This window comes from Betta splendens, chromosome 19, assembly GCF_900634795.4.
Source record: "Betta splendens chromosome 19, fBetSpl5.4, whole genome shotgun sequence".
Classification (NCBI taxonomy): Eukaryota; Metazoa; Chordata; class Actinopteri; order Anabantiformes; family Osphronemidae; genus Betta; species Betta splendens.
The window spans coordinates 11,472,366-11,598,888 of NC_040898.2; the positions used below are offsets into that span (position 1 = coordinate 11,472,366).

Consider the following 126,523-nt stretch of genomic DNA (forward strand, 5'->3'; position numbering starts at 1 on the left):
GTTTATTGCTTCCTACTTGTGAGACTCGTTCATCGTTGGTTCTTCGTCATTTTAACAAACGAGCGCGCCGCCGTTTAGCGCTAGCGCTAACGGTATCGCGCAGACTTTGGTCAGTGATCATTGTGGGGGTTTGGGAATCTTCTGGAAGGAGCCGGGGCCGTCTCTGGGTTTTGGCCCAGTCTTTGTTCTGCAGCCTGTTCGGCCTGAACATCCAACCATCAAATACTCCAATTTTCGCCACTCTGTTGTTTTGTCTAGATTCTCTTCGAGCCGAGTGTCATTGGAGAGTAAACTATGTGCATGCGTCGAGTCCTTTGTATTTTTTTAATCCCTCCACCTCCCTCTCTCTCTCTCTCTCTCTCTCTCTCTCTCTCGTGTGTGCGTTCGCAAACGAACGTGTGCAGCCTTTGTTTTCCTTTTGAACATCCCTTTGATGTTGCTGTTTATTTATTTATTTCCCAGCCTGCGCGAGGCCCCTCTTCCTCGCCGGCGAGGGCTGCGGCGGGAATCGGATCGGGGCGCGCGTTGCTCCGAGTGCCACCCGTCGGCGAGGAGCCTCTCTGAAGCGGCGGATCCGGGGGAGTCGGGCGCTTGAAGGAGGCGCGGTGGAACCGGGGCGGCCTCCGCTCCATCACCGTCCGGCGCTGGAGCCGTGTGCAGCACATGTAAAACAAGCGCTTCATGTCTGGCCAGGAGCTGCTTCACTTTGGTCTCGCGCTGGTAATAGAGCTCCTGTAGTAACGGAGGGACCTTAAAGTCTTGGACGCGTCCACTTATAAGAACAGTAGTGAGTCACGAGGTGAGATGTCCACGTAGAAGTCAAACACGAAGCTATTCTGCTCCTTCTGCTCCAGCTGCAGATTCCCAGTCGTTCGCCGCCGTGAAGCAAACTGCTGATTAGAGCTTCAAGGAACCAGAGCGAATCATCACCCGAACCCCTCACACTTGGCTGACGGACGACAGATCGATGGTGTTGTTTTCTTGGCACCGGTGCTTTCAGGTGCTGTTAGGCTTTTCAAGGAGCCCGTTGGATTCACAGAACACAGCGATGCCTCGGCGCCTTTGATGCCCGGGTCCGATACTTTGATAAATCCTGAAGGAAATGTGTTGTTTAACAGAAAACGGGCAAAAAGGCGCTAACGCTAATCTTTAAGCGCCGTCAGACCCCTTTACAAGCGCCCAAGGCCGCAGCACGTCCGCCGCGAACCTCCGCTCCGTCTGATTGAAGCGCGTGGGCACAATCACCCTGACGCCGCTTCGCTGTGAACGAGCGCGACGCTAAGATCATTCTCCCGCTAAAAGGCTCGTCCTTCAACCGCCGCCGCCGGCTCGGCGCGCGAGACCATTCCATTGGATTTCAATAGGCAACAAACCGCCGGTGAGCTGAATGCGCAGCCCATTCACGCCATGAAAGAGATTTCTGTCCACCGGCGGCGTCTCGTCAGGAATTAAGCCTTTAAAATGTACTTTTTAGAAGCAGGTGCAACAAACTGACATCAGCAAATTCCAGCTTGTAAAATCCTAATTTGCACTGTTTCATTTACTCCCATGACTCATGTCGGGATCAGAGCTTCAGAAAATTCTATTTGCAATTGAAGGCATCGTTTTCATATCGCAATCCTCGTTTCTGCTCCGCTTTCAGGCTGTGAACGCGTCTAAATGCTCTTCAGAGCCAGTCCCCTTTTAGCTCCAGTTAAGACCAGCATGCTTTGCTGTTGTTTTGCACCATTACCCGGCTCAGACACGAGACAAAGCGCCTGCCGGAGCGCGGGGTTGTGTCTCAGGACACTTTCTGTCTCTCTCTCTCTCTCTGGAGGAGAGTGTGTGAATTCAGCATTTTGATCCCGGCGAGTAATCGAGCGTCTCCTCGTCTGGAGCGCCGCTGAGGGATGGAGGCGCGATCAATCAGCCCTCACTGGACGCTCTACGTTAGGCTGCGGCCGGTGGGGAGAGCGGAGGGAAGAAGGTGCTGAGAGTTTGCAGAGCCTTCGCGGGCGGGCGAGCGAGCGACGAGCTCGAGTGCGGCAGGTTGATGATTTTTCTGAACGCGGCGACCTTCATGGAGAGGAATGTCTGTTTGAGAGCACAAACTATTCTTTCATTTATTCTCGAAGCAGTTTGAGGCAGAAAATGTGATTTTCCTTTAGTGGAGTGTGAAATAAATAATAATAAAAGCCAGTAATGTGCAGCATTGTCCCATGAATCGTCCTCTGCTGGGTCAAGCTTTACGGTTGACTTTCGCAAACACACCAACAGAATAATTAATACGCGTTGACCCCCTCCCACGCTGGTCAAACCAAGGCCCAAAGGCCAAAAGAGTTGCTGGCCTGCTTAGCATAAAACGAGGGCATTATTACCCGGAGACGCAATTATTTTGGAAATAGTTAGGTTGACACTGCAGGTTACGAGACGCTGCCGACATCCAAGATCTTTAGCTTGAGGAAGCGTTGTTTTAGGTGCTAATTGTGGACAAGAACACAAGAAAATTTGCTTCCGATCGCGCGTTTCATTCAAAGGGTTTAAAATAGAATCATTCATTCGTTCATTCATTCATCAAGTGGCTGGTTATGAATTTAGCGTGTGAATATTTTTTTTAAAATTGGGAATCAAAAAGAAGCCTGAGCGTAAAATTTGTTGCCGTTTTCTTTACAGTCGTCAGATCTTCCAGCTCCACGAGACGTCAGGATCCGGGTTCATCTCCATCTTTTATTCCAGCTCTTTGCTCTTGCCCAGCAGATGCACGCGGTTCTCTTTACCCATAATCCCCACGCTGACTCCTTCCCCTTTCTCTCACCTGATTAGAATTTCCGCCGTGGCCTCTGGGATTGGACGATTTCAACATATTTTATTTAACTGCTTTTGTAAGCCCTAATATTCAGCAGCTGTGATCTATGGCTGAATTACAATTTTCAGGGTCAAGGAGGGACTTAGCTGAGGAAAAGAGGTGGGTACAGCCGCCGAGCTGCTGGGGGAGCGTGTGTATATGTGTGTGCGCCCGAGAGGGGGGGGGGTGATGGGAAAAGGAAAAAACTGAGAAAAGAGGAAGGAAGAATCTCACAAGTTGTCTTGAAAAATGAATGAGAAAATGGGCAATCCCAGAGTCACAGCATGAAAAGAGGGAAAATCAATATGGCCTCTCAGTTCACTGGGGCCCCCACAAGTCCTTGAGTTGAACAAAAAGTTGTGCATTTTGTTGCCACGTCCATACGTCTCAATAGAGATGTGTGTTCTGTGTGTGTGTGTGTGTGTGTGTGTGTGTGTGCGCGTACAGTGAACCTGCCGGCGTCTGCAGGCCTGTGTGCAGCTGAGGCCGCGTTGCAGGCGTTTTAGGGAAGGCTCGGGTCATCGTGAGTAAACGGGTCTGTGTCCGGGGTCTGGACCCGCTTCCTGGTGATGGGCTGAGCACTGCTTCATTGAATATCTCATTCATGAATATCAATGCACACAAACAAACCTCTTCTGTTTTCATGGCAAACCGGGGCCACACCTTCTTCCATCCCTCCATCCCTCCATCCATCCCCCACTTCCTGTCCTCTGTGCTGTCATGCTAAGCGATTCCCCCCCTTCCCCACTTCATTAGCGAGCTCTTCAGTAGCCTGTCATGGCGGATGTGCTCCATCAAAGCTGATCGACTCTCCGTTTTTCCAGAAAGATGTCGCGGGTTATCACCGCGCGCTCAGATCTCCAGCTTCGGGAGGAGCGTGACTGGCAGGCCGCCGTTTGAAGGCAGCGCTTCCTTCACTGATGCCTCCCAGTTGGAAATTTAGAATCGTGTCGGCTAAGACGCCGTATGCAAAGTAAATGACTGTACAGGGGCGCGCGCCACTGGAGCCGGCTCCCTCTGAACGTCCGAGTCCGAGAGCCGAGCATCAACCTCTTCTCCTTTGGGCTCGTCCCTGCTTCATCAGCCACTTTAAAAAGTGCAGCAAAAGCCAACAAGGGTCATCAGATATAAAATAGGCAGGAATGGCTTCTCTAACATGGAAACATTCATTTCATTATTACAATGGCTTTAATTGAAAGGGAATAAAAAATACTGGTAAATAATGTTTAGTACTTATTAAAACAGCGCCTTTTCTTCAACTTATTATCATGCAAACGTGGCTGCTTACAACAGAACATCTTTGTGGTGGTAAAGTGTTAATTCCAGAAGGCTGTGGCAGCATTCTAGTGGGAGACCGGCCGAAGGTAAGATGGAGATGGAGGAGCCGGGTCAGAACCGGGCCTTTGTGCTCCTAGCCCGGTTCCTCCCCCAGGTGTTCCGCTGCGAGTCATGACACAGCATCTGGGCTTCCACAGATCCAGAGCTTCTTCATGACAAAGGTCACAGGAGCCGTGAGCGCCGACTCCGACTGGTGAAACCGAGGAGAACGGCGGCATCGTACGAGCACACGCTCCCATCCTGCATGCGTCCGTGCAGCGTGGAGCCACTGCAGCCTCCCACAATAATGGAGGCCATTGTTGTGTCTTTGTGAGCACAAACGCCATTAAAACGGTCGCCGGCGCTGATGGGGGCGAAAGAAAAGGCAGATAAAGGAGCGGCGGGAGGAAGCGAGGCATTCTGGGAAGCCGGGCGGGGAGTACCAGTGGAGAAGGCTGGTACTGGAGCATGTGTGCGCCATACGTGTGTGTGTGTGTGTGTGTGTGTGTGTGTGTGCGCCATACGTGTGTGTGTGTGTGTGTGTGTGTGTGTGTGTGTGTGCGCGCTGAATCAAACGGCGCTGTTGTTCGGGCCGCTGGACGAGCTTCTGGACCGGGAGGAGACCCGGGTCCAAAACAACGGCGCCGCCGCCGCCGCAGCGTTACAGCGCGGCCAGGACGCGGCTGCTGCAAAATGAAGAGGCGCCCGTCCCCATCGTTTCCCCGGCAAACAGGAAAGGGAGGGATGGCTTCAAAACCCCCTTTCAGCCATCAAATAATTAATTGCTCTCCTCTCAGTGTTTCCCTCCCAGCGTCAGTATGGAAGACACAGCTCCAGTCACTTAAGGAGGGTTAACACCCGTCTAAATTAAATATTAAAAGGTGTCTGTACCTGCTGCTATTGTTGCCCCTTGGAATAAGATATAACCTATTTTTGACAAGTTTTCATCCTCAGCCTTCTGCGGTGAGACGCTTGTCGAAACCCAAATCAGCGAGTGGGGGGAGGGGGGGAGGGGGTGTGTGTGGGCACTGATGAATAATCTAGTTCATATTCCAATGACACATGCCGCTCAGAGAGAGAGAGAGAAAGGGGGGAGAAAAAAATTAAAAAGGAGAGAAGAGCAGGTGGAGAAAGGGAGGCTGGACGGAGAGGGGGGAGATAAAAGAGCGGAGGGGGGAGGAAGTGAGGGATGGAGGGAGAGAGGGAGGAGAGGACGACGATGGGGCTGACGTCTGCCAAGGTATCACATGACAGCGCTCGTCTTTAAATTATAAAACAGAACGAGAGCTCTAAACAAATCGTTATCTCCCTGCCGCCATACATTCTGCCTCCCCCGCCCCTCCCTCCCTGCCTCCCTCCGCCTGCTTTTAAAAAACTTGTTTTAATGCCATTTCTTAATGAACATAATAGCTCAGCGCTAATAATGAAAAGAAAATAAAAACATCTAAAAACGCGGAGGGGCCCCCGAGTTGTCGCCGCCGCTCAATTATTTCCTTGTCAAGTGGGTCTGTTTTTAATGAGGCCCTGTGGGACTGACGTCTGTCAGTCAGCCCTGACTTTTTGACACCATTACAACTTCAAATAGAAGCCGCCGCCACGCTGCCTTCCACCGCTCGCTCGCTCGCTGCCGCTCCCGCTCTTCTGACAGGCTGGGAGGGAGGGGAGGACAGGGAGGAAGAGAAAGGTGGCAGGGGAGGTAGAGGGGGGGGTGGGATGGGAAGAAAAGAGCACACACACACACACACACACACACACACACACACACACACACACACACACACAGAAATCACTGGGGGTCATTACCAGATGAGGTTTCCCACCCCCCCCTCCCCATTTACATCCATCCTACGTTCGCTTCCTTCCTTCTCCCTCCTTTTCATCCCTCCTTCCATCCTTCTTTCAATATTCCTCGCCTTTAATGATAAGTCTTGGTGGGTCGGCCCCGCATGGGACGGTCGGAGCCACGCTATTTTGTTGGCCATTAATTTGCGCCTTTGAAGGCTGGTGAGGGCCTGTGAAATGGCGTTCACGGAGGTGGGTGCGGGAGTCCCTCCTCGCCGCCGCCGCGACACCCCCACGGCTCCCGAAACCAGGGCCGCGGCCCTGAAACAGAATAGCAAATGGCCTCTCCGGGAAAGCGCCGTCGCCCCCCCCCCCACGCAGAGGATTAAATAAAAAGTCACACGAACGCATCCCCAGTCAGCGACGAGGAACACGTCACAATCCTCAGAACCTGACGAGGACAATACACAGAAGAAGAGGTTCCAAAACAAGACAGGCCCATTTATAGGAACAGAAGAAGAGTCAGACATTTCACTTGGTCCTGGAGTCTAATCATTTTACACACAAAACATGACGGACATGTGTATCTTCAGAACACAAACAGCGCTAGCATTATTTGAAGGTATAAATAAATAGTAACACAATCACTTGCACTGAGAGCAAAACACTATACATGATGTAGATTCCAATGTCAACACAAACAGGATGATACAGTCAGAAGAAGGAGTCTGTGGGAATGAACTGCACGCGTCAGGGTGTGTGTGTGTGTGTGGGGGGGGGGGGGGGGGGGGGTTCCATGTGTGAAGGAACCTTACTCTGCGTTCGTCAGTTTCCTCTTGTGTTAAAAGCAATATTAAAATAAATCAGCTTTATTGTTTTTATTGATTCGTCGATACAGTTTGTCACCAAAGCAGATTTCGTCTGGATAAAATTAAAAGTTTCACCTTGATCGGCTGCACGGACCCCACCTGTGTGTTCAATGTGCATTCACTGTGCATCCTATTGTCTATTTCAGGCTCCGCTGAGCTTTTTAGAATCATTCAGATACACGAGCTCATACGTACCTATGGGTGAACATCCATACGTACAGTACAGCATGCTCCACCCTCCACTGTGATCACGCTGTCAATAACAGCTGACCCACCTTCGCAAACGTAATATATACATCTGTGGGAACGGGACTACGCCGTGAAAAACCGTAACTATCCTTAAAAAAAGTCCCCTCTAGTCTTGCTGTGGAGATGTAAGAGAGGCTGACAGGGAAAAAGAGGGGAAGAAGAAGAAGGAGAGAAGAAGAGAGTGGAGGAGGAGGAAACAAGGAGAGAGAGAGATGAAGGAACGCTCCCTGTCAGGCTTTGGAAACAGTGATTCATGGGGACCATTTGTCCTAATTACAGCAGAACAACGTGTTTGTCGCTATTAATCTCCTGTGTGCGTGTGTGTGTTTGTATTTGTGTCGGGGGGGGGATCAGTGGCCCCGCAGATTGAAATAAATGGCCAGGACGATGGTGAGGAGGATGATGGCTCCGAGGATGAAGACCAGCACGCGGTTCTGGATGATCCTGCAGACACAGACGGAGAGAGAGGGAGGAATCAGGACGGTCCACACAAGTCACACAGTGTCCAGAGCCGTAAAGCAGTCACATGTTTATGTGCTACACTAAATGACCAGCTTGCAGTGTTTAATAGCTACCATGAGGTCCACATACGTGCTATTTACCGGTACGCAACCACTGGCATGGGAGCGTAAAACACACTGACACCATGTTTCCAGCACTTTTGTGCAAAGCTCCAGTTTAAAATGTCTTACAAATTATTTATTATTACTTGTATACAGGCTCTAAAAATGTCACACACAGAACAGACCGAGCCCCTTATAAACAAGTCCACACACACACACACACACACACACACACACACACACACACACACACACACACACACACACACACACACACACACACACACACACACACACACACACACACACACACACACACACACACACACAAACCCCAGCTCTAAAACTTTATTTGCACAATAAAGTGGAAAAAGTGGCTCAGTAGTTTCCTGGAGGTAATAAAATCACTGAATTACTGATGGAATTTGCCATAAAAAGACTCATACCTTTGCACATTTACATTTTTCCCAGTGTGAGCTAAGTAAAGTCGACAAGAGGGGGGCTTTGAAGCAAATAAAAAAAAAGAGGGAGCACGAGGACAGGAGGGAGAACAGGAGGGCTGGCAGCGTCACGGACCCTCGCCCGGGTTGTGTCCTCGTGCGCAAACGCAAGCAGACGGAGCCGCGGACCCTCGGCCGCCCCTGACAAATGGGAGAATTATCACATTTGCTGACATGTGTGGGGATGGAGGTGGGGGGGTGGTACTGTCCACTTCTCTAAGCAGGAGATGAATAGCCCGTGCTGTGGCCATTCATCACCGGGGAGGGCGGCTGGCTGGATGCTCAGTCACCCGGCCACCAGCGAGACCCGCGCCTCCGGACCGGGCCGCGAGGAAGACGCTGATGTGTCACAGCAACTGTGTCCTTGCACTGAAGCGCCTTCACGTCTACAACACAAAGCATCTACTGGTCCTAAAAAACAACACACAACACCACAAACTGCTTTTCAAGAACAAGACACGGTGTCATTCCAGTGACTTCCAGTTGTCTCTCATTGGATAACACTCCGGAGCTCATTATAGCTCCGCTTCATAAACAGACACTTTATCCTTGAATAAATACATACATTAACATAACTGTGCCACGCTGTATATACTGTACGTTATGCTACGTGTTTATGTCCTGTCTCCCGACAAACAGGACGTTGCTTTTGTGGATGAGGCCGAAACAACTGATCACGTAAAATCACGTAAAAACAGGGCCCTCTGCTCATATTCGGCGTGGCCACGTCTACGTACGCAGACGGCGAAGCTGCCGTTGCAAACGGGTCCGAGCGCGGCGTCGGGATGAGGCTGGAGCGATTGGATGGAGCCATCTGGGAGGAGATCCCGCTGAAGCGCTAATCAGAGCAAGCTCAGCAAGGCTACGTCTCCCCCCATTAATTGACATTCATTATTTAGAATGATTATTTATCCCAGCCAAATACCCGGCGGAGCTGTGTGTGTGCGTGTGTGTGTGTGTGTTTAAGTGCGAGTGTACTGGGAAAATCCAGACCACTTTGTGTTGTTTGTTAATTTTTCAGCTGGAGAAACGGTGGGGTGGGAGAAGGGGGGGGGGAGTGTAAAGGGGCCGACTAGAGGCCTGGGGGTGGAAAAACGAACAGGAAGTTAGTTTAAGCCTCACGGATGAGGAGCCGGGGGGCTGATCCAGGGAGAGAGGGCCGAATCTTTACAAATCTGCATTCGTTAACAAAAGTCTGATTTGGGTGCGAGCAACACAGAGTGACTTCAAAGCAGTAAAGAATATGACAGTGGTGCAATTTAAGAACGTCTCAGGGGACACGTGTTAAAAAACAAAAAAACCTTTTGACCTCAACGCATTCTCCGCACATCAGTCCCCACAACACAAGTGTGACGTAAACTGTGTTTGTGGGGACTTGAAGGTTGCGAAAGCGCTTTGATTCAAATTTAGCAGCGCCCGGTCGAGAGCTCTGAGGCTCCGAACAGCGATCTCTGTGAAAGAAACCGTGCTTAAATTCAACCGCGCCACCGCTCGAACTCGGAGTAGAGCCGCGTGGTTCCACTCCTTGCGAGCAACAAGGTGCCGGAGCACAAGGGCGCACGCGATAACGCAAGTGAGGCCACGAGCTCCTGTAAAGGTCACGAACCTGAGGCCACCTTTGACCTGCAGACAGACAGGCTGCACGGCCAAAGCTCAGCTGAGCAGAGCTGAAAATCCATTTCAACCAGTGTCTGTTACCTGTGGCTCTGCACAAAGCAGAATATACTGCAAAGCTCAGTTTAAGATCCACATTGAGAGTCACACGAAATAAATCGTGTTAATTAAAAGGTCGTAAGGGACAAAGATCATGTTCATGAAGGAGCGTGATTTAAATTTAAACTACGTACAAAAATTCTACAGTAAAAGTCATTTTAGTTTCTGCCCAAGTTCCACAGGCAGGAGAAGCAGAGTCGCACCACTGTAGCACACCTGCCCCCCAGCCAAAAGCTGGAAAAAAAGGAAAAGGAATCCAAAAATTGGGAGGCAGGAGAGCGAATAACATCGTTTTCCTCTGCCGTGTGGTTGATCCTGTCCTGACACGTGGCCAGACAGAACAGAACTTATCAAACCGGATCCATCCTCCAGCTTTGACACTTGACATAGAGGTGGGGTGTGAGAGGTCTGTGTGTGCGTGGGGAGGGGGGGGGGGGGGGTACAAGGGTGCAGACGCACAGAACACGCTGACCCACAGATACACAATCCACACACCGAGGCTGGGGCTACGACACTGTGATCCTCACGCACTGTCTGTCTGCGAGACCCCCCCCCCCCAGACATTCAGACAGAGCGAGAGCAACTGGAACTGAGAGGCCAACCAGTACCAGAATAGAAGAGCGGCGTAGGATGCCGGCCGTGCCATTGGCTGCCGGTGTTCCTTTATGCGGCGGGCGACCAGTCAGATGGCGCCTTACTAGACGGAAACGCACCGACGCACGTTGGGGGGGGGGGAGTCGCAATGATGAGAGCAAAAAAATAAATAAAGCAGGCAGGAAGTCAAGAAATGGACAATGAAGAGCTGAGAGAGAGAGAGAGAGAGAGAGAGAGAGAGAGAGAGAGACAGAGAGAGAGAGGACAAGAAGTCCGTTTACCCGAGGAGGCAGAGCTGGAGAGGCTCCTCGGAGACAGATGAAAATAATGAGGACTTTTCTGTCAGGAAAGATTTACAAAATCGTACCAGTGTTATTAAAATTTAAAATCTCCCCTTTTTTTCCTTCTTCTATCCTCCCCTCCCTCTTCCTCCCTCCCTCTCTTCCTCTCCCTGTGTTTTTTTTCCCTTCTGCCTTCTCTTCCAGCAGCACGGCCTTATTACCAGCTCTAATGAGCACCGGGGTGCACCTCAGCGGCGCGTGCGCCCGTGTGTGTGTGTGTGTGTGTGTGTGTGTGTGTGTGTGTGTGTGCGCGCGCATGGAGGCCCGTCTGCCGGGGTCCGGGCCCCCGGTGCCGGTGCCGGCTACCTCAGACTCCCAGAGTGTGTCAGCGCGGTCGCACAAGGCAGCGCACGCATGCACGGACACACACGCGCGCGCACACACAGCAGGCAGACAGCAAACACCCCCCCCACCAAAACAAAAACAGTCTCAGTCAGACAGATAAGCTGATAGGCCCGAGCTAAACACACAGCGTCTCCACTAAGAACAAACTTAGCTGCAGAGTTGCATCTCTCAGGCCCTCCCCAATCCCTCCTCTTTCCACTAGTAGACCAATAAAATAAAAATCAATGGCTGTCTGAGCCGTTCTGCCTCTCCTCCCTCCAAACCCTGGGAATATATGGGAGGGGAGGGGGGAGGGGAAGGAGGGAGGGAGGGAGGGAAGGATCAATGTGCTCACAAATGGTTTGAGTGATGGACACGGAGGTGGAACGCTGGTGGGGCCGAAGTCCGAACTCATGCACAAACTAATCAAAAGAAATGTTTAACGCGCGCGCGTGCGACCGCCCCCGAAAACAAATGCGGCGAATCGCGAGGCGGCGAGCGGCCCGAGCTCCGCCCAGACGCTGAGATCACGCACGGAGCCGCGGCGTGGAGGAAGCCAAGGCGCTTCCAGCCGTTCTTGGTCCTGCGTTACATGACTTTTGATATTGAGCTGGAGCTGCAGTTACTTAATAGACGTCCCGACATCGTGTCATTTAGAAAAATAAAACACTGTTTAAGCAGACGCTCAGTCTTGACACTGGCATGTTTACTGTACACAAAGGATGCAGACGACAGCTTATTATGTTACAGACAAACACACCTTCAATCACTCCAACGCGTTTCACTGGATTTCTGCATTCGCTCGTTATTCTGGGTCCAGTTACACATTCGAGGGACCTAAAACTTTAGTAGTAAACAAAATGAATATTTCATCTATTTCATCTACATTCATTCCCATTTATTACATTCACCACCACTTTCATTCACCTCGTAATTAAAAGCATCCTAATGCCTTTTGTTGGAATCATCGATTACCAGAAACTGACAGATTCCTGTTCGGAGGACGCGGACGAGCAACGCATTTCATGTCAGCCTGATTCCCTCCGCTTCCGCCGACTCGATGCAGCAGAACAGCACCGGGGCTCTACAGGTTCATCCATTTTTTATTCGCCGGCTAACAACCCCGGCCGGCAGCAGCAGAGCCCGAGACCCGGCTCCCTCCCGGAAAAGTGGGAACGGGAGGAAGGAAGGGGGGGGCGCAGGTGAAGCGGGAGGGAGGGAGGGATGGGGGGAGAGAGAGAGAGGGAGAACCGAGGAGGAGGAAAAGGAGCCAGGAAGCAGAGGAGCGGATGAAGGAGAGACTCACACCGAATGCATTGCAACTGAATGTGGAATATTCACGTTTTTTCGCCGGCAGCAGTTTGAGGGAGCTGCTGCAGCCTCTCCTGATGGCGGTGTGATGTACAGGTGGCGGATCACTCCCCTGCCTGAACTCCCGCCCTCCGTCCCCCCCCCCGCCTCCGTCCTCCTCCGTGTCCTCCTCTCGTCCCCCTCTCCCTCTCGCTGGAGGGCTGCAGCGATATCAAGCCGTTACTCCCCTCATGTTTTCGCTCGTCACCTCGCTAGTTTCGCGGAAGCGCGTCAACAGTGGGCAGACGCTAATGAGCGCGGCCGCATCCGCGGCTTCTGGAATCGCACCGGTCCCCGTATAATACTCTGGGTTCAGTGTGTAGAGATCATAACAAAGTGAGAATAGAAGGATTTTAAAAGGAATAATAATTACTGTAGGTGGTGTCACAGAAGCAAAACGGGTGAAAAGTGGGATGAAAATCGCATTATGAAGCAATGCAGCAACTCTTCCTAATATAAATATAATGTTATATACTTGTAGTAAAGTTAGAAAGTGTTACGCTTATTATCATTAGTATATAAGTGCCACACTGGGGCGTGCGATATCTCAGCCAGATAACGGACATTCCTCCTCATTTCTCCTTTCTGCTACCGTTTCCAAAAACCCAAACCCCCCCTGTACACGTCGAGCGCGGGCCGGCGGCCGCTGCAGATCCGGTTACCGGGGCCCGGCCAGAGAGGGGCGGAACGCTGGCAGAACCGCCGGCCGGCGAGACCGTGGTGCCCGTAAATTTTTAGTGTTTGTTCAGCACTGAAATCTCATTAAAGCACATAAATCACTGGTGCACGCTGCTACTCGGTTTCACAAGAAGAAGAAAAAGGGAAGAAAAACACAAAGGAGGAGAGGAGCTGTGATTCTTCTGGAGCTCAGGACACCTGAGGCAAGGGTTAATGGCATCTGCGAGCTTTGTTAGTGCACACACACAGGCAGGAAGGAAGCGCACAACTCTTTGGCAAAGTGATTCTTCCTCCAGAACTTTTTTTAAAGTTTTGCCTTTAGTATTTTTTACTTCTACCGAAGGATGCCAGTATAGTTTTGTTGGAGTTCATGTCAAAAAAAGCAGAGTGATGCGTCCTCAGTCCGACGCCGAACACCAGCTCCAGTGTTGTGAAATCTGACCTAATGTCTTCATGCTCACTGATAAATGTTTAAACTTGCAACATAAAAATAGTCTCAACAGAAAAGTATTTCGGAGTCTGGTACTAATTTAAAGTCATGTTAACCCATAAGACGCCAAAGTGACGCCGGTTACACAAAATCCAACAAATGTGTCACACGAGGCTGATTCTGTGCGGTTGTGCAGAAACGCGTCCGGCCTCTCATGGGTTAACGTGGAGAAGACATCGTGTTCCATGTGCGTTTTCATCCTTGAACCCAAGACGACGACTTTTGCCCAGGCAACGAGGACACGGGTGTTTACGTCTGCGGCTTTTATTAACTGCATGGATGCTGTTTGTTTGCCATTTTAAACCAACTCTCCAAATATTTGCTTCCTGTCCCGCGTGATTTAGCTTTTGCTTCCTGTGACGAGCTCCAGTTGATGTTGCGATACTGCCCGTCAGCGCACACCAACGTTGACGCTTCCTGATGTTTCTGTCTGTCTATAACGGTATATTTGCATTACAGTGTATACAAAAGTGAGGCTTTAACCAGAGGGTATGTGGAGTTGTTTAATACTGTGTTTGGGTGAAGTGAACAACCTGTTGCATCAGAATAAACTCACTTAATGCATTTAAGAAAACATGTAAATGCTACTGATTCGTCCATATAATATACACAGTTTAGGTTTGTGTGTGACAGTGACCCGGCGTTGACCTGGACAGAGTTTGTTTATAATGAAAGCTTCAAAAACGCTCCTACGTTGGCATCATGTATTGAACTAGTGAATTCAGTTGGTAAACAGGGCTAAATGGGGGAGAAAGAGAGCAGGAGACTGGGAGAAGGAGAGGATGTAAGGTTATAATGTCATCCCACAACCCCCCGTTTGACACTACAAGGGAGGCTTTAGTCGGCCTAAATAATCCATGGTGCGCCATTAAATTTGCAGACGAGCTTCTCTGGTCGGTCTGAGGGAGACACGGAGGAGGTGGCTCAAGCCGGAGGAAGGAAGGAATCCCCAGCAAAAATGTAAGGGTGAGGAGGCGAGGGTCCACACGGGCCTTCCTGGGGGGGTGGGGGGGGGGGGGGGGGGGGTCAGTGCGACAGGCTTTGTCTCAGTAACGGCACCATTGACTTGTTGCTCTCGCCGTATTTGCTCAGCGCTCCCGAGGCCTAATCGATAGACTCTGGCCTCTGAAGCCCTGATTAGCAGGGCCTGTGGCTACGCGGGGTCAGGAAACAAATAAATAAAGGAGGCGAGAGAGAGAGCGAGGAGAGATGAAGAGCGGCAGAAAGGGAAGAAGGAGGACTTTGAGGGCTAATGGTGGTTTATTTTCCCTTCCTGGCGCGCCATCGCTCTCTCCTGCTCAAAAGCAGCGTGGGCGTGAGGCACCATGAGAGATGCAGATCGCTGCTTTACCTCTGCTTTCCTGCGAACCGCGGTTCAAAAGTCAAGGGGCATCTGCGCTGCTTTGGGACATTTGGAAATGCAAGAGCCAATCCATATTTGCAGAACCCACTTGTGAGCTCTCGAGAGGAACCATAGTTCATGACACAGATATGGGAGGAGGGGGGCTTATCTGATGCATGTTAATATGATTAGTCCCAGGGGGGTTTAAAGGTACGTTGTTGGAGAAAACAGTGTCAAACGCGCTTAATGACGCGGTAACATGTTGAGCGGTGTGGGCGCCACAGACACACAAATACGCAACACACACGGACACCGGTGTCCTCTTCTGTTTGCGTCTGAGCTCATGTACCTGGTCAGCAGACCTGGCAACCCTGAGGTGTGCGAGTGCCTCTAATGATCTCCCCCTGCAGCCCGGCGTTCTGCACATCACAAGGCCGATACGGGAAGTCCACGGGGGGACCGTCCATCCAATATTAATGATCCGGTCCGGGGAAGCGGGCTTTCTCAGCGCTTTCCCCCCGGTATCAGTGGCCACTGCCACTCTGAGAGACCTCCCATAAGAAAAGAGCCAGCGAGGCTAGAAAGGCACAACAAGGGCAAAGGGGGCGAGGCAGACATTTTAAGGGTGTATGGATGTTGAACATTTTCCTTTGAGTGGCCTGGTGGGTTCGAGTGCAAGCCCGGTCTTGATACACGGGTCCCACGGAGTCGACAAAAACCTGTACACTGTGCGCGTGCGTCACGGTTGTTCTTTCCTTTCTCAGCTATTCTTTCTGTTGTGTTGTCAGCCGGTGAGGTGGGAGCCTTCCACCGCAGCAGCTCCACACTCACGTCTGTTTTCACTGACACCTATGAATGAGGTAAAGCGCCAACTTCACCAGAGCAAAACTTTTTCGCCGCGAACGAAGCAGCCCTTGCGGGTGACGGAGTGGGAGGCCCGTTTTCAGCGGACGAACAAGGGAAACGAGAGAGCGAAATCACAGAACGAGGCCCGAGATGCAACGATCCAAATCGTGAGCACACAGTGATGGAAATGCTGAAACTCCTCATCAATGGAGCCCTGTTGTCTGTTTTCGCCACAACCCTCGCAAACCACCCCCCCCTCCTAAAATACCAACACCCACAATCACAGCTGGAGTGGAAGTGCAGGGTCAGCAGCGTCCCCTCCGGCCTTGCTGACCAACACATATTCTAATAATCACCTTCCCTCTGTACTGACAGGCCGGCAGCCGGCGGATCCCTCGTCCTCGCTCGCGTCTCCACTTATACGAGGGGCTTTACGGAGCGGGCGCTGCCGCGATACATTAAAACCGCTGCCCCGTGATCAAACGAGCAAATACCTCCCGGGTCAGCGAAGGGCTACCCCACGTCAGTTAACAATGCAGCATTTAAACATCAGTCGTATGCAAAGCGGCCGGTACACAGGGGAGGAGATGGGCGGCAGGAGAAAGCCGAGGAAGCAAGGCCTGGACCGGAGAGATAATGAGCGCGGGAGCACACGGGAGAACATCGCCGGCTATTTAATGCTACCATGTAAGCTCCAACGCAGCTCTATGATGAAAATATTAGACGCGAGGCTCCATCAGCATCGCGATGAGCTGTTTATCTCGGGCCAAAGGCAGAAATGCAGTTTTTAATGAAGCAGATCGTGGTTTTCGGCCGGAGCGCTTCCATTTGTTGTGCAAATGTCGCGCTGTAAATGACCCCCGTCACACATAGAGGAGAAGTTTCACTAAAGTAGCCTGATTGCGCCAGGTGGAGAAGGCTAATTAAGACATAAGAAGATGATTAAGTGTTTGTCTCCGCACGATGATCTGCAAAAGCGAGCGAGAATGAGAGCATCGGGAGCGAAGCGCCCGGCGATAATGACGCCTAGAGGTGAGGAGGTGAAGCCCGGTCCCCTCTCCCTCTGCCCACCGCTTGGTTAACCGACTGACCCGCCGTCAAAGGCGGCCTTTGTGAGCGCGCCTTGGCCGCGGGCCAATCAGATCCTCCGGCTCGTCTGTCTCCGGGAGGAAAATGGCGCCCCTGGTATGCCGTCAGCGGGCAGCGAGCAGACAGTCTGACTGCAGACGCAAACTATGCCGGAGGAATTACCTGTCTGGCCCGCGGCCAGAGGGATCCGCTCTGCAAGGGTCGGCGGTTACTCGTCTATTTATTCACTTGCACCTCCTGCACCCAAGCACTTTTAAAAACTCTTTAACATCCATTTCCAAGTGTTCTGACAAGATCCTCCTTTGAACTAAACCACAGGTACACGAAGAGGAGCCGTTTTGCTATTGATCAAGTTACAAGCACAAATAAATGGCGATTTTAAAAGTCTCTCGAATTAAATAATTGAGCGTTTGAGTGACGAGGGTGAGACTGTGGGAACTGAATCAAAGACAACAGGAAAACCTTGGTTTGCAACTAAACAGAGATCACACCTCGCCCGCTGTACAAACCCCGTTCGCTTCCTCTAACGAACGGCTGCCGGAGACAAATACTCCTCAACAAAGTGCCACTTGTGTCACATCATCCAAGGCAGCAAGTGTTCAGGCTTCTGTTTCGGGAAAAAAGACTCGTGACAGAACCTGCTGAACCTGCTTCAGCCTGGAGCGTGCCCCCCCCCACCCCCCTCCTGAGAGAAAGGGTGACACAAAGCGAAAAAGGGTCCATAGAAACGAAAGGAGAGAATGGGGCTGATGTGGGGATGCTGGGATGTGTGTTATCACTATAAAAAAAGCTAGCGTCCTGTTCGACCTGTTGATGAGCAATAGGCTGTACAGTCAGTCCAACCAAAGTCTAGACACGTCCATCTTCCTTTACAGCAGCCCTTTAAATGACACACTCAGCATATCGTAAACCTCCACATGTTCGGAGCCGAACAGAAACGGCATTCTTGGCAGTGCTCACGTGTGTCTGCGAGCTCGTCAGGTGGGGGGTGGGGGTGAGGGTGGGGGGGGGGGGTGGGGGGGGGGGGGGGGGGTCGGCGGTAGTTGAGACTTGCTCATTTCACACTGCGAGGTGAGCCAGGGAGCAGTAACAGAATCCAGCCATAAAACATGGAGGGAGTGGAACCGGGGGGTTGGATGGTATAGTCTAGTCTGGCTGCCACCTCCCCTAGAACCCCCCCTGTCCCCCCAGCTGTTCTCACAGTTATCAATGATAATAACCTCTGTCTGTTTGGCTGCTTTTACCTCCACTGGCGTCGTAGACAAACAGGGGGAAAGTAGTTGACTGCCAGTCAAGTCTTTTTGTGCAGCACTGGATAAAAATATTGTGATTTCAAGCATATTTATTATTATTATCCCAACATATTTTGAAACTTAAAGATAATTTGGATCTTTTTTTTTATTGTTACTGTCACTTTAAAGTCAACTCTCCTTGGGTCAATCAGTCAAAGGCCTCTGGGCAAGTTCACTGAAACGCGGCTTGTTGATTTAAACGCCTGCGTCTCTTCACGTCTCGCCTTCGGTCGTCGGGGCCTTTTGTGAATTTAACCCTTTCGGCTCTGGAGCGCTATCAAAGTCTCGCGCTCTCAGGAGGGGTTCCGCAGCTCAAACGACGCCACTGTCGGCAGACATAACCCTCACGCCCATCCTCGCCTTCATTTGGGTTAAGTGCGCCGGTTGGAGCGGCCCACCCACGGAGAGGCAGTTCAACCGAGGGCGAGGGAGGAGGAGAGCGAGTCAGGGGTGGCTACATTTTACACGAGTGTGCGTTTCATCCATCAGTGATTGCGGTTCAGGTGGGCGGTTTTAAAACTTCGGGCACCTTCAGCAGGTAATTAGGCTCCTCAGACGTCCAGGGTGCAGCCAGTGGTCCCGTGACCCCGCCGTTCCCAATCTGAAGCGGACTTCTATTCTCAGCTGCAGCCACAGTGGTGTGTAAAATGAGAGGGAATGCTATGTTTTGGGAAATCTAATTTGAGGCCCGTGTTTGTTTTCCTGGCCTTATTTTGCGACCAAGAGGCTGAGGCTGGCTCCGGCGCAGCGCGACTCGCTCTCTCTTCTCCCCCGGTTTCACAGCAACCACGTCCAAGCGCCAGAATCCGACAGAAACCCTGATGCTCATTTGAGGCAAGGACGCCGGGCTCTTTTGCTCCTCTCGTCGCAAGCTCCACGGCAGAATTAAACGCATCATTTAACGGAAGGTCACCCGCCGTGTCACGAAAACATATGCAAACCTACACAGATACAAACGTATTTAAAAACACAAATATTAGTAGCCATCTTTTAGCAGCTAATTGCAACGTGCTCCCTGTGGGAGGAGAGCGGGGTCCTCGGTCGATAATTAATCCTCGTTTGGAAAAGTAAATGACATTCATTAGTGGCGAATCGAGCCAAGTGCCATTATTTACATGGCAATAATCTGGATCGTGCTGGTGGTGCTCTTTTAATGTTACAGAAATAACTCGGAGACAGGGGACGAGTACAGTTGCTTTCTCTCTCTTTTTTTTCCCTGTGTCTTCGCACCCAGGAACAATTAGGCTTAGGCGAACAGATGGGGACGCCTCTGAGTGAGAACGCTCCTCTGAACGACTCTTCATCTCCTTCTTATCTCACTCCCTCGTCCGCGAGCGCTCGGCCACACGCACGCGCACGCAGCCACAAAGCAACAAGGAGAAACGCACAAATCCAGACATGCACACAACACAAAGACGCTTCAGAAACAGGCACGCACGCACACACACACACACACACACACACACACACTTGGGCGCACAGGAGGAGCACACCAAGTACTGAGCACGCTGGGCTAACTTTTAACATTAACTGTCAAAAGATGAGCCTCTTACAAAAGGCAACAGTGGAACTTTGAAAATGTGGCCATGTGGAACACACTAAATCACATCATGTGGCCTCAGTGCAGACAGACAAGAGCAAACCCGCTTTTAATATTGATAAAATGGAGGTTTGTGGGTAAATCTATATAGATATGCACAGTACAATGAGCAAGATGATGCTCCTGCTGCAGGTTTGTCTCACTGTGGAACCGGTTACTCATCTATGTCCTGCTAAGTGCACTGATCAATGTATCAGTCCCTGGGGAAGCAGGTGTCAAATCCAGAATTCAGTGGATACATCACTGTCTCAGCAACAACAAGGCTTCACCTCCTGGCGCCCTGTAGTCACACTGTTAGACACCCATAACAATAGGTAACTTCATCCTGTGTTTGCTGACGCCAGTGGAGCTGCTCTGACCACTGAAGGGCCTTCTCCTCCTCATATTCTGTTACACTTCCCAAACAATGGAGTCAGTCAAACAAGCAAACACTAAATATCTGTTATTCCTCCCTCCTCCTACTACTACTGTAACAGTAAAGGCAAGGTGATGGGACCAAGCGTGGATCCTATTTACATCCTCTTCTCCCCTGACGCCGGTTTTCACTTTAGCTTTTGGAAAGATTGAAACCCAGCACAACCTTTTCTGGGCTGAAGGAAAAGTTCCCCGCGAAATTCGATAAAACGCAGGGTGCAGCGCTCGTCTAATTCGTCCATCCAGCTCCCCACACTTCCGCGACCTCTATTCCTTCAGCCGCTCCCCAACCCAACCACCCCCCCCCCCCCCACCCCACCCCCCACCCCCCAATCGATCTGCTTATCTCGCAAGATCAAAGGCTCGCACCGCCGTTGTACATTTAGTTTCGACTTGGTCCTCCCACATTATGTCTAAATATTAATGATAATAAAGTCTCACACCCATCCCTGTGTCAGGCAATTACAGCCAACATTGATCGTCGGCTCTCTGCTCCAATTAGAAGTCACTGCTCGTAATGCGTCCTGGCACATCAAAGGGTAACAGTCATTGATCCACTTCTGGATCTTAACGTTTACCGTTAGGGGAGGGAGGGAGGGAGATGTGGCCCGGTGTTTGAAGGGAAGCAATATTCTGACTAAAGAAGGGGAGAATCATTTTATTCAGTCATGTAACTTGGTACAGAGGGTCTTGATAATAACAGGGCAAGGCAACTGGTACCAAAACCCAGTAAAGCCAGTACCTTAAACACTGGAAAGTCTTGCTTATAACCCTTGAACTGTCTCTCACTACCAGAAGTATATACTGTAGTATACATACTAAACGCCTGATGAAATATGAGACTGAGTGAAAACCCCCTACATCTTTAAGCTCAGTATCCCTGAAAACCAACCTTCCTGACATCCTTTAAATCAGCACACACCATAATGTGCCATTCTACCGCCAAACAGAAAGAGCAGCAGAATCAACAACAGGCTAACATTGGAGCCAATGAGTCAATAGACTGCGACACGTCACCATTAAACCAGGGACATTCCTTGTACAAATGAAGCCTAACAATCCCACTGTTGACACCATCATTTGACAGGGCTTGTTGTTAAGCCCTGGCCTAGGGCACGACCTCACAGCCGCCTTTGTCACAGAGCTGGAGGAAGGCTTGTCCATCGCTCTTGGCTACAATGATACTTTTCATGGTATCATAATACAGTGAATCATTGTGCAACTGGAATGCAAGCGGTCGGTTCGTATAACTACAATTAAGCGCCTAACCTTGACTGGCTAAAAGCTCAAATAGGATGAGAAAAAGTCCATGCAAATACAAAAGCGGTGGCTAATGATATCCATTAATACCTAGATATGATGAGTTTATTCAAAATGTCATAACAGCGAATTGGTTATTTCTATCTTGAGCAAAGTGAACGTGATAATTCGAGTATCACCACTAAGCAGACGTCACATCACAAAAGCAACTGGCAAGTCAGCGCTCATCTACCAACCCTGAACTTAGGCTTTTTCCATTATTTGTTTGTGTACAACATTGTCCCTCTTGTCGGCTCACTGCGCTCTGAATGTGGTATCCCTCACTATTATACGCTTTGCTAGGATGTGCTTTGCTTCAACTATGTAGCTCGGTCTTCACCAAACGATGTAATTAAAGATTGGTGAAATGAAAGCAGTGTTTAGAAATGGTTTATGTCAAGAATTTTCTGAAATACTAGGCCACGTGGAAACTTTTAGACGGGATGGGCGCGCGTCGCCGACTTGTTAAATAAAATACAGTCTCGGCCTGGAGAGTCGGGAGAAACGTTAAACAGCAGAGGCTCAGCGTGAGGACGGAGGCCGCGTACAACAGCAACGCAACGGTAACTGCAGGAAAACATTTGTTGTTTGGCTCCTCACATGGGTGCGAGACTCCGTGATGCGTTCGGGTCAGCTGAAGAAAACGAGGGAAATCGGAGGACTCCGCAAACGGGCTGGGAAAATGACACCAGGATGTTAGGCCAAAAACACCAGTGTCCTCGCGACTTCCCCTCAGCGCCGCAGCAACGCAGCCCTGGCGCCGTCGGGGTTCAGGTTTACATGATGGCCGACAGGATGCGCCCATGTGGCCGAGCAAACACAAAATAAACAAGGTGGCCTACATTTTAAAATGCTATGGTTTTCTCCACTTTTTTGCTAGTGTAGCTACTTTAAGAATAAAGACTTGGCTATTAAATTATATATTAAATCATACATAGTTTTAGTGATGCTGTAACAGACGACGGTGGGATGATGTTGACCCAACTAACATCCCTGCCGCCACAGAGGCGTGAAGACGGTGGTGTGAGCGGGGAAGTCTTCCTGGAGCTGGCGGCGCGCCCAAGCTAGCACCGGGGTGCTCAGCCAACGGCTCCTCTCCACCTCCTTCCTCCGCAGACTCCTGGATGCCAGTGTGCACGGCTGCTGTGGGCCAAACGAGTCCCAGCCACCGGGCCAAAGGGGCAACGCGAGCGCTGCCAGCTGGGCCAGCACTTCACGGCCGAGCACCACTCTCCAAACAAACAGTGCAGCGGGACGCGAGCCACGGGCAACATGGAACCTGTCATTACTGGCCACGCATGGCTGGTTCCCTCCCCAGAATCGGAGCCAGGCCGAGGGCTCGAACGTGCACTGCACTTGACTCGAGCTAAAATCTCAGCCAGTTGAAGGAGACTTCCTATTCAGAATTGTTCTACGTCACCAGCATATCATGGGTATCTGGTTAAATATTCCCCTTATGAATACTTTTCAGCTTCATCAATCAATACCTATCAGTACGAAAATAATGGAGTGAAAGAAAATGTGCACACACACACTAGGATTAACTACATACCATCTAATTACACTAGAAAAAGAAAACTTCTTATATCCCCTAAACTGAAGGCGGGTGCAGGAATCGGACCTTGTGGGGGTTTTTAAACAGCTGATCAAGGTTCTACAGGGTTTTGTGGCACAACTCTGTCCTGTCTTTACAATTCTGGCTGCAGCACACGACGGTTTAAGGCAGCCATCGTAAAAAAAAAAAACTTCAAGTACGAATCGAAAAATGAGGGCCGCTTCCACTGAACGGCCAGTCGCTCTCACTGGAATGCACCACTGGGACAAAGGCATCTAGGGAGCGACGTGGAGTAATGAACAACAAAACCTGTGTCACAGCCCTTTACACAGAGAGAAATGGTGTTTTGGTGCCAGTGTCATTGCCAGAGCCGGCTAATTCAAATAACTACAGACCGGCCACATGTGCTATCGTACACATCCCTGACATTCTGTAGCAGCGGTTCATTTTTCAAATGCCGGTGGTATTGAAGACACGTCTTAACAAAGACGGTGACGCTTCGCAGCGGCGCGTGGTCACATGACTTTCGGCCGAGCTCGAAGTTTAGCTCCTACTGTACGCTGCGAGTTTCTGAACACCTTGACCCCTCTCTCTCTCTTTTTTTTTTGTCAAAAAAGCATTCAACAACAAATCTGGCAATGTTTCGGGTCACTAAAATTTGTCAGGGAGTGTTTTCTCCCGTGCCTGTGACTCTGTTCGGCGTGTGTGGGCGAGTGTAGCAGCCACAATTAAGTGTAAATGAGCTTAAACAAAAAGACAGAAGTTTTTCACAGATACACAAGCCTGTGGGTCGTTTCACTCATCTGGCTGGTTATTTATTTTATAACACAATCCACTTCAGTGCAATGCTTTAAAACACGAGGACCTCCACAGTTAACTGCTATTGACTAATGAATCTAAGAGGCTTAAAATAAACACATGCATTTTTATTACACTTTGTCGTCTCCTTTTGTATTTTTTAGTATCTGAGAAGCTTTTATTCTGTCAGGAAGGAAAAAAAAATCACACCAATAATTCATATGACAATAGAAGGAATTCAAACAAGATTAAAATTGAATTTTTGTTTAACAGTTGGCTGAATTGTTAAATTGGATTTGGCAAATAAGACTTTTTAAAAGATGTTTTCTTCAGTACTTGTCAGAACCGTTGTAGTTTCCACATCGTGGAATGTCTTTCATGGCGAGCACTAGCAAACCAAAGTAAGACATGGGTGGGGTGATAGGGTCTGTCCTTTTGCCTTCTAGCCTTTGGGATAGAAATATGAAATACAACAAAAATTCTATTTCTGTATTTAGTATAAAACCACTCAAGGTTAGAAGCTTTTGCTTGGAAAAGGGACCAATAAGCTGCTCAAGTATTTTGACGAGAGCTTCTCTTCAGTACCAATGCCTCCAAATGCCTCGCCTTTAAACCATTTGACTTCCTTGAAAAAAGGGGTCCTCTACTCATTGTTTTGCCCATTGCGATAAAGGGGATCTTTTATGCCATCAACAACACTGCAACAATGCGGTGCCTTTGTTTCACTGCACTATCCTGGGGGTCTGTTAGGATGAGATATAGACATACAGAGGTGCAGTAAATGATTGATGGGTTAGAAGAAAATATTAAAAAGAAAATTCAGCATTTGTAAATATTTCAGGCTCTTGCACCCGACCAAAGAGAGATCTGAGGGGCAACAAAGATAACAGCAAAAACTATAACCATCTATCCAACACAGAACAGAGCTGAGACAGCCGACGTCTTTGCACAGACGATCGCTGCTCTAAACACTATTTATATATGGTTGATAGGAACAACACACTGCAGCAGAAACAAACTGTTATGCTGCTTTAATTAATACAGGTCAAAAGCACATATGGCTCCGATCTGTTAATCATGCCACTATACCATAACTCAATGAACTGTCAAAAACTAACTTAGCAAATACTGTATATTGCTCATTTTATTCTTCACTGAATATACCATCAACCAGTAAGGTGACGGCATTCCATAATATGCCAGGCAGCTGTTGCACAGTATCCCCAGAAGTAAGCACGATGACTTGCTGGGAGGGAAAACAGTAAGAGAAGACTCAATGTGATAGGTTCTAATTGCTTCAAAATGTCCTGAAGAAGACCCCCTATTATCTATTTAAATTGGCTGATAATGGGAGGCTAGAAGGAGGAGGGGATGGAGAACAGGGAGGAGGAGTACGGGGAGAAGGGGGGGGGGCGACCCAGGCGGAGGGAGAAAGCTATACTCTGCTGCTGTCGCCTCATTATTTTCCGTCTTGACGGACGCCTGTGCTCTACCCCTGGATGAATGGCCCTGTGCTGAATAAGTTATCGCCAGACACACAAAGGGAAGATTGCGCTGCACAAACAACACAGCAGTGCTGCTAAGCATGATTCCCTTTTTTCCTCTCCATCTAAACCCCCCCCAAAAAAAAGAATACCGTCAAACCCCTCACCCTTCCCCCTGCTCCCTCTAGACGAAAGGCAGGCCCTGCCACAGACTGAGATCTTACCTGTAATTTCTACAGAAGCTCACAGTGGGTGGGGGAAAGAACGTAATGGAAATAATAAAATGAAAGGCAGGAAGGATGCAGGCATCTGTGTTTGCTAAAAAGATATATACCGCCATTCTCCATTTTGTTTCATCTGTCTCTTTTGTTTGTGCAGCTCCTCACTGAAGACAGGGACCTCCTTTGGACAGCATCTGAGGATGTTTGAGAGGAAGTTTTTTTGTACTTCATAAGACGAGGCCCACAGCGTGATCAGTGAAAACGGTTTGGTTCTATCTGATGTTTATTTTGTTTACTTTTCTGTTGTTTGGGCTGCTGGGGCCTGGCGCGTCAATCCGAGATCAACTGTATACAATGCTCCCGTGAGGAATGAGAGTCCGCGTCGCTTCAAAATGGGAATTAGAGGGGGGACGGGAACAGCGTCGCTTCTAAAATAATTACTGCTCCGTGGTCACCGATCCCTCTGCTTCGCTGTCACTCAAAAGTAGCAGTGGAACTTTTGGACAGGAGAGCCTCTTTCCCCCGTGACGGGGAAATCAGAGGGTGCCGCGGCCCGACAGGCGCTCGACGGCAGATCAAACGGGGCGGGTACCCTTGGAGTGACACCTGGAGCCACTTCAAGAGGCGAGCGCGCCACTGATCTCCAGGCGTCCCGTCAGAACGACAGTCTGTCAGGGTTAAAGGAGGGAGGAAAAGGGAGCTCCGTCGGCCGGGAAGGCGCGAGGCAGGTCGCGCGCGCCGGCGCCTCAATGTCGTGGCTGGCTGACCCCGGAGCAGCCGGGGAAGTCATGATGGAGAGTGGAATTTGTTGGAATGAAAGTTGAGAAACTAATTCTGCTGATACTGCAGTTTTACTAGTATCTTAAATGACATGTATCTTAAAATGAGTGAAGCCTTTATTTATTAGCTTACTAGCTTTGAAAGAATTAGCATTCACTTAAGGCTAGCTATGGGAGAGGGAGTCTCTGAGGGAGAAAAGAGTCAGTCCTCAACAGATAAATCCCTTCTTTCTATGAAACAACACGTCTCCGCCCTTGTCAGCAACCTCTTCCTCTTCAGCCAGGCTTCAGCGAGTCTACCTGCTCCCTTTCTGCAAAAACTGTCCCATCAGCACTCTCTAATGGGCGAGGTGGAGAAAGAAGAGGAAAAACACAGAGACGACGCAGGGGGAAGAGCTAGTGAGGGACGGAGGTGGCACTGGAGCCTGTTTGGCTCCGGAGCAGCGAGTAATGAGGCAAAGGCAACACTGTCACGGTCCCAGCAGCTGCAGCAGCCTGTAGCACAGACACGTACAGACATTCAAAAGCACCTCCTATGGCCCAGCGGTGAGAAAGTGATGATCTTAAGGACACTTAAATGACATTCAAACCTAGAAGAATGGAGCAACTCCCACCATAAACACCAAATATCATGCGACTGTGGGAATGTTCGCGATGCTTCATCCAATGGATGCACCTCATAACGTGCGTGCACACGTCAGCTGCGCTCAACTTGATGTGTAAACTTTAGCTAGCGGTGGCGTCGGGGGCACGTACGATTCACGCCCGGCCACTTTGCCGCTTTTGCCAGAATCAAAACAGACTGGACATGAAAGGAGCGGAACGCCTCCCCGGAGGGCGCAGAGGAGGCCAGCGATGGGACCGACCCGGAGGGAGGCGGCGGTGGGGGGGTGCGGACCGGGGGGTGGGGGGGGGACGTTAATGATGCCAGGCCGAACAAATTGCGACGCAAAGGGGAACGAGTTTACACGCGGTACGCGGAGTTAGCGTGGCAGCAACACGGAGGGGAGATCAGAGCGAGCGCGACCCACTGGGAGCGATTCCGCCACTGGGACCGACGACACGAAGCGCTGCGGCGGTGAGTTCAACTGCAATACGGCAGAATAGGATGTAAAATAGGGCAGCGAACATGGAGTGTGTGCCAGTATTCTGTAGTATTGAGCCACAGTAAACGCCGTAGAAGTACATATTGGCTTCAAACACAGTAGTCAGATGCTCATTGTGCCCGTTTAAAGCCCCACATCAGGGCAGCGTGTCCAAACACATGGCGAAAAGGAAGCGCACGCCTCGCTCCCAGCGCGGCTGCGTCGGCGCTGTGAGCGGACGCGGCGCCCTCGCCCCGGCTCGTGAGCTGATCTCTTAATCAGCGTCCCGGGCGAGGGTTCTGTTCTGGAGGCTGAAGCTCCGTCCGTCCGGCTGCCCGTCACCGCTGCCAGTTCCAGCCATGAATATGGAGCTGTTCTGTGGCTGGGAGCTTGCTTATGTTTTCTGTCTGATATCTAGGCCCCATTCCCATTTCAAAGGGAGGTCCACCCGGGGCCTTGACTTTTTGATCTGCCTGGCGACTGAGTCGACCACCTGCATGTGGGATCAGCTGCCAGCGAGAGCCGACAACCCCTCTGCTTCAAAATATACATCCTCCCCCTTTCGTCCTCCCTGCTTCATTGCCCTTCACTGTACCCCCTCCTTCCAATGAAGCTGCCAGGAGCCCCAGTGGTCCTAACTGGGTCTGGAGCTGCATCCCATTCCCAACTGTTCTGACCAAGCGAGATGCTTGAGGTACTTAAACCCGGAGCAGGAAGGCTTTCGCTACAGCCAGAGCTCTTGTTTGTGTTAAGGAGGAGCTACAGTGTCACTACACAGGCCTTTTAAAATGCAGTGCTCCTGTAATCGGTGACCCATACAAAATTCAAAATGAGAAGAAACAGGAAAAACCATAAACAGTATCTTCATATTAGCATCAGCTGCTGCTACAGTAAAAACATGATGTCAAGAATTATTTCTCATGGTATAATACTTAAAACCCATAGGATTTTGTGAGGGAATTAAAAATGAACCGAGTGGACGTCCTAAATTTCCACCAACATCCATTCAGAGTCGAGCGGACGCAGAGGCTGCATTTGTGCGACTAAATAAACGCAAGGCCCGGCTCGTCAAAAGGACCTTAAACAACGCTTCATACCAATTATGCTCATTGACAGTGATGAGTCAGAAAGGTGTAAAGATGTAGTGTCAAACAAAGCAACAGCTATTTAAAAATGTGTCAGAATGGTTTCATCCAATAAGCGATATATACTGTAAGTTAATTGGCTCTGTTGAACCCTAACAGTTGACTTAATGAGTGTCTAATTGTTTCCCAGCTGGGGTGAAATTCACCAGGCCACAAAGAATAGATGCAAAACTGGAAAAGAAAGTGTACAATCAAACAGAAGCAACAGAAGTCTGTCCACGTTCTCCTCTGCTTCTCCGGCAGGAATCACGTCTGCTGTGGATGTTCACAGTCACCTTCACTCTGCTGATACTGGACACTTTATTGATATAAAACTATTATGTAACGCTTTCGGCTTTCAAACTAAGTACTGGTCATCAAATTACCCAATTAGTGCATTAAAACAAGAGCAAACACAAAAATAATTTAAAATGTTTTAACAATACTTTTACAGTGATCCCCCTCAACATGACACCCATCTACACCTATTAAAAGGCAAAAGTGTGAAAAAATTAGCAAGTGTTGATGTCATTGACCCGTCCCATACACACTTTCGGTTTTCATTCCTCCGTCTGGTTATAAATGACTTTACATTTGATGTTTCCAGGCCACGAGCTCACAACAAAACCCACTTTCCTCTACTCGAGCGGCGAACAAACAGACGGCGCCGACTTCCCGTCAAGCAGAAAGCCGGGCAGTCGCCGCAGAGCCGGGCCCCACTTTGGAAAGCCCTCATAAATCCTGATTTGAGCGGAGCGCTAACCAGAGGAGGTAAGGCACGTCGAGGGAGGGAGCGGGAGGAGGAGGAGGAGGAGGGGGGGCTGCCTCTTAAATGCTACATCTGATTAAGTCTTCCCATTATGTGACAGCTGAACTTTAACATTAATATGATAATATTGAAATAAGTGCATGTTATTTACTTCAGCTCCAGAGGGGGGTGCTGGGAAGAAGAAGGAGGGAAGGAGGAATGATGAATGATTTCTGGACAGCTGTGGGTGACATGCCAGGCGAGGTGAGGACCCCCCCCCTCCCTGCAATTCCTCCTCCTCTTCCCATAATCAGACTTGACAAAATGGAGACATATGCAGAAATATTGGTTACAGTCGGCGTCACAGCCCCTCTCAGGCCTTCCCTCTCTAGTAAGTGCGGGCCGCCCTGTGAGCTGCCCTCCAAATTGTCTGCGGGCACTGAAGCATCTATTTCAATTGGCACTTCCTTCCTGGGCCCGGGATTTTACATTTAGTCTGTGTCATTTACATATTACTCTTAATCAAAATCCACAGTGGGCGACAGGGAGAGAGAGAGAAACAAAACCATTGCGTCACGGTTCAGGGGCACTTTATGAAATGGAGATGTGACAAGACATTACAGTGTGCGTGCGTGCGTGCGTGCGTGCGTGCGTGCGTGCGTGCGTGCGTGCGTGCGTGCGTGTGTGTGTGTGTGTGTGTGTTCTAGGAGGCGCGTGTCTCGGATAATGCCGGTGCTATTGAAATATCTGCGCGAACGCGTGTTTTTATGATTGTCAGGAGCCGCCTTTTGCATGATCTATCAAGCAGGGGAGACAAAGGCTGCAACGCGGGATAAGGCTCGTGAGTGCAGTTTGTAAAACAAAGGCAAAGAGAGGAACGGGACAGAGCCAACACTTGTCTCTCCCATTTATGTTCCACAACGCTTCGTCTGACTCTGGCCAGACACTTCACATGAGTGCGTCCGGCTCCGCTGACAGTGTTTGGGGTCATTTTAAAAAGGGGAAAGCGGAGCTAGCAATAGCGTTTATTAGCACATACATGCACAGAGAGGTGCAGAACAGTGCCCCTACCTGCTTCTTACCTTCTCAGCATGCCGGTGAGGATGCGGGAGCTCTTACCCAGGTTGGCATCGGTTTCTCTCAGCTGCGGGGACAGAAACGGGCGCAGGTCAGAGCTGGAGTTTTCAGTCAAAGATCACGTCTGTGGAGACGCTCCATCGGATAAACTATCATGCGCCTTAAACAAGTGTAACCGCATTGAAGTGTCATGACTATCGCAGCGCTTGTGTAATCCTGCATGAGAATTCAGGGTTACACAACCTTGTAACACTGGCCTTGAGGCCTTGCTCAAGGGCATGCTGAAACATGCACCACTAAAGTTTGACTGTTTGACTGAAAGTTGCCGAGCAGATAGAGAGATAAACTTGGTGTCTTTTTGATTCTGGCCGTCAGACTGATGCTTCATACAAAACCTCGTCTAAGCCGCTTAGAGACATTTCAAAAAGGCTTCTAGATTCACCAAAAACATAATTAGGTACATTATGCATAAAATTGAGACTTTTCTGACAATGAGATTCTTTTTTCATTAACTAGAGGCATCACAGGCTTTACGGCAGACAGGAACGTCTTCAAAGGAGTAATCAATAGCAGGATCCCCAAGTGGAGGACGCGTTACACCAGTGGCCTTCTGCTGATCTTGCAGCAAAGCAAACATTACAGCGGTATAGAAAAAAAGAGTGAGAAGGGCCCTTTATATCTGGCGTCCGTGGCAGCACGGGGAGTCCTTGAAAACACACTTGAAATAATGATCACGGCTATCCAGGGCTAATTGCCTTGGATATTTTCCTTTTCCTCGCTCCATCTTCTCTCTTTTCTTTCTCTCTGCCTTTTTTTTTTTTTTTTTTTTTTTTACCTCGGGGGTCACAGGAATGTTTTTTTTTTATTATTTCGTTCTCTTATCAGGTCTAAAGCCTTTCGCGGGGAGGAAAAATTGGCAGAGATGTTGCCAACAAGGTGTGAATGTGACTGGGAGAAAGTGCTGACACTGCAGCGAGTGAGCTGCCACTACTGTCTACCTGCGGCTGCCGTTCTGGAGGGTGACAGCGGAGTCTGGGGAAGAGTCATCCGAGAGGTTTTTCTCTCTCCAAGCAGCATGGTGTCATTCATCCTCATCTCTCTGAGATAATAACTGCTTCTCTAATAAAGAAGCACTCAATATGTTTTCATCAGTGCATTACGCTGGATTTTATTCTGCTATTAATTCCTCTTTTTCATGTCTTTTTCGCAGCCTGGCTCTTTTCTGGAACTGTTCTTTCCACGGATCCTCTGGTGCCACTTTCTTGCTCTTCTTCAATCTTTCCATCCCACCCTCTGCATTGCAACAGCCCAGATGTGTGTTGCCAGCGCCAATGATATATGTGGTACAGGGTAGGAGGTGGGACCCTGGGGTTTGAACCCTCTGGCAAAGACAACAAGTCCTGCAGTTGCCTGATGTCTGCCTCGGCCCACAGATCTGCCCTCTGGATACTTTACACGTTCTCCCAAAATACATCTCGCTCTGAATCAGTCCTTCTTTCCCCTCCTCTCCTGCTCTGCACAGCCCGCTTTTCCTTCTTAGCCTGAAATGTAAACCAACTCAAATTTCTTGAGATATCTTAAAATGTCTAAATGCTCATTTTAGGGCTCTACTTTGACCCAGTGCTGAAACCTTCCACTGACTTCTGTTTGTACCTTGAAGACCATAACAAAAGGATGCACCTCCTGCAGAGCGCAGGGATTTTGGGCATAGCTGTGTGTGTGTGTGTGGGTACATGTGTTGCCCTTTATGCTGACACAACATTTCCTTCACCTGCTCTCACTTGAAAGCAAACGTGCCGTTACATGTAAGTATCTCAATCTAATCTCATTAAACTGTGCTTTCTTTTTTCTTTTTTTTGACTGTTTCTGGTCAAATAGCCTTTAAAGGCCTCTAAGCTTGTTAGCGCGTGCACGTACTGTATGTGCACGTGGTGCACCTCATGTGTTGAGGGGGGGTGAGGGAAGAAGACTCACGGGAAGAAGGGACGAGTTGGAGAAAGCGAAATAAAGGAATAGCAGATAGTCTCAGGAGACGGCGTGGACCGTTTTGAAAGGAGACGTTTGATTTCCTTTGAAATCGCCTGCGCGAGGCCGACTGCCATGTTGTGATCTTTAAGCATTGTGCATTAAGGGGGCCGACAGGGCTGGGCCCCCTTCCTGGGTCTGGGCTTTTGTGTCTCTGCCCACCTGTCTGTTTAGAAGATGAATGTACAGTAAAGAGAGGCAAAGTTAGCTGATATAAAAAGGAAGGAAGGAAGGAAGGAAGGAGAGCAGGGTCACAGGTTCAGATTCATTTCACATCATGTGATGAGTTGTCATCATGTGACCACGCAGATGAACATGTGTTTACCGTCCAAGCGGGAGATGCTGTGACACTATCGCTTAGCAACGCAGGCTCACATCCACCTGCGAGAGGAGGCAGACGGGTTCACGCAGGTGGCCGGTGTTTACTCACCCTTTCTCTGGCTCTCTGGATCTTCTCACGGTCACTGTGCAGGTTGGAAAGTATCTCCTGACCCACTTGTTCTGGAAGAGAAGCACACACGGGTTGAGCTCGATCCCATTTCTGCTGTTTAGAAAATAAAGCCGGGCGAAACTATTACTAAAACTAATAAGTCCAAAAACAGCGAGCTGACTGCACAGTGCACGGAGACGACCCTGTCTAGAAGGAGCATCTGCTGAGCTGATTGGAGAGGAATGTAGCAATGGGAAGTTTTCCTTTTAAACACCCTTAAAATGAAATAAACAGACGTGAAAGTCTAAACAAGCGAGCAGCCCGTGGGGTCCACAGCCGATGCAATATTCATTAAGCCGTTGTGCTTTAAATGCCTCTCGTCAGCTGTGGATGTAAACACATTAACGCACAGTTATAAAACATCCCCGACAAAGCACCTGACAGGCTCGTCAGTGGTCACTGTCATTCTGCCGTCCCCTGGGTGGGGGACAGGGGAGAGAAAGAGACAAACAAATAAAAAAGACACGGCAAATAAGGCCCACCCCCGCCGGCGCCATCCATTCAACCGCACTGCTACTGCATTAGCGTTTAAAAATGAGGGAGGCTGAGGATGAATCAGGAAAAAAGGGAAAGAAGTGAAGAATCTTTGCATGGATCAAAGACAGCCTTTCAAGCGCACCAAACAAATCCGGAATAAACAACGCAGTTGCTGACTGTATTACACTACACAGGTGCCGCACACCAAAGGGCCCACGTGCTGAGCGCCTGTTTGTGGGGGGGGGGGGCAGAAAATGGGCTACATCTGGCAGCTAAACAAGAGAAGAGAGAGAGAAATTGAGAAAGAGATAGAGAGACAGAGGAAAGGGATCAGGGAGATGCAGAGGGGAAGAGAAAACACTGTCAAATGAACAGCGCTCGTCTCCCATTCATCCCATCACTCTCACCCCCCGACACCTAAACCGACTCAAATGCGTCTCTTCCTGCCTTCATTAATTTCTAATCTGGGACAAGACAGATTGAAGGATACCCAGATTAAACAGTGCAGTCACACAGTCACATGTGACAAATAGGGCAGATTAAAGGACTGAGTGCAGGTATTAATAACCATAAAAATAAAAGCCCTCCCGTGTCCCGATTGGAGAGGAACAAGCGATAAACAGGAAGCGAGTTGTAGCGGAAATCTTCTGTTAAAGCAATAAATAAGCGCGTCCATCCGTCTCTGTCAGGGCTGTGGGTTTTTCTAATAAATGACTGAGAGAAAAAGTGCAGCAGCAGAGTTGTTGGGTTCTGACGGCAAGTGCACTATTACAGTAGGAGGGTCTGCATGTGCAAAGAGATGGATGAGGTGAGATGAGGTGATAGAAGGAATCAGGAGAAATCTGAGCCCGGTGCGTCATTACACACATTCTACTGTAATACATGCATTACAATAATAAAGCAGAAAAAGATAAGAAATGATGAACAGCAATAAATTACATTTTAAAGGTTTCCATAACCTACTCCCTCTTATGTGACGGGAGTAATGCTAAATTCTTTGCTGTCAATCATTTATTCTCCTGAAGTGGCTGACGAAGCAGATGATGGTGCCGTGTACAGACAAACATGGCTGCGTAGCCGCGGTGTCTCCCCACTCGTCAAAACCTTATCATCCCGTCTCAGCCCCCCCCACCGGCTATTAGAGGTGTACACAACAGCCCCCCGGGGAACGTATAGTGTTTATCTCCATCACGCATCTCCTCTAGCATTACTCATCCCCTGGCATGTATCTACATTTACATTCATCTTATTTAAAGCCTGCTGTCCAGCTGTCTGTGCGGACTTCATTAGTTACAGCGGAACATAACCTGTTGGACGACAGAATGGCAGGAAAATATCGGGGTAAAACAAAAATTCTTAGTAGAGGACTAAGGAAAGGACACGCGTAAGTAAAGTAATAAGTAAAAGCGCTCAGTTAAATCGAGAGCGGGGAAATAATTTACAGTTTAAGTCCCAGACTAGTTGCTCGTTAGTGTGTAAAATATTCCCCTCCTGTTTAAACAGCTATTAACAATTTAAATAACCGTGGCCCCGAGGCCTTGCTCCGACTCACTTGTTAAAGATTCCCATCCCCAAAGGTCCATTTAACAAGCCCATTATTACATTACACTCACAGCAGCACCGGAGAGCCTTAATTGAACTTACTCCTCTAATGTGGAAATGCATTAGTACAGAAAAGTTGAAGGTGCATATTGAAATGGAAATAATCTCTGGATTAGGATTTTGTTTCCCCTCACATCCCTAATGATGCTACCGGCTCAGACAACGCCTGCTTAATCTCCTCTTAACCCTTCGTTTAGCAATAACGAAGGGTAGTTAGAACCCAAAGTTTAGCAGTTTAGGTAGCGATGCAATCTGCACCAGCACAACTTGTTACTATTAAATTAGCCGGCTAGCTATCAAACGGCTTCAGGACAACACTGGCTGGAACACCAGCACTGTCCAAAGCTCCACAGCCCTCAACTTTCACCAGTCCATGGACACATTTAATTGGAGGCATCATCTATTTTACAGGAGCTGTTTCGGAGCGGTTACACACCGTCTGGGGCCCCTGTCTCTTTCTGTGTACCGCTGATGCTTGCTCCCTCCGTCCCCAGAGTCGAGAGGGTACAAGACCTGACAGTGGTGAGCTCCAAGGCTCGGCACAGCTCCTTTTCATTAAGCAGTTGAGACTATTTTTTGAAGGTTACCACACACACTTAAATCCGGACACGAGCCACACACTCCAACAAACGGGGTGCGGGAGCCCATGGGAAGGTTGAGAGGAAGCCAGGAGGAGGCTGGTAAATGTTAGACCATACATTTTCTGCCTCTCAAGCTCACACACACACACAGTATATGAGTCAACTTATATACCTGTGACTCCCAGCTGAATAAAGTTACCTGCCTTTGTACATTTCCAAAGAAGCATTTTTTAAGGATTGCTGAAGTCTACAACTGCCTAGTGACACACTTTCATCACCTCCATCAAAGTCGTACCCACACTGGGATGTATTTTTAAAGCTGAGCCCACAGGCCATTGGGCTAGTGCCTTTGCACTGAGCTATAGCTCCACATAAAGAAGCGCCAACTGCTAGGTCACGGGGGGTGGGTGGCATCTGGGGGGCTCCTTGGCTCTACAACACATTACTGATCATTTAACTCCATCTCATCATAAAGGGGATCATTTCTCCCAAATTGGGATATTTCCAACGCTGGTTCAGTGTGTTCTCGTAGAGGAGGTGGTTTCCCCTTTAAACGTAGCAAAGATCCATTCTGTTCTGGAAAGTCTAAAGACTTGGGCTTAAATCAAGAAGTCTGGTGGACAGGGTGAGGCCGGGCCAGCGCAGTTCATCCTGCCTCAGCCCTTCCCCTTGCATGTGTAGCGGCGGTGGGCAGTCAGGGCGGATTTCTGGGGCCTTTCTTCACTCCACCAGGCTCTGTTTTATTCATCGCCTGCGCCCTGACCCTGCACAGCTCCTGTTCTGACAAATCACTTCTGATTAAGACAGATCTCTGTTAGTCAGCCACTCTACTTGGCCTATTCATCATTCCGCAGAAAATATTCTGCCCCCCCCCCCTCCGGTCCTCCCCCTGCCAGCTCGTTTGCCTGTCTGTCAGACCGGAGCAAGGCGCAGGAGAAATTTCCGCTGCTGTTTTAAATGGCTGATTACAGACAATTGGTGGATGGAGAGACGTAAGGGAGTCTTATGGGTGATAAGACGCAAGTTTAATGGGTATAAATGACTGGGCTTGTAGGAGACCAGCTGGTAATAGAACCATTTGTTTAAGGCTGAACCGGGGTGGAGAGAGCTGAAAGCTGCATTTTCCCTCTATTTGAGCTCCCCCTCCTCTTTCGCCTTCACCTCTGCCTCAAAGTCAAATTCTCAGATCACCGGATTTACATGTTTTTAAACAGCAAAGACGCCTTCATCCTGATTCAATGAGAATTGATGAGGCTGGAAAAGGAGTAGCTTGTTTTACATTTATGAAATTACGCATACCTATGCGTCCCTGTGGACAAAGCTGCAGACACTCGGACCCCATCGCTAATACATTACTTTATTACCCACCGTTACAATGTAAACAGAATATACAGTAAGTCTGAGGCCTGGCAGCTTCATATGCCAACTTTTCCATCATAACCTCAAGTCTTTATTCTGCGCTGACAAGCAGCAAGATTTCGTGTGACAATCGCTAACAAACCAGATTAAATTAACCTGAACACCAGGCCCGCTGGTGGCAGAGGGCTGAGAGGCAGGAGGGGCAGGAGCCGAGTGAGGGCTCTACAAGCAAATTGCCTGAACTTAATCAACCGGTCTTACTGAACCGTCCAAATGAAAACTAATGGACTCGGGTGCCGCTGTGATTGCCCCACACGCTGCATTGTGCGGGCAAGACCATTCCATTCTGAGGTCTTCAATTAAAAATAAAAAAACATGGAATTTCTACAGACGGCTGGTCAGCCTATACACCTATTCTGCATTTATCCCCACTGGTCAACTGTCACGCTCAAACAGGGCGGACTTATTAATTCCATTTCCAGCGCTGGGAAAATGTTTTTTTTAAGTGTTGATTAAAATTGTTCAAATTTGTAAAAAATGTATGAAGTGTGGAATTAAAACTCTGTCTGAATGAACTCATTTGCGTATGCATTATTCATAACGCTGACATTTGTGCCACACAATTGGGCTGGTCACAACTAAAATACAAAAAAACTCAACAGCGGATGAATAAACAAACACTAGCACATCAAAGTTCATTCAACCACAGTTAGCCTACACAATAAAAACAGGGGTTAAGTGCTTTAGTCTGCAACTTAAATAATTTCATTTCATTACGAAGTGAGTAGCAATATAAATGATGGTGCCACAGCATATGAGCATTGTGGAAACATAATGACCGTCCAAGCTGAAGGTCAAGGTAACGTACAAAACGCAAAACATTAAAAAATTTAATGGAAACACAGAATTCTCAAGACAAATGCATTACATAAACTGAAGCTCTAACAATGATGCCACGACCAGGGAGAGATGTTTGTAGGCGGAAATAACATGTCAGTTGGTCTCAATCAAACACAACATCTGATTTAACAACCACTGGTGGTACTGGCTGGGGAGAAAAGTTTGCCAGTTCGTCAGAAATGGATTGGGGGAGAGAAATACGGAGGCGGAGGCATGAAGAAGGCGAAAACTTGACGTCGCTTTGGTTCATTTTCAACAGTTTAGGAGCGTTAATCATCACATTACTGTTGATTAAAGGCTTCCACGTCTCTAATCAGAAAGTTGACAGACAGATCAAAGAGTGAAACACAAATTCCTTGCCTTTTAATTATCTCTACAACACCACACCTCGGGCATCTCTTCTCTGCCTATCTGCTCAAACTCAGTGAAAGACTGTGAAAAGAGATCTAACACTGTACAACAGTTCATTATCCAATAAAATGGGAGATGGGGGAGAGGAAAGGCACACACACCCACACAAAAAGTGTTAAGACTTTATGATTAGCCGAGACCCGGGGAGGCCTGCAGTCTTCTTTATTAACGTCGCAAAATTGGAACACCTTAATTATGTTTGTCAAAATTGGACCTGGCGTCAGGCTCATTTGCATGTTTTGACAAGGCCTGTTGGGAGCCTCCCCCTATTTTCCTTTAGAGTGCTAGGGAGCGCTAGGAGTATTTAGCACATTTCAACACCTACTGATAATTGGGTCTTGTAGCTAAATGGATGAAATAGCTTGTTAAATGTTCTTTGTTAAATTGGCCCACCCGAGTCAGAAACGGCGCAATCCAGAGAAGCAGACGTGAAGGTGTCTCTCGGAACGTCTTGATCAGCGCTTGCCTTCCACTCCTGTTTATTGATGAGGTTCTGATGCGTTCTGCAGCTCGACTGTTCCCGGCCAACTGTTCCCTGTCAAGTGCTTTGGACATCAGAAGTCCAGCCGACTTTAAAAGGAGAAGGCAGCGCTTTGGAGGCTCTGAAAAGTCTCATGTAGCAGAGTTTATTCAGCGCTAGAACAGATTGCTGCTTGACTTAAGATCACATCCTATTTGAATATGAGAAAGCAACGGACCACTGCGCTCCTTCCCCTATTAACAACTCGCTAAATGAATCCTCGTTACGTCAATAATATGTAAAACAAGCGTGATCGAAAACAAACAAACGATCTGTGGGGACACGGGACTGTCAGCGGCAATTTAGCGATTGAGGAAAAGGAGGGCATGAAAGCCAGACATCAAACATTAGTCTGAATGGAAGGCGCAGGCCATTAGAAGTGGTTGCACTGACAGGATCTGACAGTTGGAAACACTTAAAGATTATTTGCTTCAAACTTTGAATTCATTAATACTCATGAGCTGAGGATGAGGCCCCAAAACAGCAGAAAACAAGGAGGGCTGGGCTAAGACTTGAAGCTAACGGTGGTGTGACAGGTTGAGCCAAGGAAGCTGCGAATGAAGCCGTTTTCTTGCTACCAATTAGTGCTGTAACCAGTTTCTTGGTTACATCTGTTCGGCTTCAACTCTTTTTTGGATTCTGGGAGAATTCAGAACATCAATTAATGCAAACTAATGACTTATGATTTGCCAAAATCATAAGTCATTAGTTAAAAACTAAAACAAACCTAAAATGGCAAAGAGAGACCTTACAAACTAAGACATTTTATCGCAAATTACTCCCTAAGGGGTTTCACCACATCTCAACTTTGGTCAAGTGATGCTAATGGGTCTTTGTGGGTGTTGGAAATGGAAGTTTCACCTGCAGGAGGAAACACTCAAAGCCTCTGACAGGATGAAAATTTATGGCATTTCACGTCACAGTCAAACACATTATCGTTGGCAGTTGAATCACAGGCTTAAAATAAGCCTCAGTATTCCTCGGTTGGGAACAGGGCTGGCGCCGGCTAACAAGGTCTTCTTCTTCTTCACTAGCTGACTGTTCTAGTATCTCCAGGTGTCAGGAATAAAGCTGCTGAGTAACCATAAATAATCATAACCATTACCCACAAGGAGTCAAACTTTTATTCGACTGAAAGGGAGAAAGACAAGGAACGAAAGTAAAAATATACATTTTCCTCTCACGTGTTGCTCAACAGGATATAAAATGATCCAACATTTAAATCACTGCATATGAGGCACGCCACGGACCCTTAAACCATTCACTGCAGATGGCACAGTTACGGGCAGACGATAAATCACTCCTCAGCAAATCTAAGGTGCTCTGACAATTTTATTTGAGCCGACAACAGTGGAGCCTGTTATCAGAACACTGCGTCATTGTGGCTGCGCTGACAAACGGCACAAACACAAGTTTGTGTTTTACTTGGGGTAAAACCACTGCACTTCCCTGCTCTGCTAGAGGGAAAATAATACCGCTATTATGGGGGAGGACGAGGCACGGAGGGGTTTCACAAAGGAGAGACACATCATGCGCCTCATTTAACAATGACTGCGGCCACAGAGTTGAAGACAGATTATTGTCAGCTGCTACTGTGAATACACACGACGAGGCACGACATTTGAGGCCGCGTCAGAGCTCTCGTGTGCTGCGCACATTGTCGATTTCTGCTCACTTCACATTGTTCCCCGTTGGTCACGAGCAACAATTTGAAACTATTTCTTGGGCGAAGACTCCGTTGATGGAGAGTCTGTCAAGAACGGGGAGCGGTTCATGCAATAAAGCCGATTACTACTGAGCAATTTACAAACAAAATATTAAAGAAAAACGAAATCAAACAAGCAAAAATGTTGTGCTCAGCACTGATTTTACAACTGTCATACTAACATACTACTACATATCCAGAAGCAGAATATCGTATCTACAATGGCTTCTGAATTAATTCCAGAGCATTTTTCTAAGTGGCATCCACATATAATAAAAATATGCATCACTGCCGGGGTGACAAGGTGTCTCCTGCTCCCCATCATTAACTAAAACAGGCTTAAGTGAATACCCAACATGCCCGCTGCCATCTTCCTCACTAATGAAGCATATCTGAGTTTTAAGACATGGCAGAACTAATTTAATCTACTTTCTAAGGGGCCCAAGCACCATCAAATTAATTATTCATAAAGGACATGATATTATAACTCAATTGTCAACGCTATAGCTGGCCCGTTTTTTAACCTCCCCCTGCCTGTCATCTCTTTTGTCTTGGACTCTCTTTTAAAGAAAGTCCTTTGCTTTTAATCCATAACTGAGCAATACACAGTCATTAGCTGTTGGACAAAATAATTTCCTTTTCTTAAGTTTGTCGATGAAGGTGACAGTAGGGTAGGGGAGGGTTTGTGTGATTGGCTCGGATCCCTGTGGATTTCATGGTATGCTGATGGGGCCAGCTTCACCGCAGAGAAAAAAGAGAGACCGAAAGAGGGAGTCATCAAATCTGTAATAACACAACCTTAGATACCTTTTATTTTTCCGTCATGAATTATTTATGCTATCTAGCGAAGCTAATCTCGCAATAGTGTATCTCAGACAGGCTGGTCACCAGGAGGTGGCACAAATTTTCTGTTACACATGCGGATTCTTTTAGCCAGGTGTCATTTTCTCTTCAGGGGTAAGATGAGGATATATAACCCTGACGTGACTGGCAGCAACAGCGGAGGCCCGGCGTGGCTACAGTACAACACCCTATCGTGAGGAACTAATAGTAATATGTTGATTTCCTAAAAGTATGTGGAGCCACTGTGCAAAGCAGCATGTGTTCCAACACGGCCAGGGAATAAAAATAAAAACAAGCAGCATCAACCGGTGCTTTGAGTAGATTTATTCCATGCATGGGCACGTGCAAACTGCTCACAGAGCATTTGGTAACACACAGTACTGTACAGGTGACGTAAGCTAATTACCCTCACAATGACTGATGTAACTTGTTAGTAACTTGAAATGTATGTTGTAGAGAACGTGCAAAGGGAAAAACTCCATTAACACTGTAACTTATAGCATAACACGGGCACACACATTGATTATAATGGAAGATATAACACAAGTGCAGTATGGGCTGTGACAGCGGGCAGCTCCTGTATGATCCGCCCCCTGATTGTAATTGAGGCCGACGCGTGACAGCCCCCCGCGTGCCCTCCCTGCAGCGGCCTGGGGCATAGGCCGTGCTGACAGAGGAGGCAGCGGGGACAGCGGCACGGGGTCCTGGCCTGGCATGGCCGTGGCATGGGACCCTTAGGGGCACCGACCCCCCCCCTTTCAACCTGCCACAACTCTTGCTGCCTCACCTCTGTCACCAGGCATCTCGGAGGCTAACGAGAGGGCAGTCGAGGCTGCTTAGCAATTCTACCACATCCGCTGGACCCCCCCCCCCCACACACACACACACACACACACACACACACTCTTCCTCTCCCCTTGCTCCAAGACCTTTGGTGAAATGAGTGTCAGCCTGAGGAGACAGTCACTCATCAACACTTTTATACTTGGGAGGTACAGTATATTAATGCTGTGATGGTTTCCTGGAAGAGGGAAGAAAAAAAGCTGTGCCCTCATAAGGAGATAAAGGACGAAGCACTGGCCAAGTTTAGAGGGTGTTAACTTCATGTGGGCACATTATAAAAGTACAGATGGTGATTGTGCATTTCTATAAGAAGCTGTAATCATATAAAGGTCAATACATGAGCATACTATGAGAATACCGTGATCTTAGAGAGAGAAGATTCTGAGAGAGACCATGCATTCATTTCCTCCAGTAGCCACTGAAACTTCGCTTCCACAACAAGTAGAGCTGGGAGCCTATCGGGGCCTTGTGGTATCTAGCTGGAGATACATAATTAAAGAAACACGGGCAGGGAGCATGTTATTACTAGTGTTTTCATTAGGCTAAGTTAACGCACGGGTCTCCCCTAGGCCCACATACAACAGGCAAGAAAGGGGATAGAATTGGAAATTACCTATCGGGCTCTAAAACTCTCTTGAAGAACTGTTCGCATTAGTGCTGCTTCTGCATCTTCCCATTTTGGGAACAACATTTAATTTTGACATCAGAAATATGAAAAAGCGCGCACGGGCCCGCGCTTTTCATGATATTTTCACTCTTTCCCCAACATCCAGGCTTAAATTAGCCAGGATTTTTAAGATCAGGGACTGTTTTTTAGGCTATGAAAAATGGATTAAATAAAGAGGAAGTCTGGCCTAATGAGCTCCCTGGGCTATGGAGCAGCAGGGACCATGAGGGGAAAGAAGGGAGATGAGGCGAGCCTTTGAGGAAGAAGGGGCCGCAGCCATGCCCAAAGTGTGCCAGCTTCCCCTCGCTTTTGCGCCAATGGCACAGACGGCACCTGGGCAAAGCCTGGCCACCCTTGTCCCGTGCCAAAGGAGACGAGAGGCAGAGCGGCAAGTTTGTGTCAACCTGAAACTTCTATTGGCCATCTTGTTTTTCTTTGAGGTACTTTTATATTAGAGCTCCCGTTAATTCACTGACGCGGCGGTTCATGAGTGCAGAAATAGAAAAAAAATAAAAAAATGTGTTCAGTCTAAACAACCACTGAGTGAAAATGAAAAAACTGAAAAAAAAATCTAACTAAAACAAAGCGTTTCACTGAAAGAAGCAAAGCTGACACAGAATGAACCTGTTGATAAGATATATATATATATATATATATATATATATATATATATATATATATATATATATATATATATATATATGCATATGGCAATAATCTCCCGTTGCTGGACAGCCGACCCTGCTACTCTGTGCCTAAATGATAATACTTTCAATACTTTCCTGTTATTCTAACATGATTTTACATGCATGGGAATTAAAAGCTGATGATTGAGGTGACCTAATTCCTGCTAAGTTATGGTATTGTCCTATGATCTACTGTAGATTGAATTGGGCAAAGTAAGATTTGTAATCTGAGACATGTGAATTGTTTTAATCTGCCATAATAGTATGATCCTCTAGGTTACTGTAAACCAATGTGATGGGTCAGAGTAGCACAGTGTGTCTCAGGCCTTCCTAGAAAAGGAATATGAATATGATGAGGGTGTTTGTATAGAAAAGGTAGTTACAATATATACTGATACTTTATATCATGCAGCCATTTTCTCCTTTCCTTCATCACATATTGGCCAAATGCTAGAGACACAACACAAAAGCAGGCGGGCTGCCAGTCTCTATAGGACATACTGGGACAGGCTGAGTCCTTGTGGCCTCGGAATGTCAACATCAGTCCAGAGCCTCGCAAAGCGACGCTCGAGTTGGTGGAGAACAAGCAAGAGAGGCGAGGAAGCGAGAAGGCATTACTCTGGCAGCTGGTGGAGCCTGGATGCCAGCCAAGATAAAGAGAACGAGAAGACAAAACAGGGGGAGACTAAGATCCTTCACTCACCTTTGAGAAATACAGGTCAAACTAAGCCCAAACGAAATACTGAGAGGCAGGGAGACGACACAGCGCTGCAGCTATTGCGGAGGCCGCGGAGGGGAGAGGGTGTAGCTGGCACATTCTTCAGCTACTTTTTCTGACAGCGATTAGAACCTGTCAGAGCCTCTCAACCTGCCACTCCTCCGTGCTCATAGGAGACCTGTCATTACAAATAGCCCAGATTAAAATACCACGCTTTTGGAGCACAGGCGCTGACCCCCCCCCGCCGCCCGGCGTTGCCAAATGCCGCCCTGCGGAGTGGGAAGGAGCGGCGAGAGGGGCTGGCGAGTGACAGAAAGCAGATGGACCGTTAGGGTTAGAGACGTTTAAAGGGGAGAATTAGCAGCGAAGCCCGTTTTAGGAGGAGGTGACCTGAAACAACCAGGGAGAGAAGACGAGAGAAGAGAAACTGATTGGTAACAGGTTCTAAATGGTTCGTTCAGATTTGCCCAGCGGCTGAAATGCACATGAATGAAGTTTAATTAGGCTAATGGTAACAAGGCTCGGAGAAATGCTATAGGTTTGCAGCTCATGTATTTGTGCATGAAGCTGACATATGCAAACAGAGAATAATGAGTGGAACGTGTCCCGGATCTATCTGGTGCCAACGCGAATCGTCTGTCCTGACACTGAAAAATGACCTATCTCAGCAAGATATGTACGGGGGGGGTCTGACAGTCACCAGAAGTGTGGTGACAGCCCAATAGAGTCGAGGAGGAAGGCGTCATTAGGATCACACAGACAAATATACAAATACACACATTGACGCACAGATATTCATGTACGGAGCGCTCGCACACACTCCATCAGACGGGGAGAACATTTGTGCATGCCTGCTTGCACAGGAAGAAGACAAAACAGCTCTTGACTGATGGTTCCGACCTCAAACAGAGCATGAAGTTGTGGCCAGTGTCATGTCACAGTGTCAGGCAAACTGTGGAGGGGCAGGACAAGCCTGAACACAACCGATGCAGGCAGGAAAAACAGATTATATGACAGAGCTCATCTCGGTCGCACCTCGCCTTAATCTGAGCATAAACACAGTAACTCCACAGGGCATGGCATAATATAATACATGCTTTACTGCCAAATACAATTTTATTAAGAGGGATTAGTGTGAAATTGCCTGACAGCCTTGGAAGCTAGAAATCAACATCCAAACGGTGTCATGAAAAGAAGCACCTGCCGTGAGATAGGAACCATTTCAAATGAGTGTGAATGCTGCTGGTGGCTCCACCGGAAAGGAGGAATGAAAAATTAACCAACAGGGACTGGTGTCAAATACATCAGAACTGATCATGACCCAAAACTGCTGCTTTATTTTTAACTCTAAACGGCAGAAGAGTTATCTTTGATACGTGGACAGCGTGCGAGGAGACTGGCCCAACAATAGCATTAGCGCACCATGATGAATTTAAATGAGCAAACTTGGGAGAGCTGACAGGCTACTTCTCCTCATGAGACCGTCTCCTGAGAGGAGATGACAACTGAATGATATGCAATTAGACCCATCAGTGGTTTAATTGCACAAACAAGGGCTGGTTGAAGAAAATAACAGTGACAGAAGAAGGCCTACACGGAAACTAAGCATTTTATACCCTGTAAATATGCAAAGTAAAAGAAACTTACAGCCAAACATCAACTGGATATAAACTATTTAAGGTATTTATTTCAAACTTTTACACTCAATTTAGTTAATTTAAGTTTTTTTCTGCCAAAAGACTAAGTAAATTGGACTGATGTCAAAGGTTTATTAAGGAATAACTTGGTTAATGCCTTTGGCTCGTCCTCCATTTCTTTCATTACAGAAGAAAAAGCAAGGGGTGAAGAGGAGTAAAGGGGGACTTAGGCCTGAAAAAGAAAGGTGACAAACAACTTATCATTAGCTTATGTGCACAGGTTATGTTGGTGTGAGATGGGCTGATAGGAAAAACTACATCTGTAGACATAGGACGACAGGCAAAAGCCTGACCTTTATATTAGGAACATTTCACATATAGTAAATATTCAGTCATGTTTATGGCTGAGCTTAAATATATAAAGCATTTGGTTAGAACTGTGTTACCTCTGTAAAACTGACAGTGCCCCAGAAAGACTACAATACTGGAGCTACAAAATCCAGAAGTGGCATGACCTGAACACAGACATATCTAAATTTGCAAATCAGATTATTGCAAGACAGTGCGTTGAATTCCCACCAAGATGTGGGAACGCCAGAACACATCCTGCACCCTCTTTTCTCCATCAGGTCGTGCTCTCCAAAAAAAAAAAGAAGCATAAAAAAGTCTCTCACCTTATTACAATAACAAAACAAAAGCCCTGGCTGCAGCTCCACAGTATTCATACAGTATATCATACCTAGATGGTACAAGCACATAATGTATAATAAGTACAGCCCACTCACCCACCACATGTGAAAAATATGTACATATTCCAAAACAATGAGGTGAGACACAAGTGCAAGAGGCAGAGGGAAGGATTGAGTGTGTGTCTGTGTGTGCAGACAAACTCCTGAGAGTGACCCCATACCTCATCTCCAGGGCATAAATAAACATGTGTGTGAGCGCGCCTGTGGATTATAATCAGAGAGAAAAAGGAATTAAATTTATTCTGGAGCTGTCATTAATATTTCAAGGCTGTAACTGTAGCCCATGTGAGAGAGCATGAATGATTAATTTAGACATCACCTCTGTCACAATCCCTTACCAGGCCTGGTCCGTGATCCACCTTTGAGAATAGTAAACAAAAGGTGGGCTCTCCCCTGTTTTTGTTGTGGTCTGGTTTGGGCTGTTCCTGTCTGGCAAGCAGGAAGGGGGTGAGGTGCTGTGCTGTCTTGTGTCGTGCTGTTGGACAAGCTGCCTGCTTTCGCGGGTGACATTCAAGCGTTGAGTGAAGAGCCATTCCTTGGTCTACAGGCGGGTTTTGATCTAATACTGACCCTAAAAGGTAAAGCAGGATCTTCCTCCAGTCATGATTGTGTGTGTGGTTGTCATGTTCTCACACATGCATTTTATATATGAATCAAGCCTTTCCCGACTAGCACAAACTACAGTAGCAAAACCAACAATAAACACTACTAATGTCCTGTCTGTATTTGCCGCCACCAACAAAGCATGAACCAAACACAATTCGTCAACGCATTAGTCTGCAAACAAGCTACATCAACAGCCCAACCAGCCTGACAGGTTCACCAACACCCTCATTCCAAGTCGATGGATGAGCATCTTACCTGCTGATGGATGGGAAGACATTCGTGAGACCCTATCAAGCTGACATGTGCCCCATACCTGGGTTTTTGATTTGTGTTTGGGCTTTGTGTGACGCTTGTCTGACAAGTGGAGATCACAAGGAGACAGGATCCATCTATCAGGCTGCTGATGCCACTGCTGCCGTCTCCAGGGCCCGAGGGTGTGGTGCATACATCTGTGCACGAGTGAGTGTGAATGTGTGTTTGTTGTATGTGGGAGTGTGTTTGTGTGTGTGCGTGTGTGTGTGTTATCAAAAGTTAGTAGGTGCAGAGTCTATATTTGTTTATCAGAAAACTATCGACTGGGTGCGTTTCTGTGTACAAATGTGAAAAAAGCAAATTCATGTGAGTGTGTTTTAAAATATTTTATAGTAAATATTAATGTGTGTGTTAATTCATGTGTGTGTGTGTGTGTGTGTGAGTGTGTGTGGCTACCTGCTGAGCACTAAGCCCACAGGGGCAAAGCAAGGAAGGATGACACTGATGCGTTGTGTTGGCATGTGCCCTCGGGTGGTTTTGGTGTGGTTGTCATTTTGTTGTTTTCGTACAGCTCCCCCTTCGTCATACCCCGCATTATTCAAATAACGCGCCCCAACGTTCCATAAATAAATAATGAATTCACCACTAGATGGATTGATGAACAGTGATGGAGAAATATTAGCTTTTTTCCTGTTTCTTTCCCACAGATTTCTTGTTTGGACAAAGTCTTTGACAGACACTTTTCTCTTGGGAGATTGAGCTTATCAGGAAAAAAAATAAAAAGAGAGAGAAGTGCTGGGTTAGAAGGCTGCTTCACTGTGTGTGTGTAGATCTATTCTTATTCAAACCATGGCTTAGCTTTTTAAAAATAAAGTTCCACTCTCTAAAATAGTTATCTGGATAAACTGCCTGTGTCTGTCAATAACTTAAAAGAAACAGCCAAGTGTGTCAAGAGGTCAGCATCAACAAGAAGAGGAGCGAGATTCACTATACGTGATACACAGCACAATGGAGCAAACACACACACATACAAAGAAAAGAAACACACACACACAAACAGGAAATTAACATGATACAAGATTACATATGAGATCACAGACTCTTGAACTTATTTCTTAGACATACACGTTACACCGGTATCTCTAAACAAATCTCCATAGCTTACGGGACCTAGGAAGGTCAATGTGCATCCGAAACTTCCTTGTCTCTCCCCAGAAAAAAAAACATGTGTGGGACTTGAAAGCTGCGGCAACTAACTGACTCTGTTCTCTATACTTCCTAAAGCCAATGCAGATCAATACGCAGCCATACATACCACAACTGGAACAACTCTTGTCAAAGGTTACTCTCTTTTCTGCGCGTTTCTCTCTTCATTTTAGCAGGGCGGAGGAGGAGGATGAGACGGAGAGGAGAAGAATGAGAGGGGGAGAGAGAGAGCGAGCGAGAGAGAGGACGAGGCTGTGGAGAAGTAAGACGAGAGCAAGAAAGATAAACCTAAAATGATCCCTCTCTACAGATGCAGAACTCCGTGCTAATAGGTTTTGACACATCGCCAGCAGGCCAAAGAGAGAGGGGGCTGGGGGTGAGTCGATACTGGTGCACGGCGGTGGCCACAGGCTAGCAGCAGTGGCTAGGCCAAACCCCTGGTAGTAGCATGGGCTGGGGGCCTGACCACTAATCATTAGAAAGTCAATGAGTCCTCCAGCGCTTGCAGCTATGCTAGCCTTCCCAGGGAGCCACACCACCTAGTGAGGGCCCAGTTGTGAGCATTTGTGTACACATGAAGCGCACAAAAAACATATACATTTATATGAAACTATACAGGCACACAAAGACTGTTTCATGGTGTATGGCGTGTCAGCCAGACGACGTCCGCGGCCTTTGATGCTGCCGCTCCATTATTTAAGCAGGGCCCCCTTTTTGACATACACTGGACACAGCCTCTCCGGAGACGCCAACCAAACTTTTCCTGAGGTCCCGCCGCGGCCCAGCCACCTCACCTGGACCCCATGCATTTTTAAATGCCTCAAAGTGATCCTGACACACCGCTTCAGACTAGACTGCTAAATGAGGCACAGCTCCTCTAATTGGCAAAGACTCCTAAAGGCAAGTTAATATCAACATGAAATTGACATTCATGTTCCGATATCACAGATTGTGTGGACAGGATTAAATGGTATTTTGGTCTTGAGGTACTGTAACACTCATGAGGTTGATTAAGCAACAATGGCTGAGTTTTAGATATGAGGCTATAAACCCATTCTGTCCCTAATGTATTCATTGTCATAAACTATATTTCTGTGAGCATTTTAAAGGCTTGACTTCAAGGTAAATTTCGACTCCTGGGAAGTTTGGCCTGCTTCAGTAGAGGTTTGTAGCTTAATATTTGCTAAATAACTAATAGCACAATAAAAAAGTTGAAATGTTGCTTCATTAATGTTGCATTTGCCCGAAACTATCAAAAACACAGCAATTAGGTCTTTAAGAAAGACAGCCTTTATTGGTAAAAAAGAAGATCATGAGGTTTTTTCCAAACACACAAAGGAGTAGGAACTAACTTTTGCACATGATGCTGTGTACTCATACCCAACTCAAATATAGGCAAATTGCAGTAAATCAAACAAGCTAAAATGTGCAAATTCAAAATAAAATCAATAGCCTTACAGCGTCTTAGCCTCACTCTGATCAATATGCATGGAATCAAACTTTTTTCAGTATTACCTCCACCACTATGCCCATCGATTGTGTCCATTGATCCTCAAACTCCTTTTAGGGGCGGAAGGTATGGATATTTAGCAATGGAGACCCCATCTGGACATTTTCATGAACTCTGACCTTTGTGCTAATCCACAAACAAAAGATAGGACTTATTAGAACCTAGAAAGTCTGACTTCATATTGTCTGAGGGGGTAGGAGGGGAGCAACAGGGTGCCCAACGAGCCCCGTCATCCAAAACGCCCCCTTCTGGGCTTGGGTCTCTACTGCAAAAGCTCCAAAATGATAGGTTTGTGGCGATGGGCTTGAATATTTGTTTGATTTTAAAAAGCAGGAGATCCAGTCTTATATGCAACTTTTGAGCAAGTTTGTCAAGAGAGTCAACAGAAGCGTTGGACGTGAACATGACAGATAAGATCAAGAGCAAAAAAACATGAAAAAGGAGACAGAGACAGAGGGTCAATGAGGGTGGGGCAGTCAGGACCAGGGTGTAGCGGGGGACTGGCGTTCACTGAGGCTTCTCACTGATGTGCCGCCAGGCCCTTTGAAGGGATTATTAACACATTTAGATTACTCTGGTCCAGTTGTCACAGAAAATATAACCTCCATCAGGACTATAAAATGGGCGGCTCTTTTATCCCCAGCCTCCCTCATGTTGCTGCTCCTGGGACTCCCTGCAGTACCTCCCATCACCCTAAGTTGGCCCGGCTCAAAGCAATCCACTAATTGCAGTCCCAGACATCTTTGAGAATTAACTAACACACTATAAAACTGACAAAGACTCAACAGCCGTGTATGTCCTTCAAATAACTTAGGTTACACATAAAATCAGCTTATATTATTATACAATAATATGGGTCCAGGGTTCCTCCTCTTCAGCTAGCAGAACCCAATGATCCATTCACTTCAGCTTCAGGGTTAGGGGGCAACTTTCTTTTGAAACCACTAAATCGGACACATCCACAACTTGCCATTAATTGCCGCGTTTCCCATGCCACTAGTTACAATGATGGGCCACATCCTGCTTTGCCTGTTTGCATCATTAGGTGCTGACCACTTTGTCCAGGGGAGCTAACAACAGGGACACTGATTAGCACTTTGATAGCCTCTACATTGCAGCCTTTCCCCTACAGGTTCAGCGTTCGTGAGTGTGGGCTTTTCCCAGAAAAGAGAGAATCAGACGTCAATGCCAATGGGTCTTGTGATTTAGAGTCAAAGGGTCTAGTACAACTACAACCCAACAGATCAGGAATATTGTTGTCAGCGCAGAGTATACAACACTTAAAGGGACAAATCCCTCTATTTGCTAAAGGCCAATAATAAATCCTTGGGCAAGTGACAGATGCTGTTCGCTGTCTAAAACAACCTAGAGTAGCTCATTAATGTCCACTGCGCATGTCAGAGACAAAACAGCCCCAGATTTATCGCAGGGAGACGTTAAAGAAAGCTGAACCTATGCTAATATTATGTTATGGAGTTTAGCAACACCTGGGTAAGAGCCAGTCGCACGGGGGTAACCAAAGCAGAGTCACTTTACAAGCTGTCAAAAGTTAATTTGAAGCAAAACAGAAAAGCTGGTGACTGTCAAGCTTGGGTCGCCAGATTATTTATTACAGTTAAGCAAATGACATGCAGTGAGAAACGTTACCAGAACAGAAGAACAGCTTGTAAAAACAAACCTGATAAAACTGAAACTGATATTATTGGGTCTGGTCGTGTCAAAATGAAGTTAAATGCCTTTCACAGGATCCAAGGTGGACATTCAGAGAAATCTGCCCCACTTTATTGAGATCATGTGACAAAATCCACTGACCAAATATGAATCCTGCTGTTCAGAGTTGATTTACCTTCAACACTAAGGCAGCCAACTTTGTGTCTTGTTAGTGTTTGTGCTTTTGACTTCTGAGATGCACACGCCTACCCAGCTTCACACCCTGTCACTTCAAGACTAAATAAAAAAGATGCTAACAGACAAGCAAACACACATTTCCTCCTTGAATAAATCTGCTTTTCCAAGAACAGTGCTCAGAGACGTGTAGGGGAAAAAAGAAGCGTTAACAGAAAAAGGAAACAAGCAGGAGCGTCTAAAAGAGAAGGGGGCGAATGGAAGAGTGGTTCATACTGCAAACCTTAGCATCATTTACTGTGATAAGCACAGCTAATACATGAGAGGGAATGCTTCTCTTTGTAGACCATTAACTACGCATCCTGTGAAATGTATATTCGTAAACAGACTGAGGATTGAGCAAAGGGGCCATTTTCAAATGTACACATGATCTGTGGAACGGGCCGATGTAGTCGACATCAAAGGGGCCAGAGTGTGAGAGGTAAAAGTAGGCCAGGCCAGAGCCTGGGAGAGCAGTGGGAAGGATGCAGAGGGCAGCGGAGGCTCCGCGGATGGGACGAGCGTTGGAGGGGGATTGGTCCCAGGCTGCGAGGAGCTCAGGTGCGAGTTGTGAGGAGGCACCTTCTGTTCGTGGCTACGAGGCCCCCGCTGCAGACAGCAAAGGGGCCCAGACAGACACGAGCCCCTCTTGTTTGGCCCAAATAAATCCAGGTGGCTCAAGACGCGCGCCCTCGCCGCCCATCGCAACTTCAGCACAGGCAGGCGCACGCGACAGACGCTTGACTCGCGTGCAAAGGGTGAACAGTTCTGTATCTACTCTTATTCGTGGACAGTCTACAATGGGCTGATGGAGTGTGTACAAGCCCATCCTGATACTGTACCTGTGGTTGAGATTTCTGCAGGGAAATACTGCAGCTGAGGCAAACCAATAACTTTATAATGGACATCCAGGCACAAACAACACAGTGCAGATTATGTGAAATATGATAAAAGACCAGAAATGTGACAGAAATGACCCGTATCCCTCTGAAGATCATCTTGACAGCTCTACCAAAAATTTCAACTTCCCAGCAAGAAAGATGTTCAAACCACTCAAATCAATTACATCAAAGCGGGAGCTCACATATCGAGACTTGTTAAGTTAACTGTAGTCATATCGCAAAGGTAGGGTGCCGGAGCCATAGCTGTCACTTGACGATGTTTGCGTCTAAATTGGGAGTGAAGGCCTCCCCAGGAGAGATGGGTGAACCTGCCACAAAAGACGGAGGGAGCAGGAATGTTCAAAAATGCCACAGTCGCACAGACACTCGCACACATGCACACAAACACTCAACACAGCATCTCCATATGCTTAAGATCCTAATCATCATCACCATCATCTGTTCTGTTCTTTTACAGTGTGTGTGTATGTGTGTGTGTGACTTACATAAAAGAGGGACATCTGGAATACTATTAGTCCAAGACACCCTCACACCCTCGCACACACACGCACACAGTTTCCCTTTTAGTCTAAATCTGCATGAATTCCATACATCTGGCCTTTAAGAGGCAATAACAATTATTCATTGAGCTGGTTTCAGCCCAAAAGTAACTGGCCACTAGTCTAAACAGCTCATTAAAATGGCACAATACATCACTTCAAGCGCTCAGGGAAATTGGCAGACAACTCCATCACTACAATATTGTATGGTAGTGGATGACCATTTTGGATAACATAATGAATTCATGGTAGCGTTGTGGACAGAGCGTATAGTTCTTTTTGATTCTGTGGCGCTGCTTGCTTCCGTTGCCTTCTTTGTCTACGCTCGCTGCCCTTATTGTCTGAAACTGATGTTCTGCATTGTCATGAATTAAGTCAATTGCAAGGCAGTGGGTTTTGATCAATGCACGGTGAATATTTACACATATTTTACTCCACAGATTATTATTATTCTTAAATAGGTAGGATTTAACAAATGTTTAAAAACAATGCTTGCAAAATAATTTTTTATTATTAAATCATTATATATCACAACAACAAAGTCTATTGATAGAGAATAAATTTTGTAATTTCTGCATTATGAAATTAAAGGTTAATATTGACCAGAATTATCCAAAAACCATAAAACTTCCATGCTGCTTACTGAGCAGGAAAATGTCAAACAAATGTCTAAAAGCGGTACCAAAAATGTTTTAAAATAACACTAAGTACATCCCCACTATCACACAACCGCTAGCAAACATTAAAAAAGTCATCAACGTGTCAACTCTGTTCTGTGTGTAGTCCCAAGCACGCACATATCCACATCAAACCTGAGACGGGCCAGACCAAGGAAAGTGTCCCTTAGGCCATCTTAGCCAGTCCTTCACAACTAAGCTTTAAAAGACGGGCAACAGTACAGTACGCTGCAGCTGGCCCTGATTGATGATTGAGTAACCCGAGATCATAGATATGTTCAGCGAGGACCTGCCGGTGCAGCTCTGCATACATCAGCCCTTCAGGAGTATCACATACATCATGGGGTGAGAGTGACTGATGTGAGAATGGGGACTATGTAGACCACTTAAGAGAAGCTTTCTAGATGGCAGTCAATAGTCAAAGTTGACTAAAAATGATTACAGCGCAGGAAAACGATGACTTTGCGATTATAAACTGCAACACGCACATATTACCAGTAGACACACAAACACACACACACTCAGACACACAAAAAGCACACATTAACTTGTGCTGATATCTTTGACAGGCACAACTACAAAAGCATAACTCAGTGGTAAATAAATAAATTCATGCTGTCTGCGTGCATTCTCTTTTTAGGAACGCTCGGGCTCACATAGACCCGTCCAAAGGATTATGTGTGTGCATTGGTGCATGCACAGAGGCCTCCTTTCAGCACCTTCTTAAAGAGTGAGAACAAGCAGCGCATCCCTCCTAAAGCAGCTCAAGGGCGCAGCCTATCTACCAAAGCTCAGAATGCACGAGTGGAGTTGTGATTGGATTCAACGAGCCGGCCAGCCTCCATCCCGTCGCTACCTCGCTTCATTTATATGGGAGTCAAACTGTTTGTACCGTCAAGGTTATGTTATTTAACAGGGGAACAGAGAAAGGATAGAGAAAAGTTCCAGGCAATTTAAAATCCCGACTACAGCGCCACCAACTGTGGTTTACACAAGAAGTCAGCAGATCTGAAATGAGACCAATTAACTTCAATCATGTCGAGGACAGTACTTTCACTCCCTTGAAATTTTTGTCAAATATGCTATGTTGTGATAAACACTAATTATTTCTGCCTGATCTGACAACAGTCAATCTAAATTTAAGTTTCAGTCATTTTGGTCAAAATGCAACGATCTTGTGCGTACGCGTGAATGAAAAAGGACAATGTCAGCATGTTGACGGCGGCTAGCTAGAAAGCACATCCACATCCACACTTGAGCAGCACGCGCAGGACTCCTAAGGTTATCCCCCAGGACAAAAGCTTTACCGTCCCACTGACTGGCAGATGGGGCAACCAGCTGACATCTCGGCTCGGCCCTGTTTCATGTTCCCCGGGTGTCTTAAACGGGCGGGCACCCTGTCTGATGGGCACAGGACAGGAGGAAGGGGGTGCGCTCCTTGGGGCCACCACTGAAGAAGAGAGACGCAAGGACAGACGGAGACGCCCGTCGCTGTGTTCGCACAGCGTCGCTGCGTGTCTTGTGGAGTGCAAAGCTCGGGAAATATCTCAGAAGACGCGGATTAATAAAGGGCTAATGACGGCGTTGAGTCCTGCATGGTTTATGTGCCAGGATCAAAACACATCTAATGTTAAATTCAGACCAAGAAATCTCAACCTAAGCGTATGAAGCAAGCGCATAGTAAAGATGCCACGCGGCACACGGGGCTACAGAGACAAGTGACACAGTGCATCCACTAAATGACTCTGACAACAAAGCAGCAGGTTCACCACATTCAGCTAAAGGCAGCTGCTCTTGTTATTTCCTCACTATTTTAATGCAGTTCCTGCCTCATTGTCAAAATTATTTAATATTACCCTTTTTGCAACATTAACATACTACAGATCGGTAAAAAGCATTAATCGTATAGTCTTTACATTAAGTATAGCTGTGCTGCTTAGAATTAAAGTAAAAATGAAAAACAAATGTTTGTGTCATTTCAAAGTAAAAGTATGAAGTTTTCCAGAAGCCTCTGATGAACACCCTTTAAATTGTCAATGTCCATGTTACAGTCTACATGGCAATAGGAAAAAAAAGATCATCAATTAAAAAAATAGATAGAACTTGTTTTTTAAACAAATCAGTTTATAAATGTATTTAATGTCAAAGGTGATAAATATAAGGAGGATGAATGGATTTCTGTATTATAGGAAAACAGGACTTATTTGAGATTTAAATTTATTTGACTGTTTATTAGTTATATGCAAGTATTGTGTGTTTTAATTTATTATTACAATGTATATTTGTAGAATACAAAGTTTGCCTTTGACTGACTGGAAGCTACATTATTGTTACTGGTAGAAGGCTTCTATTAAGCTCATAACCTGTCAAATGTTTATTTTTAAAATTTGATAAATAATTATAGTTGATTCTTGTGTCAGTAAACACCAATGTAAAAAATCTGTTTTAATTGGACTAAATCTGGATGTACTTAAAATGATAAAAAACAAACAAAAAATAAAAAACAGTTCTATTTATTTGATCTACTTTAAATGAGTGCATAGAAAAGTGGAGACATCAAATATAAAAAATCTGCTGAATTTATTTTAAACAACTCACAAATGGAGATATGCAGGAGAAAACTAAAATGTTAAACGATCACTTTCCCTTCAGCAATTGTCTTGTGTAAAATGCTCTTGAATGTGCATCAAATAAATGCCCATTTCTGTGTGCTAGCTCGACAGAAGACTCGCTGTGAGGACGCGCCGCTAATAGGAGTTTGACTCAGTTGTCGTTACTCGAGTGCTTTGTAGCTGCTCGTCTCTTGTAAACAACAAAGGTCGATGCCGTCGGTGAAAACATATGTAAGGCAGGTTAGTGGTCAAATATAAGATGATAAACAAAAACATTTATTTAATTTGTGTGAGTTTTGGACGTGGTCATCTCTTTCTCAAAGCCTCTCGGTTGAAACCTATTCGCAGTTGCCCTTTTTTTCTTCCCTGTTGAATTTGACCTCACGTGCATCCTCTCGTCATCATTCTCAACAAAAACGTATATTTTGAAATGTACATCCTCAGGTGACAAGGTTGCACAATTATCGCGCACCGCCTCTCCTTTACTTCATTTCACCTTTTTAATTAGTATTTTTATTTATTTATTTTCTTTGGTTCTCCCTTATAGTTTTTAATATTTCAACACTTCAGATGTAGCGTCTCTTTAAGGCACCCATGGGGGCTCCGAGTCCTCGCTTTTGTCTCCCATTTCCGTCTGAAACTGTTTTTCTTTAACCCTATGCGGCTCTCCACAGTTGTTGTCCTAGCTCTCTCCTTTCTGTCGCTCTTTCTGCTGCTTTCTTTCTCTCTGTCTCCCCCTCCCTTCCTTAGCTTTCTCTGTGTCAGCCAGAGGTCAATGCTACACTTTTTTCTGTCTGCATGCAAGAAGGCAGGGGGTATCTTTTTAGTTATTGTAACCTAAAAATAGAAAGAAAATCTGATTTAAGGTTGGGACGAAAGTGTCTTTTAAGATATAGTGGCATACCACTATCTAGCAATTGGAGGGTGTTTCGTACCTTCAGATAAGGCTTAGATTATATCAATAAATGATGTGGATGAGGTTTGATCAAGAATATAGACCAATTTACAGACTGGGCCGACTTGATTTAACTCAAGGTTGTGACAAAGTGACATTGGGCACTTATTTAAGTTGCAATTAGCTCATTTTGTGTTCATTTCTATATCTGTCTTAGGGAGGTACGAAGCGATGTAAAAGTCCCAAAAAGTCTATGTTACGCTTAAAGGGACCATGATTGGGGAGAAAAGTTGATCAAGTCATTGGGTTGTGTACGAAAAGTGCATAAATGTAAACAAAGTGAAACCACTTGAACATTTGATAAAAATCGCTCAAATGTAGATCAGATTTCATTAAAATCGCATCGATTCGCCTCGGCAGTGTTGTCTCATGTCTTACTGAGCAGCAAAGCTCCAATGAGCTCTCTAGTCAGATCATTACTTCCAAGAGTCTCATTATGTTGAGAGGCTTGTTGAAGCTAATAACTGACTAAAGGTCTAATTATTAGATTTTCTCATAATTTTATTAATGCTAACTAACACTGTGTGAAGATATAATAGAGGAACACAGGGAGGCTAGCAGTTAATGGTAGCTGGCGGAATGAACTGAGGTGTTACTCCTGATCCAGGAGGCGTATTCGTAGAAAGTTTGTACACGTTTACGCAAGCAGGTCAGCGCCATCTTAGCCCCACTTAACTTAAGCTAATATCGGGATGTTTTTGACAACACAGTCAAAACACAGGGAAATTCCGACTTGTCCACACACCAACACCCAGGAAAACAGGCGCACACATACTTGAGTGTGTTGGTTGAGCTCTTCCATTGAGAGTCCGTATGCTAGCTGGCCATTGTGTGCGTAAGGCCCTTTGTCTGAGGAGCCAGAAACTGGCGATTGCACCTTAGCAACTGCAGTTCAAGCGTAAACAGTGTTTTCATGCCCTACGATATACACTGTTGCCAGTGGACCCCTAAATCCCTGGAACAGCTGAGTCCTAGGGTGTCAAAGATAATGGCGATTTATTGCAGTGCGAGGCTTTCTCATTGCCCCCCCCGCCTCCCGTCCAATCGTCCCGCCACCCCCCCCCCTCCCTCAAACAGATTAAAATTAAGCCGTAAACATGTGAGGATGGAATTAACACATTTAGCGAGTCTCCTCTTCCCACATCCCATTTTCGCTCCGAAGCGGCTGATCCCCGCTGTCGAACGCGGGTGCAATTTTAATGACTCGCAACGTTTTTGAAGTCCACATGAAAAAAGCATCGCTCGCTGTTTGTGGCGGCGCTAGATATGGCTAGGCCACGGCCGGCCATGATTGGGGGGGACACACGCCGCCGACTCGGACTCCAGGCTCTTCGATAGGATCGGTGTCATTTTCCTCTCCACGATAAGACGCCTTGCTGACAAGGTCCGATTAGGAGAGAAAAAATCATTATTGCTACGCCTTTCATCCACCAGGGGTTTGCCGATAAACAGCTCACCCACGGCTAGCTTTTCTGAGAGCAAGATGTTATGCGTTGAAGCATATATATTTAGGAAATACGGTTTCAAGCGAAATTTCGGGAGCGTTTTGAATAATAATTTTCTTTTTGAATACTTTTCCTTTAAAACCTTTCTCCTCAGTTGAAAACTCAAGCTGTGAAATATTTCAGTCTTTGCTCCCAACTCCATTAATCAAACAATTATCAAAAAATTCATATTCTTTTTGAACACAATACAACATGCCAATTGTATCAGCCTACAAAAAAGTGATTTATTATGCTATACCTCAAGGAAATCCACTTTAGCAAACTGTCCTTCTAAAAAGGAAAATTAAAAAGAAGTCCTTAAAATATTCAGGCTACACTGTAGAACAGAGAGAATGAACTAAAAGTGAGATTTAGCAACATAGAAATAATATAAAGATTTGCATTGCATTTATACTGTATATTTATAGAGTATATATATATATATATATATATATATATAATATACACAGTATATTATGCTTTGTCTCAAAGAAAACATTAAATAACTTAAACTGGTTTGTTAATATACAATGTAATATATAAACAAATACTAAGCGTTATTGACATAATGAAACTACTTTATTTAAATATATATAGATATATATAGATATTCATAAATAATATGATAATACACCGACTGCTGCTGGTATCATTTAGAAATTTAATAGAATAAAAACATATTGCTTCTACTATTGTATGGAATTTATTAGAAAGATATCTGATTACAATGACGACAAACAAATAAATAACATTTATTTTATAAGACTAAAACATTATTTGTATGTAATAAAAATAGACTGCCAAGAGCTGTGCTAAAAATAGCATTTGAGCTTCATAAAGGCGATTGATAATGTCATTGGCTCCGTGTTTGCTTATGGAGTTAAGAAGCGGCACCACTTTGGTGGCCCAGCACCAAAAGACTCACGGAGTCTGATCTTTAGATGGAAGAGGGAGAAATAAAGCAAGTGGGAGAGAAAACACAGAAAGAGACGAAGATGGAGGGGGAGCAACACAGAGTCGGGACAAACGTGAGCTGTGTTACTAGGCCACTCCAGCGCCCATGGACTCCCAGCAAGACTCAAAGCCGCACTCTGCATCAAAAGGGAGCCATGAAGATTTTTTTTATGTTTACAAAAACATATTTATTTATTTCACGTCACTCTGTCATTTATCTATTTATTTCTTGCAGTCCCAGCACCCCTTGCTCTGCCACTGGAATCATGTTGGATGACGCCGACACGTCCGCCCTCCCCTCTCTTTTAATACCACTGCAGCTGAAAATCAAACTGCTCTAAAACAAATTGATGTACTCTTTAATATAGTTGTCACATCATCACAGGGTCCTCGCGCGTCTGCCTCAGTGACAACTGCAGGGCTGCTTAGCTTAGCCCAGCAATGGCTGCCACTTTGTTGGCCGCTTCAATGATTTATCACAAAAAGAGAGCGACATTGTGTGAGTGGGAAGAGAGAGAAAAGGGGAGAGACAGAAAGAAAACTCCCCTGGATCCATGATTGAGTCACTGGCACCTTTGATTGACAAGATCTAATCAGCTTATCTTCTTCCTAATAAAGTTGATGGCCTGCGGTGCTGCTCTCTACCTGGCATGGTGTGAACTTTGGGCTCGGCTGGGGCCCCCAGGGGCCAGGCCTCAGCCCTGTCTGCTTATCTAAACGGCACTGAAATCGATCCCTAATGAGCTGTTTTCATTTTGCGGGATTGATTACAGCCCCCTAAACACCGAGACCACTCGCGTAAGAAGTGTTCTCAGCCTCTTGCTGGCCATCTTTCAAATGCAGAGCAGCGAAGCTTTTGTCTATGTCCGTCTTTGTTTCAGTTCATTTTGCTGCCACTGCAAAGTTATTTGTTTCAACTGAACAAGTTAAAAAGGAGATAAATTTTCAAAGTAGATTAACTCCCCATTTGCCAGTTAATTAATGAATCGTACTGTTTTTAAATACTGTCACCGAGATGCTACTGGTGAATTTATCATAATATTAGCAGCCTTCTCATTTTAACACATTTATGAAAATGCAATTATATAAAATATTTAACCAAAACAAACAACATAGTTTATAATATATATAAACACATATAATACACAAATTATCATTCCTACAATGGGCCCATAATATTACTGATCAGGAGCCTTATCATCCCAGTTTACATTTAATACTAAGTCATGTGAATGTTCAATCATCATAAGGGTAAACAGTACATTTTAATTACATAAGGGGCTAATTAAGCTGGGTTGGACAAAACTATCTTAATGTGGCATATGAGCTGTCGCTATAAGACCTCTCTCTCTGTGTCCTTCAATGCATGATAATCAAAAAGGTGGAATAGCTAATCACTGCAACTTAGATGTCTTATCTGACATACCCGCCATTCCTAAACAAGCAATCATAAATCATTCAAAATCTCTACAACTGTAGAGGGAAGGACTAAAATCTGCCATGTCTTTGATTTAACATCAGTCAAGCCTCCACATTTGGGTATTTCAAATGCCCCTGACTCAAAAGTCTTTAAACTGGCTAACTGCGTGCCCTCCCTCTTTATTTAGGCCCTCTTTAACTGGGCTAGCCCCCGTGTCTGCTTGTTGCTATGCCTGGGCTTTTAAGTCAGTGCTCCTCACTAATGAAGTTCTATACTTTATTTATAACACAAACAGAGGACCCTGGTTGTTGAGGGTGCGTGTGGTAAATAGCGCTGCATGTCCAAAGAGTCTTCTCTGTATCTCTCTGAGGGCTCTCACTGCTTTTGGCAAGCCTTTGTTTTCGCTAAATACACTAGAGATACTGAGTAGTAGAAAAAAAATGCAAAAAAATCAGATAAAATGGTGCTGTATGAAGATTTATCTCTTCTTAGAACTAACAGCTCTCTTTTTTTCCCTTAAATGTGACCTAGAAGCATCCTGGCTTTTTTTGTTCCTGGTCATTAAGAGATATTTTGTCGACACTGAAGAGAAAAAGGGGCAAAGCTGAGTTTCTACTCCATTTCTTTGTTCACGATCTACCTCTTTGAAACAAAATGTCTTTTAGTTCCACTTCCCCACTGGTCAATTACAGTTCTTCGGGGCTACTGTGTCATTGTGGATGGAGAATGCATCTTTGAATTACAGCAATATAATGACGCTAAACTGCTCTTCGTAAAAACATCTTAGATGTTGGAGAACGAGGTTGAGGTTGGTGGCATGAAAAGGCACCGAGAGTGAGACTAGAGAGTGTCTGATTGGAGAAACACTAAACGCTCTAATTATTCTCGCTCAGCGTCTGCGGATGCCACACCTCTGTATCATATTCCACAACAACTTCCTTTTTCATAATGCCCATTAATAAAGCACAATGCGTTAAGTGGATATTTATTTAATTGTTTTGTGTTTGTTGTTGTACAAGAGGAAAGGACGGCAGCAAACGGAGGAAACAATCTACTGTTGCAAAGAGAAGAGTCTGAATCCTTAGTACACCGTGTCTCAATAAACAGGGCAGGTAGTATTTCATGAAAATGTCTGAGGAGGGTTGTGAGGGAACATGAGTAAATAAGACCAAATAAAGTTTTATTTACATACTTTGTAATAAGTCTATTGGAGGAGCGCATATTCCCTGTGCAGATGTATTCCCTGTTTGACCCAGAAACCCTGCCATTTCAGGTTGTGCATCTGAGCGGAGGCTTGGTATCGACAGCGGAGCAAAGCAAGGGGTCATGGATTAAAGACACGGGGCGACGCTTCCCCACAAAATCACAAACAAACCCCACAGCTGGTGTGGACCGAGCCAAGTGTGCGAGACCAGGGCAGGATAAATGGGCATTGTTCTTAGCAAGTCCCACACACGGTGGATGAGACGGCCGTCGGTGACACAGGGTCAAGGGGCTCTGGCTGAGTACAGAGCAAAAAATAATAAATCGCTGGGCCCAGGAACACTGCTGATCCATGGCCCAGTTCCTGAACACCAACCAAGCTGGGAATCCAAAATCAAAACTAGTCACTCGAGTGAAAGAGACAGTGCCGCTGCGTAGAATTAACAATCCGACGGCTGTCGCAGAATTCGACACAGTTTCAGAAACTCGGGTAACGGCAGACGTTTGAATCAACATTTTTAAGCAGAGGATGCAGATTGTATTTCTGAATTTGTGAATGCAAGTTACTGCCAACATCAAAAGCCAGTGGTCTGCGTGCAAACCTTCCTTGACTTGAATTATTAAATCTGTCGATGTCTCACATGCCAGCCACCCTGCGATTATAGTGTAAATTGACAAACTTTTTCAAAACTACAACGGAAGCCAGAGAAAGAATGAGCTTTGATACATCTCTGAGGAATACACTGTGCCTCAATAATGTGGCGACTGTCAGGAAGGAAGACAGGAAGAAAAACAATATGCTAACTGGTTAAATCTATTTAAGATCCCAATGAGCTTTTTTCCTATTTTAAGATAAAAAACCATCCTTGATAATGAGAAAAAAGGAGTTTGTGTGTTTTTGGATGGTTTATTTAGAAAATGATATTATTTTTTTCTTCCTTCTTCACTCCTAAATTAAGAACTTCAGGAGGAACGCTGACGGTGTTTATTTTCATAGACCCCCTGTCTGTTTGTGAAAAAATACACACCGCTACAGACCCAACACACACGTACACAAAACAGACACACAAGCCACAGCGATGCATGAATTTTCTTCAGGAGCAGAGCTCAATCTGTCGCCTGTACATCTCTCTCTTTCCCTCCCTGGCTCGTCTTTGATGTGCACCCGAAAATGTCATCAGACGTCAAGGAAAGAGGTTTCTTCAACCCAACCCACCCTTCGTACACCCACCAAATACACATATAGACCCACCCCGCATATGAGCGAGACAATTTGCTGTCGCTCACTCATCTTCACCACTATCTTGAACCCTCTCCCAACAGCCCCCCCACTCCTTCCCGAACCAATCCAAAAGAGAACACATACCAGTTTCTACAGCTATCTGGTAACCGGCCTCCAGCCTCCGTGATGACCTTTCCAGCTTCTCTGTGTTGTCCAACAGATGTGCTCTCTGCAAAAAAAATAAATAAATAAAAATAAATAAAAGTGGAGAAACAAACACCAAAATTGATTGAGAGGGCTGGGACCCGTTTCAAAGAAGCACATCAACACTGTCAGCTAAAAAAAACAGACCACATCCACAGTGACAACATAATACAGCCAGGTTGGCAATAATCTTCATGGATGACAATGTGTTACATGCTGATGCAATATCAAGCATATGCATGTTGACGCTGACAATGTAAGGGGTGCTACCGCCTCATCTTGGACATAAAAACAAGAATAACTTTGAGGTGCACTGTGCAGCTTTCTGCTACACATGGACAGGTTAAAAAAAGAGCTATGGCAAATGGAGATAAAATAAATTTAAAAGGTTGAAAGAAAATCCTGTAGGAGTGATGGCTTCATACCCAGACACAAATGTAACAAATACAGGTAAAGTAATGCAACATGTTAGGATTTCTTCAACAGTAGTAATTATGTTCATATCTAAGCCTTCTGGAGCGTATCAATGTCAAATGCAGATAAAATTAACATCATTATAGTGGTGCAACAATAAAATGTATCCCAAACAAAAATGCAAATTCCTTATCTGCTTTTTTGTTTATCCTCACTAGGACCAAAGCAGTAAATCACAATGTGTGAGCTGCTGCATCCTCCCTTGATTTACTCACAGTAAACAATTGTGTCAAAACGCGACCGCCCACTGGAATCGCGGAGTTCAGACAGCACACGTCAAGAAAAGATGCGTGTCAGGGAGTTTTCACTAAGTGAATTGATCATTTTCTTTCCCAATATGGATGTTTATGAGGTTTAAGCTCATAAGCTCAAGGGGCTTTTTCAACTGAAAATTGTTCCCTGAAGACCAGTGATTTTTTCCATTTGTTTAAATTTGTCTATTCAGCTAAACAGTGATGACAATGATACAGTAATATATGAGTGATGGCCATGAGTTGCTTCTCAGGGCTCTCAAATGTGGAAATCTTCCATTATTTTTCTATTCCACTGTACTCCTGTATAGTATTTCTGTTCTGCAGGAACCTGTTTGGTTTATCCATTTTTTGTGACATTTATTACTGTAATAGTTGGGGGAGATGAGGCAGAAAAAAAAACATGAGAAGAAGAGGGGAGGGCACATACTGTAGCAGAAGTCGCTAGTCAGCATTTTTAGGAAGCTAATCATAAGTGAGTTAAATTAATTGTTTAATCCTGTGGAAGACGTAACGCTTATACAAAAGTGAAAGAGTCATATTTGTCTGATGTACAGTATGTGTCTAAATATTTCAGACTGAAAATGTCTTGAATATTTTGCTTTTCATATTAAACTCTTTCACTGCTGACGTCACAGGAGACATTGTTTTGGACATTAACTCTAAATAGATACAGATGATCAATGGCTGAATCCACAATTAACCAGAAGAATGAACCAGTTTGTATCCAAGAAAGCTTAAAACTACATCTATACAGTACTAGCTGTTCTACTGACACACTTTGTAAAAAGGCTTAAAGTAAGACACGTTTTTATTGCATGCACCACGTCTATTGAGAATATCATAAGCAGTTAAAACGTAAGTGTTAAATGTTTACTCAAATGTTGTTGGTTTTGATGGGCTTTCTTTCTAATATGCAATGTAAGGAAACTGATCAGATGCAACATTCCTGACACTCAAAAACAACGCTGTGAATGACAAGGGCCTCTCCGAAAAGGGTTTATGCTCATCATCTGAACGAAGGGGACAAGGAGAGAAGTGAAATCCCCAGTTTTGGTTGAGCTGTCAGAATGTGTACCAGCTAATCACTCAGAGGAAATGAAATACATGGAGGGAAAAAAGTCAACGACACACTTTTCAAAGTTTGACAATGAGAGGGATGGGAAAAGAGCAGGGTGGAGAAAACTCTCTCTGAACTCTTCCCTTTCCCTCGCTTCCTTTTTCTTCACGCCGCTGACAGATGTCATTTAAAATTGTAGAGATATTTTTTAATAGTTAAAGGGAGGTCGGGGAGGATGGAGTGATGGGAGAGCGGGCGGGTGGGTGTATACGAGAGTTAAAACGGGTTGCGAAAGCAAAGGCAGGCAACGAGGGTGAGTAGGACGGGAAGCAAGGGGGATTTTGGTACAGGGTTCGGTAGGAGGCTTTGCAGAGGGGTTACTGGGGTGTTGGACCGGTGGTGGCGTCAGCAAAGATGGCAGTGAGCATGTGGAGGAAAATGGATCCCCTGCTTGGGCTTTAATGAGGCCCTATGGATCAGCTGAGACGGAGGGGACATATTGACATGCAATGCTTAAGCTAATGCACCTAGACCATGGATGCAATTCCTGTGTGTGCCTGGAGCATGAGGGAGCCAGGGATACTGACAGAGCAGCGCACTCCCCCAGTTCTTCAAAGCGCTCAAGTGATTAGTATGTTATCATTACCATTCGAAACGTGATTTTCCTATTCCCTCTCGGCAAAGGTGACACGTCTCGGGGAGACGGCCGGCAGACTCGCTGCGATGGAAAGCCACTTCAAAGCTTTCTCCTCCTGAATTTCCCTCTCTCTCTCCTCTTTTACGTTCTGTCTTCTTTTTAGGGCCGGGGGGGGGGGGGGCTGCGGGGTGGGACGGGGGGCTGCTGGGGAGTAGCGGTGGCAGTGTATATGTGTGTGTGATCATTAGAATAATGCGCCCCAAGGTTGGCGGTGGCAGAACCTGAAGGAAAGGGTGCGAGAAGCTGCTAATGGTGGACTCTGATGGTCCCTAATAATAAAACAATGCGGCTCTGAACGCAGGCCGACGCCATGGAAATACTGAAAGGAAACACGTGAGCTACACGCATCCTACAGAGGCCACAGTCATGGCTGATGTGGAGATTGGGCCCACGAACTTTAAAGCCCGGAGACTCTCACTCCAGTAAATCAGTTTGGTTCCAGGTTTCGTCACACAAAATCTTTAACAGTCACCGAAATGTGAATGTATCCAGGTGTTGGGATTTTACTCTGCAATAACAAAGATCCAAGAAAGTCACGTCAGCATTTCTGTTGATGAAATTCCATGTGCTACAATGTCCCATATCAAGGCTTGACCTCTGTGGGACTGAAATCACCATTGTGAAACCTTCAGAATAAAAGAAAAGACTTAGACCAACACATATTTATCTATAATACTGGCTGCTTACAGTGCAGATCTGCCATTTATCTACTTAAAAAAAAACGTATCCCATCAAAACCAGAGCCGACTGTCTCATGGAGCCTTCTAGCAAAAGAGTTAAATGCAACATATGATAAATATTGTGCATCTGTGCGTGCACCGGTGCACCCCCCCCCCCCCCTCCACCATCATTCCTGTCTATGCATGTATGCCTTTTCATCTGACACCTACATTTTGAAGAAAGATCTTCTTAGGATCCACGAAAATGGTGTTTTTTTGTTGTGCTTTTTTGCGTCAAGAAACACTCTTCAGTTGTAAGTTATTAACAGGGAGCCCCAGAACAATGCAGCTGTAGCTCAAAAGAAATCTCTCCCCTCTTCTTTCGCTCTCCTGCCTTTTTTCAATATCAAACACAGGCGGTTACTATCACCATTTTCCAAAGTTCAGATGATTTCCTTATTATTTCAATAAGGGTGGGAGAGAGTCAAAGTGAATAATGATGACAGCTGTGATTCAGACTGACTGTGTGATCTTCTGTGCCGTTTGTTTGGGACTTGTAAGACGAGGAATTACAAGTGTCAAACAGCTGTGAATATGGGTGCTAAATATTTAAACATGTTTTTCAGCCGAAGAAAAAAAAGTATAGTTTTTTTAAAAGCAAGGCTTAAGTGTGTATAAGCTGTGCCAGCCTTTGATTCAAATGGAAGAGGAGCAGAAGGGTAAAAGACTGCAGCAGAAAAGTGCAGTGGCGAGGAGTGTGCAGAATCAAGGCTGATTACACAGATATGGCCATTCCAAAAGGGGTAGACAGCTGAGTTAAAGCAAGATGTCTTCTGACCCTCAGGCGAGGAAGACGCGCACAAAAAGACGGGAGGAGGAAGGGGAAACAAAAGTACAGCCAAATAAAGGAAAGAGGCGTGATAACATGGCATCTGGGCCAGGTTTGCACTCTCAATAATGGATACGTGTGAACCAAGAGGCTTTGATAGGAATTAAATTACTCAGCTTCGGCACAAACTCTCTTGAACATGTTCTCAATCAAAGACAGATTGAACAACGTGCAGTAAATACAAAGTTCAGCCGCGCTTCAAAGGACAATGTTTAATGTCTTCTACTGAGACAGTGTACCTCAATTAGAGGGAAAACACCTTGGCCAATGTAATATAATTAGGATTCTATATTATATTTACATAAATTTATATTATAGATATATTTGAATTGTATTTATTTACATTCAATGATGCCAGTGTTTTAGCAAACCTCCGTGTTCTTACTGGGAAGTTAAACACATTTAATTTTTTAAAGCTGCATAGGCACAATAAGTGCTTGAAGGCTGTTCAATAATGCTAAACCACTGTGTAACCACATATTTTACATATTTTGACCTTTAAATATGCCCATTTACGCTGTGGATTTGCATGACCAAGCTATTCATTATATTACGCTATGTAGGCCACTCTTGATTCGTGATTGTGAAGGAAGACTAGCTGCCGCTGGCTATGCCACTGACATTCTATGAATCCTGAAGTTGAAATGCATGTTGTATTCTGCTAGTGGTGGTGATTCTACTTTACCCCCGTGTCTGTTGATGATTATGATACTTTACACAGCACGAACAGTCACATACATTAAACAAATCATGATCATGATTATGTAATGTGAATGACTCCTAGCTTTGCATTATGTGCAGTCATATTTAACGTATAGTCACTTAAAAGGATGACTTTAGTCGAGTGCGTTATGCTACTTATTTGGCCCCATTCAGGAGAAATGAAGGGTAGTAAAAACAAGCAGTTCAAGTTGTGCTGGGCCCAATAACTAAAGCTAGCATGAGTCTTGTTTGACTCCCTGGAAAGTATCAGAAATAATCTCTTATCTTCACTTTCTAATTTTGAAGGTAGAGGAAGCTACAGAAACTGTCTTTCAGTGGATTTATTATCTTTGGCTTGGCCTTTAAACCGTTCAATCTAACATGCAAAAAAGTGTCCAAATGAGAGGATTTTAATTTTCTCCAGGAGAGAGGAGGGCAAATGGAAATTTCAGTGGGAAAGCAGAATTTAAATTGTAGCACTTACCTCTTCACGTAACTTTATCAACTGCATCAGGAGCGCAAAAGGGAGGAGAGAAAGATGGAGAGAGTGCGGGAGAGATAAAAGAGCAAAACACATGGCAGGAAAAAGATCAGTCACAAGGCTGGCTGCAGAATTAACCTTGACGATTTATCTGTTTGCATGTTTAGCATTCGGAAATCACAAGACAAACACATTAAACGAAGCTAAACATGCCGCTCAGGCTGACTTTTTTGAACAAACAAAGATCAAGTCCTGGCACTGTCACATTAAACAAGGAGCGCGAGTGGATCGCTCGACTTGCTGCATCAACTAACATTATCGAGGAAGTCACATTACAGAAGTTGATATAGCAAGAGAAATGGGGAGTAAAATACACTCAGTTACAGCATGTTTAAAATGCGGAGGACTTCTAGTTTACATTTTTTTATTTTGCTGAATTCTGAGGATAGAAATAAAAAGAGATGTGAGCCCCTCGGAACTAGGTTAGAGTCAGAAGTCAGAAGGAGGCTGACACTCCATTCGTACCACTGTTTGACTGTAGCTTATGCATCCCAGTAAAGGTGTTTGTTGCTTGGACTGAGCACATGAGGCTTCCACTGTACATGTATATACATACAGATCATAAAAAATGAATTGTAGCTTAGATTTTTTGATTAAAGAGAATAACAAAGTTCAAATGAAGCTAATAAGAAATGCTGCTGCTATTCCCTGTCCTGGAATATCTCCCATCTCTCAAACATTTGAGGAAAGACAATAATCCCATTGGCCATTAATTATGCCTGATCACAATTAAGAGGGTGTTTTTGTTGCTTTTTGTGCTGTCATGGCTGAAGACAAGGGAAAACGACTGGGGCTTATCATGGGAATGCAACACATTTGGCTTAAAAAGGGGAAGGACACATTTCTTAATACGACTTTTAAAGGTGATTTTTTTTTAATTCACATGTCTTGGACAACATTAAAGGGTAGCAAATCCAAAGGCAGCCTCCAGGCCACGAATATTATGGAGTAATTTCGAATTATATAAGATTTTCAGATATTTCAGTTCGAGCTTGATAGCTAATGTTAATGTTGAGGCTCAGCAACATCTGAGAGTCAGTAAGAAAATGACATCTACAACACACACAAAACCAACTTTCACCGGGTTTATGAGCAGGATAAATACAGATATTAACATTTAACATATGCACCTACACTCCTAAACAACAAGCAATACAATCTGCACTAAAAGAAATGTGTCACATAAATCTGCACTGCAGAAAAGCAATCCTTAAATATTTTACGCTTCACATTTGTTACAGTGCTCCTCCTAATAGTTTTTGAATCAGAATAAAACTTGCATTTTGCGTTTCCCACCGGTGATACCTTGGAAACATGGCAGCCGACTATTGTGTTGCACATGAACATATATTGTCAAAATGTGCAACGTGGAGAATAAGCAGTGTAATTGCACGTTTTTCGGAGGCTCTCTTACCCTTGAAAATGTCGGCAGTAACAGGACGCACTTTAGAGTGGAAACAGTTTTTTCTGACTTAAGCAACAGCTCCCCACTAAGTATGCATTATTGAAGAGGCCAAAGTTTAAAACTACACCGTGGATGTGGTTATTCGGGGCTTGAACAGACCCAGCAGATCCTGCGATCCCTCACCCCAGCTCTGCCATCAGTCAATGGGCACCAAACAAAACTTGTTCTAGCTCATTTGTGCTGCCTGACTGATTGTAAGTCCTCGCGGAGGATTTGTTCAAACTATACGCGGCCCATGTTGAGCGCCGTTTCTTCTTTCTGTTTAGCTTTATTTTTCTTTGGCATCTATTCTTTAGCATGGCCAACGATGGACACGCTGTACAAAAAGATACAGAGCAGTAAATACAGAATATTGTAAATGTTATAATTATTCCTGCATGAACGCCTTGCCTTGTGTTTTTGTGATGCCAGCCAGTATTCAAAATTGCACTGCTGCAATTTTTCTGTTATGATAATCAGCAATTTTTTTTCAAACAAAAGATTTTTTTTTATCCAATACGGAATTCGATACAAGTGGTAATCTGCTTCCTTTGTAGCCTGTAAAATCTGGTCCATGCCGGCTCAAACCAGCACAATCTCTTGTGGCCAAGCCTTCTGCTGTGACTGAAATCGAAACTATTCCGTATAACGTTTGTGTGTGAAAAATGTGTGTGCACTCGCTGCTTTGTGTGTGGTATCTGTGCGTGCCTACGTGTGTGTGTGTGTGTGTGTGTGTGTGTGTGTGTGTGTGTGTGTGTTGCATGCAGGGAAAACAGAAAGGGAAAAAAATGTGCAATGGTAGCCTACCACATTATTAAAAAAAACGAGTGATAGTGCCAATTCAGGCTCTGTCCGCATACAGATAACGAATAAATGCCGAACTCTATTAAATCGTCCTTTAGCCATTATCGCAGGGCCAACATGCCATTTTCAGAACTTATGACGGTTCCCCATTTACTTAGCTATAAATCCTTGCCATGTAACCAACAGATTTGTGACTGGTAATGATCTGCTCAGCCAGGGCTATATGAAATGATCCTGACCTCTTTCAGATCGTCAGGAATTAAATTGACCGACTTGCCCCGGCCCCCACCATCTTCTCCCCTCTCCTATCACCGCCGTCTCGTTAGATAAAAAACCCTGAAGTCCCGAGTACTCCACTCACAGCAAGACCAACACAAGTATTATCTCCACAAGTTTTAAAATGAAAATGAGGTAAATAGAGCTCCTGGAAGAAAAACAGAAAATGTATATCATCCATTTACTTTACTTTTCGCCCCCAGCATGAACTCTCTATGGCTTTGTGTGAGTTTAGATATACAATAATATTCTTTTTGTTAATTATTACTGTTTTCTCTGTATATTACATCACTGTTTTAAAATATTATCATTTTATAATGAGGAAAATGTTTTAGTATGGATTGAGTTGAACTTGACAACAAGTATGTAATTTTTTATCTTTGTGCATAAAAACAAAAAAGCTTATTGTGCAATAATGAAGTTACACACTGGTAGTTTTTAATTATTATTTTACATTTCATTTTTTATTGTGCTCATATGGAGAATTAAGAATGAAACTATGGGTATTGCCCTAAAGTTTAAATGTCACTCTACGTTTATGTAACTTTATTATGTCGACCTTTGCACATATGTACATTTTTTGGCTCATCCAGTAATTTAATAATATAGTACAAAAATATAAAACAACTTATTTATATTTAATCAGTTATATAACATAATATATATAATGTGTAAGACTATTTAGTCCATAGACATATTTTTGTTATTTGAACATTTTCATGAGCTTCATAAATATTACTGTTAAATATTTTGTATACATTTTTAATGAAAAGGAAAGAACACATGAAATGAAATGTGAAACCGTTTTTGGCTTTTCCCTGACAAGATTCTGAGAAAACCCATCAGTGTCTCCAACATGACATTTCTGAGAGCAAGTCTCCTTCTAACTCAAACACAGGAATATGCATATCAATTACACATCTTGGCTCATGATACATATGTCTCTAAGATGTGCAGTTCATGGGTTATCATTGAAATGATAATATGCAACTGTTAAAAAAAACAAGACAACTTTACTTAGCTTTGCTTAGCTGTGTATCATCTAAATATATTCCCATAAAGCACGGTGGGATTTATTGTGCAAATACGCATTTGAGGGTTTGTCTTTTTTCTCGTGAGCGTGCACGTTAAAACACTGTGCTTTTATTCACACGTAGCCTGTTATTGTGTGTCTGTCTTGAGACACAGTCACCCCTGCAAAGTTGACAGCCGATTCTAAAGGCAATGTATAATTAGTTAAAAGATGTGTGGTCGTAGTTGAGAGTGGCTGCGTATGAATCTGAGGAAATATCTTAGTTTGGATGAAGCGCTTCATTTATTAAAAACTATTTATTCAAAACAACTAACGTTTAGAAGTGTGTGGCATATTTTGGGCAATTAAGATCAGAATTTAAGATAATTGTTTTTCTGCTTCATTTTCACTTTCATTAATGATGTGACTTAATCTTTTGTAGACGCGGCCGACAAAGAAATGGAAATGGCTAATTTGGTTTTCATCTGCTGTTACGTCCCTCAAATTCAACAGGCCGAACTGAGATTTAAACAAACTGTCACTTAGCATCTTTTAAAAGAACAATCAACCAATTGTGAATATGTTGACAGATAATAGATTTAAATGTCCAAAAGAAAAACTGAGAATGTATCAATATCATCCATACCTTTTACTTTCCGACAGCTCTGTGCCCATATGTGTTTATATTTAAATACCAGCTGTCAAAGTTATAAGGACCAGCATCCTTATTTATTCTGAGTATGTGCATTGAGCAGGTTCACCACCCGTGGAGTTTAAAGAAAGACGCGAGACACGAAAAAGTGTGGACCTCGACGGAGGAGGATGGAGGATCTATTAAAAGGCCTAAGTCCACACCCGCTGGAGAACAGCTGTTGGATCGTTGGAGTGGGAGACCAGGTTTTTGGTTGTGTGTTTGTGTATAGGTTTAAACGTGTGTGTGTGTGTGTGTGTGTGTGTGTGTGTGTGTGTGTGTGTGTGTGTGTGTGTGTGTGTGTGTGTGTGTGTCAGTCACAATCTGGCTTTGGCCAGACACTGCTCCCATGCCCTGAGCCCACTCACTGGCAGCCCAGCTTTGCATTAAACAGTGTTCCTTCCGCATGACTTGGTGACAATACAGTGGTGTGAGCTCTCGACGGCCCCTGCGAGGGGCCCACCGCCTCACCCTGGGGGCCAGTCAGCCACCCACACTGGTGTCACTTGGGCCCCTGATTAGCGGCTCACCTGGCTCTCCGAGGAGCTGGCGTCATCCCCCAGGAGCTCGTTGCGCACCTCGTCGCTGTAGGCAATACGTGACCTTTTCTGCAGGGGGAGGAGAATGAAGAAGGAGGACAAAAAGACGAAGAAAGGGGAGAAACGGGGGAGAGAGAGGGAGAGAAAACAAGTGGGGAAATATGGCTTAGTACTGTTGTTGGTACAAAAACACAACAGGCATTCCTTAAGCACGAGAGCCCCCTAATGGAACTCTGTGACAAACGGAGTCATACGCATGCAGGTTGTGTTTATGTGTGCGAGTGTCTTACCGTGTGTGTGTGTGTGTGTGTGTGTGTGTGTGTGTACACATGCTGACAACAAGGAAGGCAAGGTTTGTGCCAAGCCTCCTTCCAAGGTGATCTACTGTACCTACTACACTTGTGCCACAGAAGTGGTAGCACGGAGCTCCCCCCCACCTTGCCCACTTAAACAAATACATGTTGAGGGATAAAAAAGCCCATCTCGTGTGGATGGAGAGGCTGCGGAACCGGGGGACAGGGAAGAGGACCAGGGAGATGTATTATGAGGAAGTATCACTTGTCAGCACTAAATCTTTTCTGGGGGCTGTCACTGCTGTCATCCCAGTGCAGTGGCAGGCTCTGTGATAACACCAATGCTGGGACTCAGACAGGGAATAATTCATCACCCATTGGCGGCCCATCGGATTCGGGGTTGCCTCTCTGCCTCGCACACAAACTCGCGCTCGCTCGCTCGCTCGCTCTCTCCTTTTCTCTTCTCCCCAGATAGGCTGGAAACAGAGGGAATGCCATGTCCAAAAAAAACAAAAAACACCCCAAAAGTCAAACCCTCAGACACACACATTTCATGCACACTTCAGAGCGTGCCACCTCCGATTGTGGAAGAGTGGGCTGCCGTTGTACTGCTTGTTTACAGACGCCCGACCCATGGAAAAACAGCCTCTTGGCATGCCCTCTAAACTAAATACACACCAGCAGCAGACACAGAAAGTGTTTACTAAGCCTCCTTCGCTTTTTCTCCCCACCTTGACAGGGTGGGCTGCAGGAGGTGGGCAAAATCAAAGGCAAACACCAGCACAGGAATGAAAATATCACTTTTTCGCAACGCGATTTTTATTTTTCCTATATTTACTTAGCCCCGACTCTAAATAAGTAAAACAAAGACGGGAATTGGTGAAAAAAACGCCAGCTACCTGGTGGGGACATTTTCTTCCTCAAATACAGCGTCTTTCCAACAATCTTTCCATCATCAGTAAAAGTTTGAAGAAGCTATAGCTCGGCATACTTTTAATGCTACATTCCATGAGAGGAGCACAAGCCGAACCTGAAAAAGCCCATTCTAACCTCATGAGTGATGATATCAAGTTGAGTGATTGAAACAACTTTGGGCCCAATCACAATCGAGCCAGTTGATTTTTTTTTTGTCTGTCCTCATAATCTGGAGCACTGAGTGGAAAGTCAGGGCTGATGCGATTTAGCTGTTATTATCATGACAGTGAGGGCCACAGTTCTCTGGAGTAATTACGGACTAGACGTAGGGCCTGATTGACCCAGACCACAAAACCCATTAAATAAAGAGAGCACCCAAACAATACTAAACCGCGGGGACCTAAGCTCACCACAGAACACCTACTGTGGGAAAGAGAGAAGATTGGCAGCACAGGCTCAAATAGAACACTACATAGCGCCCCCAGACACAAATTACACAGGAATGCTGTCATTGCGATACACTAGAATAAAATAATTATGTGTTATTAAGTTATTAACTCTGCCATTTACCTTTATATATTTTGAATAATATTTATACATTTTATCAATCACAAAATGCATAACTACAACAATATTGTAAATTCCCTAGCCTCAACTGCAATAATATAAAGATTTTTTTTCTAAAACATGCTAAAATATTTGGCAATAAATTGGTTTATATTTTTATTCAAAGCAAATTAAATGTCGTCAACTAAAAATTTAACTAATTTTCATGTCAGCTTTTCATTTTAATTCTAATGTTGTCACACATTTAATGCCAGGTCAAATACAGTAAGTGGTCACTCTGCTGCTCTCATTAAAAGGAATTTAATGTTTGTGTAAAACCATAGAGAATATAAGCATCAGTCTAAACACGAGGCATGCGCACACACACACACACACACACACACACACACACACACACAGGCAGGAAAACACCTACACATTCCACTTAAGTCAGGTTACATCTTAAAGAGCTGCAGTGCAACTTGGGGGGAAAGACGACTTCGCCAGTAATTGAGACAAGGAAGCCTGGAAGAAGCACTGATGTGAACGTTAAGGTCTGCGTCGTCTTCAAACCATATGAAGGGCTTTTATTTTTTGGAATTTGTAAATAGATGTTTGCTACAGATGAATGCATGAAGCCAATCTGAAACAGGAGCTGCAGATAACAAAAGGAAGTATAAAGAATGGAAAATGTCGCTGTTGCTGCCACCTCCCCTCTACAGTATACGCCGTAGCTTTCGGATTCCCCTCTGGAAAACAACTGATTCCTCAGTGATTACTTCCTGCTCATTTGATGTGAAACATAAACAGCTGTGCGAAATTGACTGCCTCATGCACAAGCGCATTTTTATTACGCGTCATCGTGTTAAGCAAAAAGATGGTAAATGACAACAAGATCACCCTTAGGTCAGAAAGGCCTATAGACACATGTTCTATAGTGGAAGGTTCTGTTCTATAAAGGCAATGCACTGAAACAGTCTCGGTCTAGAGCATATGAAGTCTGAGCTCTCCATCTTAAGATGAAACCAGCTAATCAGGCATTGTAATCTAAAAAAGAACGAGCGCTTTCAGAAGATGCCTTATTGCTCAGAAAAAAAAGAAGCTTTTTTTAATCCTTTTGAAAGGTCTGTCTTTTGTCACTTTTTTAATCTTGGGTGAGAATTTGCTTCTATTCCCGGAAGCACACGCTCAAAAAAAATAAAAAAAAGTACAAAGGTACATCTTAACTTTATGCAAAGTGGCCTGCCTTTAAAACTCCTCGCATCCCATCAAATGCGGCGGCGGAGGTGTTGGTGTCCTGTCAGAGACGCATGCTTTACCTCTGTCGACACGGATAGCAGACAACAAACCGATTCTCCTCCACCCATCAAAATGTAATTACATATGCATGCATAACAATTCATATCAGATATGCTAATCAGTTTGGCATAATCCTCTAAGCAGCAGATGATATTTATTTAATTACAAATAAATGAATCTTTCCTTCTGCTATATTATTTCTACTATATAGGGATGCAAGGATATACATTTTTTGAATACATACCATTATTTTAAAAGGTTCCACATTGTCGAGGAAGTAAATCCTAAAGACACACACTTACATTGCACATATTTATAACTGTAAATAATGACTTCTTTGAACTTTCAATCGCTGTCTGTGAAACGTAAAAAGGAAAGTTCCCCCTCTACAAACACAAATACTATCACAATAATTAAAATCAAATAAATTGAAAGTCATGTACACATTTCAATGCCCTCCAACTCTCCTCCCTGCCTTTTGCCCAGTGCAACGAGTGACACAAGGACAAGCACAAATAATTGCGGCGCCTGGAAAGCTGAAAAATGTAAACAGTTCATTAGATGGGAAATAAAAGGCATAAAAATACCCAGGGGCAGAGTGTAATGAGGGGCCCTGAAGTTCTCCTGCAGACGCTTTTTCCCTCCACTTTCCCAAGCCTTTCCTTTTCGCTGTGTACACATGGCTGGTGGCATAGCATGAAGAGTAATTAACCATATTCAATTTACAATTCCACGTTCCATTACGAGCTTTTTCACCAGTAGGAGAGCAGCTGGGCATTTCCAGATTCAAACCGAGCCTCATATGTCCAGCTTCATGTGCTTCCCTGTAACTAGCGATCAACTTTTTTTATTTCCCTAACTGTCGGAGTTGCTCTGTGAAAAAGGGAACATGTCAAATCTACACAACAGCACAGTAAAAATAACTTTTAGGTGTGCACAAACGCACATAAACACGATGCTGACAAACATTTAAAAAAAAAAAAACTGAAAAACAGGCCAAAGTCGGCATTGAATTGACAACAAAGCGGGCTCGTAAAACGTCTCTGTGCTCAATAATGTGAGCTAAACTCAAAGGTTATCTGTATCAATTCCTTTCCTCCCCCTGCTGTGATATTTTCCCAGGTGTTGTGTGGACCAGTGCCAGCGGGTCGCACTCTGGTTCCCCCCCCACGAGTGGGGGCAGAGGTGGACCGATGCGGCATGGTGTTAAAAGGAAGCCGAGACCTTTAAGCAGGCACAAGTATCACAACAGCATCTTAAATAATGCATCTCTGCTTGGCAGGGGTTTAATACACATCCAGCACAAAGCCGGGGCGCACGTGCACGTGCAGCCTCCTCCACTGTCCTTTAACACAAACAAATTGGGAGTGGCTGCTCAATTATGTAAGTGTTCTTTCTTAATGCATTTGATATATTATCAGACAAAGGCGAGCGGCTACAATTGGGACCGTCACAGGAGGGTGTCATTTGCGCTTTTGTTTCGCCGTGTTCTTTGGTGCCACCGAATCCGCCGCTTGTGTCTGTTGTGTGCCTGCGCGACTGCATACGTGCGCACGAGGGCTACTGTATGCACGACAGAGCCGTCGCGTCCCGGGGAAACCTCCTTCAGAGATTCGACGCGGCGCGACATATGTGAGCGGCAGCCCGGCGCGTGTGTTCTCTTCCCCCTAATGGAAGTGCAGCGGCGGCAGAGGAGCCGGGGCCTCAGATAACAGCATGGGGCCTCTCATTAGCTCACAGGTTGGCGCTTTGGTGGCGCCGGCGCGCGCCCGCATTGTGTTCCACTTCCACGGGAGAAAAAAAACCTGAGGGAGTCTCGCGCGAGCGGTTGTCGAAAAACACAAATAAAAAAAATAAAAAAAAAAAGGGGGGGAATGATCAACTGCGGGGAGGTAATAAATGAGCTTGCAACATCTAAATGAGTGTGCGGTGAGTCGGAAGGCAGAACTTCTGTTCTTAGGTCAAAAAATAACAAAAATTAACTAAAAATCCTAATTCCAATCTTACATTATTACATACATCTCATTTTAAATAACAGGATTTTATCTCCGTTTCCCCCCCCCTCCCTTTCTCTTATCCAGCTGTTTGCCGGTGGAGCAGTATATTCTAATAGGGGCCTTTCATGCTCGCACCTCTGTGATACCAGTGGTGTATTTCCCTGTCAAAGTCGTTTCTGCAGCTAAGTATGGCCGAGATCAGTCAATAAGTCTAACGACTGCACCAACAAAGCGAGAGGCCACGAGACGGCGAAAGAAAGGAGGGGCTGCGAGCGAACTCCAAACAAAAGTGCAAAGTCGAGGAGGGCTTTGATTGAAGAAGCGCCATATACTTTTTGAAGGCTGAGGGATCGTCTCTCAATGGTTATTTCTTTAAGGCATGAGGGCCCGATTAAACCCAATATTAAAATATGGACGTGCTTCTAATGGAAAATCAAAGGCCCCGTTTCCCCTCCCACACACCGGTTCTTCCATCTCTCTTTCCCTCCCTCTCTCATGTCCTGTCAGGTTCTCTTCCCTTGCCCATGGTGGGGTAGGAGGGGACAGAAAAGAGAAGAAGGGAGAAAATGAGGAAAAAGGAAGGGTTATAAAGATGAGGGACCTAGGTGCTGGTGGTGCAAAACAGACACAGACAGCATCGGTTGGAGGAGTAAATCAATAGAGCAGAGCCGTGGGGAAGGCGGGCAGCCAGGGCAAGCAGAGAGGAGAGGCGAAACCAGCACAGGGGCCTGGGCTCCGATCACAACGCTGGCTTCTGGCGTGCAGTGGGGAATAAAGTGGGCCTCCCTGGGTCAGCACCAGAGAAAAAGGTGAGATTAGAGGAAAGTGGAGGAGGGATTTTCAAGTGGGAGGGGTGGGCGATGGAGGATGATGATGACGAGGGAGAGAGAGAAAGAGAAAGAGGAAGAGGAGGAGGAGGGGGGGGGGGTGTTACAGGAGATGCGCAGTGTAGCATACCTGGCAAGCCAGGGACCAACCGGCCCATTAGCCTGTGGCTACCTACATATGGTTCACTGAACTCTCTACTGAGAAGAGCTTCTCTCCTATCAGACTTCCTGTCTTTTTTAAAGAAAGAAATACCTTCACTTTTAACCCGTTCTCTGCTTTGGAAAGAGGTTCACTCCTGACCTCGATTTATGACTCACTTTTGTTTGATGTCTATTCTTGGAGTGTTATCTAAAATTGAAAAATGTAATAAAAAAAAGAAAAAACCTAGACACAAAGGGAGAGGACTCGCGCCCGCTGAGCATGTGCGAGTACGCGTCCAACAGTGGACATACACAGAGAAGACTCTCCTTCAGTGCTTTGCTTTTTCTTGTAATGTGACCATTGTTGGTGCTGAATAGCTGGAGCATTAGCATAACAATACACTGGCACACATAGGGACTTAGCCAGATCATTATCGCTATATATTTATGTATACTTTGTTATTTCACTAGCTAGAACACATTCAAATGCTGATGAGGCCAGTAAAGCCCCCTTCCAAAGCCCTTCCAACATGCGCCCTCCTGAACTTCCCAATGCACTAACCAGTTTCCTGGGAGTCTGCAAGTTTGTACTGGAATTTACATTGGTGCTTTTTTAAATTAAGAGGGGAAGGAAGAAGGAGAATTTGCACGCACATCTTAAGCAATTTCTTTAAATGTGTAAACAAATAGGAATAAACAGTGAAGATGGAAAGTTTGAAAAAATCATTTACTGATGATTTTTTTTAAACTAATTTAATATAAAATTGTAAAACATCATTTGTTTTTAAATAGGCAACATAATTCTTTTGCTTGTAGGACTTCTGGCCACTTAAAGCAGAGAATGCGTTGTGATGATGTGAAAACTGATCATTTCCGAATAAAAATGTACAAAGACAGAAACGTACAAAAGCCTGACAAAGCAGAACAAACACGTGCTCTATGGTGATGAGGGAAACAAAACTAAATAGTTTAGTCTCACTGCAGGAGTAGGCTGATGCTCTAATGGTGGCCAACCTCTGGGATAATTGAAAAAAAAAAAAACCCTTAATTCATCTTCCACAATGTAATTCTGATCAAGGCCACAGCCAGATTCCTCTGCAGGCTTCAAAAACAGCCAAGAAAAAAAAGAGGCAAAATTGTTGGTTGCTGAGAGCAAAATACTTTCCCTTTCTTTCTGGCACACTCCCTCATTAGAAACACTTAGGATGAGAGGAAGAGACTAAGTTAATTGTGTGTGTGTGTGTGTGTGTGTGTGTGTGTGTGTGTGTGTGTGTGTGTGTGTGTGTGTGTGTGTGTGTGTGAGCAGTGGTTAAAACATGTGTAAACACGGAGCTTTAACTATGAAGAAGACGCTGTGAAGAGCTCTTCCTCTATTTTAACCCTTTCCCCACTCTTCCCTTGGCTGAGGCTCACTTATTAAAAAGCAAATGTTACACAGGAAAAAACACAGACCCAATGATTCATAATATATTTCATAAATACTTCATGAATCCCTTCACCATACTTAAGCCAGTCTGGCAAAAAAACATTGTCACCTATTCTAGTACCCGCTTGTCAGCACATCACTGGGGAGTGGGTGTCACATGTCACTTCTACTTTACACTGGTGCGTGGGACAGGCTCGGTGCACAGAAAACGGGGGTAGGACAGAAAGAAGAACAGAAGGAAAAGTGAAGGGGAGGTGGAAAGGGGAGTAAAAAGAAGGAGCGTGGGGAGGGGAGGAAGGGGGTGTTATCATATCATCGCCCCGTGTCTTTATATTTTCCCCCTTATTATCTTTGGCCCCCACTCACTCCAGTCACTCAATCACACAAGCCCTGAGGACAGCGAGGGGACCTGGGAGGGCCTTCGCTTCGTGGCAGCCTCAGTCAGACGAGCGTCTGAAAGCTATACTGATCGCTGTCAGTGTGTGTGTGTGTGTGTGTGTGTGTAAGTACGGCGACTTTGCAGGGGCCAGGAGAGATAAGCAGGAGAGGAAACGATGGCGCGGAAGGATAACGGCCAAATTTGCACACCGCCAAACAAAACCTGCGCTCCAGGCATAATGCAGAGACCCGATCCATACAGACAAGTGTTAACATAAAGAGACAGACAGGGGCTGATCTGCTTACAAATTACAGGCTATGGGAGTTGTGCGAGTCGCCTACTGACAAGAGCTCATCGTGTTAGCAACCGGAAAGCTCCTACGGATGAGAGTGAAGCAAATTACCCCAAACGGTCTCCCCGCTCCTCTGTCTGCGACGCCCGTCATAACACTTCTTATAAAGTGGTTGGAACTTTAATATGAGGTTCGGTCAAAATAGGAATTACACCAGAAAAGGATGTCCTCCTGCTTTTCAAATGGTCCCTTCTCTGAACGTCTTCCCTTTTGTTCTGCTACAGTCATTTCTTTGAAAAGTTGACTTTGGAGTTTCCAAATAATAAAATGATTCTTACATTTACTTACTTATTTAAATGCTCAATCAGATTACTAGACAGTAGTTACAGTGGAGCTCTTTACACATCAGGTTGTCCTATCACTTATTAATTTAAAATAATTGCTTGCAAATTTCCTAATAATCAAATATGAAGATGGACTGTGAACAACACATTACTGTCCTTCTTGTGACACTGTCCTTCAACCCATATTTGACCCACAGCTTCCACCGCACCATCAAACACTCCCCAAATGTTTTCAACACGGGTGACGCAATAATCCGCAAATGAATCCCACGGAAAAGCCTCCAATGTCACAAATCCACAAAGGGCTCGAGCAAGACATACTGTGCACAACAACGTCCAAATGAAAGCCATGATTCATAAGTAGGAAAGAAGATCTGTTTGTTTACATCTTAAATCTGCCATCTGCACAGAGGAAATGTAGGGGGAAAATCCCTCCCCGTCCACTGGCAAAGTCTTTTTAGAGCTGCTATAAGTGATTAGACTTTGGTGTCATTGATGGGTTGTTAAGCAACAAACTATGAAAAGAGTCAATCTGCATTTATTCCTCAGTGTTTAATAAGAACAAGTAAGGCAAAGCACGCCGAGATGATTTAAAGTGTTTAACATCCAACTAATGTTGGTCTGTCATGTTGCTACTGGCAGGAGTCACCGTAACAAGGACAGGGGCCAAACAACAAGAACCCTTCAAGACGGATTACAACTGGGATCATTTACAAGCACGGCTAATGTTGTTAATCTAGGACGCATGCTAGCCTGAACGTCTCCATCAGAACCTAAACCTTAGCACAATTATTATAATCTGCATCTGGGTAAAAACACATGGCGTCAAAGCTTCTTAGGACAAATGCACAACTTTCTAATGACTTTGCAGACTCTTATTGTCTTATTGGGTGGAGGACCACCACCAGCTTCAGTTAAAGTTGGTCTACACACAACCTTGGTTTGTCCATGACTGTGTTAGCATTATGGTTTACATGGACACATGGCTGATATGATTATTAACCAGTCCTATTTGTATTTCCACAATACATTACATGAAATGCTTAAAAGGTGCCCCTTCAATAAGTGCAACACTCATTGTTTGCCCCAGTGTCTCTAGAACCGGTTATATATTCAGGTAAAGCAAAGAGAAATCAAAAACTAACGTCCAGACCGACAGCTTTTTCAGGCCACTCCACTCACTTCCATGTACCTGGCAAATAAACTGCTCAGCATTTCAAGGTTGGCTGACTCTTTGGAAACCCATTAATTATCTCTCTTGGCAGACACAAGGAGGCATTGCTTCTAAAGATTTTTATTAACGCAAAAGCCGGTCCGGACACGCTACGTGGCCGTGACCGGAACTTCAAACAACAGCCCATCAGACAATTAAGAAGGAAGAGCAGGGAGCTTGTGGCACCAAAAAACTCAAGCGATAACAACTATTGCAAAATCTATAACAGAATGAGTGAAAAATCATTCATCATCATTTCAAACCTTACTCAATAAGCCTGTTTTGAAGTTAGGGTAAATCAAAATAATAATTGTGCTATACTCAGACAAGATATTTACTCTAGTAAACACAGGAGTTTCAAAAGGAACATTGATAGCTGATTACTATTTCACAATACACGCACACGTTTTACTTTGCATCTTTCAGCTTTCAAATTATGACTGAGCAGAGAAAGTTACAATTCTTATAAACCACTTTGTATTAAATGTTTTTCCTCCCAACAAGGACATTTTGCATCACTTCTAATCTATTTCACACACATGAAGGGTGAGGTCAGGCAAAGTAATAAGGAGAAGGATTTATCATAGCGAGTGCACTCATACATCAGAAAGACAGAGTAATTGGTAAATGTGCCCAAAATTGTCCTTGTCATGTACCTTAAAAGAGAGGACAATTCACAGAGCAACACCGCCATCTGCTGCAGAAAGAGGTCAACAGCCACAGCACAAAGCAAGACAGCATACTCGCCTTATTGCAGTTATGAAACAAGATCAATACTTCCAACTACTGAAGTTTATAAAAGAAGTAAGACACTTATGAGCTTATAAACCTTTGAACTGTAGGGACGCTGTAAATCTTGTTACCAAAATATAACAATGCATCATGCTATAAATTCCTGGGGCATTTCATGCATCTCTCTTAATCTATTATATAATATTCGACCACAGACCTCACACAAAAGAGACAAGACACAAGACCCACATCTTTTCTATGCCTGACAAAAACTATAAATCTATGCTGTGACTTATGGTGACGTCACATCATGTCGATTTCAGATGCACCACTTCCTTACAACTAACTTCGTGAAGAATCACGACAGCAGATGTCTGTGGACTCCCACCTCCTCAACTGGGAGAGAGCAAGCGTGGGCCTTTGAAGCCAGCGGCTCTGTTTAGCCAATACATTTCATTAAATTAAGCTTACATTAGGCCGCTTCTTAGCCTGATCAAAGCCACTGTTAAGAGCCGTACCATTCTGCTTCCCCTGAGCTGAACAAGTCTTTTCCACCAAATGGGATTTTATTGTCCTTTTTAATTTTTTTCACATACTTACTCACGCTTTATTTGCTCAGACTGGCGTCCCCTTTGGCTTCTACAATGCCCGTTTGTCATGGCCCAGCACCTTTAAGACCCCCACTGTCCCCCTCTATTATCGCAATGAAGCCGTCAGCCACGGCAACAAAGCTTCATCTCATATATAAACCTCTGGGATGCCCGTTTGATAAGTTGTCTTCCTGGATGAAATGGCTGGGTTACCGAGGTCGACGCAGGCCCTGCCTCGAAAAGGAGCAAGAATGAGGTTTCAAGCTGGCACACCGGTGGTAGGAAGACTTCAAACCATGGGTGAACGAGAGGATGAGAGAGCAGGTTAAGGGGGAGACACCCGTGGGAGGCTAGTAGGGGGTGGGGTGCGGGGGAGATTGGGCAGTGGGGGAGTGGAAGGGCCTTGATATCCACGGAAGGCACAACAAAGCTGGGGCTTTTTACATTAAAAAGAAAGGAGATCGCCTTTTTTCCACTAGGCGCCTTTTCGAGCTGAGCCTCGTGTCCCTAGGCCTGCAGGAAGCGAGAGGCTGAGCTTGGCTATAGCATTTGGCACATCTGAGGCACATCTGAGGGGGCTAAAGTTCTCGCCTTGTGAACACTTGCATCAGATTTACAGGAGACCAGATATATGGGGTGTTACTGGGTGAGGGGGGTGGGCGCGATTTAAATGTACACTGGTCAGACTGCACCACACACAGAGGTGGGAACATGACATTTAGCGCCAGACTGGGCAATCACAGCTTATATGGGACTGCTACCTTACTCCTCTGTGTTTCAATACAGTAGGACTTCATATCTCGTACAAATCTTGACAATTATTACAAAAATAAGAATTAGATGTTATGCCGTTCTGGTTACACACTGTTTTTTTAGTGTGTTGCTATCTTTTCCCACATTCTCCTCCACATATGCCCCAAAGACAAGCGTGAAAATAAAAGCAAAAGGAAATTAGCACCAATATCAGCCACAGCAGGTATCAACTGCTTGATGATTAAGCACGGTAAGTGTGGGGAGAAAAAAAGTTAAAGATTAATCGTCAGCCAATTAAATGCCCACGGCGAGGAAAGCAAACTGTCTTGGCTTGGAGATCTCCTCTGTGATCTCAGCTAGCACATCTCAGTGGTGTGCTCACAGATCACTAGCGCACGAAATCTTCATCCAAACGGTTGTTTACGTGCGTTCGCTTATTTGTTCTGCATTCGGAATAAAGGCAGATGCAGGAGAGAAACTTTGGATTTCTAAATGTAATTCGGTACGAATTTGAAAAAGCATTTTGTGGAAAATGTGTAATCAGCTGAAATCAAACATTTATCACAGGTGCAATTTTAGCTTTTTAGTCACTGCTTCCCAACATCCTACAGATACAATAAATAAAGGTAATGTTTTTATGAAAAGCTAAATCTTATCCACAGGTAATAAAATATTGACAACATAGGTAAATGATATACAGATCCCTGCTGAACCTTTTGTGAGTTTATTTACAAAGTTTTTAAACATCCAATTCAGTTTTAGTTTGAGAGTATTTTTGTGTTAGTGGATTTATATCGCAGCATTCTTGATCTCTGGAAGCACTAGTCTGCTCTCGAGCTGAAGGTCAGGCGCATTTACACAACGGGTTTATTATTATGTTGTGAGCTCCATCCCAACAAAACTGACAAGAGAAAACAATAACACAGAAAACAAGATAAACAACTGTCATTACAAATACTGAGTTTCGAGATAAAGATCTGATTATAAACAATACATTTGAATAAAAATACAGGCAACTAATTCGTTTGCGTTGGATTTTCGCTTATTGCTATAATGGAATAAGGAGGAACCCAAGCAACATTAGCAGCCTACAATGTGGGATAAAAGCAAGTTACCCACAAGACAGAGCAGTTCATTAAGCTTTGATAGAGGCTAGAGATCAAGTCGAGACATACAGTGATTTATGAATTACTAAACAAGGCCAGATTCTGCAGCAACAGCAACACAAACATACACAAGCTGCTCTCAGCAGGCATCACTTGCAAGTTCAAATACAAACTCCGAATTAACCTCGGTGGATGCACCGCTGGGTTTCAGTGTGCAACTGTTTATGAGTGAGACTGAGGATTCAGCTGAGGGTGCAAACAATATAGATCACAACGGATTTCTGAAAGTGACAACTTTGAGCTACTTTGGCAAGTAAACCTATAACATGATCTGTATTCATGCAGACGTGTTAAAATGTGGCCAGATCGATTTCACTTACTTCGTAAGTCTTTTTGAGTTTCGCTTACAAAAAATAACAAGTCTAAATATTTAGCGTTTGCTATCCACTAGACGCACTAGACTAGATGTAGTGATATAATGAGCAGATTAACACCGCACAGCACCACTAACAAAATGTTTTATGGACTGATTGAAATGAATTTGTTTGGGAGGGACGTAGAGTATTGTACATAGTATTGAAATGATACATCAATAACCAAGCTGAGCATAGGTAATAATGATATTCAATTACTTACAAAGTCTTTCTCAAGCTTCTCCATCTCCTGCTTGTAGCTCTTCAGTCTGCTGTTGTACATGGCTCGACTCTGGATGGGGATCTCTCGGACCTCCAGGTCCATCTGCTCCAGCTAGAATCCAATTCAACCGGTTACTTAAGCACCACAAATGATGAATTAAATTAACGTTCAGAACTAACACCATTAATTTAAAGAAATATAAAAATGAAAAGGCTTTTATACTAATGCACATCATGTAATTAAAGAACCAAGTAAAATGTGTATTATTATGGCAAAACATTTTTTTCAAGACTTTTGCATTGTTAGGTGTCAAGCAAAGACACAAATGCTTAAGAACTAGTGGTAACCCAGAAAACATTCAACTTTGTGAAACTGTAACTTCCACACAGCATTTAATTTATTATGTTCCAGTGTGGAGTGTAAAAGAAAATGCCTCCTGATCACGTCACTCAGCTGTGATGAAAAGGTTTTGACAGAGGAAGGCTGTTCTGCGCAGAAATACACCAGCAACTATGAAGGTCGCTTCATTGCAGACACACGAAGGGGCCCGACAAAATAAAAGTACATTTGATGCATGGCTAGACAGGTCTCTCTGTGGCAGATATGGAAAAATCTAATCACTGTGACATAACAAGACAACTGCGACAACAATTTGTTTCTGTCAGGTGACTTTGCTCATTTCTAAACAGCAACATGAAAACTCCCACCTCAAGATAATGGCTTGAAATGTGTCATGGGGGTGTCACTTAAAAGCACATTACTGGAAAGTAATCATGTGAGGAGGAAGCCTCTTTTCCGCCATGCGAAGTGTATGTGTGTCTGCATGTCATGTCAGCACCAGGATAATACAAGTGCCGCTGTCTGATGCCAGTGAAAATTGTCCCCTCCCTGTTTCCACAAATTCATTATTTAGAAAATGGGAAGAGGAGGAAATTACTGATCAAAGACATACCAACTCTCTGACTTCTTCAAGCTGTTTGTCGACATTTAGAACCAGCTGTGTCTTCTCCTCTGAAAGAGAAAAAAAACAGCAACATATTGATCAGCCGACAGAGGAACAGCGCTTCATGACAACAACCCAACTCCCCCGCAACGGGGGAAGAGGGGGAGAGAGAAAGAAAGAGACCGGGAGAAAACAACACACGAGGACACATTTGAAGATATATTTACACATTCTCTCCACACGACGAGCCAACATTTGATGTCTCTTAGTTATTGGCGTCTACGAGGCCTTTGTTGGTTTCTGTTGAGGAGCAGTGAGACACCTCGTGCCAACTCAAAGGGAAGGGAGGTGTCAGCTTTGCTCACTTGCCAGAAGTATGAGTCCTATTCACAATGACTAACGCACCGTTCTGCACCTCACCCTGTGGCTGCTCTTCCACATTACCCATTGAAACTCATTAGGACTTGAGAGAGTTCCAAAAAAGCATGTAAACTACAGTGCATCCCCATTGTTATTTAAGGAAGCAACACCACAGCTTTAATTTCTGTATGTTTAAGAACACGTCTTTGTTCATCAATAAGCAACTAAATATAGTTAAAATTGAAGAGACACATTAAAAGGTTACTGTGCCTCTAAATGTGTTTAGGCAGAAGAAAGAAACCAACGACCTATTTCACAATTTTATTCTAAATACTACTGAATTTACTCAGTATGTTTACAAAGACTCTGTAATGTATCTGCTAAAAAAAGGCAGAGCATCGACAACAATCATGATTTAAGATCAATTTACAAATTAAACTCTTTACACATTTCATTCATTTTAAAAATCTGCAGTTTATTATTGCTTACGATGGGACAATAATTCTATTAAATAGTGAATAATAATAAGAAACTAGAGGAATCACTGTTTGACCTGACCTGACAAGCTACAATGTGCAACTCAATGGATTGACCTGAATCCACTCTGCATGAGTTTCCCAGTGCTCTTCCCAGTATTTTAACTAGTTGTCCTTGTGAAATTAGAATAAATGAAAATAATCCCAAAATTAATAAATCCATTTTCATCTGCTTATCCATAAACAGACGCCAAAACTTAAAAACTATCACATGTAATTGAAATTCCCATTACATTGGCTTAGAAGCCTTCACCCAATGTTTTTTTTCTCCATTAACGACAGCTATCTTTATTTAATTTACTTTACTAATTTATTTTAATTTAATTTTTGTTTTTGTTTAACGCATTCAACAATAATAATAATAATATACCAGGATCATGACCAACACCTGACAGTTATTTCAGCCAATATATAACTGAAATGGAAAGCTGAGCTCCAAGGCAAATTAGAAGGTAATCAGTTGTGGGAGTGCAATGTTATAAAAAGGCTAAGCCAAGATCTTCATTTCTCGGGCAAGACAGGCAAACATTACCTTTAGCCAGTCCTCAAATTCATTTTTAAAACCCATGTCCAACCGCACAACCTACACAGTAAACAGCCAGAGGCGATTCTCTGAAAGGTGAGAAGGTGCTTTCTTATTCAATCTCAGGCGAGAGATGGGGGTTTGTGAAATATGTATGGATATTTACCACGAGTGCAACCTGCTGATGGACAGAGGAGGAGTTCAGTGCACTGCTAGAGCAACTTGGCACAATTCTTTGAGGAGTTTGCATGTTCTCCCCTTGTCTGTGTGGGTTTTCTCCAGGTATCCTGGCTTTCCCCACAGTCTCAAGATGTCCAGTTAGGTTAAGTGGTGCCTTTAAATTTCCCATGTGTCTAAAATTGACAGTTAATGGTTGTCTGTCAAAAGTTAGTTTGCTTAATTTCAACATCAGATAATGCTGCAGAAATCGACATTGAGAGTTAAATTTCATCAACAAAAACACATTCAGTAACACAGAATGTGTGTTTTATTCTAAATTATGTTAAACCTAAACCACATCAGATGACGTGGCCTCCACAACCACTAATCACCATTGGTTTGGGAGAGAGAATGAAGGAATGAAGGAGCAGTCAACAATTATTCAACACCTCTGCATGTTCTGTCATAGTTTGAATGTCTTCCATTTAGTTGTTAAAATCAATAAAAACCATTGAATGAGAAAGTTTTTACAAACATCGGACTGTGTATTAAATCAGTCGTAAAACACACTGGCAATGGTCTACCCTGCATTTAGGACTAGGACATATGAGCATCCACCAGACTCAAACAAAGAAAATCTGATTTTAATTGATATTTTCTCTCAAAAAATACAAAACAGCAGCTGAAGTTACAATGTGTTCAATTACCATATTCATATGCGAAACTCTCACATTCAACAGATGGCAATTCTTCTGTTGAATAAGCTGCCATGAATGTTGAAAGAAGCCAGTTTCAACCAGTATAATAAAAGGTGAATCCAAAGAAAAATGTATGCTGTCAGTAATGTCCATAGGTCAAAAGTATAAATACAACATTGAGTGGAGACATCTTAGAAACAATGAAGATGATTTAGCAACACATTGGCTAATAATAAAACATTTGTGATCTACAAATGTGTGAGACACGTGTCATGAACTCATGACATGACTTCCAAGAAGTACAAACATCACCACTGAGACAAAAAGCTGCTGTTCCATCACTGTCATTCCTTTAGTGACGCTACACTGCATTCCATCATCAGAATTCATTGTGATGCCAGCAAATGTTAAGTTACTATCAACTGCAATGAATCATTCAAAGTAAAACTTCAAATCATTATAGAGGCTACAGACCTAAAATCACATGTTTAAACTATTTAAAACACAACATTACACATGACGCTACTAAACTCAATGTTTAACCATTTACTGAGGCCAAATCCAGCAAAGATCTAGCCCTGATGAGAAGAGTGCTGTCAGTAACATATGATATGGGCTTTTAATAAGTAAAACGTCAATAGCTCTATCCCATCGTTTAGTGCAAATTTACTAAAAGACAAACCATTTTCAGTATTTGTTAGCTCCATTTGCTAGGATAGCTAGCATTCTCAGCTGACTCTTACCAGCTAACGGATAGTTAGCTCCAGCTTAGCGATTGGAGTTGGCAAATAAAACTATCTTACCTCCACTCAATTTGGGAATTCTGCCGATTTTGTTAGTTATTTCTGCTGTGACGGTCCCAAAGTCTTGCTCGTAGGCTTCAAAGTCTGAAGACATTGTGACGTTTAAGTTTAAGACAGGTGGGTTTCTGGTTGACAACTAGCTCAGAATAATAACAACAAGGCTCGAATACAGTCACTTCCTTGAGTCGCAGTATAATGTGTTCGACAAGGAACAGTCCTTCGTTTTAACATTCTTCAGACATACGGTATACAGTATGTAGTTCATCTAAGTTGGTAGAGACAAATCATTGGCATATATTTTACCAAAAGCAGATTTAGAATTGTTTGGGCGTTTCACAGAGGAATAAATAATTACATGGACTAATCGGAATAAAGTTTCTGTAAAGTAAGAATATTGGTTTCCGAGACTCCGGGGAAGGGTCATGCTGGTACACAGAACAGTTTGAAGAAAAAAATAAGGAAGCGGCCAGGTTAGTAATTTAAAGTGACAGCTTTTTTTCCTCCATTCATAAAATGTGTTGATATACATAGTTTATTATATATTTAAATTAAGCCATATCTGCGTATCATTTTTTACGTCTTGTTGCACTCGTCTACTGGTTGTCTTATCAAGCTAGCCAACAAGGTAGCTAACATTAGGTGATGCAGTGCTAACGTTACCCCTACGCTAAATCGAATTAGCTAGTTAGCGATAACAAAATGTAACTGTGTGATGTTTTAACATAATATTATTAGGAGCTTAGCCTCACTTGCTGTACTTTATGCATGCGATAAACATTGGCTACGCCTGTAGATAGTTAGGCGTTTTTACTGAGTCAATGTACATTAGCTTACTTGGAAACAAGCTAATTAAATAGTTAATTCGCTTGAGAAAATGCGTCTTTACGCTCAGAATCACTCGTCAAATATTAGGAAAGTGAGAAATTACAACATGTGTGTGTTACAGCTTTGGAATGTATGCTTCGCCTGTTGATGAGCAATTAACTTCCTCAAATGATTTGTCAGTTTTTAATAGTTCTTTACGAAAGTTCCTGGTGTACAAAAGTGGAGAATGGTTGCGACTCCAAGTTGCTGATGGAGTTACTAGTTGTAGTAGTTGGTGTTTGAACTGTACACAAGGACAAAGACACTTAGTTTGTTAACAGTAGCAACAAACAGTAATGACAGTTGTCACATGACTGTTGTTACTGACAGTTTTCAAACCTTTAACCTCTATCTCTCTATCTTTATATAGATGGGGAATTTGGGTCTCTAAGGATAGTGTGCTCCAGAGATTGGTAGGAGAGGATGCTGCTTTTTTCCAGGCCAAGGAATTATGGGACACACACAGCCCCAGTGACTCAAAACCAGGCCTGTTGCTGTGTACTCACAAGACGGGAAACAGTATGTGCATCACCTGCACCGCTGACTTTCCAAGATAGCAGAGGACACGAGTAACATTGAGGTTTGGTCCATACATTTTCAGGAACTCAACAGCCAAAATATTAGTGCTAAACCTTTGGTGGGAAAAAAATGAATTTCCTATCAACGTTTGTGACATTTAAGAGCCTCCATGAGGTTTGGAGATTGTGCCACTGGGGGCCAGTCATAGCCCTGTCTGTCATTGCTATATGCTCCACCATGGCGATGCTGGACTCCATCATCTGGTATTGGCCACTAGACACTACAGGAGGCAGCATTAATTTCATCATGCTTCTCAACTGGACTGTTCTCATCTTATACAACTACTTCAATGCTATGTTTGTTGGACCTGGGTACATTCCTCTTGGCTGGAAACCAGTAAGTATAACACACTATTACTGTTGTTCATTGCCATTTGTTTAAAAACAGTGAAGAGACAGATACACAAAAACTGTTGCATGCAATTTGTTTGTTCATTTCTAAACAGGAGAACCAACATGACATTCAGTACCTACAGTACTGCAGAGTGTGCCAAGGCTACAAGGCCCCAAGATCGCACCACTGTCGCAAGTGTAACAGGTAGCTACACTTAGCATGCAGTGGGTTTTTTGTCACATCTAAACGACGAACACGAGTCCAAAATGTCTCTCTCTCGCATTGCCCCTTACACATTATTTATTACATGTATATATTACGTGTATATAACGTGGCTTGCTGATGAACTTGTCAACTCTATTTCCTTCCACGCCCATCAGTTCCTCCAGCCCTTCTTTCACCCTCTTCTTCTCCTCCAGGTGCGTGATGAAGATGGATCACCACTGCCCGTGGATCAACAACTGCTGTGGCCATGTGAACCATGCCTATTTCACCAGTTTCCTGCTGCTGGCTCCACTGGGCTGCTTACATGCTGCCATTATATTTGTTATGACAATGTATACACAGCTTTATGAGAGGGTCAGTAATCACCAGCTTTGATCATTTTTCATTTTCAGCAGTTGTGACCTCAATTATTTTATTATTTGATGCTGACATTATTATGTGCGTCTGTCTGTCTTGTTTCCCTGCAGATATCGTTTGGTTGGAGTACGGTGAAGATTGACATGAGTGCCGTGAGACAATTCCAGCCCCTCATGCCCTTCAGTATGCCTGCCTTTGCTGCCACACTGTTTGCCTTAGGATTGGCATTGGGCACCACTATTGCTGTTGGCATGCTTTTCTTCATACAAGTCAGTTTTTTATAACAGTGTCACTGAGAATAGAGTAGAATGTGATAATATTAGAACTCAAAATTCACAGTAATTATAATAATATCCTTTGTCCTTCAGATGAAAGTCATCCTTCGAAATAAGACCTCGATCGAGTCCTGGATCGAGGAAAAGGTAAGGCCTATACTTTGTGTTTCCAGCTACTTTGTCTTAGTTGGATTTGGAAATTTAGAATTTTCTGTTTGCTGACTACTGGAAATTTACACTACCACACTCTCATTGGTGAACATCAACATTCTTGGTGTCTTCTCATCCAGGCCAAAGACAGAATACAGCACTACCAAACAGGGGAGGAGTTCATCTTTCCTTATGATCTTGGCACCCGCTTCCTCAACTTCAAACAAGTTTTCACATGGTCAGGGACGCCCAAGGGGGATGGCATTGAATGGCCAGTCCATCCCAAGTGTCACCAGCACACCTTAACTGTAGGCTGATTTTGTTTACATGGGTTTTGCACATTGTTTATTCTTTCATTTGTAATATACCAGAAGGTTCTATTATTAGTCCTAGATACATAATATACATTATACATTTATATCAAACATTGAGAGGAAGTTGCATTGTCAAAAACAGTTGTTTCTTCTTTAAACAGATTGAGCAACTGAAACAAAAAGCAGATAAACGAGTGAGAAGTGTAAGTACCTGCCAATGTCATATTTAAAGATACATCTTAGACAACTTAAACCATGTCTCTGTAGCTTTCCATTAGACTCATGCTTAATTAGTGCATGGTGCATGTTTTTTTCCAAATGATTACAGCTCATTTCTGTTTTTAAGACATAGTCTTAAACTCAATTGTTGCTTCAGGAAAACGGTCTTCCAGTGTTATCCTCAAAGAATTTGTTGTTGAACATGTTGAAAGTCTTATTATATGCACACTGTCTTACAGTTCAGTTCATTAAGGCCATATCTTTTTTTAAACATACTAGAGATATTTGCATTTAGGATGTGATCTGAGCAGTAGAATAACCTTTTATGTCCTCTGCCAGCAGGTCCAGTATCGGGCTGTGGAAGACTATAACGGAGCTTGCTGCCCTCTCGGCAAAGGCGTGCAAACCTTTTTCAGAACCCCCTGCACAGAGGAACCAAGGATCCCTCTCAGTAAAGGGGACACAATTCTGGCTACTCGAGGCACCAAGTAAGTTTGTAGCCTGTCTTTGCTTTTCTAATAAGTTATAAGTGTGAATATGTGAGTGATAGACTATAATGGCTTTGTTTTTGTCCTACTTATTGTTAATGTTGTTCTTTCTTCTTTTTAGATGGTGGATGTATGGAGACAAAGTTCTGAATGAGGATCAAATGATAGGTCAGAATAAAAAAATACTTTGTTACAGACACTTGTGTATGCTGAGGTGTAACTCTTTCTATTTGTGCTTGCAGCAGGAGAACGTATAAGGGGATGGTTTCCAAGGAGATGTGTGGAGAAGTGCCATTATGACACAGCTTCCAGTGAAAGCACCAGCGATAAGAAATTAAACTAATTCACATTAATAGGCTTAATGTAGAGCAGGGGAGTTAAACTGAACAGAACATATTCACTGAAGATGTCATGCCTGATGCTGCAGGCACACCATCAGCAGTTTCTTTCTTTTATAAACTTTCTGACATTTCAATACCAAGCTTTACTAAGGTAGCATAGTTCACTATGTCTTTGTTACTAATTTGCTGTCTAACAGTTGTATGACTGTATAAAGGAAAATGTTTCAGTTTCACTCTTCTGACCAAAAACAAACCCAGCAAGAGTCTTAATTTCCAAGAATTGCCACCTTTTCTGTGACTTCATTGTGATTAGATGACTTTTTACTTGAATCTGTTGGTTTTTTTTTTTTACTTTTGTTGATATCTGTTTTATGCTAATTATGCAATGCCTCTGCCCAGCTAACTCCAGGGCTTCATCATGCAACTCTTTCTACAGTATGAAGAAAACACTTAATTTTTTTTCTTTATTATTTTTGTAAAAATCAATTTTTGGCCTCAAAGTGTAATTGAAATAAAAAATCTCCCTCAGTCTAATGTTTCCTGTCTCAGTCCTTGTTTCATGGCTTGATGTCTTTGATTTGTACTTATATGATCAGTGATATTCTGAAAGGTTAACTAAAATAATATTTGGAAAAATTGATTCTATTCATTTAAAAACTAAGGTAGAGCTTTTAAACTTTCTTGTTGAACTCAATTTATCCTGTTCTCTCGGTGGACGTACAAATAAAAGGAGCTGGGTTCAGTCGTCATCGTAATGATGACTGTGGCTGCAACTACATCTCCCAGAAGCCACAGCTGTTTCGACCGCCTATCACGCCGCGCGTAATGTCACGTGACAATCCAGGTTCACTTCATCTGAGTGAATTCCACTAGTGCGTGCTTTGCCGTTCTGGGCCGTAGTGAGGTGGATGAGACAGAGGATTGTGAGAAAACGACCTGCTCTGTAAATATGTGGACTCGGTTACTTCCGTAAGGCGTGACCTCACTGTCATTCACGTCGTTACGGTTACTCGGCACAGGTAAGCTAATGCTAACATGCGCGGGCAGGCTAACTATCTGCCAGGTTGTCATTTCAAAACATTAGCTGTGGACGTGGGCCGCAGCAGCTTATAAAAAAACAGACAATCCTGCTCCAGAGTTTTAAGGAAATCATAGTCACTTAACGTAAAGCTTTGGTTCTGTAAAGTTAGGCATTTATTCCAACTTTTTAAAGCCACTGTGCTCATAGTGGCTAGTTATAACCTCCAGTGGGTGGTTGTTGTTATTGGACTGGTCAGTGCCTCAGTCCAACCGATGGTCGAGTTTGTCTGCCAGTTTTCACATACATCACACACAGTGTGACACATGTAAAATGGTGGAAAATTTGTGTTGTCTTGTTACAGTGTAACGAAAGGGTTGCAGCACGAGCAGCTCCCTTGTTGTCACAGTGGTAAATCATTCTATTGTTGCACAGTGGTTGATAAACAGGAGGCCCATACAAACTCTGCAGGCAGATCTAGTTCACACACCGTGTGGTTTATCAGTAACTAGGACTAGAATTGCTAACTTGTTTACAAGCATGTGAGAAAAGTGGTGCAACAATGATTTGCATTATTGTGTTGCAGAATGAGTCACCTTTCAGCAGACTCTCATTCACAGCAAATGATTGCATCATAACAGGTTTTTACACCATGTTTTTGTGCTTATTGTGATATTAGGAACAAGGAGGGGATCATAACTCTACTGGCATTAATTAATTAATTTGGGCTTTAGAAATGTGTAATTTTAAACTTTCGTTTTGCTCTTTTCTAGTATTGTCCCATCTCCCAACCCTGTGGTATTTACCAGTACCATGGCCATGTTCAGCACTGGAATCCTCGTGCTGACGGCTCCTCTCAACACCCTCCCCCTGCGCATCGCTCCAGTACTCAGCTCAGCCGCTCAGCTTGTAGAGCGCACGCTGTACGTGCACCTGCATCCCGGTTTGAACCTGGGAAGTGGGACCCAGCCTCGGCCGGTTTACCTTCCACCGGTGGTGGACCTGTCTACGCTAATTACTCGCCTTTACAGCAACGCAGCCAATGTGTGCGGCCACCTGGACGTTCGTGTTTTGCTGACCAACGTACGCGCTCAGTCAGCTTCCAGCGGCGGCCTCCTGAACCCAAACTGCCCCTTTCCCACACCACAGTCCCTGTCTCACTCCCCAGAGGTGGTGCTTACGGACTTTCCTCTGCAGGACCCTGGCCAGTCTCATCAGGTCACCCAGTGTCTGCTGAAGTACACGGGCCACTGCTACGTATGTAGCCCCAAACTGCATTCAGTACTGCTCCACCCGCAGCTAATGCAGCTGGAGGAGAAACAGGAAAATAATTTCAATGAAGCGGAGGAAAAGACAGAACCAGTACCTCTGGAAACCTATGGTGATGTGGTAGTAGGGGGGACGTTTGATCGCCTCCATGGGGCTCACAAGACGCTGCTGGACATCTCATGCCTGCTAGCCAACAGAAGGTTTATTATTGCTGTGTGTGACCAAGCAATGCTGAAAAGTAAGTACACCACCGTCAGCATTATTTTTGGAATGTGCATTAATTTATTGCTTCTGAGAGATGATTAGATGGTAGCTTTTTTGCAACCTTGTTCCCAGAAAAGGTCTTAAAGGACCTGATTGAGCCCTACTCTCTGCGCGTTCAGAGGATACGAGAGTTCCTGCAAGACACCAAACCCTCGCTGCAGGTGGAGATCGTGCCTCTGCACGATCCCTTCGGAGTGTCTGTGGTTGACCCTTTGCTGCAGTGCATTGTGGTCAGCGAGGAGACGAGAAAAGGAGGCGAGGCTGTGAACAAGAAACGCTGTGAAAATGTACGTTTGAAGTGTTCAACTCTGTTGTTTATGAATGAAACTACCTCACTGCATTCCAAAATACTGTAAGTCTCTCGCTATGACATTTACACATTGTCTCCTTTCTCTATCAGGGCCTTTCCACTCTTGTTCTTCATGAGATTCAGCTGCTTAAGGATGCACATCACACAGACATAGAGGAGGAGAAGATCAGCTCCTCCAGTTTACGCTCTCGCCTGCTGGGCACGCTCGTGATGCCACCTAAAGTAGGTCCTGCATTAAAAAAAATAGAATGAACAGCCGATTTTATATCACTATAGAAGTTATTGTCCTTTTGTCTCCGTTATTGTGGTTATAAGGTGCTTGTTCTTCCATCCATAAATCTAATTATTCTTTGTTTATGTCCCTGCTAGGACACGTCCCTTCTGCCTCCCATTCCATATGTGCTTGGTCTAACAGGAGGCAGCGGCAGTGGAAAGAGCTCCATCGCCAGGCGTCTGGAGGCTTTGGGTGCGGTTCGGGTTGACTGTGACAAGCTGGGCCACGAGGTGTACCAGCCCGACACAGCAGGCTACCGCAGAGTTATTGAGGAATTTGGGTCAGGTGGGGAAATGTTCTACCTCTTAGATGTGTGGTTATTACTCTTAGTTATGAGAAATGACACAGCTTCTCTATTTGGGTAAGAGGACTACGATGCGCCTTTGTGTTGGTATTAGTTTTATATTTAAATACTTAAATGATTGACATAATGAGCACAGTGTGGTAAGTAAAGGTCAGAGCAATGATTTCAGTCATCACTGACTTGATCCAGATGAAAGGCGACTGTTCGACCTCTGGCGTGTGTTTTCGATTGGATGACAGAGTAATGCAGCGCTGCAGAGTTTCCCTGTCGGTCATATTTCACATATTAACACTGACTATATAAAATCTCACCAGTGGTAAATGTTTTCTTTTTTTAGATATTCTGAATGAGGACAAAACCATCAACAGACGTACATTAGGAAGAAAGGTTTTTGGAAACCAGGTAAAATGATTACCTAAATAATATTTGTAAAATATTTTAGCAAATAACAATAATGAACAGTTTACCAATGATGCTGTTTGACTGGCAGGAGCGGTTAAAAGCCCTAACAGACATTGTGTGGCCCGAGATTGCGCTTTTAGTAAAAAACAGAATCGGCCAAGCCAGAGACGAAGGTATTGTGTTATTTCCAGAGAAAACACTTTGCTGTCACTGCTTATCAGGAGACGTTTCCTCAGTGTTGGTCTAATCCTGTGTTTTGTTGCAGGCAAACGGGTCTGTGTGCTGGATGCTGCAGTTCTTCTGGAGGCCGGATGGGCAGATATGGTCCACGAGGTCTGGGTCAGCATCATCCCGGAGGAGGAGGTAATGTTACATGTCTTTATCTTGATGGAGTCACTAGAAGGGATGCCTCATCAGGCCTTAAGTTCAGGACTCCCCCACTAGAGAGAGCCAGACATAAGCGCATCACGTCCCCGTCTCCCCTCTCCCGTCAGGCGGTGGTGAGGATAACGGAGCGTGATGGGGTGACGACAGAAGATGCTCTACGCCGGCTGCAGAGCCAGTGGCCCAACAGCAAGCAGGTAGAACACGCTAACGTGGTCCTCAGCACGCTGTGGGAGCCAGAGGTCACTCAGAAACAGGTGAGGCGAGCAACACCTGCTTCACACGGACCCGTTTTCCCCCAATGAGACCAACTGTGTATGATTGTCCATTCTTGTCCTTTTTAATGTGAAGGTGCTTAAAGCCTGGAATCTTCTTCAGGAGAGAATCCAACAGAGGCAGAGGGGAAGTAGGAATGCGCAGGTTACGACATCATCTCAGCTGTAAGTTGTGCCACAAACAGCTGATCCAGAGACAGAGACGCTGCCTTAAAAAGCAGTGAGATGTCCAACGCGCTCACTCTCTTCCCAGTGCCTGTGTGACTCCCCACATTTTAAAATTCTGACTCAAGCTGGAATTCAGTTTCAGAACTAATAACGGAGTTGTTTCCTCCTGAGGCTTGTTTTATACACGACATGCCTTTAAATGGACACAGTTGTATCAGTAAAATACACAGCGGTTTAACAAATGATAATGCTTTAGCCATGTTGTCAACACTATGTTTTTGCTTTCTTAGCATAATTAACATCAAATTAGGTCAGAGGAAGAGGAGACGTACGATGTTCAAAGACTGTCTGAATGTTACTGTTAAACTAAAGGTTTCTGTCTTGTAGATTCAAGATTTTGATTATGGGGAGAAAAATTAAAATAACCAATCAACAATAGATTTGTGTATATGACTGGTGTATTCCTCATGTAGATAAATACACAGGCCACTGGAAAGTTTTAAGATGAAATCAGAATTTTAAAGGTTTGTGTATACAATGTAGTTTTAATTTCAAGGAAAGGAAAGTTTTTATTCCTTGACTCTGAAACATTAATGTTCTTTCCTTTACGCTGAAACCAGCAGTGTGTTTTTATTTTAACATCCTCACCCGCAAACAATAATAAATGAAATGTTTCCACACCTGAGCAAACTGTGTTTTATTCTAAAGCATTGAACTGGTCCATGAGAGTGTACGCTTGATTTCAATTTGAAAAAAAGAAGTCTGCATTTTATTTTTTTAGCATTTCATCGTGCAAATCAGCGGGTAGCTGAGAAACCGAATGAAACCCAAGCGTTGCGGTACCTGGTGAGGTGTGAAACGAAGTGCCTTGGTTTGCAGACAACCTTTGTGTGATAGTGACTAACTTTCCATCCACGCACTGGCGTCTGGCTTTAGGAAACCATTCCAGTCCGTCTATATGGGAAAAGGACCACCGCCTGCTTCTCTTCTTCTACAACTCCACCCTGAGCCTGGCGGAGCACGTCGCCTCCCCCAGGGCGTTGCTGGCGCTGCACACGTACACCCCCGAGTCCGAAGGCTGCGCGTCCAGCACCACCAGCGAACAGAGCCCGTCTCCGTCCCGCTTCGCGCTCACTCTGAGCGACTCGGACACCGGCTCGTCTCTGTGCAGCCACTTCACCGCCGGCTGTGGGTGACCTGCGATGGACACGGCAGCGTCAGAAACCAATCAACTGCCTGAAGTTAGAGTCTTAACTGAAACAACAGCTGTTAACATCAATGCGTGTGCTTCAGAGTAGAGCTGCAGGCCATGAAATCAAAGGAAGGAGCTCAGAGATGTTTGAACCCTCAATAGGATGTGGGAAATGTAAATCTGGGCTCGGTTCGTCTTCATGTGAAGTGTTTCATGCACGGACAAAGCGTTGGGTCTCGTTCTGCATTCAAAGCATTTGCGGTGGCCTCGTTCCCCTCTGCCTGGGCGCGCGGCCCGCTTCGATGAAGCGCCTCAGAGCCCCGTCTGTATGTCTGTCCGTCCTACCGCTGACGAGGCAGCTCAGCTGAGCGGTCGCTCCTCTGGCCACGGCCGCGTCCGTCAGGGCCCGCTGGAAGCGCGGCTCGCTCCGGAGCTGCCGGTCCAGCGCCCGGATGGCCTCCTCCGCCGCCGGGCTCCAGCCTGGCTCTGGACGAGAGGAACGAGGCCCGGCTGATCACAAGCGGCTGAACCCGCAGCGGCGCTCTGGGACGTGTGTGTGGTTATCTGCGTTACCCTCTAAGAAGCCGCCCGGGGAGTCCGGCCGGTTGGAGAGGTTCGCCATCCGCTTCAGGGCCAGGACCGCCTTGCCCGTTTTCTGCAAGTTCAGAAGAGAAACAGCAGCAGAGGACAAACTACACGACTGGAAGGTCAGAGCGGGAGTGAGGAGGATGCGGACGCGTCCGGTGTTACCTTCCACTTGCGTCTCGCCAGGAAGCGTCTCATCTTGTCTTTCTTGAGGGACTTGGTGGCTCTGCCTTTGAGAGCGGGAAAAGAGGCCATCCAGGGATGAGCCAGCGCTTTGGCACAGGACAGTCTGGATCTGCAGGACCAACGGGCAGAGAGCAAATCAAAGGCGTCCTGACATGCAGTGTTAGACAGACGTCACCACATGAAGCGAAAAACCAGACCGACTTTCTGTCTTTCTGCAGCAGGGAGCTGATGAAGTCCTTCGCGAGATCAGAGATGTCCTCGAAACTCTCCTCGTCAAATTCGTAGCAGGCGGCGGTGACGAGCGCTAAGGTCTCAGCGTCGCTGTTGCCCTGGAAGGGAGACTCCCCACTGAGCCTGCGACGCGGAACCACAATGATCCGAGCTCAAATGAGCCATTTCGACAAAATATGGAAGTGTGTTATTAAAATGTCAAACAGCTGCTGGACTTGGATGGAACCAGTTAAAACAGCTGGGGAAGTGATCGTTAAGGGAAACGCGCTCACCAGCAGATGGCGCTAGTCGCATGCACAGCGGCTGGCTGCTTTATTGACTTAATCCAAATTAGGAGATGAAGCATTTCTATGTGTTAAACTTACAGGATGAAGCAGATGACTCCAATGCTCCACATGTCGGTCTCGACGCCCACGGGCTCGTAGCCGATCACCTCCGGCGCCGCGAACTCCGGCGTTCCGTGCATCACCAGCAGAGGCTTCCCCTCGTCTGAGGAGCAGGACAAGGCATTCAAGAGCCTCTAGTCTCCATTCTAGAGGATTGGTTCATGATGAGGCACCGTACCCAGTTTGGCCGCCAGGCCAAAGTCGATGATCTTGATCTGCATGCCCGTGGTGTCCACGCACACGATGTTCTCCGGCTTCAGGTCCAGGTGCACGATGTTCTGCCTGTGCACGTAGAGCATCCCGTCCAGGATCTGCTGCACGTAGCGGACGCACGTGGGCTCCGTGTGCTCGAAGTTCTCGGCCACGATGCGCTGGAAGAGCTCCCCGCCGGCGATGCTGCACGCACAGCACAGAACCGGGTAGTACCCGCGGCCCGGGCCCGCTCCCGCTCCCGCTCCCGCTGCACGGTACTTACTACTCCATCACCATGACGATCTCGGAGCGCGTGTGGTAGGCGGCCAGACACTGGACCAGCTTTGGGTGGTGCAGGCACTTCATGAGCTCGATCTCCCGGCGGGCCGCCAGTTTGTCCTTGGCGACCCGGGCTTGGTAGAACTTCCCCGCGCACACCTGGCCCGTCTCCTTGTGGGACAGCCGGAACACCTTCCCGAACTTGCCACTGGGGAACACACAAGGCACAGCACGGTCACGCGGTCCAAACGGGCCAGTGGGCCTCGTTCATGTTCTGGTGTTTGAACCGGGCTCACACTCCCAGCTGCTCGTGCACGTTGTAGTGGTCCCTGACTTTGTGCTCGGTGTCGACGCTCAGTGTGACGTACGATTCGGGTTCTTCCTTCTTTACCCCTGAAGAAATCAGAGGGTTAAACCCCAAAACAATCAGTTCTAGCCTCTAACATCCCATCACTTACGCTCTGTGGCCATCGTGACGCACTCGGACTCTCGGCTGGGTTCGCTGCTTCCCGCTGCGTTGTAAGCCCTGACCCGGAAGCGGTACTGTCCCAGAGGCTCCAGGCCCGAGCGCACGTGGTAGCACGTGTTCTTACACTGGTTGGTCAGCTGGGTCCAGTTCCCCGGGCCGCCCGCACCCCCCTCCTCCCTCACCTCCACCACGTAGCCCAGCACGGCCGTGCCGCCGTCGTAGCTGGGGCCCATCCAGGACAGAACCAGGGCCTGGGCCGACATCTGGGAGACGACGGGCTGGGACGCGGGCGGGTCCGGGCGGTCTGAGGGGAAGTAGGCGGCGTTCACGCGGGGCACGAGCGTTTCACATGAAGACCGGCGGACGCGGCGAGCTCACCGATGACGGCGAGGGAGATCGTGTGCGCCGCCGAGCACTTCTGGTTCCGGACGACGACGGTGTACGAGCCCGTGTCCCGCGCACAGGCCCGAGAGATCACCAGGCTGCTCTGGGTCTCGCCGGTCCGCACCGACACCCCGGGCCCCGCCTCCACCACCTGGAAAGGAAGGCCGGGAGTGTTGGTGAAGGAGCCCATGAAGCCACGACCCCCCGCGGAGCTCCTACCCTGTCCTTGTTGTAGATCCAGCAGCTGGCCACCGGCAGGGAGCTGCTCCTGAAGCCGCAGTGAAGCCGGGCCTGCTCCCCCACCGCCACCTCCACGTGGTTCGGCGGGTCCACAAAGTGCAGTGACCCTGAGGGGGGAGACCTGCTGTTTAGCAGCCAGAACCCTGTCACTGACTAGCAGTAAACCGAGCCAGACCTCTGTCCGTCTGGGTTTCCTCTCCACAGGGTTCCGGTCCAGCGTCTTGGTGCCGCCCAGGGTCGTCTCCGTGCAGCTCGTTGGCGGTGAGTTCAGGGACCTCCGCGGCTGAAGACGTGAACGCCACGCTGGTTAATGACAAGCTGGGCTCTGTCGGGCGTTCCGCGAGGTTCGGTTCTGTCACCTGTGACGCGCAGCACCGCTCCGCTCGACTCCTGCCCCGCGGGATTCTCGGCCACGCACGTGTAGACTCCCGCGCTCCCCGGCGGGCAGCGCGTCAGGAAGAGGCTGGCGACGCCGTTCCGGAAGGACGCGTGTCTGGTGTGAACCCGCTGCCCTGCGGGACCGAGCAGCCGCTGATCGCACGTGGTGCTCGCACGCAGCGCGAGCGTCTGGATCAGTCACTTACCGTCGTGGAACCAGGAGACGGTCAACGGACGGCTGCCGCTGACGACGCCTTGAAACGTAGCATCACTCCCTTCGGAGATGCTGCAGTCCCGGAGCCGTTCTCTGAACCGAGGCGGTTCCAGGTTCGGTTTGGGACCTGAACAGAGAGGAGCAGAACCGGAACTATCGACCTTTAGCGAACGCTTGCAGCAGCTGACATTCACTAATTCAGAACGTGCCAACGCGGCTGAAGGATAAGAACCCGCGGATGTTTTCTGCCTCGAGGCCAGTGACGTCATGACCTGAGCTCCGCGTTATAGTTACAAGTGAAGCGGTGTTAACAGGTTCCCAGATGTGTGCGCACATGTAATTGCATGTGTAATTTAGTTCCTAGAATGTTGGGAGCAGCGGGAGGAAATGGAATGTGCGTGCGTGTGTGTGTGTGTGTGTGTGTGTGTGTGTGTGTGTGTGTGTGTGCTTCCTTTCCACTATCTCACTCAGCTCAAATGTCACGATCACCGTTCTCCGTCGAGCCGCCGCCGCGGCCCACGCACTGTTTTAACGGGCGCCCGTGAATCCAGCCGCGTCCGCGTCGCGCGTCGCGCACGTTCCCACCGGACGCTGCGCGCGCGTCCAGATGTGGCCGCAGGTGTGAGCGGAGCCGGCGGCTGCTGACGCGGCGCCTACCTGTGGCGGGCGGCGGCCCCGGCTTGCTCCTCGCCGCCGCTGCCCCGTCGGTGCCGCTCGGCCCGTTCGCCTTCTCCTTCGTCCACCCCTGCGGCCGCAGGACCCAGCGGAACGTGGACACGCACGTCTTCGTCTTCCTCTGGTCCTCGTCCATCTTCCTCTTGCCGCTTTACAGACTGATGTGCCGCATCCTCGCCCCTGCCTCAGACTGGATCCAGCCCGGTTGTACACAGGAAGCCGCCTGTTTTGTCACAGGGCCAAGTAAAAACACACACGCGTCCAGCCCACGGGGCCCCTCTGCTCTGGAAACACAGAGAAAGACACGACGCGTGGGACCGAAGGCTCTGATAGCGGCACGAGTGGGAAACGTGTGGGAGAGCGAAAACCACGGCGGAGCCGAGATAAAAGCCAGCGTAGAGTAAAAGTTCGGTACCTGCTGAAGCCCAGAGTCTCCGGCGTCTGTCGGACTCGTCTCGCATGCGAACGCGCCTGAACGCCAGGTAAAGTGTACGTTGGGCTGCGGAGCCAGCGCCGCCGCAGGAATCAGGACGAGCCAGTAGGACGACTTTCTGTTTCCTTGCCCCGCTGTGCAACCGACGCACCGATCGGCGACCGAGGCTCCCCGACGCCTGAAGCGGACTGAACGCCTGGGAGTGGAGCCAGAGGCGCGAGCCCCGACCCTGAACCGGGGGGTGGGTCACGGTTCTGGACGCGCTCCACGAAGAAAACACATCATAAGGTGCTTTATAAGAGGCAAAAACACCTGTAATAAGCCGTGACTAATCCCTGGAGGTGATGGAGGAGGAGTCAGACCCATTTATTGGAATTACTGCTGCTATTCCCATGTATGTGGGTTCAGCGGGCCTTGCTGTGCATAAGTAGGACCATGTGGCACGAGGCGCCTCATTTACTGTATACACAAACACTTGCTGTGATTAATGGACGGGGTTTTAACCTGAGCCCTGTTCACCGACGGCCTCACGTCCCCAAATAAAACCAATTAATGTGATCTCTTCTTTTATAAGCGGTAACACTTTTAACCCAGTTGTTACCACATGCTTGCATCATTAGAACTGAGTCCGTGTGAATCCAGTGAATACCACAGTCCAGCTGCTCCACCTCCTCCTTAGAAAAGCATCCTTATCCAGAGGAAATCACCAAAGTCCTATTGGAATTCAAAACAGGAAAGGCGAACATTCTTCTGCTATGGTGATCGTCTCACTTCCTGTTCCCACACGCTGCATTAATCGTTTGCATCCAGTTGCCAAATACGGACCGAGGCCCGATTAGCAGTGAGGAACGCTCGGGGCTCGTTCTGGGGCCGTCCTCCGGCCGGACGAGTTGCCGCCAGGAGAGCGTGTCTCGTCAAGTCCACACAAACGAAACAACCCTCTGATGTGGGAGGATTTAGCAATGAGGGGTAAACGCGGAAAAGGGCTCGAATCGAAAGAGACGCGAGGAACAGAGGATTCCTTGGCAGCGTGGTGGTCGGATCACGGCGCCTCCAGCCTCCGTGGACCTGGCTCATCCACGTGTTGGTGGAGAAGCTCTGGGGGAGAAGCCGGTCCTCCAAAGGCTGGAGGGAGAAGCCTGATCCGGAGCCAGGAGCTGAACTTCTGTTCTGTTGGTGTAACACAACTCCCACAGCACGGCCCAACAGCTCTCCCTTCACGTCAGAAGGGAAGAATAAACTATATGGGTCAATATCTACCTGCTAATTTGCATGAGGTCACGTGACTCTGCTGCATTAAACGCTATGCTTTTATCTCTTTACGCCTCAGAGTGCAGTTTGTCTTCCGCCCTCAGGTTTCTTGCGTTCAAACAAAAACTTTCCTCACCGGCTCTGACAATGTGCTCGTTCTGCAGCTTCAAATGCTGGTTTATTTTCTTCAATTCCATCTTCTTGGTAAGTAGTCCCTTAATTTGCACGTGATCCTGAAGCAGAATTTTACTTAATGTGTATAGAAAAAAACAGGACCGCCACGACAGAAGATGGAGTAACGGAGGTAATTTGCTCGTTTGTCTTTCTGACACATCAAACGCCGTGACGTTAGATGGTCCAGGAGCAAAGGGACAGAACATAGATAATCAGTCTGAGCCACAGCCGGATGAACCAGCAGGGGGTCTTTGCATGTGCAAAAAGAAAGTGAATAATTGGAAAAGTCCCAGTTACAGTAGTAGGTGACATAAAAGGACTTTTTTAATAATTATCATGGAGAAAACCTTATGAGGCACTGGTTTGTTGGTGAATATTTGCCAATTATTCAAAATGCATCTACGGCCCGTTTTCTTTGTACTCGTCTTCTAGTTCTGTAACACAGGAGCGGTTTAAGTGAAAGTCCCATTAAATCCGCAGCAGCACTGACCTTAGTAGGTGTAAAGTAAAACCAACTGCATTAAAATCAAGACGACCTGTTTTCCAGGCGTCTGGGATCGCGATCATCGTCATCGGAGCGCTGCAATACACGACCTACTCGCAGATGAGCACCTTTGCAGGCAGCTCGCTGTCTAAGATCGCCATAGTCCTCATGGCCATCGGCGTGGCCATCGTCCTCGTCTCCCTCCTCGGCCACGTCGGGGCGTTCGCCAACAACTTCTCCATGATGGCCTGCGTGAGTAACACGAGCCGGAGGCTTTTTTTTAAGGGGACGCGTGACACGGCTGACCTCTGTTTCTTCACGCTCCAGTTCATTTGCATCCTGATACTGATCATCCTGCTGGAGGTTCTCACCGGAGCCGCCTTCTACATGTTCATCAGAAGGGTGAGACGCCCGAACGGGAATGAATCAAAGGAACTCGCATCAACCTTTTCATTTGGTTTTCTGTGTAGATCCCCTTCCTACAGATGAACAGCGCTATCAACAGCAGAGCACGAGACTTCATGTCTGACTACAGCCCAGAAAACAGACTGTCCATTGACAGAATGCAGCAAAAGGTCAAACTTTTCTTTTCTTTTGCATTTTCACAAGGGACTCAATGAAGATATGAATTGATAGGAGCCACCTGACTCCTCTGCTCTTCCCACATTTTTATCCAATGTGTACATGACTTCATTAAAACCTCAAGATAGTGCTTTGACTATGCAAACATATTCTGGAGTTTGCATAAACTATAGAAAACCTCATCAATGTTATCTTTGAATATGGGTATGAATGTGAAGCCTCTGGGGCCCTAAAGGACAAGCACATGGACCATTTTGACCCTATTTAACCACCATAGCCTTTTCAGCTCTTTGGTACCGTCTTCATGTTACAGTTCAGATGCTGTGGTGCTGACGGATACACCGACTGGTACAGCAGTGCCAGTTGGGGGAAATCCACTGCTGTGCCCGATTCCTGCTGCATAGCGCCGAGTGAAGGCTGCGGACAGCACAAAGAGAAAATACACACAAAGGTCAGCGGGGCAATGACAGCGTCACGTATATCCTGTGTCATGTGTGGGCACGTGGTGCAGGATTAATGCGTGCGTGTTCCTCCTCAGGGCTGCATCACGGCCATTAAGCTCTTTCTGCTGAAAAACCTGGTGTGGGTCAGTGCCGTCTGCATCGCTCTGGGCATCGGAGAGGTACAGTGAACTGTCGCTAAACCCAGCTCTGAGTCTGTCTGTGCTGCCACTAACGTAGAACCTCCTTCCTGTTCCAGGTGTTTGGAGTTCTAGTCGGAGTGTGCGTTTGTATAAACATAAAACGAAAGCAATATGAAAATCTGAGCTAATGCGTGGACATGTTAAAGCCCAGCGCGTCGTCCAGCATCACTAATATGTTTTGCTATTTGAATATGGCTAATAAATGGGTGATCAACTGCTGGTTGTTGTGATTTTTGTTGATGACCCCAAAACTGTTTTTTTTAATTGAAGCTATGAGACAATGGCATAATTTTTTATAAAGTCATGTTTACTGTAGATAATTAAAATAAAAAAAGTAAAGTTACAGAGCTTTTAAACTTTTCATACCTTTAATTCAACTATAAATCTAAGCAGTATTTTATTTTATTTTACTGCAAAACATAATTCAAAAAAAAGAATTCTGTTATTACAGACTTTTTAATATTTATCAATACTATAGGTTTTATGAAATGTATTTTTAAAAATTATAACATTGTTTCTCAAGCGCGAACTATTTAAATTGAAAAACAACATTTCCCAGCAACCCCCTTAAGAGGAAATGCGTCCGCACTCAAACTTAGTCCGACCTTAGCAAACCCGCATCAGCGTGATAATGTAGCATGTGTGTTCAGGAGCATCGACAAGTGATTGCGAATCCGACGTTTATCAGCAACAGTGGACCTGAACCTCAAGGTAATAAAGTAGTAGTTGTTGTTTGTTTTTTAATTTACGACACAGTTTCTAAATTAACGTGCTAGTGGCATCCAGCTGGCTAATACCGATATAAGTCACTGCGAGCTACAGCTAATAGAATTTAACTTCAACTTCAGCTCTATGAAAGTAGTTTACGTTTCTTTGTAAAGGACAATGATCAAATTTAGATGTTATTATGAAAATGCTGTACAAATAAACAGCTGCTAAGTGCTATTTAGCATATTAACTCTATCACTTTCTATAGTTTTCCTTTCATAAATATAATTTTTATTTTCAAGCAGCATGGCAGAAAGTTTGACCCAGCGAGTCAAAGAGCTGGAGGAAGAGCTGGAGAGGCTCAAGTCCCAGCTGGAAAAGGGTGTAGAAGCTGGAGAGGATGCGTCCAGTCCATCCCTGAACGAGAGCACATCCAGCCGCAAGAAAAGCAGTAAGAAAGCTAAAAAGGAGCGTCCTTTTGACTTCTCTGCCCACCCTCGCCGCCATGTGGCCCTGCGGCTGGCCTACCTGGGATGGGCCTACCAGGGCTTTGCAGTCCAGGAGAACACGGACAACACCGTGGAGGCCCGACTCTTCGAGGCTTTGCTGAAGACTCGGCTGATCCAGGAACGACAGAGCTCCAACTACCACCGCTGTGGTCGCACGGATAAAGGAGTCAGTGCCTTTTCCCAGGTGAGCAACCGTCGCTCAGATACTCCGCTAATGTCTTGCAGTTGTCAATGTTGTTGTCACGCCATATTTAATTCCCCCTTTGTCTTTTCACAGGTTATTACCATCGATTTGCGTTCCACACAGTTTTGTGGCGGACTGGGTGTGACTCTCCCTGAAAATGTTGAGTTAAGCACAAAGAATAAAGGCCCAGTCCCTGAGCTGCCATACGCCAAGATGCTCAACAGGGTTCTACCCCTGGACATCAGGATTTTAGACTGGGCACCAGTAGCAGAGGGTTTTAGTGCTCGCTTCGACTGTCAGTCCCGCACGTACCGCTATTACTTCCCTCGAGGATCCTTGGACTTAGAGTTAATGACAGAAGCTGCAAAAAAGTAAGTAAACACATAAAAGAGTGAATGGTAATCGAGGCATAATGGTTCTGATTGGAGGTCTTTTTGGCATCAAACAGATATGAAGGGACTCATGACTTTCGCAACCTGTGCAAAATGGATGTAGGGAACGGAGTTCTGCAGTTTGAGAGGACCATCTTGTCAGCAACGGTCAAGCCTGTGCAGCCTCAGCTGGACTCCAGCATGAACAAGTATGACCTCTTCGTATTTGAGATTAAAGGACTGGCCTTCCTCTACCACCAGGTATCAAGAAGCAATAACACAGACTTTAACTTCTCTCATCAGAAATGCATTTTTATGCATCTCTTAAACTCTTGTATTACTGATCTCATGTTGTGTTGCAGGTGCGATGCATGATGGCAGTGCTTCTCCTTATAGGGCAGAAACTAGAAGCCCCAGATATAATTAATCAGCTATTGGATGTTCAGACGAACCCCAGGAAGCCCCAGTACAGGTGAAGTGATTTCCACAAAGGTCATTTTTTTTTAAAACCAGCACTTTGGTGAAAATGTAGTTATACCAGCGGGAAGCTGTTTTGAACATTGTACTTCTTGTGTCCAGCATGGCGGTGGACTACCCACTGGTGCTTTACAACTGCCACTTTGAAGGCGTGAGCTGGCAACAGGAGGCTGAGGAAGTAAACCACGTCCTGTCCACGCTGCAGCAACACTGGACCCAGAGTGCAGTCAAGACCCAAGTTGTGCATGGGATGATCCAGGGTTTAGAGACCATGGGTAAGATGTTTGGTTGTAAATTCCCATTTTAATTAATTTTAAATAACATTTATTTTCATTTTTAATTGTGCCACTATTTTCCATTCTCAGGTGGAGAATCGTCTAGTTATTGCTTGCTAGTAGAAGGAAGCAGGCAGAAAAACTACAGACCATTGCTGGAGCGTCCGTGTTGCGAGAGCCTGGAGTCCAGAATAAGTCATTTTGTAAAACGAGGCCGACTGGAGCTTGAGGAAAGCGAGAATGGGGGGGAAATGATCCACAGGGGGAAAAGATCCAAACATTCCTCAACATCACTGAGTCTGCCTGTTTCTTCAGAGATGAAGCAAAGTGGAAATCCGAAAGCAGAGGATTAAAACATTTTTCACACGGAGTTGGACATTTGTTTGATTCACAGCATTGTAATTACTCTTTATTAGTATTATATTTTAGTATTTTATACTATATTTTAGTTTCAGTATATCAGCTTAATTTACTTTTAAAATGATGCAAACTTCTATATTTTCGCTGTGAAATAAACGCCTTGGACGAAGTCTCCAGAGATTAAATTTTGTCTCAACTAGCTTTATTTTTATTTTTATTTTCTGACTGCGGAACTACTCGCAGTGGGAAACATCGGAAGACTTTCGAGGTGGCGCTTGTCTGAGCCACACTCGTGCTAACTAGCTCGTTAGCAGTTCGGGCTCTTTGCTGCATTAACTCCGCTGGTGACTGTTTGGATTTGCTCTGCATATTCATATAAGGAGTCTGACATTGTCAAGGTAAAGCACGTATACTGTACATAACTAGTTTATTACTCCTTAGACTTAGACTTAGACTCCTCTTTAGCAGATGCATTCAGTCCGCTCTTGTCTAGATTTTACGAGGCTTTACGGCTTCGTCGGACTTCAGTGTTGCAATAAATTATGATTATGGAAACCGTCGGCTTACACTTTATGACCAGTGAAACCAGTTCAACTCCTGACTGGAATCGGCTGACTGAACGTCAAGCACTGGAGTGTAGTTCCACGCTCCCACAGCAGGGGGCGCGATTCTAATACCTTATGATAAACTGGGAGAAGCTTTATTAAAACTGAGTAAGAGTAAAGTAAAATAGAACAGAATGAGAGTACAAGTGCCTAATAAAGTGTCTTTTTATTTCATATCTCTATTTGAATCTGTTGGACAGTGTAAACATAGACGTTGTCCTGTTACCACTAATCAATTTTATTTGTGTGTATTTGCTTTTAAGATGTTTCTCGTGGGGCTGACTGGAGGCATCGCCTCGGGGAAAAGCACGGTGTCTTCAATGCTGCGAGAGCTCGGCTGCCCTATTATTGATGCCGATGTTGTGGCGAGGAAAGGTGTGTGTGAACACACGGCCAATTCAAATTTAGTTGAAATACTAGTTGCATAAAAACATTTTTGATGTGTGTCACAAAGTGTCATCATGCTTAGTGTGACAGCATTTATAGTTATTATTGTCATATCTAAATGCTGAAATTGACATAAGGAGGTTAGGCCTGTAGGAGGTTCATTAAGACCAATGCTCGGAGAAAGCGCATGAATCATGAAGGCTGTCTGTGCTGACTGCAGGGAGGATGTTCTCATTATGTAGTGAAGATTAAAAGGTCACGGAACTAGGTGAAGAGTGCACAGCTGCATGTGGGAGTAAATTTAAGGCATAAGGTGAATGATTTAATTACACAGGTGGTTGATGAGTCTGTTACAAAGTCGATTTAAATGTCTTCTCCAAATTTGACATTTCTGTTTTTTCGCTCCTGGTTTGCATCGTTTACTCCCCTGTTCGTCTGCTACGCACACTGAATACGATTGACCTTTGCTGAGCAGCTGTGGAGCCGCACACGCCCGCCTATTCGCGCATCGTCTACCACTTCGGGCCAGAGATCCTTCTGGAGAACGGCGAGATTGACAGGCAGAAGCTCGGGCAGCTCGTCTTCAGCGACGAGGAAAAGAGAAAGCTGCTCAACTCCATCACCCACCCGGAGATCCATAAAGCAATGCTCAAAGAGATCCTCCTCTACTTTCTGAGAGGTGAGGCTGGAATTTAGAGGGCCATTCCCTCAAAACAGCTTGAGTGTTGATACTAATAAACTCACACTGTTCTCCAGGTTACCGCTATGTGGTGCTGGATGTGCCGCTCCTCTTTGAAACGAGACGTCTCACCCAGTTTCTGAACCACACAGTAGTGGTTTACTGGTAAGGCCACTGCTTTGTCATTTCAATTTTGCTTTAAGGGCGATTCTCAATCAATGACACGTTTGGCAGCTTGTTGTTGACAGAGGCTGTTCATTAGCTTCCTCAGGTATTTGTTGCCTTTCTCCAGCTCCGTCTCTGCCTCATTATATGACTCAGCCTCTGGATTTTTTAACAAGCCGCCCATAAATAACCTCCTTCGTCCGCTGCTTCCCAGTGACCCTGCCACTCAGCTCTCGCGCCTGATGCAGAGGGATGGCCTGACCCAGGAGCAGGCGGAGCAGCGCGTGGCTGCGCAGATGCCGCTAAATGAGAAGCGCGGCTTGGCCAACCACGTCATCGAGAACTCCGGCGGCCGGGAGGACACCCATCGGCAGGTGCTGCGGCTCCACACGAGGCTGGAGGATTCCATGGACTTCCTCCTGGTGCGGGTCATCGCCGTCGCTGCCACTGCGGGCCTGAGCGGGATCCTGCTGTACGCAGCCAAGATACTGTTGTCCTAACACAGGAGGCATGGGGAGCCAAATGCTCTCAAGCTAAAAATGGTGAAAGATGAGGATGAGAATAGAAGCAGGTTGGTGGCACTGATGCAATTTACTGTGAGATTAGTTTCACAGCACCCGACGACAGCCTAGGGCGCTCGATGTGCTCTGTTGGCACTTAACATGAACTTACACTATTGACATTACTTGCACTGACACATCTTTAGTGGGAAGGGTTTCCTTGTGCAATTTCTGTTGGTTCTTCCCAGAAACCTTTTAATGAAAGATGCTGCACAGGTTTGTTGCTATACAACAGTCGGTCAAAGTCCAGAGGCTTGGTTTTTAATGAGTTAAATAATCAAAAGTGATGAAGAGATTGTTTCACCTCTACACCTTATGAACTAGATTGTGGATGTAGAATATAAAACACTCAACTGTAGAGAATCTAGATTAACAAGCGACACTTCCTGCAGTTTTAATTTGTTGGACACAAACCCTAACTTCACTTATGGAGTGTGTCACAATATGTTTTTAATTTGAATGAATTTTAGTATTAAAATCATGAAGCGATCTGCTGCTGGGATGCGTTACAGACCTGTATAATGAGTATTAGTGACGGTGGATCTGACAATCTATTAGCAGACTGTATTTTCTTACACTTGAAGCTGTCCACTGTAAATATGAATGCCGTGAGGTTGCGTTTACTCACCTTTAACTAAACACATTTGTAAACGTAGCTGCTATGGTTTAATAGAATGATCCAACACTACTGTTTTAAAGCAGTGGCCCGATGTCTGTGTGTCTTGTTTGTTGTTGCCTCGCTTGGTGCTTCATCGCTCATCGTTCTCCACATCGAGCCTGAAGCCTCGTCAGTGAAGGGGACATTTAGTTTGAAATGTTTGAACAATATTTGCATATTTATATATTTTAAAGGTTTCCAGACGGGAAAAGGGCTACACGGAGAACCTTTTAATATAATTTTATTGAACTTTACGGCTAAAAACCAAGATTATTATTCAAATCAGGATGCTTTTTACATGTTTAAAGTGTGTCTAGAGGGCTGCAGGGATCTTTAAACTACTTTGTTCTACTTCAGTCAAAAGTTAATGAAGAAATTAAAACAGGGTCAAGGAGCTAATCCAGCGATTTAGCGTTAGACCGTCATAAAGGTTTGGGGATGTGAGCTAGAGGATCTTTTATTTATTAGGTTAAATTTATTAGACTACCTGGAATTTAAAGCACAAATAGCAGTAAACTCCTTTTAAGCGTTAACTTCATGTAATGATATTTCAAAATTAATTATGTTAGTGGCACAGCCGAAGAGGAAAACTCTGAACTTGTGGTGGTGGTGGTGCCCTTGATTTGTTCACAGCGCAGCGCAGACGTGAAAATCCAGGGCCACGGGCAGCGGCGGTGACGTCACCCTGGCACCGGGGCCCGGCGAGCCTGCGTGGCTCGCTTGGCTCCGTCTAAAGCCCCCACTGGTCCGCTTCGTCGTTGTCATCAAGGCGACACGCAATTAATGCAATGTGACGCGGGCGGTGGTGGGTGTGGGGGGCGGCACAGACTGCACAGCTACGCATGTGGATACTTGACACGGAATCGCGTGTCACGCACAACGGAGTCGTCCACGTGCGCACAAGCAACACGGAGCGTCATAATGCGGAGTGTCCGTTATTCACAACCACGGGTTTCCTCCAGAACATCTCCGTCTCTGGGGAGCCCTGGTTCCGCTGGGATCCGGGGGCTCGCGCGCTCCACTGGGCGCACAGCTGTTCGGCACAGATTTCCCAGCGTGCCTCTTTTCCCGCGGACGCAGAGACAGAGGCCAGATGCGGAGCGTGGAGGCACGACTATATCTGTACGAGCGAGCGCGAGCGCTCCGGGCTTAAAGGGCGGCAACGTCTCGAGATGCATATAAATTGGGTTTAATTCCGAAAGTGTCGAGCTAAAAGGTGAAAGTCTCCGGTTGCCTTGTTACCCTCGGTGCACGGGCGCATGCGCAGCCCGCCGGTCACTGAGCTGTGTCGCGGCCCTCTCCGCGAGCGGACGCCTATAATCTCGCCACCGCGTCCAGAGCGCTGGCCCGCGGCGCCACAGTGCGTCGACATTTTGGAATCTCCTGTCTGAGTGGTTTCTCATCATTCCCGCCGCCCGCCGCCGACAGGGAAGCACAATAAAAAAAGCACAATAAACAGCGCCACTACAGTAATTGACACAAACGCACTGAGCCGTTCAGTCTCAGTCTGTTACTTTATTAGAAATGTTGTTTATTATACATTCTTAAAATCTTATGAATGATATTTGATGTGTACATAATGGAGCTCCAAGTGAATGTGCGCACTCGTACACAAATGCGCCTCGACGCCATAGCGCAGCGTAAAGTGACCCTTGCCACGGGAGCGCGCGTGGAGCTCGTGGACCCCGGTGTCACGCTGGGGAAAGGGCCGGCCGCAGCGCCGCCGTAGCCCGCTGTCAGGTTGCATCCATAAGGCCCCGTAGAGGTGAAGAGACAGGCAACACGCCAGCAGAGCGTCCCCGGCCACATGACTCAGCCTGTCCGCGCGCATTAGCCCCGGCGCGGTCAGGGGCCGCGAGAGAAGAGAACGAGGCCACCGGTACTGAGTCACCGACGCGCGGGACAGTCCCCGGATTAAGCGACGGGCGGGAAACAAGTGAGGGGGGGGGGGCGTTGTTATGGTGACGACGTGAGGGCACGTGCGCATCGCTCGCTGTGAAGTGACGTGTGTTTGACAGCGTCGTCCGAAACAAAAGGGCCTATTTTGGCTCCAGCCGGCGGAAGCATCTGCCGCGTCGCAGCGTAACTTAACGACAAAAAGCCAGCGCGTCTGGTAGAGTTCGATGCAGAACTCCCCTCCGGCGTTTCCGTAACGCCGCGAAAAAAGGCGATGACAAAGCAGCAGAAACTGATGAGAGCATTGTCCTTTTTCACAATACATGCAAGATTCTGGAGCTCAGAGAAATCAGCCGCTACCTGCTACTTCCTGCTAATCACGTCCTTTATTGTGCTCTCTGGGGCCCGGCAGCCATCGGGTTTCTAGCGTCTCAGTGTTGTGGTCAGTGAACGTTTCCACTGTGTTTCATATTGTAGTCCGGTGTGAAAGAGATCTACCAGTGTACATGTTTATTTTTAGTGTGACATGACTGTGTGGTGGTTGATGAGGAGGACAGAGTAGCTGGCGTCAACCTGGGGAATGTGAGCAGCTACTGACAGCAAGACAACAAATAGAAGAGGGGCTTTTTCTCTGTAACACCTCTGATGCTTAATAACAACTCAAACTCTTAACTCCAGCTCACGGTGACGTAATGAAATAACTGATTAAGTGCAGGATGTCCGGTTTATGTACAAAGCCGCTGGCTGCTGATTGGTTAATCCCTTGAACCGCAGGCTCTTCACCTGGTGCTGATCCCTGATTGGTGGAATGGTCCACCAATCAAGTTCCTAATTATCCTGTCATTTAATGGCAGAGGTCAGCAGGACTCTTTCTTCTCCAGGTTTGTTTCAGACATTATAGTTCTTGTTTTGTTGTTTCTGTAGTTGTGTGGATGCTCTTCTGCTGCGTTTGGGTTTGAACAGATGGATTTATCTTCTGTTTCCCCCGCGTTTAGGATAAACAACTTCCTGTTGATTTCAACACAGTTCAGACGGTCGTAACAGTCGAACGTTGAATAATGCTTGTGCACATTGTGCAGGAACGCCAGTTGTGGGCAGGTGGGAGCACGTTTAGTGGGAGGACATGCATGAGAGCATGAAGGGCAATTAATCTCGACAGTTAAAGCGTCCATCTCTAATTTAGATCTCCCCTGAGGAGTTAAGTGGGGACACTCAAGATAACAACACCAAGGGTTCATTAATGTCGCTTCAGACATTTCAGAGGAGCTTCTTCCTCCCAGCCCAGCATTCTCCTACAGACACAAGCATGGACAAACGTGCACACTGACCCGAACGCTGACCCGAGCGCTCGCACACATGCACCCGTGCTCTGCAGCAGCCTGATAAGCCTCACGCCTCGCTTGCCGGCCCCGGCAAATGTCAGGCCCGAGCCATCTCGCTTTGCTGTATCAAAGCCTCCTTCAGTTACATTTACTGGAGATTACCTCCATTAAAACAAGTTGGCGGCGCCGGCGTGATCTTTTCAATCCCTCTGCTTCTTCGTGCCGAAACAGCAGCGTGGTAGAAAAACATGACACGAAGCTTATGTCAACAAAAAGCAGCTTATAGCGCTTGAAGTGAAAGCAGAACTTAAAGTGAGGCAGATGAGATGTGAGCATCACATAAGGTCCTGATGCTGCTTCACTGACCTCAGAGCGTCCGGTTAGGTTGAAGTCCAGGAACGGGTTCGTGTCGCGAGTGAGGATCGGACAGTTTTGCAGGATGATGCATATTCTTCCCACAGACACCAGCGTGATTCTGAGACGATCGCCAAGATGATTTAATTATTATCATTTACCGGAGTCCTTCCACTTGGAGGAAGCAGCCCAACCACTGCATTCCCTCTCCTCACTCACACACTCATGCTGTTGTACCTCTGGTTGAATCTTTGTTTTTACATAAGAGCAGCTTTAGTGCGTTTCCAGCCCCCATCCCCCCTCCCCCCCGTGGACTTTGGGAAAAGTACAGATGTTGCAGACTCTCGGGCGGTGCTCACTTCCAGGGGCTTCGGCAGCGGGAGCCGTTCCTCGCGGACCGCGGGCGCTTGTCTTTGACGCTGTGACATGAAGTCTCTAATTTGACGATGCGCTCATGCCCCGCGAGGGCGGAAGCGGCCCGAGCGAGCGAGCGAGCGCTGGGCTGACCCGGCGGCTCGGGCGACCTCTGCTCAGGCGCAGACCCCCGGTCCTAATTGTGTCTGGAGGAGCTCTGCCGTCCTAAGACGAGCTTAGGATCGGAACCACGAGGCTCCGCGGCCTCATCGCCACGCTCAGCTCAGCACAAAGAAGTTGTCTCTCTATCGTTTTAATCACCGGCTCGACGGCACAGCGCCGAAGTGAATTGAGCTCCAAGACACGTTTTCAGAAGCAACACGCTGACGCACCATGACTGAGGAACCTTCGGACATGGTTTCATGTTTCCATTGTTGACACCCTCCAAACTTTTGCTCTTGAACCCTTATGTAAGTCAGAGACAGTTCTGGACCTAGCGTGGCCCACGTCAAAGGCAAATTATGTCTAAAGAATTTCACAATATCAAAGGAAGCTCTTGAGAAAAGTGTATTAGTTTTTACAGTTTGGGCCTGGAAGCTATTTTCTTGTCTCTGACTCTTGTCGCAGTCACAGCAGAGCCTAATTTGCCCTGGATTACTTTTCGACACTGATCTAAGCTTTGTCATGATATGTTCTAACACCCGTTCCCTGACTTTCTCTCAGCACATCTCAGCGTCTCCACACCCATTAGAGGAAAAGAGAAAAAAACCCTTTTTGCTTTGATTGTGAAACACAATCATCTCCCGCATCATTTGGCATTTAACACAGCTGTGATTTCCTCTCGCCTTCGCCCGGTGATCATCTCGGCGCTGATTGCCTCTCGCTGCGCCGGGCGTGACGCTCTCGCGTGTAACATTTGCTGGACTAAAGGCTGATCCCGTTGGGAAATGCGAGATCAGAGCGGCTGATCGGAAAATAGATGAGGTGAGTGACATTAGCGAAAAATTCCCAGTTTAATGAAAAATCATGGACATTAAAAGTAAAAGCCACAGCAACAGATGCTCCTCATGCCGACAAATACAGTAGCTTAAAATCACTTAAAATACACAGAAAGGTTCAACACGTGTCTCATGCATGAAATAAATAATAAATACATATTTACACCATTAGCACATTAAATAATATAACAGTGAAATATCTATTGGCTATTACAGACACTACCTGGACTCAATAATAAATGTACATTTTATACATTATCCACATGCCAAGTATAATGCGCTGACTCCATGATTGTTTCTACTGTTTACATTTTAATAATCTCACCTTGGCGTCCGCTTTTTGACAACCGTGCATATTTTCCTCACTGGAACACAACACGAACTTAATTGCAACACAAATCTAAACAGCACAGTTACAAACACCGCAGGACTGGATTTCCAGACGTGAATGTGAAATGACAGCTCAGAAATGACGGTGAGGCCGTCTGCACTGTCAGAATTGTCACTGTACCTCAGCGTGACACATGGGAGTGACTGTCAGCGTCACGCTGCTCACGTCCGCCTGAGTTGTGGCACAGGCGCCTCGCACTCGGGGGGAACGTATGGATGAGGAGGATGGCAGTTACCGATGACCACGGATCCGCGGCTCCGGCCGGATCAGTGGCTATGGGCAACGTTAGCCTTAGCGCAAGAGTTAATGGGCGCCCTCCGGCCGCGACCTCTCGCCTCTGAGCCCACGTCCGCCAGTCCTCAGTCGGCATAGAGGATGAAACCCGAAAAGGTGCTGTACTTGTTGCTGTTGCCGCCGTGAGCCTTGCCTCCATCCAGTTTTATGAAAACCTCATCGCCCGCATCCAAATGAAGGATGACACTGTTGCTGGCGTAATCATAACTCTGGTCCTGGTCTTGGGCAATGGCGCTGGCCCTGACCTGGAATGTGACACGCAAACACAGTCAAGGAGAGCAGACCAGCACAAGTGTTTAACAACTCTCACATCAGCCGTATGCTGTTAACAATACATTACCATTAAGGCTCAGAGGGTGAAACTCGGGCAAGTTGGTGATTTGTTTCAGCAAACACTAAATGACGTGACCGTGTATTAAATCAAAGTATATTTGCTCAGAGTCTGACTTTGTGTAAAGCGTGTCCCCTGTGGTGAATATATCGCGTTGTTCCTCCCATGACTCAAGTCTTAGGGGTCAGGCTTGAGTCAGGCTGCCTCTGAGGAAGGATGGCAGCGCAGACGACTCCTCCGCCTCATTCTACGCCCCTGCGTTCAGGAGAAATACCTGAATATGCTGGATGTGGAGCGCTGGAGTCAGACCCGTGAAAGCTGAACAGGAAGCTGCTGGGGAGGCGTGATGCTGAGGCCACGGCTCATCTACCGTATGTTTAGTCCGTTTCTAATGATCAGCTGCTTTACCAAACCAGTAATCCTTCCTTCCTAAAGCGACGGGTTCTGAACAGTCTTATTAGTGTTCTCAGAGTTAGAGAGGACGTGACAGCGCAATGATGGTTTCTGCTGCATGAGGACGGGGGAGCTTGAAGTTTCCCGCCCAGCTCTGTAGCAGCATCTAAACACTGGCTGACGTTTTAATTCCCTGTAATGTGCAGTGTGCTGTTGCACACTTTAGACTGAAGACATAATGATGATCATTTAGGTTTTGGTAAATAATATTATCATCATTATCATTAATATATACAAAGCTCATCATGTCCTGGTGAATTTATAGGCAGCATGTGTTGCACTTTGCTACAAGATACCTCAATTTTTTCCTCTGTATAAACAAATTAAGTTATTTGTCATTATGTGCGTCTTAATGTCACTATTGTCACAATACATAATGATTTTAATCAGCAGCCCAATAGGTTTCTTGAAGCCACGTTTAAATAGTTCTGCTTCACAAAATGGTTCTTGTGAAATTGAGCTCAACATACAGAGATTTTATTTTTGCTGCTATGAGAATTAGAGTAGAGTTAGTATGAACCATTATGATCATCAACTCTCAAGATGGAAACTAACTACTGTAATACTAATAATACTTTGAATTTTGTCACGTTTCAAAAGCTAAATGTGTGTCATGTTCAGTTATTTCAAACCAAGTGAAAGCACAGTAGTAAAACACATCTTCCATGGTCTCAGTTCAGAATGTACAGGTACAGGCGTCCATCCTCCTCCGTAGCCTGTTGCAGTCTGCAGGAAATGCCAAGACCAGGTTTATGTTTGATAAGTGTCATCACCTGAGGCTTTAAAGACATTACAAAATTATCCGTGAATATAGCAAATATCACGATTTGGGGATTGAGACGCCTGGGCCTGACGGGCAGCGAGATAACGCACACTACCACATTATGGTTTCATCAAGTTTGTTGTATTTCAAAGGGCACCAGCTTTGAACTAACCACTACCCCAGGCTGTGATTTGATGTGTGCAGAGTTGAGATAGTGCTGCACTTCCTCTGCTCACTTCAACATGTATATCACTGGATGTGTAACACGCATAGATACATAATGTGGCCGTGTGCCACTGTGCATTGTTATTATAATGGTCGACCACTTCACACATCCAGTACATGATTCATAACACGTAAAGTCAGAAAACATATTTTGTTTTGAACTACACACCAGAATGAAATCATCAAACATTATGTTGTGCTTTAAAGCTGGTGATAAGAGGTGAAGCTTTACCCACCAGACCATTCTTGATCAGGTCAGCCCACATGCTGGTGCCATCTCCCCCCCTCATCAGCACATTGTAGATGAAAAAGTAGGTGCCAGGGATCTTACAGGTGAACTTGCCTGTTGCGCCGTCATAGTTACCACCAATATTAGTCACCACATCATCAAAGCGCAGAATGTCGTAACCTTCTTGGGGGTTTCGTAGTCCCGCATAAAATGCGACCCGCGGCATGGTGTTGTACATGGTTGTGCTAACTGCCCCTTTTCCCCCTAAGCCGAGTATCCCGGTCCGTACTATGTCCACACTATCTCCTGGCGGTCCCTTGGGTCCTGGTGGACCTGGCTCTCCAGGTGGTCCTGGGGGTCCAGGCTTACCAGGACGTCCTGGTTTGCCATGTGAGCCATGAGCACTGTAGGTGGGCAGCGGTGGGCCAACGCTATGATCACTCAGGTCTGCCTCATTGTCCACATGCAGGCCTGTGGTTGATGTATCTGTGCCCGCATGCACACCCGTTCCCATCGTTCCCGTGCTGGGGAAGGGGTCGCAGACCATCCGGCAGGTCCCCAGCATCTCGTAGTGGCTCGCGCTGTCATCCGTGCCGCCTGTGCCAACGGAGCTGACCAGCACAGGTATGAGGACCACCAGAACCAGGACCAGCATGACCCCCACAGCAGCTGCCACCAGGGTCTTCCGCCCGATGCTCAGCCGGGGAAGGGGCTGTGCTGCCAGCGTGGAACCCTCCGGAGTGGAAATGGTGACTGTGGGGAGCGCGTCCACCTGACAAAACACAGACACGAAGAGGATCCCCCCGATGGCGGAGTCGGTGCCCAGGGAGCGCTGGTGTGAGTGTGTGAGTGAATGACAGAGCGGTGTGGGAGTAAAGGAGAGAGAGCGGAGCAAGGGACCCAAGTGATCAAAAGGAGAGAGAGCTTGAGAGAGTGAGGAGAGAGTAAGAGAAGAGGGGGAGGGAGAGCGGGAGGAAGACAGCTGGAGAGAAAAAAGAAACAAGGGGAGGAGAGAGTGAGCAACATGCACACACTCACTAACCATCTGAGTCAGGGCTGAGGAGAGCACTTTCCTACCGGAGCATGTGAAAAGCATGGGAATGAAAACTAAATGAAAGTGCACCTTCAGTAGAGAATGAAGACAGAGGTGGAAAAGAAGATGTTTGGACAATGATCAAAATCTGTTAAATAATAGTACCTCTGATTTACTTGTGGCCTGTTTCTATGTTATTGGTGGCATCATTTTTCGTGTGCTAACGTAAGGAAACATTTCATTTTGAGATGTTGAAATCCTCCTTGAAGCCATTACATTTGAGTTTGTGACTGTCTGTGTAGCAGGATATCTTGTGGTAGATTCCCGGTCAAACTGTGACCTTCACAGAGGGAACAAGGTTTCAATGCAACGTTAACCGTATAATTTCTGCTGGTTATGATATCATTTAAATGTTGAGCCTTGGGGGGCAGTGGCAACATCAACAAGGCGAGCGCTAAGTAGTTGAATAGATTTGTGGCCGCATGAAGCCAGTAAACATTGCACAGCTGTAAACACAACATTCTCGTATTATCACCATGAAAGGCTGACGCGGGAAACGCAAAGAGAGTATCTGCCGGTTTTTCACATGGAGCAGATTTAGCATTTGAAGTGCAAGAAATGTAAGCCCACCATTATCACGTCCGCTGTGGCTGGAAAGCATTTATGTATGAAACTTTCACCTACAACAACTTTTGCTCGAGCAGAGCCTGTCGTTTCCAGACATTTTTCTATTTTGTGTTTTTCTCCTTTGCTTTGATCAACAGTTCAGCTGGCTGCAACTCTGATGTGATCCTGTTCAACCATTACTGCTTCCACTAGCAAACCCCAAGCTATTTACTGATAGTCATCTACCATTTGTTAAGACCGTGGTTTAATTTTATAGCAGAGTCCACTTGCACCAAACTACGCAGTCCTGTGCGTATTTATAATTGCATAATTAATGTGCATTATTATTTAGGTTGCTGGTGTTCTCCTCTGGGTAGGAGGTGTTTAGTCAAAGGGTGGCCTCATGGTGGCTGGTGACCTCCTCCTCCCAGATTGCGTAACTGCTGGTGTCGGGATCTACAGTCTAATGCATGAACATGTTGGTTGGTTTGGATGTAGCCAGAGCCACTGTCCCACCAATTAACAGTTGCATACGCAGACTTTTGTGGGAGTGATTTGAGCAACAAGTATTTCTATGGCTCCTCTCCTGTTTGTCTCAGGACATGACAATGGTTCTGAGTCAGACACCTTAAGCCTCGCTTTCTTGCTGAGTCGCTCCTTCTAATGAGACAGCACACTAAATCAGAGCGATAACTACAGGGTCAGAATGACAGAATGTTCATCTGTCCATTGTTATCAAAAATAGTCCAAATGTGGAACAATTTATAATCTCAAATGACAGAATAAGACAATAAGACTGAACCTGGAAATCAGAGTCAGAGTCAGAGTCAGCGTTGTCCTAAACTATACAGTGCAAACAGTCATCTCAGCACTTCATGGACATGTGCAGACTTTAGTGCCCTCCTGTGGCCCTGACATCACCAGTCACCACAACAGCCCACCACACATTACTAAGTGGAAACAGGAGTAGGTAACACATTTAAATATTATATTATGGGGAGTCAGTTTTCAGGTGCATAACTTTAGGTTTAGGATTAGTACCTTATGAACATATACCTGCAGAATTAATTCAATTCAATTCAATTCAATTCAATTCAATTCAATTCAATTCAATTCAATTCAATTCAATTCAATTCAAAGTTTTCCTTCTGGTCCTGTGATGGCTACCTGTCCAAGGTGTCTCACACCTCTCAGCCAATGACAGCTGTGATTTGCTCTTCCTATTACCCTCATAAAGACTTGCTGTTAGAATAATGGATGGAAATCCTGTTCAATTGCGTGTATTTACATCTTCAGACCAGATGATGGCACCCAGTGCTCATTCTTGGAGAGCTCAGTGAACAGCACATGAAGACAAGCAGCAGGCCTGTTGACACCTGAACCCAACACTAAAATATGGGTGAATTCTAACTGATAACTGTCACTGTCACATCAAACCGAACCATTTAAATCACATTCTTGCTTACTCAGTATGGCCAGCGCTAAATTCAAGATTTACAATGCTGCGTATGCAGAGTAGTTACAGTGTTATTTCAGGACATTTTCGAGCAGCAGCAGGAACCTGATCCTATCAGTGTGAGAGCAGGGGATGGTATAGACCTCCAATGTTTGAGTAGCCTCGCTCACATTCCAGCATGGACACACAGGATGGGCTTGTCAGTAACTGGAGAGGAAGCAGCAGGCCCTGTCTGAGGTCGATTTTCTGGATGGACACTGCCAGATAGTCCATTATCTGACCTTATGGCAGACGCAGCAAAGCTGATGTTTGGCGCTAGTGCTGACTAATGACTTTATTAGTAGGACAG

At 45.7% G+C, this 126,523-nt stretch overlaps 8 protein-coding genes and 1 long non-coding RNA gene across 18 annotated transcripts; 6 read left to right on the forward strand and 3 right to left on the reverse strand.

Moving 5' to 3' along the window:
- Positions 1–6,399: 6,399 nt before the first annotated feature.
- Positions 6,400–91,938, reverse strand: vti1a (vesicle transport through interaction with t-SNAREs 1A). Of its 4 annotated transcripts, none has more exons than XM_029133266.3 (9): positions 91,741–91,938; positions 88,671–88,729; positions 87,719–87,829; positions 74,221–74,298; positions 69,407–69,427; positions 64,131–64,215; positions 32,803–32,873; positions 30,342–30,414; positions 6,400–7,485 (listed from the first exon to the last, which is right to left on the reverse strand). In XM_029133266.3, exons 1-8 carry the CDS (start codon positions 91,832–91,834, stop codon positions 30,349–30,351), a joined length of 585 nt encoding a protein of 194 aa, XP_028989099.1. In that variant the 5' UTR covers positions 91,835–91,938; the 3' UTR covers positions 6,400–7,485; positions 30,342–30,348. The 4 variants fall into 4 exon arrangements, with proteins under 4 accessions (XP_028989099.1, XP_028989097.1, XP_028989100.1 ...); XM_029133264.3 differs by having other exon boundaries at positions 30,353–30,414; positions 91,741–91,935; XM_029133267.3 differs by lacking the exon at positions 69,407–69,427 and having other exon boundaries at positions 91,741–91,937.
- Positions 29,162–32,651, forward strand: LOC129603369 (uncharacterized). The gene is made up of 3 exons (XR_008693153.1): positions 29,162–29,293; positions 29,448–29,534; positions 31,233–32,651. It is a non-coding gene; the product is annotated as an uncharacterized LOC129603369 (long non-coding RNA).
- A 117-nt stretch (positions 91,939–92,055) lies between the features above and the next one.
- zdhhc6 (zinc finger DHHC-type palmitoyltransferase 6) lies at positions 92,056–96,419 on the forward strand. Of its 3 annotated transcripts, none has more exons than XM_029133261.3 (11): positions 92,056–92,210; positions 92,975–93,519; positions 93,629–93,720; positions 93,936–94,095; positions 94,209–94,367; positions 94,467–94,520; positions 94,664–94,831; positions 94,999–95,040; positions 95,396–95,544; positions 95,666–95,712; positions 95,787–96,419. In XM_029133261.3, exons 2-11 carry the CDS (start codon positions 93,253–93,255, stop codon positions 95,885–95,887), a joined length of 1,239 nt encoding a protein of 412 aa, XP_028989094.1. In that variant the 5' UTR covers positions 92,056–92,210; positions 92,975–93,252; the 3' UTR covers positions 95,888–96,419. The 3 variants fall into 3 exon arrangements, with proteins under 3 accessions (XP_028989094.1, XP_028989096.1, XP_028989095.1); XM_029133263.3 differs by having other exon boundaries at positions 95,399–95,544; XM_029133262.3 differs by lacking the exon at positions 92,056–92,210 and adding an exon at positions 92,217–92,365.
- A 286-nt stretch (positions 96,420–96,705) lies between these two features.
- On the forward strand, positions 96,706–101,233 carry coasy (CoA synthase). Of its 3 annotated transcripts, XM_029133258.3 has the most exons (11): positions 96,710–96,904; positions 97,490–97,544; positions 97,677–98,410; positions 98,509–98,723; positions 98,837–98,968; positions 99,116–99,305; positions 99,662–99,726; positions 99,815–99,899; positions 99,992–100,089; positions 100,221–100,367; positions 100,462–101,233. In XM_029133258.3, exons 3-11 carry the CDS (start codon positions 97,717–97,719, stop codon positions 100,552–100,554), a joined length of 1,719 nt encoding a protein of 572 aa, XP_028989091.1. In that variant the 5' UTR covers positions 96,710–96,904; positions 97,490–97,544; positions 97,677–97,716; the 3' UTR covers positions 100,555–101,233. The 3 variants fall into 3 exon arrangements, with proteins under 3 accessions (XP_028989092.1, XP_028989091.1, XP_028989090.1); XM_029133257.3 differs by lacking the exon at positions 97,490–97,544 and having other exon boundaries at positions 96,711–96,904; XM_029133259.3 differs by lacking the exons at positions 97,490–97,544; positions 100,462–101,233 and having other exon boundaries at positions 96,706–96,904; positions 100,157–100,361.
- Positions 101,234–106,693, reverse strand: LOC114845355 (myosin light chain kinase, smooth muscle-like). Of its 2 annotated transcripts, none has more exons than XM_055504245.1 (17): positions 106,380–106,693; positions 105,947–106,248; positions 105,282–105,416; positions 105,057–105,209; positions 104,873–104,980; positions 104,677–104,804; positions 104,452–104,608; positions 104,063–104,377; positions 103,901–103,997; positions 103,609–103,812; positions 103,312–103,529; positions 103,113–103,236; positions 102,718–102,870; positions 102,496–102,625; positions 102,319–102,437; positions 102,091–102,231; positions 101,234–101,750 (listed from the first exon to the last, which is right to left on the reverse strand). In XM_055504245.1, exons 2-17 carry the CDS (start codon positions 106,098–106,100, stop codon positions 101,486–101,488), a joined length of 2,601 nt encoding a protein of 866 aa, XP_055360220.1. In that variant the 5' UTR covers positions 106,101–106,248; positions 106,380–106,693; the 3' UTR covers positions 101,234–101,485. The 2 variants fall into 2 exon arrangements, with proteins under 2 accessions (XP_055360220.1, XP_028989089.1); XM_029133256.3 differs by having other exon boundaries at positions 102,319–102,400; positions 106,380–106,688.
- Positions 106,694–107,004: 311 nt separating this feature from the next.
- Positions 107,005–109,746, forward strand: LOC114845998 (CD63 antigen-like). Its single transcript, XM_029134656.3, has 7 exons — positions 107,005–107,852; positions 108,370–108,558; positions 108,634–108,708; positions 108,777–108,881; positions 109,202–109,339; positions 109,427–109,510; positions 109,588–109,746. Exons 1-7 carry the CDS (start codon positions 107,670–107,672, stop codon positions 109,657–109,659), a joined length of 846 nt encoding a protein of 281 aa, XP_028990489.1. The 5' UTR covers positions 107,005–107,669; the 3' UTR covers positions 109,660–109,746.
- A 338-nt stretch (positions 109,747–110,084) lies between these two features.
- pus3 (pseudouridylate synthase 3) lies at positions 110,085–112,600 on the forward strand. 2 transcript variants are annotated; one of them, XM_029135225.3, is made up of 7 exons: positions 110,085–110,242; positions 110,545–110,932; positions 111,026–111,303; positions 111,381–111,564; positions 111,666–111,775; positions 111,883–112,055; positions 112,146–112,600. In XM_029135225.3, the coding sequence occupies exons 2-7, from the start codon at positions 110,546–110,548 to the stop codon at positions 112,406–112,408; spliced, it is 1,395 nt and encodes a 464-aa protein (XP_028991058.1). In that variant the 5' UTR covers positions 110,085–110,242; position 110,545; the 3' UTR covers positions 112,409–112,600. The 2 variants fall into 2 exon arrangements, with proteins under 2 accessions (XP_028991058.1, XP_028991059.1); XM_029135226.3 differs by having other exon boundaries at positions 110,088–110,242; positions 110,542–110,932.
- Positions 112,601–112,694: 94 nt separating this feature from the next.
- Positions 112,695–115,523, forward strand: dcakd (dephospho-CoA kinase domain containing). The gene is made up of 5 exons (XM_029135227.3): positions 112,695–112,813; positions 113,284–113,395; positions 113,883–114,086; positions 114,164–114,251; positions 114,466–115,523. Exons 2-5 carry the CDS (start codon positions 113,284–113,286, stop codon positions 114,749–114,751), a joined length of 690 nt encoding a protein of 229 aa, XP_028991060.1. The 5' UTR covers positions 112,695–112,813; the 3' UTR covers positions 114,752–115,523.
- Positions 115,524–120,384: 4,861 nt separating this feature from the next.
- LOC114846444 (C1q-related factor-like) lies at positions 120,385–124,030 on the reverse strand. The gene is made up of 2 exons (XM_029135379.3): positions 123,087–124,030; positions 120,385–121,323 (listed from the first exon to the last, which is right to left on the reverse strand). The coding sequence occupies exons 1-2, from the start codon at positions 123,732–123,734 to the stop codon at positions 121,144–121,146; spliced, it is 828 nt and encodes a 275-aa protein (XP_028991212.2). The 5' UTR covers positions 123,735–124,030; the 3' UTR covers positions 120,385–121,143.
- Between the last annotated feature and the right edge of the window lie 2,493 nt (positions 124,031–126,523).

Bases quoted from the DNA above. Each gene is read 5' to 3' on its own strand.
- LOC114845998 (XM_029134656.3), top strand. From the start codon at position 107,670: ATGAGGTCACGTGACTCTGCTGCATTAAACGCTATGCTTTTATCTCTT. The intron at 108,709-108,776 runs GTGAGACGCCCG...TTTTCTGTGTAG, and splicing joins TCTACATGTTCATCAGAAGG to ATCCCCTTCCTACAGATGAA. The intron at 108,882-109,201 runs GTCAAACTTTTC...TTCATGTTACAG, and splicing joins TTGACAGAATGCAGCAAAAG to TTCAGATGCTGTGGTGCTGA.
- pus3 (XM_029135225.3), top strand. From the start codon at position 110,546: ATGGCAGAAAGTTTGACCCAGCGAGTCAAAGAGCTGGAGGAAGAGCTG. The intron at 110,933-111,025 runs GTGAGCAACCGT...GTCTTTTCACAG, and splicing joins GAGTCAGTGCCTTTTCCCAG to GTTATTACCATCGATTTGCG. The intron at 111,304-111,380 runs GTAAGTAAACAC...GGCATCAAACAG, and splicing joins ATGACAGAAGCTGCAAAAAA to ATATGAAGGGACTCATGACT.
- LOC114845355 (XM_055504245.1), bottom strand. From the start codon at position 106,100: ATGGACGAGGACCAGAGGAAGACGAAGACGTGCGTGTCCACGTTCCGC. The intron at 103,998-104,062 runs GTAAGTGATGGG...TGATTTCTTCAG, and splicing joins CGTCACGATGGCCACAGAGC to GGGTAAAGAAGGAAGAACCC. The intron at 101,751-102,090 runs GTAGGACGGACA...TGTCCATCGCAG, and splicing joins GCTGAGCTGCCTCGTCAGCG to GTCACCCACAGCCGGCGGTG.
- coasy (XM_029133258.3), top strand. From the start codon at position 97,717: ATGGCCATGTTCAGCACTGGAATCCTCGTGCTGACGGCTCCTCTCAAC. The intron at 99,727-99,814 runs GTAAAATGATTA...TTTGACTGGCAG, and splicing joins GAAAGGTTTTTGGAAACCAG to GAGCGGTTAAAAGCCCTAAC. The intron at 100,368-100,461 runs GTGAGGCGAGCA...TTTAATGTGAAG, and splicing joins CAGAGGTCACTCAGAAACAG to GTGCTTAAAGCCTGGAATCT.
- vti1a (XM_029133264.3), bottom strand. From the start codon at position 91,834: ATGTCTTCAGACTTTGAAGCCTACGAGCAAGACTTTGGGACCGTCACA. The intron at 74,299-87,718 runs GTAAGTAATTGA...CTCCCCCTGCAG, and splicing joins AGAAGCTTGAGAAAGACTTT to AAAAGGTCACGTATTGCCTA. The intron at 69,428-74,220 runs GTGAGCCGCTAA...CTCCTGATGCAG, and splicing joins CCAGCTCCTCGGAGAGCCAG to TTGATAAAGTTACGTGAAGA.
- LOC114846444 (XM_029135379.3), bottom strand. From the start codon at position 123,734: ATGCTGGTCCTGGTTCTGGTGGTCCTCATACCTGTGCTGGTCAGCTCC. The intron at 121,324-123,086 runs GTGGGTAAAGCT...GTCACATTCCAG, and splicing joins ACCTGATCAAGAATGGTCTG to GTCAGGGCCAGCGCCATTGC.
- zdhhc6 (XM_029133261.3), top strand. From the start codon at position 93,253: ATGAATTTCCTATCAACGTTTGTGACATTTAAGAGCCTCCATGAGGTT. The intron at 93,520-93,628 runs GTAAGTATAACA...ATTTCTAAACAG, and splicing joins TTCCTCTTGGCTGGAAACCA to GAGAACCAACATGACATTCA. The intron at 94,368-94,466 runs GTCAGTTTTTTA...TTTGTCCTTCAG, and splicing joins GCATGCTTTTCTTCATACAA to ATGAAAGTCATCCTTCGAAA.
- dcakd (XM_029135227.3), top strand. From the start codon at position 113,284: ATGTTTCTCGTGGGGCTGACTGGAGGCATCGCCTCGGGGAAAAGCACG. The intron at 114,087-114,163 runs GTGAGGCTGGAA...ACTGTTCTCCAG, and splicing joins CCTCCTCTACTTTCTGAGAG to GTTACCGCTATGTGGTGCTG. The intron at 114,252-114,465 runs GTAAGGCCACTG...GCTGCTTCCCAG, and splicing joins CACACAGTAGTGGTTTACTG to TGACCCTGCCACTCAGCTCT.